This window comes from Cibotium barometz, chromosome 43 (assembly GCF_041138505.1).
Source record: "Cibotium barometz isolate CiBa-2024 chromosome 43, ASM4113850v1, whole genome shotgun sequence".
In the NCBI taxonomy this organism is placed as follows: domain Eukaryota; kingdom Viridiplantae; phylum Streptophyta; class Polypodiopsida; order Cyatheales; family Cibotiaceae; genus Cibotium; species Cibotium barometz.
The window spans coordinates 182044-326222 of NC_141088.1; the positions used below are offsets into that span (position 1 = coordinate 182044).

At 40.3% G+C, this 144179-nt stretch overlaps 3 protein-coding genes across 9 annotated transcripts; 1 reads left to right on the forward strand and 2 right to left on the reverse strand.

Annotated features, from left to right (window-relative positions):
* The first annotated feature begins 18018 nt into the window (after positions 1 to 18018).
* Positions 18019 to 55068, forward strand: HINT4 (histidine triad nucleotide-binding 4). Of its 3 annotated transcripts, XM_086781336.1 has the most exons (7): positions 18019 to 18167; positions 18322 to 18422; positions 54113 to 54159; positions 54232 to 54308; positions 54390 to 54456; positions 54547 to 54624; positions 54716 to 55068. In XM_086781336.1, the coding sequence occupies exons 2-7, from the start codon at positions 18327 to 18329 to the stop codon at positions 54807 to 54809; spliced, it is 459 nt and encodes a 152-aa protein (XP_086637462.1). In that variant the 5' UTR covers positions 18019 to 18167; positions 18322 to 18326; the 3' UTR covers positions 54810 to 55068. The 3 variants fall into 3 exon arrangements, with proteins under 3 accessions (XP_086637462.1, XP_086637461.1, XP_086637463.1); XM_086781335.1 differs by lacking the exon at positions 18019 to 18167 and having other exon boundaries at positions 18174 to 18422; XM_086781337.1 differs by lacking the exon at positions 18019 to 18167 and having other exon boundaries at positions 18174 to 18422; positions 54562 to 54624.
* Positions 55069 to 101556: 46488 nt separating this feature from the next.
* Positions 101557 to 106564, reverse strand: LOC147613395 (serine/threonine-protein kinase STY46-like). 3 transcript variants are annotated; one of them, XM_086781152.1, is made up of 9 exons: positions 106419 to 106564; positions 106256 to 106339; positions 105897 to 106136; positions 103639 to 103755; positions 103167 to 103415; positions 102437 to 102584; positions 102213 to 102282; positions 102027 to 102099; positions 101557 to 101910 (listed from the first exon to the last, which is right to left on the reverse strand). In XM_086781152.1, exons 1-9 carry the CDS (start codon positions 106503 to 106505, stop codon positions 101707 to 101709), a joined length of 1272 nt encoding a protein of 423 aa, XP_086637278.1. In that variant the 5' UTR covers positions 106506 to 106564; the 3' UTR covers positions 101557 to 101706. The 3 variants fall into 3 exon arrangements, with proteins under 3 accessions (XP_086637278.1, XP_086637280.1, XP_086637279.1); XM_086781153.1 differs by having other exon boundaries at positions 101707 to 101897; XM_086781154.1 differs by lacking the exons at positions 103167 to 103415; positions 103639 to 103755.
* Positions 106565 to 124437: 17873 nt separating this feature from the next.
* On the reverse strand, positions 124438 to 129531 carry LOC147613396 (pentatricopeptide repeat-containing protein At2g39620-like). Of its 3 annotated transcripts, none has more exons than XM_086781333.1 (2): positions 129001 to 129531; positions 124438 to 128788 (listed from the first exon to the last, which is right to left on the reverse strand). In XM_086781333.1, the coding sequence occupies exon 2, from the start codon at positions 128744 to 128746 to the stop codon at positions 124739 to 124741; it is 4008 nt and encodes a 1335-aa protein (XP_086637459.1). In that variant the 5' UTR covers positions 128747 to 128788; positions 129001 to 129531; the 3' UTR covers positions 124438 to 124738. The 3 variants fall into 3 exon arrangements, with proteins under 3 accessions (XP_086637459.1, XP_086637460.1, XP_086637458.1); XM_086781334.1 differs by having other exon boundaries at positions 129042 to 129321; XM_086781332.1 differs by having other exon boundaries at positions 128891 to 129316.
* Between the last annotated feature and the right edge of the window lie 14648 nt (positions 129532 to 144179).

Sequence of the window (144179 nt, forward strand, 5' to 3'; positions counted from 1 at the left end):
TTCTAGATGCTCTACAGTTATTGTATGCGTGACTGGAAGCTCTAAGCTCGGGTGCTTAGTGGTTGCATCGTAGGTTTCTACCACATCCATATACACCTCTTTAATTGGGTCGTCTTGATAGATTTTAACTACTGGAATTTCTTTTACGATGACCCATGGGTTTTTCTTGGTCTCTTTTTCTTTTCCAGTTCTTTCTCTATCCTCCCAATTCCTGTCGGAAAACAATTCTTCAAGTAAAGCAATGGACGTACCAGGTCTGCGCGATGTTCCTGGCACATTTGGGTCCGATGGAAGCTCCTTCTTCTGCTTTGCTTGTGCGCTAGGTTGAAGTACACCCAAAGCATCCACTTGTTCAGGATTTTTGGTGACCTCGTAGCGTACTCCATTTCTACCCATGTACATATCGTCTTGGTAGTTTACCCATGGTATTGGTTCAAATGCAGAATGAATGTCTACAATTTTAACAACAAACCGGCTCATTGGATCTTTGTAGATCTCACCGCCATGCACGTTTGTATACAAGAAATGGAGTCTCATGTTGTCAATCAACTCCCCATCTGGGATTTCAAATGGATTAGCAGAATCTGTCATACCAATGGGTGTGGACGGTCTATTCATGCCAAATGACTCGTTTATGTCCAGTGAAATATCACTCTCGATTCTTGAGAGGCTCTCTGTTTGAGACTCCGAAGATGTCTCGAGAATGCTCTCCAAGTTGCCAAAAATCGATGGAGGGCCGCTCCCTTGAGTGGTTACCCTAGATGGTGCACTAGTGTTACGTCCCCCTAGTATTGTTCCCGAGCGTAGATGCATACGCTATTTTTAGCGCATTGTAGTGTCCAGTTTTTGAATATATATATATATATATATATATATATATATATATATATATATATATATATATATATATAACCCTACCTAACCACTAAATGCAACTAATATGTGTGTAAATATATATTTTATTTTATTTTTATTTTTTTATTTTTTATTTTTTAATAATTACACAAAAATACGAATTACGCTAAAAAATACTAATTATGCAAATTACACTAATTATGCAAAAAATTACAAAAATTCAAAAAAATACAAAATATGTAAAAAAAAATATGGACTCCAAGGAAAACACATAATTTATAGATTTTATATATATATATTACTATTTTTTTATTATTTTTATATTTTTTTTAAATGAAAAAAAACTAAAAATTGCCTAGTATGCAGAAATTGTAATTTTTTTTAAAAAAAACTAAAGACTAACAAAACAAAAAAAAACAAAAAAAACACTAACCTTTTTGGGCCGACCATCTTATCTTCTTCCGAATCCTGCGCGCGCCGGCCACCTTATCTTCTTCGGTGCTCTCTCTGCTGCGCCCACCCTTCGCCGAAGGCTGCTACCTAAGTCTTCACCTTCGTCTTCCTCACAGCTACCTTCTCTGCTGCTCACCTTCGCCGGCCACCTTTCCTTACCTTCACCTTCTGCAGCCACTCAATGAGCTCGCCGCCTTATCTAGCCGGTGTTGTTTCTCTGTGAGCAGTGAGCTACGCAACCGGCCTCTCCTTCACCTCCTCGCGGCCCTTCACTTCCACACCTTCGCATTCGCCTGCTCTCTTTGCTGCCTTCAGCGGCCAGGCGCCCACTCCTCTGCAGCCTTCGCAGCTGTGCCGGTTTCGCTTCCACACGGCCTCTGCAGCCTTCGTGGCCACCTCACCTCCTGGCGCCCACTCCTCTGTAGCCTCTTTCTCTGCTTTCAGCCGGCCCTTCTCCTCCTAGCCCTTCGCCCCGCCGGCTCCTTACCCTTTGCTGCAACCCCTCACCTTCTGCCGCAACCGCCTTCACCACCTCTGCTGCTGCGATCACCTTAGCCGACGCCTTCTCTTTCAGCGTTGAGAAAATCTCTGTGTGAGCTGCTGTACTCTGCCTTCTTACTGAGCAGCCGCCTTATCTTAGTAGGCGGCACTATTCTCCGTGGGGGAAGTTGAAATGCCCGCTTCAATTACCATATTTGGTGCCATGGCAGTCTCTGCAAACACATCAACTAAGTGAAGCTTCAACATCTCTCTCAACTAAAGATGACAGGGAAGCAATCTGTGAATTTTATCACCCTACCGACTTAGTGTGAGAAAGCAACAGAGCAAGCGGTCGTTCAGTGGAGTCTTAAAAAGCTTCGCCTCCTCGCCTTCTCTTCCTCCTTCTCTGCTAAGTAACTAATGTCTATTCTTTCACTAATCTATGCTACACTAACTTTACACTAATCCTATGCTTCTCTTAATACAAAACAACAAATAAAAAGCACTTTAAAACTAATTTTTCTAACCCTAATCTATGAACAAAACATGAACACAACAATGAAAGCAACCATGGAAAGTATAAACATGAATGAAAGCATTGCAATAAACAAAAAGAATTAGTGGTAGTAATGCAAGCTTCTCAACTGGTTTTGAGTCTTCTCCCCGGCAGCGGCACCAATGGAGAGACGAAAGACTCTTTACACTTGTAGCAAGAGTAGCATGATCTGCATGTAGCTCAATCCAATGGGATTTACATCCCTTTAGGAGCTAGGGATTCAACCCGTACCGGTGCTGCACAGAAGCTTATCCCTTTTTCGGGAGAGAATGCTATGAACACCACTACCTTGACATAGACTTTACACACACAAGCTCAATCTTGCCATAGCTCATTCACTCATCATCCCACTCATTCATGCATCCAATACAAGAAGAAGGCTAAGCTAATGCACACACAAGCTCAAAGCACACTTCATTCTCAAGCACTTACTTCCCTAGCATGCACACAAACCTTGAAGCTTAATGGAACTTGAAATAAACATGCATTCTCATTCACTACTCAAGCAATGCCTTGCCCATGGATAAGCTACAAGCTATGGAGAAGCTTAAGCTTGAAACCACTACCACACAAAGCCTAATAGAGAATCCACAAGCATCAACAAAGAAGCATGCACACTAGAGAATAGAGATGAGAAGAGAGAAAAACATCATCTCATTGCATTGAATCGGAAGAGCATTGCTCATACAATAGTGTAGATGGGGAGAGAGAAGAGCTTGCACCTCTATGAACAAGAGGGAGAGCTAGTCTCAGGAGAGCTCAAGCATGAGTTCATCCCAATGTATCCCTAAGCTCTCAAATGAGCCACTATTTATACTAAAACTCCCAAAACTTTCCATGTGGGATTATTCTCAAGCCCACTTCCACACTCACCTACAACTTGGAACTCTTGTCATCTACAACTTGGAACTCTCTACAAGAGCCCTAAATAAGAATGTCAAGTCTCTTGTTTTCCTGCTTCCATCTTTGTGTTGCATCCTTGCATTGATCACCACTTGTCACGCAACAACTGCTTCCGCCGTAGAGGTGGAGGAAGGCTCATCCAGTCCACACAAGAGAGGGTTATACAACAATTATCATAGATGATGCCAACCCCAAGCTGGAGGATTTCAGAATATAGTCAGATTGGAGAAAAAAGTACCTCACAATCCCGGAATATAGCCATGAATATATGTGTGTGCCACCAACTCAAACAGTAGATCCCTTGTACATGCCACTAAAGAGAAGCTGCAAACCTTTGGAGTTTCAAGAGGCAAAGCAACAGGATTCACATGGATGTTATAATTTCCCCATCTTCATGCCAGCCACATTTATAGATATAGGAGAGCAAAGGAAGCACATGCTGAATTGGATACAGGCATGGCACCATATCCCAGACCCAGCAATTGTGGCCAGCATTCAATTCCTAAAATTTCTCGTGGTCCTAATAGATCAACCCAAGGAAAGGTGCGACGGATATGGTGCTGATCAACTGCAATTCGACATGAATCAAGGACCTAGTGACAGAGACATGATGTTGTATTATCATCGCCTAAGGTGTCTACCAGCCTATATGCATGCCACATTCGAAGACATGGTCGACACTGTGTTCTGGAGATCACACATCGCATTCAAAAGAACCCTAAAAAAAAGCTTTAGTCACGCCATAACTTCTATCGTCTCACGAGTTCAACGACCAAGTCTTTCGACCTCAGTAAACAGGTTCTAAGGACAGAACCTACATTAGGTAGGGAGATGTTAATTCCATTTTTTATTAACAAATATGCTCCTCCATTTGATGACATTAATAAGTGTCATGCAAAGGCACTATAAAAGCTGTACATTATGAGATATTTGCCACCCAAGGACTTAGTTAAGTAAGTTTTGGGCACCCAAGTGTTAATAAGGGCCAATTGTATATAAGGCATTTTCTCATAAAATGAATGGACACAATCCCCCTTTGTGCTATTGAGAGCTCTTGCTTTTGTCTTGAGAGAGAGCATTCTAGCACTTGTGCCTCCTCTATACTTGTATGTTGCATGCTTGTGTTGAGGAGTGAGAGAGAGTGATTGCCTTATGTGGTGGTGTGAGCAACTCTACGGTGACAGCGTAGAGGTGGAGCTTGGAGGTTTGGAGCTTCTCAAGTGAGCTTGGAGACCTTAAGGGACACAAGTTCGAAGCATTGGTAAGTGCTCTACGACAGTTGTGTTCTATTGCTCTTCCCTAAGGTGAATGCATTGAGTTTCCTCTTGGAGGTGTGGTAGCCCATAACATATACTTGTATAAGAATTTAGCAGTTGTACAAGCATCCACCTTTCATGTGGTTTTCAATTCTGCCCACTTTATGAAATAGTCGGTGGCAACAATTATATATCGACGGGCTTACGTTTTTCATGCAGCTGGGTTAATAGGTCCAGCGAAGTATATTCCCTATATCGACGGGCTTGCGTTTTTCATGCAGCTGGGTTAACAGGTCCAGCGAAGTATATTCCCTATATCGACGATGGGCTTGCATTTTTCATGCAGTTGGGTTAATAGGTCCAACAAAGTATATTCCCTATTTCCCAAAAGGTTGTTGCACAATGATGAGGACCAAAAGCATTCTGTCTTGTCCATGGGGAATGTTAAAGTGTTGGCTTTCGTCTCACAGCGTTAAACAAACTCCATGACATCACCAAACATAGTTGGCCATCATAACCCTTCTTGCAAAGTATTTCTAGCTATTAGTTCACCTCCAAAATGCCCACCAGTGATTCCACTATGACCATCTTCTAAAATGGTTAGGAACTCATCCTCCCTAACACAGCACATGATCTTTAACTAACTTATACAATTGACTAGTTATTAACTAGTAAGATGCTACCAACTTAATAAGTCATTGCATACTATCCTTGTGGAAATCCATAGGCAAGATACTTAAAGATTTCTTCACTCCACTTTGGTACCAGATCTAATTTGAATAGAGCAGCATCCGGTAGTTCATCACATCAACACCAGTGGCACATTCTTCATTAGGTATTCTTGACACGTGGTTTGCCAATACATGTTGCAAACATTTCCTTAACTGTGAGAGTAAAGTCAAACTCCATCAATAGCAACAACAACCAATAGGTAATTTATATCATCAAGCAAGGTTTGTTGACAAGATACAATAAAGCTTGATGATCCACAATGAAGATGAACTTATTAAGCCATGTAGTGTCTGTACTTTTTCACTACATGCACCATGGCTAGTCCTTCCCTCTTGGTTGTGGTATAATTTAGCTTAGCTTCATTGAGGTGTCCACTCGCAAAAAGCAGATTTGGTAATCCAATTTATGCTCTCTTGGCTGTGCCAGAACACACCCAATTGCAAAGTTTTATGCATCGATATGTGCATGGAACATGAGATCCCCTTTTGGTGGTCTTAAGATAGCTACACTAGTGGCTAATGTCCTCTTCAATTTGTAAGCATGCTGACACTCCTTAGTCCATTCATAAAGACAATAAAAAGCTTATACAATTGCTTGGCAATATCAGCATAGAACATAATGAGCCTCTCGTAATAGCCTACATGACCCATAAACCATTATACTCCATTATAGTTGTTTGGTGGGTGATGGCAACTCTAGTATGAGTTTTACCTTCTATCATCTCTGGAAATCCCTTTCTTAGACACTATATGTCCCAATATCACTCTATGCTTTATCCAAAATTGGTATTTCAAAGGGTTTAAAGATATACAATACAATCAACACGTTTCAAACACCTTTCTTAGGCAAGCTAAATGCTCCAACCATTGCAAATACACACAGAGATTATCAATGAACACCACCAACCATTTTTGTAGGTAATCCTTGAAAGTTGTGCTTATTAACCTCTAGAATGTTGTGAGAGAATTGGTCAGTCCAAATGGCATGACTTTGTACACAAAGGTTTCTAATGTGGTGGTGAAAGCAGTTTTATGTTGGTCCTCTAGTGCAATGGATACTTGGTTGTATCTTAAGAATCCATCTAAACATTTATAGGCTTCTATGCCAGCCACCCTTTCCAAAACATGCTCCATGTAAGGTAATGGTCTCTGCAGGTTGTCGCTCACCTTCTTCAAATCGACACACAAACGAAGCTTTCTATTTTTCTTGGGTACAATCATAATGGGTGATACCCAATCCATGTGCCCAATCTTATAAAGCAGCAAGATGGTATGCTGCACCACTTCTGGGGAAGCACTCCCTTCATGTCTTTATAGCTCTAAGAAAAACAGTCCTTGAACTCTTTTAATAGAGTTCAAGGACTACTGCACCACTTCTGGTGGCACTCCCCTCATTTCTTTATAGCTCCAAGAAAAGCAGTCCTTGATCTCTTTTAATAGAGTTCAAGGACTACTGCACCACTTCTGGTGGCACTCCCCTCGTTTCTTTATAGCTCCAAGAAAATCAGTCCTTGATCTCTTTTAATAGAGTAATCAATGCCTCTTCCTCCTACAAGATTAGGTCCATGGCAATAACGACTGGTTTGGGATCCTCACCAAGCTCTACAATATCTACCTCCTTAACCTCCGTAGGTCCATCATATGAGACCCTTGAATTTCAATGGCTTTGACTTATCTTAGCAACATCTATGGTGGGTCCTCTTCTAAGAATTTCACTGTGTTTAGCTCAATAACATTTCCTCTTCAACCATTTTTTGAACTTCAACCTTGCGAGGCTAAAGCTAAACCTTCTTTCCCGAAATTAGATTCAAACTCGCTCTTCTGAGAGCTCTCCCATGACTCTTTGTCCATCACCGATGGTCTCATGATGCGTACCATGTGACTAACATCTCATCCTTCCAATCTGGTTCTATAAACTTTGTTCTATATTTTCCCATGACATTTGTCATGGGGCTAATATGTGCATCCAGTTCTCACAAAAATCATCATCAAGAAGGGGAGCATACAATATGTTCTCAAAATGTGTCTCTTCTGGTTATTTATGGGTTGCACAGAGTTGTACCAAGGTTGTTCTGTCTGTTGTTTCAAAATCATTCCCAAACAACCCTCCATCCATGGGATGCATCTTCCAAGTCCATACGTCTACTTTTAGGATTTGTGAATACTTCCGTAAGTAAATGTGATTAGTGGGCCCAGTCGTGTACTAGGTTAGCACTCCTCATAAAAGGTCTACCAAGAATCATATCGTGCGAATCTACATGCCTAGTGAAGTTCATTATCACAAACATATGGTAGTAGTAGAATGAGAAGAATATCATCTTCAAGTTCCCAAAACTCACCATAGGCTATGATCAAGCATTGTTACAATGAGGTTTGTCTGGTCTAAGGCTGGTTTTCCCCATTTGTTTCAACATTGCTTTGTGATAATACTTACTCCAACTCCACCATATCAAGGATCACAAGAGCTTGATAACCCTTATGCACCACTGGAAGTGTTGCATTCATGTCGACACCCTCATAATACTTTCCCATATGATTGACCAAAATTTAAACTAGTTCAAGTAGGTAATCCCTTCCCCCGACTAATTATAAATTCTCTTCATGAGGCAAAGGTAATTCCTCGTTGGTTGGAGTGTTAACATGCATTTTGTCTTTCACCCAATCTTTTAAATTAGTCCACAGTTGGGAATTCCTCTTAGCCAGGTTCCAATTGGCATTTTTATCTATGCGGAGAGAAATGTTGTCAGCCCTACCACATCTTTGGCTAATTGGTCTCACGACCAACATCATTAATGTATGGTTCCAGGATGGGGTTTATTGAGTCATACAGAGGAAATTCTCCTTCTTTATTAAACATCCTTGAGAATAAATCATTCCTTCCTCCTTCTTTCGAGTCAGTCTCACCTTTGTTGTGTTCTAACATAGGTTCTGGCACATTCAGCTCTTTCACTTCCCCCATAGTGTTTTGCCTTGGATAAACCGTTTCAGTAGCCCGACTGGCTTGCAGATTGTTCCTCAAACCTCTTTTGGCTCTCCTAGACTAGGGCTTGTGTAGCCTCTAGTTTCTAAATCTCTTTTTGATCATTTGGGTACTCACACCGACCCCCCTTGGTGTCTTAGATTCTTCGGCTTATTTCGTTTCCTTTTGTGTCACCACTTCTTTTCTCCTTACAGCACATTTTCATGGCTCAATTTGGTGGATGCAGTATTAATCAGTCCCTCATCCCAAACCATCCTAAATCACCACTACATAGCCTCCTCATCCCACCTTCTTTGCTCTTCTTCCCCTTCATGTCGTTGTAGAAGGGTATAAGATTTAGCTAACGATTCTCCATTAATTCCCAATGTCTTTAGTGCTTGTGCACGCGTTATGACATTAAGTGGTGTTGCCACCACCTTTAATCACATCCCAATCATTGGGAGTCTCGTGGTTAGATTGTTGACCCTGTTGAAGACTATTCAGTGCCTCTATAAGGATAGTCCTTGATTAGATGATCAATCCCGCATTTTACACAACTCAATCTTGGGTGTGTGCTCACTTGAGTATTTTGCAAGTTCGTCGAGTTGACCTTAGGAGGAGGACACTCAGCCACATGGTGAGGTCCTTGTGGTAGTGATAGCATTGTAGTTGGACTCTCCTTGTGGAATTAATCTCCTTGCCCTTCCATTGCGCTACAACCTAGAACATTGGCATTGGTGTGTTCCCTTACATCAAAAAATACTCCAAGGTTACCTCCCAAATGTCATCTAACTCCCCCATGGTTTGCCAAGGTTCCCGTGCATATTCTCCTTCTTCTAGCACCTCTTCAATGATAGGAGTTATGCAAGGTGTTGGTGGTTGTGGTGGTAGGACAAGTGGTTGTGTAGGCGCTTTTGGTACTCTATACATTCAACTCGTCTGATTTTACATGTTTGTCAGGTTTTCCCCTAATGCATGTCCTTGCCCAAGTGGTGCAAGTAAAGCTAGTTGTCACAATGTAGAAGAAAATTGAGGCACTTGAGGTACTTGTAGTTGTTGTGTCTGACGTAGATACCTACACATACTCGTATCATGGTTCTCGGGTTGCATACAATGCAATCAGTACATCAACGAGCGGGGCCTCAACTAAGGACACTTAGTGCTCATGTGATTTTACCGACATATTGAGCATCATACTAACTCTTGTTAGGCATATAGATGTTGGTTTGTTGGTACGTCCCTCACCTCTTTAAGCTTTATCTTATCCATAAGCGTAGTGCTTAGCTAATCTAAAGTCATATTCTTTATCCGTCTCTCTGATGTTGTCATGCTTGTTCAACTTGATGCATGTGACAGAGCTACCATAGTGATAGATTTGGTGTCATCAAGTTGTGGTAACTCAAGCATGTTATCCTCAAAGTTAATGGCTAGTTTGCAACAATCATTAAGCAATGTTAGCTTGGCTAGCAACAAATAGTTATGCATCCTTGTATCCCTTACTCCCCTACGAAAGTATGGCAATAATTGCTCATCTGTTAAGCTTGCCCTAGGCTTACACCTTAAGTTCAGGTTTTTCAAATGTGAGATGTAGTCTCTCATAGACTCGTACTTCTCTTGCTTGATGTTGTATAATTAAGCCACAAGGCTCCACTTATATCTGCTTCGTGTGTAAAACTACGTATGAATACACTCTTAAGTTGTGCAAAATTAATCATGTCATCCGGCTTAAGTGATTCGATACCATTGGTGTGCTTTTCCTTCTAGTGTAAGGAAGAATGCAAATATTTTTGTTTGATCACTAATCGAACCCAAGTTTCACAAACGATTCGAATATCTCTAGGTGTTGTATGGCATTGCCATCCCTTGAGAATTTTGACATAACCCCGCCACATGATTGGCTTGATTGGTGTTGCTCTTTGTGGTGCCATGCGGTGCCTAACTCCCTAGCAACCCCCCTTCCTATTTCTTCAGCCATCCTTAATAGGTTGAGTGTTGCAACTCCCATATGAGGGGTTACTCTAATTGGCCCCTTGGTGGGGCCTTATACGCCATCATTCCTATTGTCGTCCCACCCTTGCCTTGACCTCTTGTGACTCTATCATGTCGATTTACATATACCCTTAGGCCAGGCGGTATTGGAGAGTTCACACATTTCTTTTACATCTTCATTCAAGATTGTTTCTCCTAGGTTCCCCTTTTATAACAACATGCCTCTTATGTACTCCTAAAGCTCTGGGGTTCTTAACATCGCATCTACCTTAGCCTTAGTATAGGTTTTCGTCACACGGCACCCTTTTGTACTTCTTGAAGAAAATAATTTAAAATCTCACAAATTACATCAAAATTAAAACAAAGACTTAAATTAAATTAAAAAATAAAGAACATAGCATAACATAAGGCAAGAGAATTAGAATAACATCACCATCAACAAGAGTAAAGGATAGAGAGCACCACATAAAAGATAAGATTGGGTGCAATCTCCCTCATCAAGTGTGTAGCTCCACTTCCACGACGAGTATTTAGATAATTTTATTCATAAAAATAGCCCAAGGAACTACGAATAGATGTGTGTACAAATTGGGCTTTCTTTTCCCACTTTAGGGATATTGCTTTACATATTATTAATCATATGAAATCTCCTAAGATTTGTACATATAAAAACCTTTTCCCAAATGTAATTGCTAATGGGCCTTGTTACATAAAAGATCTTTGTGCACATTTGCATCTTTGTGCACATTTGCACACATAATAATCTTGTGCACATTTGCACATTTTATTAAGCTGAATCATGCATGAATTAAATTAAGCATATTTTTCTCTATAACTATTAATTAATAAAAAATATGATAAAATATATACCTGTAACAGTCCTCTCGTTTGAGGAAGCAACTATCCTTAGTTATGTAAGAAAAATGTCGAGAGAACAAGATTATGCTCGTAGGAGTTGATGTCATAAAACCTGCAAGGTAAACTTAGAAGTCTGAACATGGCTTAGAGACTCAGAGGTTCTTATGGACATGGAATACCAACAAGAAAAAGTTGTGCGATACCTAAATTGGTGATCGTCTCACACTGATCATCAAATCAAAAATAATATGCACAGAAAGTCTAGTGCATGATTCACAAAAGAAAAATGATCATCATCTTCACACCACCGCTCAATCAACCAACCATACGACACCTCAATCGGTACCCTCGTATAGTGCGACACCTTAATCTGTACCCTCGCACATCTCATGTAGTGTGACATCTCAATCGGTACCCTCACACTTCTCATTGGCTATACTCAGACACTGTCCAAGTTAGTTAAACAATTAATTAAACACATCAATTAATCCCAACGTCGTCTTGAGATATAAACAACCCATAAGTATTCAAATAATAGCCACACACATGTTTGCTAGGCGTAAGTAACCCGGGAATCATCCCTACATACAAACCAATTGAAAAAAACAGAGGAGGCCCAAAAGCATGCCATATACGGGCGTCCCCGATATACGATGCATAAATGCATGAGAGGGTGGCTTCATGATTGGTGTGGGAGACTAGATCTACACATAATGCATATGGAATGAGCCAATCAAATGAATGTATGTAAGACGAGTCTAAGTGTCCCATACCACATAGGCGCATTGCACATACACTCATAGGATGGTAAAAGATAGAAGACATAAATTTATGGAGTAAGTATATGAAACTAATCCAATGTCCCATACCACCAGATTAATTCCATACATCACTTCCTTTGGAATAGAAGTTTGAGGCAGAGTGGCCAGTTCCCTCTGAAACTTAAATTTCGACACAAATTTTCTCTATCTAGAAATTTTATTTAAGTTGCTAAACTTTAACTAATCTTAATGTTGAATCTATGGTTTATTAATTAGGTCCTTAGGTTGAAAAAATATTATAGAAATAATTATGAAAAGTTGTACAAAATGAAGTGAATATATACATATCCATACCTCCATCGTTGTGGTGTAATTAAAATAATCTGTCAAAAACAATATTAACACTCGAAAGAGATGTAAGTCGTTATTACTTCTATGGATAGGGTATATAAAGTTATTAAGCAGAATCTCATGAGAAACTTAACATAATAAGAATAAAAGTTAAATTGGTTATGGATATAAGGATAGGAAATACTAACCTCGAGTTGAAAAGTTGTTTGAGAGGATGTGAGATGAATAATGGATAAATTTAATAAAACACGAGTGACTAGTAATGATTCTAACAATCTTGATCAAGTAAACAAGTATAGATTATGAAAGATTAATTTACATTTGAAATTGAATGGACTTGAATAATAAACATGAAACTTAAGCATAAGAGAGTCATACCTTTTATATATATTCAATTGTAAAATGATGTTCTTCATTGAGGAAAATGAGAAACAATGCGAATGAATTGAAATATAATTATTCTTCCAAACCTAACTAGGGTTATATTAAATTATGACCTTATAAGAAATAAAACTTATAGTAATATGGTCTAAAATTCTATGCATAAATATTTAAGCATGATCATTATTGCAAGGATAGAAATGAGAAACTTACTTAGAAGGTGTTCAAATCACTTTCTAAAAGATAAAATTTATATAAAAATATTAGAAAATTTATTTACTAGGTTATAGAGGGTAGTAACTTAATTGTAAGTGTCAGGTAGCTTGCTACAAAATACATCATTAAAAGGTTACAAATATTGCAAGTATATGTGATGTTTTGATTATGGAAAATGGAGGAACTTACTTGAGAGTGTTGGAATCATTCTGAAAGAGAAATATTACTGCATATGCTATATGGTAAGTAGTACCATATGCTATATGGTACTAAGCAATTTAAAAGTAGTTCCAGGATTCATATATCTTGAATTAATTATTGTCAATTTTAAGCACATAATGCAATTAATGAATGGGTCGAATACGTACTCATATGATGTTGGGGATGCACATCTACTTGGTAAAGTGTTAGATAAGCAAATGTAGATATGACTGATGCAATTAATACTCATAAATAAGAAAAATTTACCTCAAGGTATGATGAGTTGAGAATAAAACAATAAAAGTGGTGTTCAGATATCATAAAAATATGAAAACTCTTGAAGTTTCGCACATTGTTGTATATATCCTGAAAATATTGTAATCTCTACATCACAAAAATAGTTAGACTAGAACAAAGAATTTAGGGTCTCTTCTAAGTCTTAGAGGAAGGCCTTGGAGCAGCTTCTACATTTTGTGAGAGAATAATAATAATATAAGCATGGGATATTTAAGTTAGGTAAAAGATAGGAAATAAAAACATTTGAAAGCCTTAGGGTAAGTTTTTTTTAAAAGGAGCTTATATAATGGATAATTTATAAGTTTGTTGTAGGCTTCACTAGACTGCTTGTCTAACCCTTCGATGGCCATTCCATGAAAGATTTTGGTCTCTATGATCTAAGGTCTTACTCCAAAAGTTAAAGCTTTTTGAGGTTTTCAACAAAGCTTTCTTTTCCTTTTTCTTTGGACCAATTAAAATTTTTGGAGTTATAAAAATATAACCTTTTTGCCTTTATGTAATACATAAGGTATATATATATATATACAAATATAAGGTATATATATATATATATATATATATATATATATATATATATATATATATTGGGTTTAAGCTTTTTGAAGCTTATAGTAACAAGCTCTCTCTTCCCCTTTTAAAGGGAAAAAATTAAAGCTCTTAAATAAAAGCTTTCTTGTAGAACTCATGAAAAAGAGCATGAGACTTATATATATATGAATATGAGTTAAACTTTAACTAAGCTTAATATAAAGCTGTCTAATTATGGTAGTTAATCTAGCCAAGTAGTGCCACAAGGGAGAAGAAGATTTGTATTATAAATCTTTTTTTTAAGTTATAAAGCTTTATCCTTTTAAAACTTTTATCAAAGCCTTATTAAGCTTTAAAATAAACAAAATTATTTCTCCTCTTCTCTGGAAAATCCACGCAATGTGGTAGTGGAAAGATAAAGATTTAGAGGAATTTGTGGCTGCCTCCATGAGGGAGAGAGATAAAATTAAATTATTATTATTTTTTTGTTCCCTTTTACAAGATTGGGTTCAATTCAAATAATTTAAACTTTTTTTAAAATAAAAAACAAATCGAGCCTATTGCTTCTTCATGGTTGGTTGTCCACGCATAAGGGGGGTTTATAACCCAAAAATTAAAGCTTTTATTTTAAAAGTTTTAATAAAAGCTTCTATAATAATAAGCTTTAATCAAGGATTTACTAAGCTTTAAACTGAGCCTACTCATGGGGGTTAATCTAGCCAAAAGTTTAACCAACACGGCTAGCTCATAAAGGGAAAATGAGACCCTATGTATACACACACACACACACACACACACACACACACACACACACACACACACACACACACACACATATACATACATATACATATATATACATATATATATAATCAAGCATTAGGCTTTAATTAAATCTATGCCTCTCCATGCTGAGAGCTCGTGCAACACGTAAGGAGAAGAAAGAAAGAAAAAAAAGAAACTTAGCCATTGCCCATCGCAACTGCCCATTGCCGATTGCAATTAAAAAGGAAACACAAGAGAAAATGGGGTTGTTCGCCTCCCCATGAAGAAGAAAAGAGAAGGAAAATTTTTGAAGCTTTTAATTCAAAAAAAGAAAATTAGAAACCTGCAAGTAGTTTTCCCAATATATCTAGTTGTGGGAGATTGAAGATTATCCATTATAGATTTTCTACACTTCCACTAGCTTAGCAATCTTGCTATGGCTATGTATGCTCTTCCCCTTGCTGATTCGATCGGTACAAATAGATTATGAAGAGGATTAGTGAAATCAAAGGTGGTTTTATGGTTTTTGTAAACCCAGAAATGGTTTTCCACCTTGCTTTACCCTTTGGGCAATAAATTGATGGGGATTTGTTATCCAATGGTTAAAAACAAGCCTTCTTTAAACCATACATAAACATAAACGTATTCTTCTTCAAATTAAATTAAAAAATTACCAAAATCACATGTGTCTTTGTCTCTTTCACCTCTTTGTCCACAAGTTTTTGATTGGCTTCAAGAAGATTAAATTAAACCAAAGCTCTGATACCACTGTCATGGGACCCTTTTGTACTTCTTGAAGAAAATAATTTAAAATCTCACAAATTACATCAAAATTGAACCAAAGACTTGAATTAAATTGAAAAATAAATAACATAGCATAACATAAGGCAAGAGAGTTAGAATAACATCACCATCGTGTAAAGGATAGAGAGTACCACACAGAAGACAAGATTGGGTGCAATCCCCCCCCTCAAGTGTGTAGCTTCACTTCCACGACTTGAGTATTTAGAGAATTTTATTGATAAAAATAGCCCAAGGAGCTAATAATAGATGTGCGTACAAATTGGGCTTTCTTTTCCCACTTTAGGGATATTGCTTTACATATTATTAACCATATGAAATCTCCTAAGGTTTGTACATATAGAAACCTTTGTCCAAATGTAATTGCTAATGGGCCTTGTTACACATAAATGATCTTTGTGCACATTTGCACGTATAATAATCGTGTACAAATTTGCACATTTCATTAAGCAGAATCCTGCATAAATTAAATTAAGCATATTTTTCTCTATAATTATTAATTAATTAAAAATATGATAAAATATATATGTGTAACAGGCTCTGATACCACTGTCATGGGACCTATAATTGTGCTAAATGGCCTTGTTACATAAAAGATCTTTGTGCACATTTGCACATATAATAATCTTGTGCACATTTGCACATTTCATTAAGCGGAATCCTGCACAAATTATATTAAGCATATTTTTCTTCATAATTATTAATTAATAAAAAATATAATAAAATATATACCTGTAACAGTTTTCTCTTGGTAGATCCTTGTTACCTGAGAGAGGTGTTATGAGGGTGGCTAGATCTTCTTGAGGCTTCTCGCCGAAATAGGCTCTAAACGTGGCATATCCTCCTCCATTGCCTGCTCAATATCTCTAGCACTGCCTTATTAACCATATCTTCTTCATGCCTCAATCCATTGAGGCTAGAAGAACCTTCCCCATTCGGTGCTGTATCGAAAGCACGTCTCTCGGCCAACTCCCTCCAGAGATCTAGGCTGATCTTCTCTTGTTCAAGCATCTTAAGTTGGGCTTATACCTCCCTCACTCTTTCCTCAATCTCTAGCTCTCTGGAAGTGGGAAAATACATTGCCCTCATTCTTTGGGCACTTATGGAATCCCTTTGAATTCGCGGAGTAAATTATACCAAGGGTTAACGATTGCTCCCCTCAATAACTATTTCTCCATCAGTTGTTGCCCTATGCTTCCAGGTATTTAAGTGATTGCTTCTCTATCTAAGTTCGATGACTCTCCCTTAGCAGCATGTAGAACTACCCTTTCAGGCTTATAACTATATTCTAGGATTCCTTGGGTGAGGGCCATGAACCCTCTAGATAGTGTTGGAGAAGACGTACCCTTCTCCCCTACCAATTCCTCGTTAAGAGGATTCTCCATGGAATCCTCACTACTTAATGATTCGAAAGAATTTAGCCTGTGCAAAGCAAACACACTTCCTTGTGTGTTGGCTATGTGAGCTAACCCTAAGCTTCTCTGATAGGAGGATCCTGGTTAGTTAGATGCATATTGTCAAGGGTGATGTCACCATCAAGCCTTCCCGACCTTAATTGCATAAAATGGTTTTAATTGGCCAAAATATGGATCTACACATACTTGGAATAATTAGGTATGCAGCCAAAATTTTGTAGAATCATGGATGTGATTGAAAATCACAGATGTGATCATAACTGGAATAACGACAAATTTTTATTTAATCCCAGCTGCCACAACTGGTTCCTCAGATGTCAAGGAGACCTTGGAATTACCCATGTGCACTTGTCCTAATGCTATTCACGGCATTAGTGACGTGATCCTACAGGGTCAAGAATCACGGTCGTGATCCTTTGCAAAATCACAGTAATGATCTTCACCCAAACAAGTTCAATGAATGCTATTTTATTCCCTTGATACCCCCATTCTCATAATTACGACATTTATAGTGCCGTTTCATTACACTTATTGGGTGATTTCTCTTATGTAACGGAGATGCTAGGTTAACCTCAAAATGGGGTTAACAGACAAAACGAGACTGACACTTGCTTCTTACGCAAACATGAGAAATACTTTTCACCATGATAAAGATAACTTCCAACATAAAAGGAATCCCAATAAACATGAACTTATTTACAAAAACAGTAATAAGATTGAGAAGGGCATATGGTCTCCATGAACAAGTGTGCTAAATGTTTGTAAACACATACATTCCACATTGGTAATCAAAGGTCAAAATCAAATTGACATACTATCGCAATAATAAACGTTTAATTTATCAAGTTACGAGTTTCATGATATTTAATTTTCCAATGGAAAAACATAGGAGAGGAGATATGCATTGAAATGTTATCACAATGTAAAAGTTTAATTTATTAAGTTACGAGTTTCATGCTTTATAAGTGTTATTTAATTTTTCAACGAAGACACACATAGGAGAGGAGATATGCATTGAATTGTTATGACCTTCTTTCTGAAAACAACTTTGAGTTCAACGTTGTTGACATAAATGCCTACTTACCATTTTTGTAAATTTCTTTAATTCTATGCATCATTTACTCTATGATTGAATATAAACAAAAGCAATTGCTTGGGGCGTTAAAGAAAGTTAAGTTGCATTTTCATGTGAGTTATAGTCAGATGAGTTATAGCTAGAATCCATGTAGTCAGATGACTCATATTTTTTGCAATTCCTCTATCCTACAAACTCTAGATGGACTTAGGATAGTTTTACATGGTGAAGATGATGATGGTGTAAGATGGAAACAATCACATGCATCCACTTTGGGCTTCATAATGAGGTGGAGCGCCAAGTGACAGAGCTCAACCTTGCAAAAGCTGGAAAATGGTAATTAAGAATTTGTTTCACAGATTTTATCCATGAGCTATGTAGAAAGAGACTCTGTCGCGGGTTTTACACGGCACAACAGCACGCACACGCATCACCCTCTTTACGTTCTCATATAAATTCAACCATGTTCTGCGAGAATGTCCGAGGGCAGGAGAAATGAGATGGTGGGCGCAGAGCACCCAAGCAGCGTGCCCTTTCTGCTCGCTTGCTCAGGGCCGTTCCGCAGGGGGCACATCTTCTCTCCTCTACCAGGTTGGTCTTGATCTGTGCTTTCGCCATGATTTCGGTAAATGTAAGGGCTCTGTAACCCAAAACGCTTTTTCTGGAATGCCGTTTTATGTGGTTCGTGTGTCCGTAGTGGTACATCGTACATGTTTCATGCCTGGTTTGCGATTTGTGCAAGGTGTCCAGGTTTGCAGAATTGGCTGTTATACACTCATTGAGAAGATCATCCTGGCTTTTGAGTAGAGCTAAAACAAGGTTGGCGTGCCTTGGGGTTTTTTGAGAAGATCATACTGGCCTCTGTATTTTTTGCTTTGGAGGAGATCTAAAAGTTTGGGGGGACAGGGTCGTGCTTGGCTTAGGCAATCGTGCCCATTTTGTTTTGTGCAGAACACATAGTCCCGATTTCTATTTTGTAGAGGGGTTATAGAGACATGTCGATGCATTGCAAAGGTTTTGTGACGAGAGAGACCTCATGGTTAATCTTGGCAAAGGCAGTTTCATGGTGTTTAATAGCGAGAGAGAGCTGGTTGGTTTTTTCTATAAAGAGGAGTATGCTTATTGACGGTGCTATCACGAACCAAGGTCTTGAAGACACGTGATCCATGGTAATGAGAGGGATCTTTCTCTTGGTGAGGATGAGGGGAAGTGGGTGAAAACTCCTCATGAATAGGGAGGAGTTTAGGTCTCTTCGAATCCCTCAATTGAGAAGTAAGGAGTTGGGGAGTTTTGATTCGTAGATTCCCTCTTGCATTGGTAACCACAACTTCATGAGCAAATAGATATGATAAAGCCAATTCCTTTTCCCTGGTGACCAGGTCCTTCGCATGCTCCTCAAATGCAAACTTCTCTCGTGAATCTTTCTTCTTGGCCTCCATGAAGTATTGAATTTCCAGATCTTCTTGGGTAGGTCTTAGCTCTTTGTTTTCGTCTTCAAGACAAGAAAGGCGTTGCATAAGAGCCCTATTCTCCGTAGTGTGGGATCTTCTTCTTGAGCAATCTCCTTTGGAGAGTCTCATCTCCATGGGTGGAATGTTGGCCATTTTGGAAGGCCAAAAGTGTAAGCTCGGCTCATAACCATGAGGGAGAGGATGTGCACCTATGTGCGAATTACCTATAGAAGAGAGATGCGAGTAGATGTGCCAGCCGTGAGCACAAGGGACTGCCGGCCTATGAATAACCTCATGAAAGAGAGAAAAGAAAGAAAGTAATATTAACAATCTCCAAAAGACCCAATGGGTCTAGGAGACCAGAAGGTAGTACAATGAATCCATGAGAATATCGAATCATGGAAAAGTCAAAATAAAAAAAATAAAACTAGCTTTCTATGCCTTGATAACATGTGAATACAAGATAAAGATACATCATGAGTTCATGTGGGTACAATGAGGATAACAGTAGGGAGACATCATCATCATCCATCAAGAATGTCCAGGATGGGTGAATTTAGGGCCTCAAAGTGGCTCCTTATATCCATAGCCCATGGTGGGGCATCTCTTTGTTTACTGTAAAATCTTGTGAATCTGAAGTTTTTGTCCCGAGGTCCACCTCGGGCTAGAGTGCCTTGCCCATGATAGCTGTAGCTGATGGGCTTTGTCTAGAACAACTCCTAAAGGTTGTGATGGTGCAAAGTGATTAACAGGTCGGGTATGCATAGTTGCATGAAACAGAAACTGCAATGGATACGGCTGGCCTCTGAAAACGGTAATGCCTTAAAACAAGGAAATGGAGATGGCTAGGAAATGGAACTAGGAAACGGAAACAGCTAGGAAACGGTGGATGTATGATACATAATATAAAAATAATGAGAAAATTAATAACTTGGAAAAAGTTTGAGGAGTACACCATCAGAATTTGAAAGAAGTAGTGAGTAAAATTTATAGAAGATCACTAAGCAAGTTGTAACGACTTAGGCACCCAAAAGTACCGATCCTAGATTGAATACACTTGCAAATGAATGAGAAATCACACTGAAGATAAGGTAGCCTTGCTACCAACCCCTCCTTAGGAAAAACTTTATTCCATAGAGTATTTCTTTGGTACAAGTATGAGGGTACTCTTGCACCAGATTTCCAACACATGCATGAAAAACACTGACAAACAACAAGAGATAGCTTATCTAAGCCACTCAGCAAGGATTAGCATCGCTGTTGAACTTTCCCCTCTTAGAGTGCCTTTAAAAAGAAATATGCTCTTCCTTCCTCTTGGGAAAGTCCTTCGTGGATATCTTGGTCTCTATGCTGTTAAGGAAACCCTACCCTAACGTGTCGTGGAAAGTTGCCTATCCGCCGACCTTGAGCTAGGCTCAAGAGTTCCAATGTAGCTGCTCATCGCTGTTGTCCTCCCGCACTTGTTGTCACACCGAGGTGGTTGCTCTAATCCAACGAGTGGTGCAACCTCTCTCGCGAAGATCGTGTGGGATCTCTGCGGAAGACTATTGCGTTGGTAGCCTAATCACTCGAGCAAGAGGGAGAGAGGAAGCAAGAGAAAACAAGTGATTAGTACTAATCACTCCCAAACCCAAACCCTAAGCACACCACACATGTGAAGGCAAATTGTTGAGCTTTCTGCGTGATATGGGTACACAAGCCGGATGTGAACCCGTCCACGTCTAAATGATAAGGCACTAGGGCACATCTCATCTTGGTCGCCAACTACGGAGAGATGGCGTCTTCTAAACTGCCCATGTCGAAAAGAAGAACAAGTTGTTGCCCCTTCGTTGTGCCATAAGCTCTGATAAGACCTTTCTCGCGCTCCTCAACTCCGCCCTCTTGCTTATCATCGAATACCATTGCGGGTACTGCATTCAAAGCAGGCGAGAGCTGAACAACATTAGTGGTTGAGGGGGGTGGTATAGCTGTGGCGGTAGCCATTGTACAAGCTGGTTGTTTGCCTTTTTTCGTTTGCCATTTGGAACAATCCTTCTTTGCATGTCTCGTGTGGTGGCAGAAAAAACAACGGTTCTCTTTGAAGTACCGCTCCTTCTCATCTGACTGTAAGAATCATCCGGTAATGCCCTTCTTGATCTTTTCTTCAGGGGTCTTCTTAGGTCCATCTTTTCGCTCCTTCCTAGTTGAAGAGCTATTCTGGCCCTTCTTCTTTTGGTCCTTATTGTTGGTGCCTCCTTACCTGCCTGTTGGTTAGATGCCTAGTTCTATTGGGTGATTTGCATCTGCTGCTGCCTGGTGCTGAGTTTTGAGGGTGAATGGAGCGGTCTTGGGCTTGCCTCCATTGAGCATCATCTCGTGGTTCTGCGCAAGAGTCAATCGTAACTTTGGGGTTCAAAATTTCGAATGGGGAACCGAATGGTTAGATCCAATCAACGAATGAACTGCTTCAGCTTCTCCTCCTCGAACTTCCCCAACTGTTGAGCTGACGTGATCACTTTGTTGGAGTAGGTGAGCACAAGGGAACCGTTCTGGGTGACTTTGTAGAACTTGTCTTCAAGATTCGTCATGTACGACGGAGGTAGAAACCTTGTCTTTAGATCGGACACGAAGGTGTCCCAATCATAGTTCGGTAAGCCAGTGTAAGAATCTGTGGGTAAACGGGACTAATGTTGCCACCAAGTGATTGCATCACCTGTGAGGTGTAGAGCCGCCAGATGGACTTTATCTTGGGTGTCCGTGATATTGGAGTGGAAAATGGGCAACAAAAGTGGTTAGTGAACTGGGTCACAACCGAATGGTCGCACTTGCCGTCGTACTTGGTGAAGTTCGGTGAGGCTCGGATGACGCTTGTTGAGGCTATGGCTGGGGTTGTGGAGGACTGAGAAGGGTGGAAAGAAGTTATCAGAGTCCGTAGTGTCTGTTGGAACTGGTCCCTCAAGTCTTCTCGGTCTTGTCGCTCGTGGTTCGCTTTCTCTTCGAGCTCTGCTTGCACTTGCTCCTCTTTGGCCCTGCGTTTGTGTCATGTGCACAGTGTGTATCTACCGTGTGCTACACGCACACAAGACTAGCTTCGAGGTTTGGGGAAGCTTGGAGCTAGGTAGGCTGATTGGCGAGCTAAGTTAGGAAGTATGGACGGGAGGACGCCCAAGTGTGGACGCCCGATGACCGGCCAAGAGCCTATAAAAGGGTGGCCGAGGTTAGTCATTAGGCATATAGAGTCTCGCGTGATTTGTGAGAGCTCTATGGTCTGGAGCCTGGATCTAGTGCAGATGTGCACCTGCTTTACGCAGCCGAGGCCGGAGGCCCGCGAGGGTAGCTTCGTGGCGGTATGGGACGTCGCGAGGTGGAGATTGGTCGGTACGTCAACCTAGTTAGCTCAGCTCGTGGCTCGGTGGGGACAGCCAAGACTGGGGGCTTGCCCACGGCTGTCATGGTTGGGAGGTGAGTCAGGCCTGCACCCCCATGTTGTTTGTTTGTTTGCAGGTTTCGAGTCTCGTACCAGGAGCGTTCCACGAGGAGATCCGGTGGGGAATTGACAGTGCTACCAGAGCATGCCTCGTGAATGAGCAAGTCGGTAGGTAGTGAAGATGAGGTCGAAGAAAAGGTAAGAGTTCAAGAAGCTTGCTGTTTTTTGTCTATGCATACTTCTGTTTTTCAGATTAGTATGTGCTTTTTTCATCAAAGAAACGCGTGATGAGAGTGTAGGTGGTTAGCAGGGTTGCTTGCTTTGCAAGAAGAAGGCTGAAGATGTGTTTTGCAGTTGTATGAACTGTTGAGAGAGAAAAAAGGAAAAAGCATGTTCGCTTTTGTTGCAATGAGAGAGAGAGCGAGAGAAGCGATCGCCGGTTGTTTGCGGGTGCTGGTTGAGTACGGCTGGCCGGGTACAAGCGTTGCCACCGGTTGTTGTAGGCGCAGGTGTGCAGGCAGCTAGGCCTACGTAGCCGGCTATAGTGATTCAAGGGGACAACTGTCTCGAGGAAAGACAGTTATGCAAGAAGAAGAGCCTGATGCAATGAGGGCTGAATTGGAGCATATGAGAAAGCTTTTGCAGGCACAAGAGCAAGAGCTGAAATTTTTGCATGAAGATCCCCATGTGCAAAGTGCCATTGAAGCAAGGAAAGCCGATGCGATGGTAGACATGACTTTTGAGTCCATGGCACGAGAAGTGGGCAAGAAGCCAAGGAAGTTGGCACTTTCCTACCTCCTCCGCAAAGGTGACATCAAAGAGGGGGAAGATGGAGAGCTGAAATTCAGAAATCCACCTCGCTTGAAGCATGGAGATCCCGCATCTCAAAGGTTGAGGTCATTTATGCAAAGGGAAGAGGTGACAGCCACCTCTCGTCATGCATCTTCTCCACAAGGCACAAAGGCTGACAGGTATATGAATGCTAGTGCTTGTCATGACCCTGTGAAAATGGAACAGCACAAGTGTGGGCATGGTGGTTGTTGAGCAAAATAAATATTAAATGATTCACATTTGGGGTGCCCGGACAAAGAGAATGATGTGTGGACATCTTCAGGTGTGAAGGGGGACCAGAACATTAATGGATTTTAATGTTCTAAGCATGGGTGGCCCCTAGGAAACTTTAATAAACATTAAAATAAGGGGCCTAGATATTTTTGGAGGGAGGAAACTCCACTTTTGGTACACGCCTCCCTCACCTCTCTCTCTCTCTCTCTCTCTCTCTCTCTCTCTCTCGCTTTTGGGATTACGTGCAAGCTTCATGCGTGGAAGAGAAGAGAAGCTGGTCGACTGCATAGAGCTGGGAACTGCTGGTTTCTGTGTGTGAAAAGCAGGCCGTACAGCGCTGTGGAAACAGGCCGTACAGAGCTGTACGACAGCAGGTACAGTGTACGGCTTGCAGGTTCAGGCAACACTGACAGAAACTGAAGGCGGGTATTGTACGCGCTGCAAGTCTTGGCGACGGCTGTGCTGCAGGTACAGGTGCAGCTGACAGGACAGCGCAGACACCTGTACGGACAGGTACAGGCTGACACAGACAGCGCAGACCTATATGGACAGGTGCAGGCTGTCAAGTACTGTTCTGTCCAGCAGGTACAGGTGGCAGCAGCTGCAGGCGTAGAGATTGTACGGACAGCTGCAGGTAGAGCTTTTTCAGAGCTTAGTTGGTGCATCAGTCAAGTGGTTGCAGAGAGGAAAGTACAGATAGTCTTTCTCAAGTGCAGACTGGTACGATTGGCTTCACGAGTGCAGAACCACGCACTGAATTGGTAAGCTCTGAACTTGTCCATCTTTCTTTCTTTCCATTGGCTTATGTCTGCTCCAGACTTGTGTTATCTGGCCCCTTGTGAGTGGAGGGGTATGACAGATTGAAAGGGTGGAAACAGAGATTGGACAGTGGATGTATATGTGAACTGAATTGTGGAACCATGTACTTGGGATATGCCAGATGTGTGCTCAAGGCTGCCCTGCTGAATGGTCTTGGCTGATCAGAGGGAAACACAGTGTTGCTTTTGTGGGACACAGATCTGTGTGTGAATCCTCTGTGCTAAGAGGTCTTGTGGATTGCCAGATTGGACATACAGGTGTATTCTCCTGGCTGGTTGTGTTGTACTCAGTTTTACATCACTTTGAATTTGAATAAAGAAATACCGAAAGGGGCGCCAAGCTTTGGGGCCAACAGGTGTCGTTCTCATTTCAGTTTTGGGGCACTCTAGCTCCAATTAAATTTGTTTTTATATTTGGACTACAAGTGGAAGGGTGACTGCTAGTCTACCGCACTTTGGTTTCTACCAGAGGCCGGTTTCAAGGTTCCGTTTGCCGGGACCCATCATCAACTTTCTTAAGGGGGTGAGCTCGTGGTTGACTCGAGGAAAGTCATTGCTGAAAAATTCAGCAACATGTCAGACACAGAAGATGAATATTTTTATAATGAAGAGGAAGAGCAAGAGACTTCTTCTGAGAGAAATGAATCTGAGGATATTCTTGCAGGAGAACAGGCTGCAGATGATGAGCAATATGAGGATGTAACACAGCCAGAAGATATGCCTAGTAAAGAGGAAGATGATGCTCAATTTAAAAATCGTTTGGCTGGTGTAATGGATGTGTTTATGCAGCTCACACAAAGTGAGAAGTTTGCTGAATTTATGAGATCCCGTTCTGAGCCTGAAAAGAAGAAGAAGAAGGTGCGTTCTAAGAACCTTCCTCAGGGTCATAGTGCTGCCTTCCCACAGGATCCATCTTTCGGACAGTTTCCGAACATGCAACATGCTTTTGGTGCTAATTCTCAGAGTTGCTTTTTTGGACAGCCATCTGTTCCTCAGTAGACTATGCATCCAGGTTATTTTGGTGGTGGCTCTGTGTTCCAATCCATGACTGGGGGTTATCCTTAGGGAGGCATGGGTATGCCAGGGACTTTTGGAGCAAATTTTCAGCCTGGTATGCAGGGGAATATGTATGGTGGTATGCAGTCCGGAATGCAAGGAAACATGTTTGGGGGCATGCAATCTGGAATGCAAGCAAATATGTATGGGGGCATGTAGCCCGGTATGCATAATGGTATGTTTGGAAACATGGCTGGAATGTATGGCATGCCAGGTGTGGGAATTGGTAATGTTGATCCTATGATGGGCATGAATGGTGGGGGTAGCAATCTTGTGAAGCCACTTCCTTACGATAATCTAACGCCTATGCGCTGAACAAGAATACCATCAAGAATCGATTCCCCATACCGAGGATCGATGACATTTTGGACCGCTTACAGGGCTCCACAGTCTATAGCCGGATTGACTTGAAAAGTGGGTATCATCAAATACGTATTAGACCCGAGGATGTGCATAAGACAGCATTTCGAACCACGTTTGGGTTGTATGAGTTTTTGGTTATGCCCTTTGGTTTGACAAATGCACCTGCCACATTTAACAGAATGATGGACAGGATTTTCCGGCCTCATAGAGCGTTTGTGGGCACATTCTTTGATGATATGATTGTGCATTCACAAACTGAGGAGAAGCATAGAAGGCATTTGGCCATTGTGTTTGCAGAACTCTAGAACCATAGACTGGTTATTAATGGCAAGAAGAGTGAGTTCTTCTTGCAAGAAATACACTTCTTGGGGCATATTGTGTCTAAGCATGGAGTCCATATGGATCCATCGAAGGTGGAAGCAATTCTTAATTGGCCAGATTTGAGGACCGTGCATGATGTACGCAGCTTTTTGGGATTGTGTTCCTATTACAGGCGGTACATACGGTATTTTGCTGAAATTGCTTCGCCCCTTCATGCCTTAACCAAGAAGGCAACTCCGTTTAGATGTGCTGATCAGGAAATTACAGCCTTTAAAAAGCTTACTTCGGATCATTACCGGACCTCCGAAAGGCCTTTGTTGTCCAGTGTGATGCATGTGGAAACAGCATTGGGGCAGTTCTCATGCAAGAAGGACATGTGGTAGCCTATGAGAGTCGAATATTGCACGATGCCGAGAAGCATTTACAGGTTTATGAGAAAGAGATGTTGGTTGTAATTCATGCTCTTTCTACATGGAAACATTATTTGCTTGGGGCTGATTTCACTGTGCAGACAGACCATCAGACCTTGCGTTATTTCCTCACGCAAACTAAGCTTTCAGAGAAGCATATGCGATGGGCAAACCTTTTGTCTATGTTTCACTTCCAGATTGTGCATGTGGAAGGCAAAAAGAATGTTGTGGCAAATGTTTTGTCACGCAAGCCACAGGTCTCAGCAGTTTCACTTGCTTATCATCATGAGCTTGATGAAATGAAAGAGCAGTATGCCCATGATGAGGACTTTGAAAGGTTGTATGATCAGATGTCTGAGGGTCAGCGGCATGAGCACTATACTCTCAGAGATGGGTTTTTGTTGATGCATGGTAGACTGTGTGTTACCAAGCAATTGCGCCTCAAGGTTATGATTGAAAGTCATGCTCCACCGTATGCAGGTCATAGAGGAATTGACACCACGGTAAAAGCAATTGAGACTTTCTTTTATTGGCCAACCTTGAGAAGAGATGTTGATGCTTTTGTTAGGCAATGCATCGTTTGTCAGAAGGTAAAGTTTGACCGTCAAAAGACACCAGGGTTACTACAGCCTTTACCTATTCCCGATAGACCATGGGAGAGCATTGCCATGGATTTTATATTTGATCTTCCACGGACACAAACGGGCAATGATGGCATTTGGACTATCATATGCAGGTTCAGTAAGCAGGCTCATTTCATTCCCGTGCGTAAGACGATCAAAGTTGATCATATGGTGAAGTTGTTCATGGCGAACATCTTCAAGTATCATGGCTTGCCTACGTCTATCATTAGTGACCGTGATCCACGGATGACGAGTTTGTTCTGGAGAGGGTTGTTTGACAACATGGGTACAACTCTCAAGTTTTCATCTTCATTTCATCCACAAACAGATGGTCAATTGGAAGAGGCTAACTCTATAGTGCTAGATCTTCTTAAGTGTTATGTGTCAGAGCACAAGCAACAATGGGAAAAGTATCTTCCTTTGGTGGAGTTTTCCTATAACAACACTGTCCATACCTCGACGGGCAAGGCGCCTTTTGAGATTGTGGAAGGAGGGAAGATGTCATGGCCCTGTGAAAATGGAACAGCACAAGTGTGGGCATGGTGGTTGCTGAGCCAAAATATTAAATGATTCACATTTGGGGTGCCCGGACAGAGATAATGATGTGTGGACATCTCCAGGTGTGAAGGGGGGAACTAGAACAGTAATATTTTAATGTTTTATGTATGGTTGCCCCTAGGCCTTAGTGGCCCCTAGGGAACTTTAATGTTTATTAAAGTTGGGGCCCTAGGATAAGTTTGGAGAGAGGCCACTCCACTTTTGGAGTTGCATGCCTCTCTCACTTCTCTCTCTCTCTTGCTTTTGGGAGTCGTGCAAGCTCAAACGTGGAGAAGAGGAGAAGAAACGTGGAAGCTAGTCGACTGCTGTTTTTGGGGTTTTTGGCTGCTGTTTTCTGTGCAAACTTGCCCGTACAGTCCACGTGTGCAAGTGTACGGCTGTTGCAGGACAGGCGGCTGTCTTCTCTGCTGCAGGCTCTGCTGGTACAGGGGTCGTTGACAGAGGTTGAGCAGGTACAGGCGGTGCAGTGGGTACTGCTGAGGCTGTACTGCAGGTACAATTGTATGGACAGCAGGTACAGGTATCTGTACGACTACTGACAGGTGGCTGTGCTGCAAGTACAGAATTGTACCATCAGGTACAGTCGGGTACAGCAGGCGCACCAGTAAACTCAGGCGACAGTAGCACCGTCCGTACAGTTCTTTACGGACAGATTCAGACAGGTGTGCAGAGGCTGTACGGACAGGTACAATGCTGAATTACTGACCTGTACGGACAGGTACATCATCTTCAGTTGCACACAGAGTTTTGCAGAGGTCAAGTGATTGCAGGGGAAAGAGTACAGACAGTCGTTGTCAAGTGCAGATTGGTACGAACTGTTCCACGGGTGCAGAATCACGCACTGACTTGGTAAGCTCTGAACTTGTTCCTATGTTTTCTTTCCATTGGCTTATGTCTGTTGCAGATTTGTGCTATTTGGTCCCTTGTGAGAGGAGGGGTATGGCAGATTGAAAAGGGTGGAAACAGAGATTGGACAGTGAATGTATGTTTGTGCTGAGTTGTTGAATCATGTGCATGGGATATGCCAGATGTATGCTCAAGGCTGTCCTGCTGAATGGTCTTGGTTGATCAGAGGGAAGCATAGAGTGTTGCTTTGAGACACAGATCTGTGTATGAATCCTCTGTGCTAAGAGGTATTGTGGGCTGCCAGATTGGACATACAGGTGTATTCTCTTGGCTGGTTTTGTTGTACTCAGCCTTACATATTTTTGAAATTGAATAAAGAAATACCGCAAGGGGCGCCAAGCTTTGGGGCCAACAGGTGTCGTTCTATTTTCAGATTTGGGGCACTCTAGCTCCAATCAAATTTGTTTTCATATCTGGACTACAAGTGGAAGGGTGATTGCTAGTCTACCGCACTTTGGTTTCTACCAGAGGCCGGTTTCAGAAGATGGTACCACCCGTTTTGCACACAAAGGATAAGATCTTTGAGGTTGATCAGTATGTGGAGAATATGGATGAAGCTTATCGGAGAGTTAAGTTGGCACTCCAAAAAACTCAGCAGAAGCAAAAGAAAGCTGCAGACCGTCACAGACGTGCATTAGAGTTTGCATTGGGTGATTGGGTTCTTTTGTGCTTTGAAAAGGCTAGGCTCAAGAAGATGAAGGGTAAAGAGCGCTTATTCCCTAAGCTGAGCATGCGATATTATGGGCCTTTTCAGGTATTGGAAAAGATTGGTGAGGTAGTCTATCGTTTGAAGCTACCAGATCACTGGAGGATTCACAATGCATTTCACGTGAGTCTCCTTAGACCTTTCCGTGGGGATGTGCCTGAGGATGTATCAGATGAGGCTCAGCCGGAAGTTGAGGAACTTGATGAGGTTCTTATTCCAGAGCAGATACTGGCACATAAGGAAAGAAAGGTACGAGGTAAAGTTTCCCGTCGCTATCTTGTGAAGTTCAAGAACTATTCACCGATGGATGCGAAGTGGATGGAGGAAGGTGACTTAACAGATTCACCTCAGGTTTTGCAGCTTTATCTCGATGCCTTTGAGTTGGAGCCGACTCTTGTTATGGCTCATTCAGGTTCAGCAGAGCATGGGTCTGGAGCATTGCCTGATGCTCAAGAGGGGGGTAGCACCTCCACTCCCTTGATACAGACAGGCTCAGATGACATCTAGAGGTCGCTTGGTGCAGTTTTTGTCTCACCCGAAGGTACTGATGGCTTACAGTGCATCTGTTTATGGGACTTCTATGATATATGTGTACTACTCACATTGGATGTTGTGGTTGTGTATGGTTCACAGTGGTATACAACTTGGACTATTACTACGCCATTGGTTTGCAGTGAATGATGTTACATGTGCATGGCTTAGAGAGATTGGGACGCTGATCTTGCCATATTGTATATTTCACTTTGGATATTTTGCTGTATCACGAGATTGCAATCGAGGACGCTTGCCATTTTTCAAGAGGGGGGTGTGTCATGACCCTGTGAAAATGGAACAGCACAAGTGTGGGCATGGTGGTTGCTGAGCAAAATAAATATTAAATGATTCACATTTGGGGTGCCCGGACAAAGAGAATGATGTGTGGACATCTTCAGGTGTGAAGGGGGACCAGAACATTAATGAATTTTAATGTTCTAAGCATGGGTGGCCCCTAGGCCTAACTGGCCCCTAGGAAACTTTAATAAACATTAAAGTAAGGGCCCTAGATATTTTTGGAGGGAGGAAACTCCACTTTTGGTACACGCCTCCCTCACCTCTCTCTCTCTCTCTCTCTCTCTCTCGCTTTTGGGATTACGTGCAAGCTTCATGTGTGGAAGAGAAGAGAAGCTGGTCGACTGCATAGAGCTGGGAACTGTTGGTTTCTGTGTGTGAAAAGCAGGCCGTACATCGCTCTGGAAACAGGCCGTACAGAGCTGTACGACAGCAGGTATAGTGTACGGCTGCTGCAGGTTCAGGCGGCGCTGACAGAAACTGAAGGCGGGTACTGTACGCGTTGCAGGTCTTGGCGACGGCTGTGCTGCAGGTACAGGCGCAGCTAACAGGACAGCGCAGACACCTGTACGGACAGGTACAGGCTGACACAGACAGCGCAGACCTGTACGGACAGGTGAAGGCTGTCAAGTACTGTTTTGTCCAGCAGGTATAGGTGGCAGCACTGCAGGCGTAGAGATTGTATGGACAGTTGCAGGCAGAGCTTTTTCAGAGCTTAGTTAGTACATCAGTCAAGTGGTTGCAGAGAGGAAAGTACAGACAGTCTTTCTCAAGTGCAGACTGGTACGATCGGCTTCACGAGTGCAGAACCACGCACTGAATTGGTAAGCTCTGAACTTGTCCATCTTTCTTTCTTTCCGTTGGCTTATGTCTGCTCCAGACTTGTGTTATCTGGCCCCTTGTGAGAGGAGGGGTATGGCAGATTGAAAGGGTGGAAACAGAGATTGGACAGTGGGTGTATATGTGAACTGAATTGTGGAACCATGTACTTGGGATATGCCAGATGTGTGCTCAAGGCTGCCCTGCTGAATGGTCTTGGCTGATCAGAGGGAAACACAGAGTGTTGCTTTTGTGGGACACAGATCTGTGTGTGAATCCTCTGTGCTAAGAGGTCTTGTGGGCTGCCAGATTGGACATACAGGTGTATTCTCTTGGCTGGTTGTGTTATACTCAGTTTTACATCACTTTGAATTTGAATAAAGAAATACCGAAAGGGACGCCAAGCTTTGGGGCCAACAGGTGTCGTTCTCATTTCAGTTTTGGGGCACTCTAGCTCCAATTAAATTTGTTTTTATATTTGGACTACAAGTGGAAGGGTGACTGCTAGTCTACCGCACTTTGGATTCCGGTTTCAGTGCTCATGGAGGGCATGATGGTCACATGTATTCAAGACATGTATCCCATGGAGGGGGTGACAAGTCTGCCACTAGAAGTGCCTTGCCTACTGAGTTGTCTCATGGAGAGACATTGCCTTATGGAGGAAGGTAACATGCATCTGATTCTTAGGTTTGTGGAGCACATGCCACCGTGCTTCAAGAAACTTCCATGATGGCCCATGGAGCCCATGCAGATAGGGCTACCCTGTTGTATAAGGGGAAAAGAAAAAGAGAGGACCATGAGCCTCATGCCAGAAAGCTCAAGGAATTTAAAGCAGGTGACAAGTCCGTTAAGTTTGATGTTTTTCATGGAGAGCATGATGCTTCCAAAGTGTTAGCATTTGTGGCACAGTTTGACATTGCTTTTAGCGATGAGGACTTCACTGAGAAGTCTAAAGTACGCCATGCTAGCATGTTCTTGAAGGGGACCGCTGCTCATGGGTGGATCACTGAAAAGATCACCAAAGATCCCATTTGCACCTGGAAAGAGTTTAAGAACAGATTTTATGCTCAGTTCTTGCCACCTAATGCGGAGCAAACTCTCACCCAAAAGTGGGATAGACTTGAGCAAAGAGATAATGAAAGTGTGCAACAGTATGTCAATAAGTTTTGGAAAGTGTTGCTTGAGGTAACTCCTTTTATGCAAATCACTGAGGATGAAAAAAGAGGAAGTTTCGCTCCGGATTGCAACCAGCTTATTGTTCAGGCATTGAATTGCACCCGAAACATACTTTGCAACAGCTTATAGCCTCTGCTCTTGCTACGGAGCAATTGGTGCTCAAAATTAAGCAAGATCAAGGCGGTTCAAAGGGCAAAGATAAGGCTGTCCCAAATCTGCAAAAAGGTGGACAGCCACTTAAAAAGAGCTTCCGGGAGATCCAGAAGGGAGGAAAAGCTGAAAATACCTCATCTAAAGATCATGGCCCAAAGAAGAACAAATTTGGCTTGACCCCCGAGCAAAGGGAGCAATATGCCAAGGAGGGGAAATGTTTTTCTTGTGGCAGCAAAGAGCACATGTTTCGACAATGCTCTGATCGCAAACCAAAGCATAAGGACAAGCAAACCAAGGCTAATGTGCATGCAGTTCCCGATGTGTAGGGAAACACAAAACATGATGCAAAAGAACGGATGGTATGCAAAGCATGGGGTCAAATCAAGGATCAGCCCGCCTTATTTATGTTTGATGATTGTGCAACCGATAACTTCATCTCTATTCAAATGGCAGCTGCCTTGGGTATTGAGGTTGAGAACATGGAATCTCAGATTGAAGCAGAAGCTGCCTTTGTTGGTAAAGAGGTGCAGGTTACCCCACTAATAGGGAAGTTGCGCATACATATCCAGGGTTACCTTGATAATGAGCATTTCTTAGTTGCACCACTTAATGGATGTGATGTATTGCTTGGCAAGCCATGGCATCATAGGCTTGAGCCCCGCAAAGAGTACAAGACAAACATGATTTCTTTTATGCATAGAGGCTGCATGCATTTCATTGATGCCAGCAAGGAAGGGGATTCCATCCCACTTGTATCTCACATCCAGATTAATAAAGCAATGAAAAAGAGTCTTTCTGCGTACTTGGTTTTTGTTCGTGATAGCATTTTACCAAGTCATCAAAATGTGGATGCTTTGACTTACGATAGGTTGAATTTTCTTCATGCATTCAACAATTGTTTTGCTGATGCATTGCCAGGTGAATTACCTCCCCAAAGGCCCGAGGATCATCACATAAATCTTGTGCCAGGCAGTTCTCCACCTAACAAACCCGCATACCGTGTAAGTGCCGCACAAGAAGAAGAGATCATGAAGCAGGTAAATGAGCTTTTAGAGAAAGGTTTGGTTCAGCCAAGTTCCTCACCTTATTGCTCTCCCGTGCTTCTTGTTCAAAAGAAAGACGAGTCATTCCGCATGTGTGTGGACTATAGAGCTGACTTCTTCAAGTGGATTGCTCTCCTTCGAACGTCTTCTTCGAGTCTCTTGTTTGGTAACTGTATTCATCCCAGTTGTACATGGACATCATCTGGTTCATTGAACCCATGGAGCATTGTATATCATATATTGAGGAGGGGTCGGCCCGTTCCGGCCCCAGTGTTGGTGTCCACTGATCATCATTTCATTTCATTTCAGTTTTCAGTTGTTATTAAGTTGTCCATTCAAATTGTGAAATTTAAGTTGTGCTATTATGCATGTGGGTGTCCAACAGAGTCTATTCCCACTTGATGGGATTGGTTTCATAGAGGAGGTGATCACTATGCTTTGTGAGGGCTTTATGATGCCCCTTGTTGTCCTCCTTTGGTTCTCCATGCTCTTCGCCTTGATCTCCATACTCTTCATGCATAATGTAGGCCTTTTGAGCCTTCTTTTGAAAGAAACAATCTTTCTTAATGTGTCCAGGTTTGTGACAAAAATCACAAATGATTAAAGAGTTGTACTTAGTCTTTCCCTTGTAGCCTTTGTTTGATGTGTAGAGAGCCACTTCATTTGATGAAAGTGTTGGACAAGGTGTTCTCTTTTGCTTTGACCTTCAACTTCTTCTCTTCCTACAAAAGATCAACAAGCTTTGTGATAGGCATGTTAGTCAAAATTGTCACAATGTTGTCAAAATCGTGAGGCAATAACTTGGAGTAGCACGGCAATGGCAATGTCTTTATCCACCTTTAGTGAGATGCCTGCAAGCTCGGTCATAAGATTTTGCATATGGTTAAGATGTGATGCAAAAGGAGTTATAGACTTCGTATCAAGTTTAAAAAACTCAATGATCAAACCAAACTTAGAGCTCCTAGATTGAGCCCCAAATAGGGTATCCAATTGATCCCATGAAGCCTTGGAGGATTCACACCCATCCACATGGTGAATGTATATGTCATCCAACTCAAGAGTTATGATGGCTCTTGCTTTGTCATCTCTAGTCTCCCATGCCAGAATAGTAGCTTGGTCCCTTGGCTTCTTCTCCTTTCCACTTGTGATGCTCCATAGGCCTTTCTTCATGAGGATGAGCCTGATGCGGGTTTCCCTCGAAGTGGAAGGTAGTATCATGTGAGACCATTAGGGTTAAGAGTGTTGAGCAGCACACTTGAGAGAGAGTATTGAAGAGGGTTTGACTCAACCTTGAGTCACCTTGAAGATTGAGGCTCTTGGTGAATGAGAGATTTGAACTAGAAGCTTGTGAAAGGCTTAGAAGAGGTTTGGATTTGATTTCAAGAAATTTGTTGGGCCTTGCAAGAGAGGCCAAGACTAACATTGAGGTAGAATCAAGTGCCAGAGCTCAGAGAGAAAGCTCAGGCAAAACAAGATAAGATCAGTGATAATTAATCACTAATGAGAATTGGAAGAGCTTGTGGCTATGGTTGTTAGATCCCATACAACTCAATACCACCTAGTGGTTTCATCAAAACAAGTGGTTTAGCACAAAACTAGGTGCTAGAGAAGCTTCACCCACAAGCTAAGTGATTTGGTCCCTTTCACATGTACATGGTCCATTTGGCCCCATCCTTCGAGGGATGTGTTTGGTGCATATCTCAAGACAACCTTGAGGATGAGTTTTACCGACTCTCCCAAAATGGGTGACCCATGCTAACGTACTCGAACAAAGTCATCATCATGGCAAAACAGTTGGAAAAAACAAAGGAAGAAAAGTTGAAGCAGTTCCTTAGGGGGTTAGATACTAACATCAGGTTTACCGTACGGAATTTAGAGCCTCAATCTTATGATCGGGCTTTGAGTATGGCTCAAAATTAAGAGATGATGTTGAATGGCGGCAATCCCACCCCCTATGCCTAGTCGGCAGCTCTTGAGGGGTTTGGGCAGCGGTCGGCCACGGCTGATTACAGTCGGCTAGCAGACAAGGCAAAGCCCACGCTTTTTCCCGCACAGATATTCAGCAGGCCGACAGCCCTTCTGACAGCCGACCAGCATCCCCATGGACATTAAAAAAAGCGCCTCAGCCTCAATCCATAAATCATCAGAAAACGAATCAAATTCTCAAGGAATAGTCAAGCATGTGTGCTTAGGCCTCCAACCTTTGCATACTTTCAGCATTCTTGTGCTTTCAGCCCAGGGCAAACAAAGCTCAGCCTCTTCAAGAGTTCTCAGCACACCAACCTTGAGTCTGGGCCAGTGTATTCTCTTCAAAGAAAGCTTTACAGTCGCCTACAGCTTATGCACAATTTTGCCCAGCGTTTGGCCACTTTGTCCTTGCGTTTGGCGGTCAATCGGTCAATTTGTCCACTCAGTCTTATGGACACAGTTCAGCTTGTATTCGGTTCTTGAGAAGAAATAAAGTAAATGCTCTTGCTTGCCCCGGGGGGGGGGGGGGGGGGGGGGGGGGGGGCGGGGCGGCGGCGGCAATTTGGGACCCCATCTAGTGTCGTCTTGACTACATCTTTCAGATTCATGTATGCTATTTAAAGGATTGCTAAAGACTTACTAAACTCAGGTTTAAAGAAGGACTCGTTGTTTCACATGGTCCTAGCTTGGCGTATGCTACATTGGTATCAGAGCTTGGGAGGTGATTCAACCCGGCAACCTAGGGTGTGAGCGTCCTGTGGGTGGTAAGGCTGAGATCGGGAAAAACCACTCACCCATTCACCATGGCATCAAGCTCTGAGGACATTACTAAAGAAGAAGAACCATTCTAGAAACACTTCCGCAAAAAGAAGACGAAGACGAAGACAACCAAAAGTTAAAGGAGCAGATAAGGTAACTCCAGATTCAACTCGAAAGAGTTCAAATGGAAAAAAAACTGGCAGACTTACATGCAACCTTGGCCCAGCAAGAGACACCCAAAGAACAAAGTTCCTCAATGGAATAGTGGTGTCGATGGATGACTGAAAAAGAAGAGCAAGACCATGAAGCAAGATTGGCCGAACAACTCGTAGAGAAAGCCAAACTATTAAATCCCCACCGGATCTCCTCGTGGAACGCTCCTGGTACGAGACTCGAAACCTGCAAACAATCAAACAACATGGGAGTGCAGGCCTGACTCACCTCCCAACCATGACAACCGTGGGCAAGCCCACAGTCTTGGCTATCCCCACCGAGCCACGAGCTGAGCTAACTAGGTTGAGGTACCGACCAATCTCCACCTCGCGACGTCCAATACCGCCACGAAGCTACCCTTGCAGGCCTCGAGATTGCTGCCGGCCTCGGCTGCGTAAAGCAGGTGCACGTGTGTACTAGATCCAGGCTACAGCTCTCACAAATCACGCGAGACTCTATATGACTAATGACTAACCATGGCCACCCTTTTATAGGCTCTTGGTCGGTCATCGAGCGTCCACACTTGGGCGCCCGCCCGTCCATACTTGGGTGCCCGCTCGGCCCGTTAGTCTTTTCCTAACTCAGCTCGCCGATTAGCCTGCCTAGCTCCAAACTTCCCCAAACCTCGAAGCTAGTCTTGTGTGTGTGTAGCACACGGTAGATACACACTGTGCACATGACATACTCCCCTTTCTCTAAGAGCTCACTCCTGAGCTCACTAAAAAGCCAGGGTAATCTCTCTGAAGAGTAGTCAATGTCTCCCATGTAGCATCCTCCTCAACACGATCCTTTATTCCGTGATAAGCGTATTACGTAATCTTCTTTCACGAAATCCAAGAATCTTTTCAGGTTCATGCGGAACAAATGTCATGTCCTCGACATTTATAATTTCTTGAGGAGTAACTAATTGGTCTGTTCCACCCAGTACTTCCTTAAGTCTACTGACATGAAATACACGATGAACTTTCACATGAGAAGGTAAATTCAATTCATATGCAACTGAGCCAATCCGTCGTGTGATACGAAATGGTCCAGAGTATCTAGGGGATAATTTCAGAGATTGACTTGTCCGTAAAGTCTCGGAATCTTTTGGAACTCGCAAATACACTATTGTTCCTTCAGAGAACTCTGTGGGTGAACAATGTCTATTAGAATAAAATCTGTCTCAGTCTTGAGCACTTCTAATAGATTCCGTCGCAACTTGTAACATTTCTTACATATCTTGCAAAAAATTACGTGCTGCATCATGCTGCAGTCCTGAGAATCCTACTGTAACACGTGATCTAGGTTGAAAACCATACATAAGCATAAAAGGACTAAAACCTGTACTCGTATACTTAGTACTGTTATATGCAAATTCTAACATAGGAAGATAATCCTCCATTGAACTCTGTCTTTTGGATACATATGCTCGAAGCATATTCTCCAAAATCTGATTCACTCTTTCAGTCTGGCCATCAGATTGAGGATGATCTGAGGAACTCAAATTCAAAGTTGTTTCCAACTTCTCAAAAACAAGTTTCCAAAAATCACTCGTAAACTTAGAGTCCCTATCACTGACTATGTCCTGCGGTAACTCGTACAGTCTAAACAATTGCTCGATAAACTGCCATGCTAATTGCGTAGCTGTAATAGTCTTCCGGGTCGGTAAAAATCTAGCCATTTTTGTCAAGCGATCTACCACAACCCAAATAGAATCGTGGCCTTGATGTGTTCTTGGCAATCCGGTAATAAAATCCATGGAAATACTTTCGCATTTATTACCTGGGATTTGCAAAGGATGCAATAATCCAGCCTGTCTAAAGCGTTCAGCTTTATTTGCCTGACAAATTTGACACTTGAGAACATAATCTTCTACATACCCTTTCATCTTTGGTCAATAAAAAGTGTGTTTCACTAACGATAGCGTCATGTGTACCCCAGGGTGTCCAGCAGAAGGGGTGTCGTGACACTCCTTAAGAATCTTGGACCTAATGTCCGAGATCTGTGGTAGTCTTAAACCATTCAATCCCTAATAACAAGTCTACATTTTCTAGGTGTATAGCATTCCAGAGTATCTTTGTAGTCCTGAATCTGGATTGGAAGCATCTCCACCTTTCGATCCCATACTCGCCTTCCCACATGTAGGCGCACCTCATAGGTATGATCGCTGGGTGTCGTATCAAGACTCAATTTCTGCACAAGTTTGTAGTTAACAAAGTTGTGTGAGCTGCCAAGGTCTAGAAGAATGTGAATTTTATGGCCATTCACTTCTCCATAAACTCGGAGAAGATCATGCAAGCCAAAAACTTTAGAGTTGAATAAACAATCAGAACATGTACTAGGGCGAGAAAGTACAGTAACTGACGTACCTGTCAAAGACAACTGGTTAGCTGTCTTTGGCTTGGGTCTTGCGTTCGTCTTTGCACCCTTTTGCTTTGAGCACTCGTTACGCATGTGTCCTTTTTCTTCGCAGATAAAACAACTGGTTAGGTGCCTTTGGCTTGGGTCCTGCGTTGGTCTTTGCACCCTTTTGCTTTGGGCACTCGTTACGCATGTGTCCTTTTTCTTCGCAGATAAAACAACGTCCCTCCTTCTTGAGCTTCAAAGCTTTAAGGAGTCGTTTCTTCTTCGCTTGTGTCGAACTTGAATTCTTCGAAGGTTGGTCCGAAGACTTTCCTTCAGTCGTGTTGGCCATAGGTGCAGAGAACTTTCTTTTATGCTTGTTCCCTTGCTCGGTAACGGGTTCGACTCGGAAGAGACCATTGTATCATCATAGATACGAGCTGAATGAATGGCCTTGTCCAATGTTTTGCATTTGTTATTTTTAACTTGTAAACGGTATGAGTCTGGTAAACCAGCTACGAAGAACCCCAAAAGAGTAGTGGGATCTATCTTTGTAGCTTTCATTTGCAAGTCCCTAAACTTCTGGAGATAGACCTCGTTGGACAGCCACCTTGCATTCTATTTGCAGCCTCTTCTTCTTCTTTTTTCCCACCCACTCTCCCTTCACAAGACCTTGTGAACCCTTGAGATGGCAGATTTGCTTGAGATGGCTGAGAAGCATGTGAAGATCCTGACACTCCCCACGTTCCCTGTGGACTGCTAGTTGTACTGGAACAACTATGGCATATGGAAGGTAATGATGGAATCTGTTTTGGAGTCCTATGACACTTGGCTGATTTCATTGTTGTTGGGGTTCCACGGTCGGAGTTAGAGGAAGGGGAGTTACCCTCTGTTTGGAAGGAATGGGAGGCACAAGCATAGTTATAGGATCGTGTTAATGCCAGAGTCCTTTCTTTCATCTTCCTCAATTGCACACCACAGGTGATCAATCACATAAAGCATATGACGTTGGCCAGAGGTATTTGGCAGCATTTGGCTTCTCTCTACAATAGGGTATCACCCATGAAGAGAATCTCCTTGGAAGTTCAGATGCGGGTGATGAATCCTGCAAAGTCGTCGACGATGCGGGAGCACATGAACAAGCTGCTTGCTCTTTAGCAAGAAGTTCTCGAGACAGGGAAAGAGATATCATCAGAGGATATGGCCATAACTTTGCTGTCATGCCCTCTCAGTACTCTGCCTTTTACTCTTCTCGTTGATCACCAGTGGCACGCTCAGCACCATCACATGGGAGGAGCTTGTGCCCATGGTCTTGGACCAGGAAGAGCGATTCACGAACCCTCCACAGGGCGCAGGTTCTGAGGCCTTAACTGGCCAACAGTCAAAAGGCCGTAATAACAACAACAAGGGCAAAGGGAAGGCTTCATCGGAGAAGTCTTCTGAGAAGAAACCCGATTCAAACCGAGAGACTGAAGGCTGAGAGGACCTGTAATGATTGTGGCAAGAAAGGCCACTACTGAAGGAAGTGTCCTAAGCGGACTGGGAAGAGTGCCGATTCTTCGGCTTCAGCTGCAAAGACTCCCGCCTTTGTGCGCTTGGAAATGTTGGACACCGATGCTTCATCTTCTTCGAGCGAGGAGGCAGTTGGCTTCACCGCCAAGGATACTTGGGAATGGATTCTTAATGGTGGTGCTTCCAGGCACATGACTCCTTCTCGTGACCTCTTTCAAGATTTGAAACGGCAGTCAGGTTGCATTTTCATTGACGACAATTCCACCATACCGATAAATAGTGAGGGCCGGATGGAGATCATTTTCGATAACAAAGGAGGGAAGCATTCCTCTCATGTTCTTTACTTTCCCACACTTGGTTTTCATCTGTTGTCAGTGCATGAGGTGTGCAAGACTGGCCAGGTTGTTTGGGAAGGCAGCGTGGAGAATGGTATATACAAACTCTCCCGCACTCTTCTCTTTGACAGGTTCTCAGATTGGTGATTTGTGGCATTTTCGGTTTGGCCACTTGAATGTGGATGCGCTGCGGCGAGCTTTCTGGGACCAGATGGTGGTTGGCTTGCCAGATGTTGGCAGCAGGCGCACGGACGTTGTAGTTCTTGCATTCGTGGTAAGCAACACAAGGAATCTTTTCCGAAGCAGGCTTCTAGGCGGGCTTGGAAACCTTTGGAGTTGGTACACGTGGACCTATGCAGACAGCATCCTTGGGAGGTTCTTTGTACTTTATGCTGCTTGTTGATGATTGTTCCAGATTCACATGGGTTTATTTCCTTTCACAGAAGGACCAAGCTTTTGCTCGGTTCAAGGAATGGCATATGATGGTGGAGAAAGAGTTTGGCTTGCAGATTAAGACTCTTCGGGTTGACAGAGGTGAATTTTCTTCCAATGCTTTCGTGAGATTTTGTGCGGAACATGGCATCAAGCGGGAGTTGGCCAATACAGGTTTGCCGTCAGAGAATGGAGTAGTTGAACGTAAGAACATGACTGTGGTGGAGATGGCGAGGACGATGCTGGAGCATCGTGATCTTCCTCGTCCACTTTGGGGAGAGGTTGTGGCTACGGCTGTCCATATCCTCAACCATTCTCCGATGACTTCAGTACCGAACATGACTCCCTTTGAGGCATATTTTGGCAGGAAACCTGATGTCTCCCATTTCCATGTGTTTGGGAGCGATGCATATGTTCACATTCCGAAGAAGCAGAGGGGGAAGCTCGACTCAAAGTCTGAAAAGCTTGTCTTTGTGGGATATAACTCTCTTTCCAAGGGATACATGAAACCGATCCCGTCAAGTGGGAAAGACTCCGTTGGACACCCACACGCTTAATAGCACAACTTTAAAACCACAAATTTGAAATGGACAACTTAAAACAACTTGAAATTAAATGAACAGAAATGGAAAGATGGACACCAGCACTGGGGCCGGAACGGGCCGACCCCCCCCTCAATATATGATATATTTATTGGGAGTATTTAATGAATACAATGCTCCATGGGTTCTGAGAACCAGATAATGTCCATGTACATATGAAAACAGTACCAAACAAGTAGGCTCGGATTTCGATGAAGAAAACTCGAAGCAGCACGACCACTAGTGTGGTCCAATCTCTGTGATCCTGTGCTTTCACTGGACTCCGCGGAGAGCACCTCACTGGTGTTCCGAGACCGCGCACAAACAGGCGCTCTCGTACTAACGCCTGGCTCTCCCGATCTCAGCACCTTTGGACCGAGGTTCGCCAATACAGCTTGGACAACCCGGCACCGAACGGGTGTGGCCGTAGAGGGATGAATCCCTTATCAGATTTAAACATATAATACTTTACTCAAATCTGAAAATCACTTACTTGTAGATGGTTGATAGAGGACCAAAACTTGTGGTATGCTGAAGTCACCCAGATGATGCGAAGTCTCTTTGTAGAACACCAGTGGAGAGGATGTACCACCACAAAGGACACAGCCGCCTGCTGTGAGAGAGGAATATCCACTTGCAAAAGAGGAGATGCCTGTCCGCAGAGTGGAGGAGCCCAAACAGAGTCGCCTGAGCGTAGTGTTCTACTGGCCGGAACACAATCGCATAGCCATAGCTGCCTGTAGGGGCATGCGCAGCTTGGGGAGATGCAGCCAGAAGAGAAGAGGCAACCTGCAGGTACTGTCGCCAGAGGGAGTAACTGCCTGTAGGAAGGGAGATGAAAAGGGGTAGTTTGCTGGTGAAGATGTGCAGCCTGCAGGAAAGCTCACGCAGATGATAGGGCAGCGCCACCTGCTGGTGTACTGTCGTGTGGGGGAAAGTAGCCGCCTGCAGTCAGTGCTGGGCTGGCAAATACAGCCGCCTGTAGTAAAACTGGCGCAACCAGCAGCAGTGTACACGGTGGCTATTGGAGGTGACAGCCGCCTGGAAGACAGTAGGCGCAGCAGTACAGGGAAAAGATGGCAGCCGCCTGCTGTGAGTTCAGTCGCCAACAGAGATGGGGAAAAACATGCGCCTGGTTGCTGTAGGAGCAGAAGCGTAGGTGACGATTTCTTGGTCTTCACGTGGAAGGAGAATCGGGTGATGAACAAACGCCAAATTGAAGCGATGGATCCCCACGCTTGAGAGAGAGATTTCTTTTAATAAAATTAAGGTGGAGTTGCAACTAGAGATCTCCACGCTTGCATGTGGGTGGGGAGTTTGGGTAGGTGCCCATGCCCACCCCCACACTCACTTAAGTGGGGCTCCCCACCTTGGCCCCTAAGTGGGTGCCCAAAGGGAGTGCCCACATTTAAGTGAATGTGAACACCTAACCTTATAAAACAAAGGGGTTAGAATTTAAAACATTAAAACAACATGTACCATATACTTACCACCTGTTCACATGCACTAAAACTCGTCAGAATACAGAGCAGACTTCACGACTCACTGGCAGGCGTCCCCGCTCAGTAAGTAACACGTCAAGCAGGCAAACACACAAATACATGTCATGCGAAAACAGTTTCAAGCATGCAAAATATGTGTGCATGTGCAAATAGTAACATGGACATATCTCCCGTTCATGGAACATGCACAAAATATCTGTCGGCACAAAACTGGCACGACATAAAAACATAAAAACCTGGTCTTCCTATGGAGTGACAGTCCCATAGGTAAGACACAGTTCCAGGCACGAGTCTCCCTATGGTGTGACAGTCCCATAGGTAAAACACGGCACGAATACTGGCTCTTCCATGGCGTGACAGTCCCATGGATCGAACACAGTCCAGGTCATACACGGGTGGCACTGATCTGGCTCCCGTCCATACGACACCATCATGCTAACACACGGGTGGTACCAATCTGGCTCCCGTCCATGTCAGCAAAAATACTGGCCTCTTCACACGAGACACCGGCCTGGCCTCAAGTGAACGAGACGCAAAAACTGGAGATGGACCAAATGGTCGGCCAATTGGTGACATCCCCCCGGGCTTCTAAAGAGTTGACCTCAACTTAAAAGCCTCAAGATATGCCTGTAACAATTGCGGATAATCTGCAAAATAATCTTCATTTACCCATTTGGCATCAATAGGCAAATAGTTCTTAAACTTCACAAGGTATCTCCTGGAAAGCTTTCCTGCAGGTAGCTTTCTCTCCTTGTGAAAAACAATCTGTTCTGGCTGGAGGATCTCCTCAAGCTCTTCAATTTCTGGCGGATCTTCTGTGACAGGCTCATCAGGATCTGGCCCCACATATTTCCGAAATAGACTCACATGAAAAGCATTGTGAATCTTCCAATGACGAGGTAAAGCAAGCCTGTAGGACACTTCATTGATCTTGTGAATCACCTTGAAGGGTCCATAATAGCGAGGAGAAAGCTTAGGATATGATCCTTCTCGTCCTGGCCTCTTCCGAAGCCTAGCCTTCTCAAATTTCAGCAATACCCAATCACCTTCTTTGACTTCCATGTCCCTTCTATGCTTGTCAGCAGCCATTTTATGCTTATCCTGAGATCTTGCAATGGCTGTCCGCACCTGACCAAAGGCAACATCCAAGTCACGAACATATTCATCAGCTGCAAAAATCTCATCCTTGGTACGAAGGATGGGTGGCAAGACCACTCTGCCATAAATAATCTCAAACGGAGCCTTTCCTGTGGAAGCATGGATTGTATTGTTGTAGGCAAACTCAACAAGTGGAAGATACTTCTCCCATGCACTCTTTTGATCTGCCACATAACACTTCAATAAATCCAACACAGCTGAATTTGCAGCTTCACTTTGGCCATCTGTTTGGGGACGATAAGCTGATGAAAACTCAAGCTTAGTACCCATATTATCAAACAAAGCCCTCCAAAATAGGCTTGTAGTCCTGGGATCTCTATCCCCAACAATGGATTTAGGCATACCATGATGCTTGAAAATATTAGCAAGAAAAAGCTTTACCATATGATCAGCTTTAATGGTTTTCTTGACGGGCAAGAAGTGAGCTTGCTTGCTAAACCTGTCCACAATAGTCCAAATAGCATCATTCCCATGCTGGGATCTAGGCAAATCCATAATAAAATCCATCGTGATACTTTCCCAAGGTTGCGAGGGAATAGGCAATGGCTGAAGCAAACCTGGAGGCTTTTGCCTATCAAATTTCACCTTTTGGCAAGTAATACATGCACGCACATAAGCCTCAATGTCTTTACGCATGCTTGGCCAAAAGAAATACCTCTGAATCATGCGAGTAGTAGGCATAATACCTCTATGACCAGCATATGGTGGAGCGTGACATTCGTCCATAACCTTTGGACGCAAGTCCTTCACCACACATAGACAATTATCCTTCATGAGATAACCCTCATTGATTACATAAGAGGCATGTGAATGACCAGCCATCAAATCAGTCCATATATGGCAAAAATCAGCATCCAAATGATACAAATCTCTCATAGCAGATAGATCTCCATGAGAGGCCACTGAGACTGCAGCAATATAAGGCCTCCTAGATAGTGCATCGGCCACTACATTTTTCTTTCCTGGGGTATGCACAATCTGAAAATGAAACATGGAAAGAAAATTTGCCATTCTCATCTGCTTTTCTGAAAGCTTGGTTTGAGATAGAAAGTATCTCAAGCTTTGATGATCTGCCTTGACTACAAATTCAGCCCCAAGAAGGTAGTGTTTCCAAATCTTTAAGGCGTGAATTACAGCCAAGAGCTCTTTCTCATAGATATCCATATGAAGCTCAGCATCATGCAAACGACGGCTCTCGTATGCAACTGCATGCCCTTCTTGATTTAGGACAGCTCCTATGCAATCACCACAAGCATCACATTCAACCACGAATGACTTGTGCAAGTCAGGAACAATCAATACTGGTCCACATATGATCGCATGCTTGAGCTGCAAGAAAGCATCCTGTTCCTTTGAAGTCCATTTGAAAGAAATTTTCTTCTTCGTGAGATCATGTAGAGGAGTTGCAATCATAGCAAAATGCCTTATGAAACGCCTGTAGTACGAACATAATCCCAGAAAACTACGTACTTGATGTACGTTTTGCAATTCGGGCCAATTCCGAATAGTCTCTATCTTTGCAGGATCCATTGTAACTCCATCCTTGGATACAATATGTCCCAGATAATGAATCTCTGAAAGGAAAAACTCACTTTTCTTGGCATTGACGAAAAGTTTGTGCTTCCGCAACTCTTCAAACACTGTGACCAAATGAGTTCTGTGTTCCTGCTCATTCTTGGAGAAAACCAAGATATCATCAAAGAAGACTCCTGTAAACTTGCGATGGGGTCGGAATATCCTATCCATCATACGATTAAAAGTAGCAGGAGCATTGGTGAGACCAAAAGGCATTACCAAGAATTCATATAATCCGAAGGCTGTCCTGAATGCAGTCTTATGGACATCTTGTGGCACCACTCGGATTTGGTGATAACCACTCTTCAAATCAAGTCTGCTAAAGCAAGCTGAACCATCAAGCTTATCCAAGATATCATCAATACGTGGAATTGGGAATCTGTTCTTGATGGTAAAGCAGAGTTACACTAGCTTCTCTCTCTTTTGCATATGTGTATTGCTCTCTACAACAGTTTTCTTCATTTCCGCTGTGCATTCTGACAGTGGAAGCATCCCTTCTTGATGAAGACACCAAGGTCAAGCAAAGGCAAGGCAACACGGCTGTCTTCAACAAAGGAGGCTTCATTTCCGCTGTGCATTCTGACAGTGGAAGCATCCCTTCTTGATGAAGACACCAAGGTCAAGCAAAGGCAAGGCAACACGGCTGTCTTCAACAAAGGAGGCTTCAAGAAGTTTGGTTCAAAAGCATCCCGTAAAGGTTCAAATTAGAAAAATGATTTTCTTAAGAAGACTTGCAACTTCTATGGAAAACCAGGTCATGAAGAGAAGAATTGTTTCTTTAGAAACAAAGCACAAAAGGCACTTCTTGTAGGTGAAGACGTGGAGCAGCATAAGAGAAAGAACCAATCGAGGCCAACTACATCAACAACCATTGGGCTTTTTAGACCAACTAGAACATGCCCGCATCGTAATAGGAAATGGATGTTTCCTTTGCCCAAAAACGCCGAAAGCCGTTTCCTGAGAGTCACCGTTTCCGTTTCCGTTTTCGCTTCTTTGTTTTCTAATCTCCAATCAAAGTATCACCCATTGATTTGTCTAGTGCTTGTGTCACAAATCTGGGCATGTTCCTATGTGAAAGGGCTCTGGGATTCCAGGGTGCCCCAAATAGTACAAGTACTGAGAACCGGGGATTTCCATCCTGCATGCATGTGCATAAATCATGGATGCATGTGCATGCATTAGTAGATTTTTGCTAGAGAATGACGTGTTTTCGTGTCTCACCTGCATGGATGTGTGAAGGGACAGGTAGTGCCGGGGACGCCTGGCATTGCATACTGCTTATCCCCAGTGGAGTGCTCGTCTGCTGACAAATATATGGTATTTTAGATCACAGCTGACTGCTGTACGGCTGCCCTCAGCTGTCATACTTGTTGTACAGCTCTTCCAAACCAAGGTAACTGCTGTACGACTGATCCCAAAGCCCTTGTAACTGCTGTACGGTGCTTCTCCAACTGCTCTCCCTGTTGTACCACCCTGTACAACTGCTTCTCCCTACTATACCACTGTACGGTTGCATTTCTGGGCTACATAACGGCTGGACACTGCATGGCAGAACCTAGATAGAGCATTAGCTGCTGGCCGATTCTGTGCTGAGGTGTTCTTAGGGCATATGCAACTGCTGGTCAGTCATTCATGCCAAGCCAACTTGCTCCAGAAGATTCTCTTGGTACCCTAACTGCTGGGCATAACATCTAGGCTGGTTATGAGCATTGAAAGGGTTTTCGTAGCTGGTCCAAGTGTGAAAATGGTCCAAGATTCCAGCTGAAGGTTAACTTTGACTCACTGAGGGACATTAAAGCTGAGCATAGAGGCCAGGATATCCACGAAGGACTTTCCCAAGAGGAAGGAAAAGTATATTTCTTTTTAAAGGCACTCTAAGAGGGGAAAGTTCACTAGTGATGCTAATCCTTGCTGAGTGGCTTGGATAAGCTATCTCTTGTTGTTTTTCAAGCATGTGTTGGAAATCTGGTGCTAGAGCACCCTCATACTTGTACCAAAGAAGTAAAGTTTTTCCTAAGGGGAGGGGCCATTCCAGCCCCAATGATGTGTTGAGTGAGGCTTCCTTATCTTCAGTGTGATTTCTCATTCATTTGCAAGTGTATTCAATCTAGGATCAGTACTTTTGGGGGCATGTGCCATTACAATGGTATCAGAGCTTAAGTTCTTCAAAATCAAATTAAGGCAAAGGCATCCTCCATCCCTCTTGTACATCTTGCAAATCATGGGGAACCTAGCACATGAAGTGGAGTTGATAGAAGAAAAATACTAGCAAGAGATCAAGAATCAAGAAGACTATTATCTCCAACAAATTGAGGAATTGAAGGAGCAGCTTCTTCAAAAAGAGGGCTTAACTGATGAGTTACAAGAAAATCAAGAAAAGGACTCTTTAGTCAAAAGGCTTCATGACAAGTTGGGAGATTGGGCCAGGCATGAAGGGATTAATCCAAGAGAGTTGGCCGTTGCCTTCTTGTTAGAAGAGGGGTTGCCAATTATCTCGGAACTCCTTAGGGGGAGCCTAAGGACAAACAGACAAACAAGACTCACTTATCAAGTTTCAAGCTCTCGCCAACTACCAGGTGCACATTGAAGTGAACCAAACAACAAGTGCTTCAAAGAAGAAGAAGACCCTTATGAGTGGAGGCGATTCTCAAAAAACAGACGCCTTTGGGGGCACAGGTTCGTCTAGAGGAAAGGCTAAGAAAACCGTGAACAAATCAGCTTTTCGGAGGTCCATGCAAGAGAAGAATGTTCAGATTTCTCCTGCCATGAAAGCATTCCAAGCTGCTCGTGAAGAAGATTATACTCCCAAAGGACCACCCTACTGTCCTCTAGAAGGGCTCGTTAGCTCTTGAGGGCATGTCAACTTGGCTTTACATAAAGCCGAAGCTATTATATCCTAAGCCCAAGCTATTATATCCTTTTTAATTTTTCAGCTTTGTCTAGTAGACTAGAAATAGCATAAGTTCTTGGCTTTGATAATCAACTAGTGTGACCAGTTAATAACAAATAATAATGTGGCTATGTTCCATGTTCCAGGTTGCATGTCTATGAAAGACTCATATTTTAACAAGGGCTTAGAGCCAAGTTGTTATCTCATATGATGTCATCTAGAATTTTATGATCAACAGTAGTGTTTCGAACACACAATTCCTTTTCAAACTGTCTATTCTATGGAATGTGGATATTCAATATACATGGTTTTTCTTCTTGGAAGAATGTTTTATCCTTTTTCAGGTATATATGAGATACATAGTAGTTCTCTATCATCTACAATGGTATCATTTCATGAATAGACAACAGAATTCATAACATTTGACAGTGGCATATAAATGATGATCAATGGTCAAGTGTCTTTTTGATTTTTATGAATACAATGGATTTTCTTTGATTGAAGGATATATGGCCAAGCAACCATGGGGCTTGAAATTTTAGGGTCACAAGACTGCTCTTACAACTATTTCTATGGTATCTTGGATTTATATATACAACATATGTTCATGCAGAGTTGCAAATCTTATGGGCCCATCATATATTTATAGTATTCCCTTGTTTAGTGACTTGGGTAACCAAGGACAATATCCTTGCTAAGTGGCTTGGATAGAAGCACATTCCTCCCTTGCTTAGTGGCTTGGGGACCTTTGCTAAGTGGCTTAGGGGTATGGTTGTGAGACTGGATATAGACCTGAGAGATCCACTCAAGCGAGGCTTGTGTGAGACTGGGTGTTAATATGAGAGATTCCACAACCAAGGAAATGCTTCACTGATGTGATTAGTAAGTCCTATATGTGACTTGAGTCCAACCCTTGCTCCGATGTCCAACTGTGAGCTAACTGGTATATAGTCACTGCTTATGTCCGGATGGCCTTCATTTTTTTGAGGATTCTAGTGTGACTAGATCCGGATTCATCTTTTTGGATGAGAACCACCTTGCCGTCTGATTGCGGACAACTATTTAGAAGGCGGAAAAGATGTCACAAATCTGGGCATGCTCCTATGTGAAAGGGCTCTGGGATTCCAAGGTGCCCAAAATAGTACGAGTACTGAGAACGGGGGATTTCCATCTTGCATGCATGTGCATAAATCATGGACGCATGTGAATGCATTAGTAGATTTTTGCTAGAGAATGATGTGTTTTTATGTCTTGCCTGCATGGATGTGTGAAGGGATAGGTATTGCCGGGGACGCCTAGCATTGCATATCCCTAGTGGAGTGGTCTTGTCTGCTGACGAATTTATGGTATTTTACAAGGTCTAAAGCATGTGAAAAGAGGCCAAAGTTGGTACATTTTATGGTGACCAAGTTATAAACTCATGTGCTCACATTTACTTAAATGAGACTGAACATTATTAATGATATTGGGCATCACATGTGAAGTGGGTAACTTATTTAGCATTAAGGATTCGTGTAGAGAAGGAATGGAATATTCCAGCTGCCTCCAAGAGAAACCTTCCATTTATATGGGCTCTCCAAAAGTGGGAGCTCTCGCTTACGCTCAAAGCCGAGGAAGATCTGTTCGCCAACATGACGTTGACAAATGAAGATCTTGTCCCACATGGGCCTTCTAATCCTCCAGTGCCTATTCCACAGGCGGCCAAGCCTAAATCCCACGTTCACATCAAATAACTCGATGCGAATAGTGACACAGAGTCCGAGAGAGACTCACGAGGTTCCCACACCAAATTTGTTGAGGTATTTTATTCTCCTACGGCAACCAAATCTCAACCTCCACCCCGGTCAAATAAGTACCACATTGAACTTCCATATACTCTTGCTGGTCTACCTTATGATCAAGGCCCTGTACCCGAGGAAGGTCCTCATCAACGCGACCTGGCCGGCCTCTCAACCTTCTTTTCCTCCCAAATCTAAATGCTCATTGGAACCTTGTTAAAAGGTAGTCCAAATTTATGGAATGACCTTCGGGATTGGATGGAATGCAAACTACAGTCTTATGTGGAGGAGAGCTTGCTCAGATTTCTCGGATGAATCTGAGCCCCATCATCCTGAACTACTACATCACCACAATCCATAATCCAAAGGCGCACCAACAATTCGCGTAAATGCGATGGGCCACTACTCTGAAGGTGATGACACCAACACAGCCTTGCCCATTTCCTGTAACGGATAAGTAGTCAAAGGCATCCTGGATGGAGGTGCTGGCATCAGCATCCTCACAAGAACATGCTGGGAAAATTGGGGCCAACCACGCCTTGATCCCACCACATTGGTGATCAGCTTGTGGATGAGAAATTTGCAAAACCCCTACGTCTAGCGCATGACCTCAAGGTAAAAGTCCGTGACATGACATTCCACCTCACATTTGAGTCACGGACTTCCGTAATGCCGCATATGATAGCATCTTGGGTAGACCCTTCATGCAACAAACACAATTGATCCATGACTAGGACACGCATCATGTCTACATCTGCAAAGGGTCTCAAATGCTCAAAGTCAATTTATATACCTAGCACTCACATCCCATGGCCAATGCTCCCTTCGCCGAAGACTCTGTGACCACCGCCAGGAGCAATGATCTCTTTATTTGCGATGCTTGTCATCAAGTCCTTGATGATGCGCAGGTGCCATGCATGGTCGCTTCTGTCAATAGTGACGAAGTGGACCATGACTGGCTGAAAATCCTTGCTACACTTGACACCCTCCCAGATCGCAAACTCGGCACGTAATTCGTGCTCCCAAACAATCAGACCCTTCATGAATCCTACAAGGCCATTGCCTCGCTTAACACCCTGAGTGTAAGTGTAGCTCCACAACTTGCAACCACCACCCTTAGGGTCTAGATAGATTTTCACTTTGGCAAAAATATGCAAAGAAAGCGTGCCTTGTTGTCTCCCACATCTAGCCACAATCTTTTGCCATGGTGAACCTGGGTTCCCCTAGGCAAACCATCGCATAAAACTGCCCATGACAAAATTTAATTGCCTAGCGGACAACGCATACAAAGCCTCGGGTCTTTTACACAAACTGTACATACTTGAACATGTACAGAAGTAGTACCTTTTTTAGGATATTTTACTGTATGCCATGATCCCTTTGTGAGCCCCAGTCCGGGACATGTCAGGCACGAGCTACGTAGGTCAGTCTCCTAGCCTTAGAGGTTTGTGAGGTCAGTCCTCTTAACCCACTTAGGAGAATTCAGCAAGTAAATCTTCATGTAGATGTCAGCTTTAGGGTAGTCGCATTAGTTTCATAGTAGATGTAGGGGCCAGCCCCAAGGCACCCCCAAGGAGGGTTCAGCCTTGCAAGGGGGCTAGGGGTATTAAATAGCTCTAGCCACATGCCCGTCGGCAGCCCTTGAGGGGCTTGGGCAGCAGTTGGCCAGCCTAGACTGCAGTCGGCCGGGGCTGACTAAAGTCGGCCAGCAGACAAGGCAAAGCCCATGCTTTTTCCAGCATTAAATGCTGATTAATCCAGTCCTGGCACATATATTCTGCAGGCCGACAGCCCTTCTGACAGCCGACCAGCATCCCCATGGACATATAAAAAGGTGCCTCAGCCTCAGTCTATAAATCATCAAAAAACGAATCAAATTCTCAAGGAATAGTCAAGCATGTGTGCTTAGGCCTCCAGCCTTCGCATACTTTCAGCATTCTCGTGCTTTCAGCCCAACAAGGCAAACAAAGCTCAGCCTCTTCAAGAGTTCTCAGCACACCAACCCTGAGTCTCTGGCTGGTGTATTCTCTTCGAAGATAGCTTCACAATCACCTACAGCTTATGCACAGTTTTGCCCAGCGTTTGGTCACTTTGTCCTTGCGTTTGGCGGTCAATCAGTCAGTTTGTCCGCTCAGTCTTGTGGACACAGTTCAACTTGTATTCAGTTCTTGAAAAGAAATAAAGCAAATACTCCTGCTTGCAGGGGAGCCCTTCAGTGGGTAATTTGGGACCCCATCTGGTATCGTCTCGACTACATCTTTCAGATTCATGTATGTTGTTTAAAGGATTGCTAAAGACTCACTAAACTGAGGTTTAAAGAAGGCCTCATTGTTTCACACGGTCCTAGCTTGGTGTATGCTACACTTGTGTAACCAAGATCTCCTAAACATAGTTCAAAACAAGATTAGAGAAACCAAATAAGAGGGGAACAGGCAAACTAGGATCAGTACTTCAATCCACCCTCGAGCCAAGGGCTAAGGCTTAACTCCACAGATACATGCGAGTTAGCATTGGCGTCCCATACCACTCCAAAGATACATGCGAGTCAGCATTGACGTCCCATACCACCAATGCTTGTCCATAGGGCCCTGGAGTAGAAACTTTGGTCTAGGTACAGACCCATTAGAAGTGCACCGCACGACTACCCACACAATAATAACCAAAGGCATCACTTATATATTGATAACTGTCGCTATAAATAGCTAACCTGCTAGCTAGTAGCCTAGTTTTTTTAATTCTGATTCTTAGCCCTCTGCATTTGCCTGTTGTCTCCTAATCCTAGGGTCCCCTAGCCGTGCCGGATTAGGTCTGCTAATTTGAGGATTAGCTCTAGTTACATCACACGGGTGGGGGCCCTTAAGTGGGTAATTGGGACCCAATCTGATGTACATATACTGGGTCTTGTCCCCTACCTCCCCTATGGTGCATACTCTCGTCACCTAAAGGTGGTTGGCCTTTGGGTATCACCACACAACGAGGCGGCACCCATGCGTGTTTTTCACCAATAAATCGCTTTTTGATAACCATGGTGGTGCCCACACACTAGCAAATGTCCTTTTGGTTTTAATGAAGTGTGAACCTGTCATCACAGTTAGAACAAACACAACAAACAAAAACATTGTGTGTGTTTGCAAGAGTTTTGAGGGGATACTTACCACCCGTAAAAACCCACAAACCATGTCAAAATACAAGTTCAAGCACACAGCCTTATAGGATGTAGTTCTAGGCGTCCCCGGCCCCGTAAGGCTGACACATACACATCAAGCAGGCAACCCTGAATGCATGTTGCATGTCCATGGAGCTAGGAGTGAACACACACCCCAGATTCGAGCATCCAGGCTCATCCAAGCCATCCTGGGGCTTATCCGAGCCCTTGCATTCCTCCAAACCCAACTACGGGGCTCATCCAGGCCCAAAGTTTTGTCGGAGCATATGGCAGCAACCTCTTTGTGAAAGCCGTCACATGCTCTTTCAAATTGATGCTCCTCAAAATTGAATATAAACACGTTGGAAAAGAGTTACAAACTTGTTATACATGTGTGCCATCGCAGGATGAGAAGATTGTGGCTTTTCAGGATATAAATCCATCCGCCTATAGGTACGTTTAGAAGGCTTACATTAGCACATGGTTGTGTTTCAATGGCATCACTAAGATTTTCTTCCTAGGCAGGCATTATTTGGTGGTCCCTCGAGAACACATCCCAACCATCAGTCAGCTTTGTAAAGGAGAAGAACACTATGCTCTTGGTATGGTTGTTAGCTCTTTAATGCTTGCTTTTATGAAGTACTTCAGGAGTGATAGTAATACAAAACATCAACGGCCTACAGTTCATCACATGCTGAAGACCGGGGAAATGCTGCTGCATAGGGATGCTCCTGCTGCTGTTGAATACAGGTTTCAAACTCCTTGGTTGCTTTATGATCTTGAGTATGATTGTACCATATTTCCATAGTAACGCTGTTTTTCTGCGAAAACCATGCCAAGGTTTGGATTTCACAGGCCGCCCTGCAACAGTGTTAACCATCTCCATCTTCATTGCATGGCTCTTCCCTATCGATCAAGGTAAAACTAACATTGAAACCAGTGAACTCTGATAATGTAAAGCTCTGGCTAACAGGGGATTGATCGCATTGTCAATGGAAAAGCTGTGCAGGTGGAGAGCTTTCAAGTACTCCTCACTTGGTGGTTGGGGTGGATATGTTGGGGCTCATGAGATATTAAAACGGTTACATTCAGGGCAAACTTAATCTTCAAAAGGCGAAAATCTGTGCCCACTACCTTCTTGCGCATTTTAAGGATATCGTTTGTTGGTGCCGAAGCGGTGCTTCAAAATAGCTTTACTGCTACTAATTATTATTAGTACCCCTGTGCAGTGCAAGTTGTTAAGAACTCATTTGCATGCTCTTGATGGCTTCTCTTCCCCGTGAGCTCTTAAAAGATGTCGGATCTTGTAAGTCTATAATTTCAATAAAGCCTCAAAAATGTCTGCAAATTTTTGTTAGATAATATATACATGTTAGCATGTGCAGTCAAGTTAAATATGCATATCTTTTAAGTCTTTCAAATCATACACGAGTGAAATTTTAAAGTCTTAAATGATGTTTTCTATAACTAGTTTAAATTATCTATGCATGAATGCACATTCATAACGATGATAAGAGTCCAAAAGATCTCATTATAGCCAAAATTATTACTAGGGACTTTAAATAAAAATAAAAATATATCTAATGGATATAGATTTCAAGCTCATAAGATATTTAGATAGAAAAATACACATGAAAATAAACGTTTATAAGACAAAAGAGAAGACACAATTGCAAGCACCGCATGAATATTACGTTACAATGATCATTTTAAAACTTGAGGGATGATGCACTTAGACGTCATAGAAATATTTATGATGAGTTAGTGGATTTCAATCTTAGGATTTCGAATTTCAATAAATCAAGGTTATGAACCTTAGTGTAGTAGCACTTATAAAACTAGACTTTCATATAGTACACTTGGTTGATTTGGTTTGTCCATTTCTGTTGACTTTTTTGAGTCTTTGGTGTGAGCGTACTAGGTGTGAACAACCTCTTAGTGAGGGCCAAAAGATAAGAGCGTGCTGCTTATAAAAGCATTGTACATGGGAGTATTATCTAATACAATCATTCTTGTTTAGTGCAACTCTCTCTTTTGTGTGTTATCATCTGGCCTCTCTCTCTCTCTCTCTCTCTCTCTCTTTCTCCCCCCTTTCTGTCCATCTTGATGGCTTGAGCTTCCATATCCTTCCTCTTCTCTTCCACCATCTCTTGGGCACCATGGTTTTCTACATGGTATTAGAGCTTGGGTGAACCACTTACTATTGTCTTACCTCTCCTCTTTCCACTCAGGGTGTTAATCGATAGTTTTTCCCTTTGATCGCCTTTGCAAACTTGCTACCCCTCAGGCTCCTCCATGTTTGTTGCCTATTTTGAGTGCCCAACTTGAGCCACTTTCTATGTTCACTTGCCTCTCTCCTACCTCTCTAGGACAACCACACGCGCCATTCTACCCTTCGTTTTGGGACTCTTCTCCAGGAGCTCCACCTGTGCAGCTCTATGCTACTCCTCGTCTAGTCCACACATTGCATGTGCCTCTCCAATCCACACAGTGCATGCAGTTGAGCCTCTCTTGGAGCTTGTGTACCTTGAACGACGACTCCTTTCTTGCCATGCACCTCTAGTAATGAGTAGATCCTCTCCACACAGTGCATGCAGTTGAGCCTCTCTTGGAGCTTGTGTACCTTGAACGACGACTCCTTTCTTGCCATGCATCTCTAGTAATGAGTAGATCCTCTCCAACACTTGCATGCCATCAAGAGCACATCAAGCAAGGAGGTATTCACACATGGTAATTTTTTTGTTTGCTTGATCACTCCAGTGCTCATCAAATTTGAGCTTTTCTGGTAGATCTATTAGCTACATCATATCAAGTGTATCTACATCCTACATACTTGGGATTTTTCTACAAGATGGACAAAATCATCATTCTAAAGCACATGCAGTCCCAAAAGTTAGAGGGCTTCTCAAGCATTAGCTTCGAGCATCAAGATAAAGCCTCTGCTTCGATTTTTGTCATGTGGGGATTTCTTTCTTTTGCTTTAGACTCGTGCTATTATGAGTCCTCTGCCTTGGCTCCTAAGCCTAAAGCGATGGCACAAGCTTCCATTGCTTGGAAATGTTGTCAAAAAAGGATGCCTACTCTTCACCGCGACATACGTTTGAGGAGGGTCTTAATCTCTTCATAATTATCTATTTCTTATTTTATGTTGAGTCAAGGGTTCTCTACTCGGGTTATCTCCCAAAATCTGAATATTTTGGATATATTTTTGAAGTTGTTGTAATGCCTTGTTGCTATAAAAGACAAAGATGTATTTGTATCGTAGGGGAGGGAGGGTGGTGTGATGGTATTCCCTTAATCAGCTGATGTGATTGAAGTTGAGATTAGAGTCTTTTGGTGTGAATACACTAGGTGCGAACCACCTCTTAGTAAGGGGCAAAAGATAAGGGGAGGGTGGTGTGATGGTATTCCCTTAATCAGCTTATGTGATTGAAGTTGAGATTATTGAGTCTTTTGGTGTGAATACACTAGGTGCGAACCACCTCTTAGTAAGGGGCAAGAGATAAGAGCTTAGTGCCTATAAAAACATTGTACGTGGTGAGAGTATTATCTAATATAAGCAACTCTAATATAACCACCTCTTAGTAAGGGGCAAGAGATAAGAGCTTAGTGCCTATAAAAACATTCTACGTGGTGAGAGTATTATCTAATATAAGCATTCTTGTTTGGTGCAACTCTCTCTCCTTTGTGTGTTATCATCTCTCTCTCTCTCTATAGAGAGTAAATCTCAAAGGAGAGAGATGAAGCTCTTTGCAAGTACAAAGAGAAAGTACAAAATGAGCAGCCTACCTAAACTTTGTGAATGAGGTTGCTTATATACTTGCTAACCCAAAGGTGTCCATTTACACTTGGATGGCTATGGAGAAAAACCTGATGGGACAAAAGTGCCCATGGCATAAGTGCATGACCTCACAGTGTATAGTACTACCAAATATCTAACAAACCTCCCTGTAGTATAAACGTGAGGTTTATAGAGATTGCAGATCAGTCTCTAAAAGGGAAGAGGCTCAAAGCTTTGCGAAAGGCCTCAAACTTTTCATGTGATAAGACTTTATTGAAAAGATTTGCCACATTGTCATATGTAGTGCAATAGATTAGATTGATATCTCTCCTACATGGAGTCTCTCTCTCACATAGTGGTAATGCACTTCAATGTGCTTGGTCATGGCATGAAAAATGGGATTCTTTATAATTGCTATTACGCTCTGACTTTCAAGGAGAATAAGAGTAGGGGTGTCTAAAGGGACACAGGTCCTCCATCAATCTTCTCAACCATACACATTCAACTATCACAATGAATGTTACTCTATATTCAATTTCATAGGACAAAGTTACCACAATTGGTTGCTTCTTACTTAGCAGCCAAGATATGCATGAATTACCAAGAAAGAAATAGTTTCCAGATGTGGATTGCCATGTATCATAAGCGCATACCCAATCTAAATCATTTAGTTTCCTATGTGGATTATCGTGTATTGCCAAGAAATAAATTTTTTCCAGATGTGGACTGTTGTGTATCATAATCGCCTACCCAATCGCTTATAATTCTAAAGCACCCCCCTTGGCATAGTGTAATCGAAGATCTTGAGTGCATTGCAAATATCTGAAGCTATGTTTAACTACTTTTGCCAATGCTTAGTGCCTAGGCAATGCATGAACTTTGAAAGTTGTGACACATTATATTGGATGTCTGGCCATGAGTTGCATAAATAGATTTGGCATCCACTAACAGCTTGATCATAAGTGGTTATGTCGAATAGATTAGGCATCTAATAACTTGATCATAAGTTTTACACCAGGTCCCATTAATGTAGAGATGGTTTGTAATTTTCTATATTAAACCTCTTGAGGAGTGTTTTGATGTACTTTGACTGCTTAATGACTATACTATCATCTTGCTATATAAACTAGATACGCAAGTAGTAGTGCAAAAGGCTAAGCTTTGACGTCTCAAAATTTGAGGCAAGGTCAGACTTGAAAGCTGTAATAAAATCCTCATTGTTGGTACCTTTTCACTACCATGTCATCTATGTAGAGAATGACAACAAGAAAATCCTGCTTGTCCTTTTTCACATATGAATTGCTTTTTGTAGGATTGTTTTAAAATCCTTGTCTAGACAAATAGGCATGAAACTTTTGGTACCAAGCGTTGGAAACTTTTTTTAAACTATACAAAGCTTTATTAAGCTTGCATACCTTCTGTTCTTGACTAGGTTGGGCAAATCTAGCTGGTTGACTCACATAAACTTCTTTCTACAAGTCACAATTCAAGAACACTATTTTGATGTTCAATTGAACTTTCATCCATGATGGGCTGCCAAAGTAATAACAATCAAATAGTGGGTCATATGGTGATCGGTGTTCCCCCCCTCTTTATGCATATCTATAAGAGGGAAGGAGCAACTTAAATGAGAGAATTTAGTACACATGCATTACATCAGCTATAAATGGTACATGAGTCTTTTAAAGAGGCTTAAAAAGATCCAAATTGGGTGAAATTAATGTAGAATGAAACTTATTCCATTCAAAAAAATGGTACTTGGGATTTAGTGGAGCTACCACTTTGCAAAAAAGCTATTGGTATTGAGTGGGTTTTCAAAATTTAAAAGAAGGCAAATGGATCTATTGATACATTCAAGGCGAGTGACAAAGGGATTGATTATGATGAAACGTTTTCTCCACTTCTAGTAGTGAGTGACAAAGGGAAACTAGCCTCTATAACACCCCTATGCACTCTCACTATAGAATACACTCGTCGAGCAAGAGCCCAACATCATTTGTGCATAGCATGAACCAAATAGGTATTCCAATGATGTGTTGATTGGGCAAAACAACAACGTACAATGGGAGACCAAACACATTGGTTTTGAAAGTGCTATCCAGAGCCCAAGAGTTGTTGCATGAAAATCTTGCCGTTTGTAGCATCTAGTCATCTTGAATGATGACGATAAAAGGCTTATCCTTGTCCTCGCATGCATGTGAATTATAAGGCTGGATGTACAAAACCTACATATAACATTTTGCTTCACACAATGAAATAATATTATGCAAAGCCACATAGACACCCAATAATCGAGGGTCATCAATTACCTTCTTTTGATCCTTTAGGGCAAGGGCCTCCCTGAACATTATCGTCCAATCATCACTTGAATGTCTGCCTTGGCAAAGCCTTTGATATTCAATCAATTGGACTTCCTTTGGTATCATGAAGAATCTATAGATGACACACTCTAAAGGTGATGCCTTCTCTATTTTCCATTTTCTCTTTGGATGCCAACATCTTTGCCACATATCGAGACGAACCCACATCAAAGAGGTCATCCATGCTACATTGGATCACCCTTGGGTGCACAGGCATATAGTAGAGATCACTACATGAGCCGGGAACATGGCCCTTATGAATGTCAATGACAACTACAAAAACTTCATCCATACCATCTCAACACTCTATGTACACTTTAAATGGGCAACTGTACTTCTTTGACTTTCGAAGCTTGTGAGCATTTGATCCCTTTCTCTTTGCTTTTCCACCACGATGGCAAACATACTCATACACAACGTTGTCTAGACCATTCTACTTCATAGATATTTTACAAATAAGTCTCACTTTGTGCTTGATTTGGAGATCATCCACCAAGGTGACCTGCACATTAGACCTGTTTATTGACAATGCTTGATTACATCCTTTAGCTTGATCAATGTTTGAGGAATGCACATTGAATGGACCATAGTCATGCTGCTTGATGTCATCATTTTAATCACACTGATAAATGACCTCTTTCACAAATTCCATAGGAATGCCATGCTTGCTAATAATTGTGCAGCATTTTGTTTTGATCAAATTCAATGTGGATGTTACACTTTGATTAGGCCCGTCTTTCACATATGTGTGGCTAATATTATGTTTGCCCAATCCTCAAGTGGTGCAATCTGCAATTCGAGTAGTGGATTTCAGGCACAAGCGTTCCACACCATCTTCACTAAGACACAAGCTATCCTCAACTAACACCACGTAACTCAACATCCATAGCTCAAACCCATCAAGCAAACCCCGGGTCCCTCCCTCTAGACTAAGGCAAAGTACTCTACACACACCCACCTAGGGAAACAAGACACTGAAGCACACCACACTTGCAAACTGGGAACAGAGTGAGACAGACTAAGAGAAAAGAGATGAAGCTCCAAAGCATCGACAAAGGTGAACAAAATTCATGAAACAGGGAAAAAAAACTACTATCATTATTCAACTGCATCTCAAAGGGAATCCTTGTACAATCATATGATGGGGTAAAAACTGTTAGCATTATTCATCTCCTAGTAGTGTGCCCAAGTTGTGTATTAGGGGTGCCCAGATTTATCCCTGGTAGCACCATATTTTTCCCTCATGTTCAAGCCCTTGGTTGTAGGGTTGGCCACCCATTTGTAAACATGTTTATTTTTATTCCAGTCGTGGGTCCTTTTTCTGGAGCCCGTGGGCCACCTCCTGTAGGAGTTATATAAGGCCAGGCTCTTTCTCACTTGTAGATATCTTGACGGGGGCTTCTAGGCCCGGGTCCTCCTTCAGAGGAGTTGCTCATCATGCCCGCACTTACGCCTTGCACAGGGTTGTTTGTATCATTGTTTCTTCATCATTATGTAGATTCGTTTTCTTTCTCTTTGTGCCTATGTCTCACGCTTTTCGTTGCACACTTTAGACATGGTATCAGAGCACCGAGTTGAGGCTCTTCTACAGAAGGTGTTCTGTGTTTTTTTTGAGAGAGAAGGATTTCTGCATTTTTTCATATTGCTGGTTGCAGAGGAGGAGGGAGAATTTTGGTCTTTGTCTAGGGCGGCCAGAGGAGGTACCCTTAACCCTAAACCCTAAATCGGCTGCATTTTCTACCCTTGTAAGTAGGTGAAGGGCAGCCACACCAATGGCAGCGTTTTGTAGGTCTGGGGGGAACCACAGAAGAAACTGTGATGGTTTCGTTTTCTGCAGGTCTAGGGCGGCCAGAGGAGGTTCTGACATGCTGGCTGCGTTTTTCTTTGGAGAAGGTGTTGTCGACAGCCCCTAAAGCTAAGTGATGGCAGCTTGTGAAGAGGTGGAGGTCAGTCCCCTAATGCTACATTTTCTGCAGATATGGGGCAGTAGGTATGGAAGATACACGTGCTTTGTTTTCTGCAGATATGGGGCAGCGAGTAGGGGAGATACATGTGCTACGTTTTCTGCAAATTTGGGGCAACCAGAGGAGGTACTGAAGGTGCTGTGTTTTCGTCTTCCCTCTCTTCTTCTTGGTACACATGCTGTCAGTTGTTTACAACAGCGTTTTTTGAATTATCTCATCTACGTTTCTCGAGGCAGATGTTCTTTTCAGGAATGGTGCCTTCCCACATGGCCTTGAGCCCTTGCTCAGCCAATCTTTGCTTTGTCAGAGTTTTTAGACTCATGGGTGCACACTTGGATTCACATCCTCGAGGTGTGTGTGGAAGATAGTCCTTTCTCGATATAGCAGAGGGGGTCTATGAGTTTGTGCTAGTTCAGCATAGTTTTGCTGGTGTACAGGTGTTTCCTTTAGGTTCTCAGGGTGTTCACTTTGAGAGGGGGATGTGGTTACTTGTTGGCAAGGTGAGCCACTTCTATTCCCCAGGCAGATGGCCTTTTGGATTACAAGGTACAGGTACAAGAGTCTTCATCCCTAGGATGAGCATTGATTTGGGAGCTTGGTGTACAGGTTGATATCGGCATTCATGCAGAGGCAGGCTAGGTCACTTGGTGACGAGAGCTGTTGTGTTGAGGTTCACAGGCACTTGCTCAGTGCAGGATGGGAACAGGATGCATGGCAGGTGTACAGGTTTATTGGGTACAGGTAGGTACCAGTGGAGCAGCAGTTTGGAGCCGATGATTGACTAAAGATTGTGCTTTAGGATGATGAGTTGTGGGTGTTTGGTTCCACATGGACACGTGACTAGTTGGTTGGGAGCTTGCCAGCTAGGGGTGTCAGGCTTTGGCAAGAGAGCTTTCTTGAGCTTAGTGCCATAGTTAACACCAAAGAGCTCTCTCATCATGCCCGCACTTACGGGGGACCACCCCTTGCAGAGGGCTGTTTGTATCATTGCTTCTTCATCATTATGTAGATTCGTTTTCTTTCTCTCTGTGACGCTTCCTAATTTAATCAACATGTGATTAGTGCTAAGCTAAGCTAGGGTGGGTGATACCTAATAACAAACATAATGAATGAACTAAGCTAATTTAGATTAAGACTCAAGAACAATTAGGTTACAAGATTGAGACTTGTACTCATAGAAAGGTTTGATAACTTGCTACATTTTGGATTGCCTTGAAATGGTCCTTTTTTACATGAGGAGAGTACAATAAAGCTATGATAGCTCATGTGGGATAACTTGGCAAGGTGACCTGCACTACAACAGAATGAGGGTCTAGCCAACGAAAATAGCAGCATTTTTATAACTAGAAGGGCAACTAGGTGTCGGGTCATTTTTGCTTCTAGAAACACTGCTATTTTTGTTGTAACGGGTTTGTTGCTCATTCAGCACAGTGACTTATATTTTCCCTACTGAGCAGCGACTGCTCTACATAACAAAAAAGGGCTGGGGCAAACTAGGGAGTCTGCACAGGACTCCCCAGTTTGCCAAAGCTCTTTAAAAGAAAAATAAAACAGAGTTAGTTTCAAATTTGTAACACAAACACAAATATAAGAAACACATACATTGTGGAGAACGCAATTGAGCCCAAAAAATTATTATATTTTAGAAATTTGTTGGGCCTTTGGCCATATATACATGAAGTTTTTACAATGAAGAGGTATGAAGAGGTGGGTGTCTAACTGGAATCCTCATCGAATTTCAAGTGATCTTCATCATCCGATTCCTCCTCCTCTTCACTTGCTTCACGAGGCGACGCTGATAATCTGGATCCTTCTCTTCTTCTTTCCCTTCATTCTGCATACATACCATAAAGCGTAAGGTAAGCAAGAGCATTAAAATACAGATAGACATAGAAAAGATAATGGTTTAGGCAACACATTACCTCATCAGCTTGAGTCTCCCCAAAATGGACTCATCCAAGCGTACACCTCACGTACGCATCCACGCTCACAATTGCAGACGGGGGGGCTCTATACCCAGTCATATTCTTACTTTGTTGGGTCACACCCAACAACCTCTCTCTACAAAAAAACAATTAAGAAAATATACAATTATTTCAAGAAAACAATATAGTACAAAACGAAACGAAAGGAGAGAAGAAATGATACTTACAAAATGAGTAAGAAAGGAGGATTTCCCATCGGAGCCGAAGTGCAAAGCCCCTCGCTTCTGTAGTCGAGAAGCACTTGCTGCCACATGTTATTGAAAAGCACCTACGTGCTTTCTCACGAAATTGCGTGCGTGCCTCCACTCCTCGACCGTACACACACTAGGCTTCTCCAAATTATTTTTTGATACTCTCTTGATGTTTTCTCTCCTATTAGAGAGCAAAAGCTTAATGCGCCTCTTCATCCACTCCTCGGAGAAGCATAGACTCGCATGTGGTATGGGGAACTCTGACTTAAGCACATCGATAACATATTGCTTAGAAAGTCCATCTTGTGCTTTCCACTTTTTGAAGGAGTTTACAAACTCCAGGTTTGCAAGTACATGCATACGATTCATGACTTGCTTTCCTTGTGCATCCATCACACAAGGGCACCATCCGCATCCATGGTGTATGGCAGGAGGCATGGATTACACAGTGGAATGGGTCTCTTGGAGGCTGGCTCATAATGTGTAGATGAAGAGCCCCCTTGTTGGAGAGATGCATCGGTAGACCTAATGCTGCTTTTGCCAAAGCAAAAGTAGTCAGCTCCCCCCCGCTAGCATGTTTACTACCCCCCAGACTACCTACTACGTTGTGGTGGTGGCGGTGAAGATGGACATGAGGGAGCGGGGGTGGGTCTAGTAGAGGAAGGTGGTGTAGGCTCATCATAACCATATCGTGATGGGCCTACACCACTCGGCCCCACACCACTTGGCCTCGCGCCTATTAAAGGCGTGGTCTGCCCTGACTGAGCAAGTGGGATATATTTTCCCCACGACCTCGACTAGTTAAGTAGAGTAGTCTGCTCCCATGGCATCAACTGTCCTGGCTGTAAGCCCGCATGCATATAAGATTAAAATATAAGACAAATATGATGCATAAAATATTAACGTTGTGTTTGTGAAAAGGTTTGATGGAACCATACATGTGTTTGTGTAAATTGCAACTAAGCTTGCTGCCCATATCGTTCATTTATAATGGACAATTGATTGGCCACATCGGGATCTTGTGCGGGTCGATCGACATTGCTGCTGCATTCATAGGCAACAAAACACGATTTCTCTAACCCAAATGATACTTAAAGCTTAGAAAAAGAATACAACATGTGATATTAAAACAATGTTAAGACCTCCTATGATACTGCTTAGACAAGCAGGGTGGAGAGTGTCCCTTTCGGATGATAGCTATTGGGGACTTTCCACACGCTCCCCACTATTAAAGAGCTAAAGGAAACTCCTCTTTTGCAAGAGAAGGATAGTGAGAAGATCGAGGGCTTCCCCTCCACTATAACCACCAGTCCTATTGGACAAGGTTTTTAGGGCTGAAAACGCATTTCGGGTGCGTCTGGACCTCCGTTTTTCAGTTTGCAGGCATTTACATTGGGTGAAATATAGACTCTCATTTTTACCCCTTAAGGATTTCTACACCTCCTCTCTCTAGAAAAATGGGATCATGGTGAAATTTTAGCAAATCAACTCAGAAGTGAGCGGAGTTTAGAAATTTGGAACTACTCTTTGATAGCTTTCCAATGATATATAGCATGATGGGCAATTTTGCATATTAAGGAAGTTCCCAAATTGGTGATGGTGTGGCATGTTACCCGAGAATATCACCGTTCGATCCACCAGAGTGTGACGGTCTATCCCTGAAAAACTCGAGAAGGACCTAGAAAAATAATAATATACTCTTCAAGTGCTAATAGGCATGGAGAGTTGTTTGCAGGAACGTCGGTCGACCAACCTTATGAGTATTCAGACTATAACAGTTTCGATGAATAGTCATTAACTTTTGATAGTTATACGATTTCAGAGGATGGTCTGGAATTGGGTTAATTACATCTACTAGAAGTGGACAATTGAATGGTTGTACTAGCCAAGACTCATCTATGTATGATTATAACTCTAGTTGATGTACCTTATAGTAGTCGGGCTGTACCTTTCCCAGGTGCTAAACGTGATGCTGTACCTGGTTGTTCTAATTAGACTTCCATTTTTACATAATGAGAGGGAGTTTACCATGGTTAGCACAGAGCAAGATCCATGGAACTAATTATGCATTTACGCTTACTGTCATAGAAGTTAATACATGCCATGTCATCACCAATTTGGGGACTTCCTTAATATTCAAAATTGTCCATCATGCTATATATCATTGGAAAGCTAAGAGTAGATTCAAAATTTCCAAACTCCGCTCACTTTTGAGTTGATTTGTAAAAATTTCACCATAAGCCCATTTTTCTAGAGAGAGAAGGTTGGAAATCTTTAAGGGGCAAAAATGAGAGTCCATATTTTGCCTAATGCCAGCACTGCACGGGTAAGTTTCGATTCTCTACAGAACTCTATTTAGAACTTTAGGAAGGGTGATTGCTTGTGCTACAAAGAGGTCTCAAAGTTGCCATTGGGTGTATGTATACAAAGTAAGGTCATTGGTTGCGACAATTTGGGTGTAGTATAGTACCATTGTAGAGAATACAACAGTTTGTGCAGGTCAAGCAAGAGTGCTGTTTGCTGGTAAATTTGTGTTACAGAAAAGATGTCAAATGATGGAATAAACCAAATTGTTGCAGAGAAGCTTGACAAGAGAAACTTCCATGCTTGGAGGTTTAGATTGAAAAATTTCCTGATGGGAAAAGGTTAGTGGGACTACATTGAAGGTGAACATGAGAAGGCACCGGAGATACCGAAGATTAATCCAGCTGAGTTTAAGGATTGGAATCAAGGAGCAAGGAAAGTCATGTATTGGCTTTCTATCAGCATACAGGACACTTTGATTGGGCATATACAGGATGCCAAGTCACCTAAGGAGGCATGGGACACCTTGGTGAAGCTGTATGAAACCAACACCAAGGCATGAAAAATTCAGTTGAAGAATGAGCTTCATACTATGGAAAAGAAGAATATATCTGTGAATGATTATGCTTTGAAGATCAAGGGAATTGTGGAATCCCTTGCATCAATTTGGTGTTTCTATTGATGATGATGAGATAAGGTGGAGACGTGTCTGCGTGGTCTCAGGCGACAATACAAGGCGTTCAAGACGTCTTGGGAGAACATTCCCAACTTCACAGATTTGGTGTCAATGTTAATTATTGAAAAGAAGAACTTGGGTGAAGATCAACAATATTCACAAAAAATAGAAACAATTCAGAGTAGCATGCCTTCTACACAAGTGCAGGTAGAGGACAAGGTAGAGGTCATGGACGTGGCTACGGTGATGGCCGAACATGTAATCAGAATTATGGACAGTAAGCAGCAACAATCCAAGGATTCACAACAACAACATATAGGTGAAAAAGGCTAGTTTAGAGGCATGGGGAGTCAAGGAGGTCATGTTTATTAGCAAAGGTAGCATAATGATACACAAGGCTATTTTTACTATGGTAAGCCTGGGCATGTGCACGCAGATTGCTATAAAAGGTAGAGTGACATGCGAAATGGAAAAGTGCAGCAAAACAACTATGCATCCTCTAGCAAAAATAATGAGGATAATGAGAGGTTGTTTGTTGTTATGCAACATGTGGTTAATGCTGTGTCTGGAAATGATGTAGCAGCATGTAAGGATGATGTATGGTATGTTGATTCAGGTGCTTCAAACCACATGATTAGTCATGGTGAGTGGTTCAAGGAAATGAAGAGTCTTGAAAGACCAGGTGTTATTGAAACAGGGGATGACACTACTCATCCAATTGCCCATGTTGGGGATGTGCCATTGTCTATGTAGGATGGTAAGGTGAAGTACCTTCTTGCAGATATACTTCATGTTCCAAAGATTACAAAGAATCTGGTTTTTGTTAGGGCCACATGATTGAGCAAGGTTTACAGGTTCGGTTTAACCCTGATGGCTATTATGTAGGAGACTTTAAAGATAAGTGCAGGTTGGTTGCAAAAGGCAACAGGGTGGGCAAAATGTTTACATTGAATGTGAATATACCTGAAGTGAGTGCTACAATGTTTGCAAATGGTTCAGGAGTTGTTGCAGATACAGACATTTGGCATAAATAATTAGGCATGTCAATGTGCAAAGAATGAAGTCTATGCAAACTAAACAAATTATGGACAGGGCTACCTAAGTTTAAAGTTGAAGGTATGCAGAAAGTTTGTAAAGCATGTCAATTTGGAAAGCAAACAAAACATGTATTTCCACATTATGGAAACTAAACAAATTATGGACAGGGCTACCTAAGTTTAAAGTTGAAGGTATGCAGAAAGTTTGTAAAGCATGTCAATTTGGAAAGCAAACAAAACATGTATTTCCACATGATAGAAGTGTGAGCAGGAATGCACTAGATGTTGTCCATTCAGATGTATGGGGTCCTACGAAGACTATGTCTATGGGTGGTTGTAGGTACTACGTAACATTCATTGAGGACCACACAAGGAAAGTGTGGGTGTATTTCATGAAGGAGAAGAGTGAAGTGTTCACTCATTTTTAGAATTTCAGAGTTATGGGGCTGAAAAAGACAAGGGAGAATAATTCTCCAATGAGTTCTCTGAATTCTTGCGAAAGAATAGCATTCAGAGATAATTTACATACTCTGTAGCAAAATAGAGTTGCTGAGAGCAAAAAAATAGGCACATCGCAGAGATAGTTTGAGCATTGATGGCTGAGAAGAATATGCCACATAGCTATTGGGCTAAGGCTGCGTCTATAGTAGCTTATATCATGAACAGGACTCCTACTGAAACCATACATGATGTAATGCTAGAGGAGAAGTTTACTAGCAAGAAACTTGATTCGTCTCACTTGAAAGTTTTTGGATGTATTGCATATGTGCATGTGCTGATGAGTTACGTACCAAGCTGGATCCAAAAGCACAAAAATGTGTGTTTATTGGGTATTCCCTTGAGTGGACCAGGAGAGTCCTCATCTAGCGGTTCTGTTGATAGACCATAGAGTGGCAGGCTGCGCCATAATACCAGTCCTGAAAATGTAGTTGGTACATCACATAAAGGCAAAGAGAAAGTGGTTGAGCCCCTTGGTATGCCTGACATTTCTGTAGGGCATTCTCTTGTTGATGGAGATTCTAGTGGCTCGGAGATGAGCCTTGATGAGGAGCTTGGGATTCTAGCAATGAGGACACCTGATGTGAAGAAGGCTATGGAAGCTATGAATGCAAAGTTATGAAGATCTGGAAGAGTAAAAAATCCTATGCAGAGGTTGACTTATGATGGTTATGTGGCACATCACTATGCATATATGGCAAAAGTTGTGCAAGGTGTAGAATCCACATGTTTTGATGAGGCCATTGAAATGTGTGCTGGGAGAAAGCTATGGATGAGGCGATGGATGCATTGTATGGAAATGAGACTTGGGATTCGGTGCCATTGCCTCAAGGCAAGAAAGCTATTGGCTGTAAGGTGAAACATAATAGTGATGGTAGCATAGGCAGGTACAAGGCTAGATTGGTAGCCAAGGATATGCGCACACATAGGATTGATTATGAGGAGACATTTGCCTCAAGGCAAGAAAGCTATTGGCTGTAAGTGGGTGTATAAGGTGAAACATAATAGTGATGGTAGCATAGGCAGGTACAAGGCTAGATTGGTAGCCAAGGATATGCACACACATAGGATTGATTATGAGGAGACATTTGCCCTAGTTGTTGCAAAGATGGCAATTGTGAGAGTCGTGATTGCAGTGGCTGCAGCTAAAGGCTGGTTCTTACATCAGATGGATGTTAAAAATGCATTCTTGCATGTGACTGCAGCTAAAGGCTAGTTCTTACATCAGATGGATGTTAAAAATGCATTCTTGCAGTGGCTGCAGCTAAAGGCTGGTTCTTACATCAGATGGATGTTAAAAATGCATTCTTGCATGTGACTTGCAAGAAGAGGTGTATATGGATCACCAAGAAGAGGTGTATATGTGACTTGCAAGAAGAGGTGTATATGGATCACCAAGTTTTGAGGATATAGGTCACCTAGAGTATGTGTGTAAGATTTGTAAGGCCTTGTATGGGATGAAGCAAGCTCCATGAGCATGGCATGACAAGATTGCTGAGTATCTCACTAGTGGTTTTCATATGGCAGCAGATGCAGATCACTCTTTGTATGTACGCAAGAGTGATAAGGGTATTGTGATCATCACCATATATGTAGATGATCTTATTGTTGGGAGTGACAACTTTGAAGAGATTGAGCATGTGAAAGGTCTTCTCAAAAGAAAGTTTGAGATGAAGGGTTTGGGAGATCTGCGCTACTTTTTGGGAATTGAGGTTATTCACACACCTGAGGGTATTTGGCTATCACAGAGATAGTATGCATTGGACATGTTGTCCAAGTATTAGATGGCTAATTGTAAGCTAATCTCGGTGCCATTAGATCAAAATGGCAAGCTTAGTGCAGATGCAGGTTATGTGTTGGAGGATTCTACTATGTATAAGAAGATTATGGGGAGTCTGATCTATGTCATGATCAGCAAGCTAGATTTGAGCTACCTTGTTGGCTTAGAGAGCTAGTTTATGCAGGTTCTGCACAAACCACATCTTGACAGTGTGCGACACACACTTTGATACTTGAGGGCCACTATTGATTATGCATTGTTTTATGTAGTAGGTGTACCATTGGAGCTATATGGGTACACAAATGCAGATTGGGCAGGTAGCATTTCAGAAAGGAGATCTACCAGTGGATTTATGTTTTCAGTGGGGGGAGTGCTGCTGTGACATGGAGCAGCAAGAAGCAACCCACAATTGCCTTGTTAAGTATAGAGAGTAGAGAGGAGCTATGGTGGTAGCATGTGAGGTAGCTTGGTTACGCAAGCTACTTGTTGATTTGGGGTTGCATGTGGAGAGAAAGATTGTCATATACGGTGACAATCTTAGCAGTATACAATTGGCCAAGAACCCAGTTTTTCATGTGCAGATAAAACACATTGAGGTGCATTACTACTTCATGAGAGAGAGAGTCTTGGCACAGGCGACATCGACTTGGACTACGTCAGCACACAGGATCAGGTTGATGACATCTTCAACGAAGGCCTTGGGAGCTGAGAAGCTTCATAGATTTTGAGATATGCTTGGAGTTCATGAGATGGAGTTGAGCTTGAGGGAGAGTGCATGACCATTCGACATTTATGTCACTGGCGGATCTGGTAGCTGGCATCGACATATCTTCGCTAGAGATTCTACAGATGGACTACACTGACTAGTCCACATCTACACACTCCTCTTAGCGTGTTCACATTATGGACCGCTTGTATTTTTCTATTATGTGTGCTAGTCACTTTATCTTCTTTGTAGACATCTTTTGTTGTGTGAAGAAGAAGAAGAATTTTCAGTCTCTCACCTTGTGTGCTCTCTTCTAGGGTTTGTGTGAGTGTGTGTCTCTATACCAGCCTGAAAGATCCCTGTCCCCTCCGCGCAACCAATCCTAGGGTGCTAGCAGCGAAAGTAGCACGTCTTGCGTGGGGCAGGATCCTTCACTCGGGGCCTCATCTACGTATATTCGGACAAGAGACTAATCCCTTGGTTCTTCCAAAATTGAACCCGGAAAAACTTCCCTTGCCTGGAAAGTACGGGCGATTCCTCCAGGATATTTTTACTCTAACATAGTCAAGAGTCTTAACTAACTGAACTAATCTGACCGAACCCGTAAGTGCCATAGTTAGATCAAGGAAAAGACTTGCACTTGGATCAAAGAGACCAACGCTTTTTTCCTCATTGAGAGGCACAGCCATTGATTCTTTTCCATAGAACAATTTTTATCTGGGATTTACTTCATGTATCGTACCATAACAGAATTGAGTCTCATATTAGGGATCCATCAGTCCGTTTTGAGGACCAGCAAGGTCAATATACCAGATCCATGCCGGAATTCAGAAAACAACTCTTACTCCTTATTCTAATATCTTCCACGATGCACGTGTGGGTATCTTCAGCGACCTAGAGCCCGAGCACCGTATGGTCAACACCCTCTAGGATCCTTCATAGGTCACCTAGTGCTTCACTCATAGGCCGCTTCCTTGGTCTCTCATCCATCGTACCGGAAGCTCACCATTTGAATCGAACCGAGGTTGGTTAAAACCTATGTCGACCTTGCTACACGAGACGTCCTCCGTTGACTCTCCCGTCAGCTGTTGCAACTTTATCAGATAGGTCTCCACGACCTCATTCACAAGACGATCAAAATGTTTCCCAGCATTTTTGACATAAACAATCATTTACAAACAGGTCATAAATACAGTTTCTATAACGAACTCTCGTCTTTCCACTTTTTTCCACATCAATCCACATTATTTAATCCACATCCATTTCATATGTATTCCCATTCTCATCCAATCTCATCATTTTCCATCTCCTCACATCTTTCCTCCTTTATTCTCATCAGATCTCATCCACTCACATCTACCCATATCCACATCTCATCACCTTACATTCATTCACATCACATCTATCCCGTTTCACATCACATTACATCACATCTCATTCACATCACATATCATCCATTCACATCTATCCCAATTTACATCACATCTCATCACATCCATTTCACATCACATCTCATTCATTGACATCCATCACATCACATTCATTCATATCCATCACATTCATTCTCATCACCATCCCATCACATACATTCTATCCACATTACATCTCCACATCATGTCTCATTTATACACATCTCATCTCATTCATCCACATCCATCCAATCGTTCACATGTACGACTACCCACATCTATCCATACATTCACATTTATCACTTCACATCCACATATATTCATGTCACATCACATCTGTTTACATCACATCACATTCTTTCACATACACATCCACATCCATTCTTTCACATACATCCACATCCATTCTTCACATACACATCCACATCCATTCTTCACATACACATGCACATCCATTTTCACATACACATTCACATCCATTTTCACATACACATTCACATCCATTTTCATCACATACACATCCACATCCATTCTTCACATACACATTCACATCCATTTTCACATACACATTCACATCCATTTTCATCACATCTATTCACATCACATCACATCCATCCATTCATTCACATCTGTCTGATTCACATAACATCTCATCACATCTATTCACTCAGGGACCGCTTTGTCGGCCCTTGCCCATCGTACCGGAAGCTCACCATTTTTCAACCATACCGAGGCTGGTCAGGACCTGGGCAGGCTTTGCCGTGTGAGCCGTCCTTTGAACACTCCCTGCCAACTAAACTGCAACCAAACTTCCCTTAGAAAAACATATACCAAATACTCCCTCCAACATTCTGGCATAAGACAATCCTTTAAGAAAACAGGGTTTCTATGCAAGTTTTCAGTTTGATTTTCTTTTGAATACAAGGAGTATTTCTTGAATCAGTATCCCCAAAACTTCTTGATCAGAATTTTGAATTTCATACCAGAATTCCGTGAATTCTATAACCTTGATCCACAGATTAATTCGAAGGGTCTCAAACTTAGTTTCAGATTTGGCGGGAGTTTTGAGTGTATTTTTCTAAACTGGTCACACCTTCTTTCCTCAAAACTGATGAAAGAGTTTGGCCTTGGTCGTAGTCTGATTCAAGGTTCGAGAACTATCTTTCTTGAAAAGGTTTGATAATTCAGTTACAATTTTACTGAATTTCTTTCTTTGAATATTCACTTAACTAATTTCTAAATTAGTTACAAATTTCAATGAGGAATAAATTAATCATTTATCTGAATATTTTGATCTTGATTTTCTTTTTACAATCCGTGTGAATATAAAACGATAGAAATTTCTCTCTTAGAGTATTTAATTATTCATTTATCAAATACTCATAGAATTCAAACATAGAATTTAAGAGAATTCTAATTTTGATATAAAAATTCTTTATGCATCTATTTATGCATAAAAATCAACTTCAATGGGAATAACACTTTTATAAAAAAATCCTTTTATGCATCTATTTATGCATAAAATCAAATTTAATAGGAATAACACTTTTAAAATAAAAAGAATTTCTTTATACATCTATTTATGCATAAAAATCAATTTTCATAAGAATAACGATTTTATAATAAAAAAAATCCTTTATGCATCTTTCTATGCATAAAAATCAAATTTAATAAGAATAACACTTTTATAATTAAAAAAATTCCTTTATGCATCTTTCTATGCATAAAATCAAATTTAATAAGAATGTCACTTTTGTAATTAAAAAAATTCCTCTATGCATCTTTGTATGCATAGAAATCAAATTTAATAAGAATAACACTTTTGTAATAAAAAAATGCTTTATGCATCTTTGTATGCATAGAAATAAAATTTAATAAGAATAACACTTTTATAATAAAAAAATTCCATTAGGCATCTTTCTATGCATAGAAATCAAATTTAATAAGAATAACACTGTTGTAAAAAAAAATCTGTTATGCATCTTTCTATGCATAGAAATCAAATGTAATAATTAATATCAATGATATCCATGCATATTTATAGGTGAATATGTACATGGAGTAATTAGAATATTTCTGTTAGATGCAAAAATGGTGGGAATTACTCTTTTGGAAAAACATAAAAACAAACTTTCTTTTTTACAAAATTCTAGAAAATTTTGCCATAACCTCCTTTGTATGGGTGACCATTTCTCATTTTCATCTTTCTTTACCTAACTTATTTAACCCAATTTAGAACTCTAATCTACATAATTTTCTAAATTCAAGAGAGTAAACAATAAGAAGAGTTTAATTAATCACTTAGTTAATCTTTCTAGGATTAAGAAAGGTTGGAATGTAAAGAAGAGAAGGGGGTGGCCTTTTCATCAAAGGCATAGCATTTGAATTAATTCAATCATTTGTAAAACATAAAAATCAAGAAAACCATAGATTTTTCATTAAAATTTGTAAACAAAGTAAGAAAATTAGCTTACATGAAGCTTGTAAGCTCTCCTTTGGCTTGAGGGATTGAGGGTTCTACTATTGTTTGAAGCAATAGTGGCCACCAATTCACTTTGGAGAGTATTAGGCCAAAAATAATTAAATTATTAAAAAATTCAATATAGATGGCTCAGGACAAGAGTAGAGTAACAGTGCATAAACACCATTAAGCTTTTACAAAGGGGGAGGCTTCTATTTATAGGAAAAAGTGAGCCTCTAACCAAGCAAACTGATTCTAGAATTTTCCAGATCAGTTTGGTCAATTTTTGACCATTGGTGGGGGTAATGATGAGAAAAAGGCACCTACTTCATGAGGGGAGATTCCCACACTGAGGTGTCAAAATTCAGTTTTTTTAATTCTTTTCTTTGGTCCTTAGTCCACTCTTCATCTTATGTGAGCATTTACTCATTTTTGGGGGGGTTTTCTTTTATTCTTCAATTTATCTCCTCCCTACACTTGGATCGATCCAATTGGCCCATAGGAACCTTAATTGGACCATAATCTAAAAATTTCTAAAAAACTAGACCCTTAGACTAAGGTCCTTTATACCTATCTTCAATTACTTCCAATTGCACATTGGAAAGTTCTTTTTGAATTTTTGTTTCAGGGGAAACCATTTTAGACACTAGGAGGATTTTTATATCCAAAAATATCTCAATTTTGAATTACTCCCTCTAAACAATTTTGTCGCTCCAGGCCAAAATAGGGTAAAACAGGATCTTTCTTTTATTTCAGAGAGGGGAATAATTATAAGATTAGAAGGGGAGGTTCTTACACCTGCACACCTCAAAAGCTGGAGGGAGGAATCTTAGAGAGTACAAGATAGAGTTCTTGCAGAGATATTAAAGGTTTGCAGACAAATGGTTAAAGTTGTGTGAGAAGGCTAGACTAATCTAGAGTAGAGGGGGGTAGAAGATGAGAGGATTAGCTAAGAGGAGGGTCTCTTAGATTCTCTGCACAAAACCTCTATTAGAGACGTGGTAGAGATGTGGTCCATGTCAGAACTGTTCAATGTCGATAGCAGCAAGTCTATTGATGTTTTCCATGAAATTACAAATCGTGGGGATGAAGATGATGCAGTGTGGAGAGCTATCATTGAGATCACTCAGTGAAGAACCCTGAAGTCTTATGTGTTTCCTTCTTTTCTTTTCAAGCCCTAGGTCTTAGAGTTGTTGAGGCCTTGAAGAGGTTTTTGGTTTATTTGAAGTATACAGAGGGATTGTATCGAGTTCTTTTTCTTTTGATGTTATAACTGTGATGAGACTATTTTGTGGTGTCAGCTAAGCTGCAAATGATTAGCTGAGGGTATAGGGGGTTTTCTCTAGCTGCAAATGATTAGCTGAGGGTATAGGGGGTTTTCTCTAGCTTGTTGGTGCTTGGGGAGTGTTTATGAGTCCCAAGTGACACATAGAGATTTGTCAAAAGTCAACAACCAACAATTGGATGGGTTTGTGACCTATGAGTGATTCTGAGGCACTCAAGAGTCATCTATTGTCAGCCCAGTGGTTTTAAGGTTAGATCCATGCTTGGATCGAGATTTTTGATGGTCTAGAGTTGTCTTCAGGGATAGAAAGGAGAGGAAGTCTAACCCAGGTGTGTCAGTTTACTCTATTTCAGACAATCGGGGATTTGCCTCAGATAGAGTAGGAAGAAGGGAGATAGAGAAGTGTTAGCATAGGGAAACTCATTGATTCATAGGGATTTAGAGGTAAGGCTTGAAGGCTAGATGACACAGAGAAGAGGTCGCCTAGGTCAGATGAGTTAGTTCTAGTCATGCTTGGGAGGAAAACTTTTGGAGGTAGTTTGACTAAAAAGGGAGGTTGAGAGGGTGAAGGAGATTCCCTGGAGGGCTGGGGACATTTGCAGGTCTAGTTGGAGCCCTTGGAGTAGGGATTTGAGTGTCCCCTAGTTCTAATCTCACCGTGATTCTTTCTTGTGTGCCTATAGGTGGTGTATAGAGGTCATCACCACCCAGAGACCACACATTGTTTTGGTGCCCCCACTGAGGATTAGAAGGCTTTTGTTAAGGGATTTGGTCAGTAAGTTGGAGTCCACATGGTGAGAAACTCAGGACCAATGGATGATTTGAGATTTGATATGTTCAGAGGTCAAAAGGGAGAAGATGTTGCTATGTTCCCTGAGGAGTGTTGAGATGGCAGCTTTGAGGGTCAATAGAGATGAGGATTCTTTCAAGCTGAAGTTAGTGAGTTTGTTGTTAGAGGATTCAGCAATAGACTAGTTTGAATATGAGACCTAAGATGTGGAAAGAGGGAAGTGGGATAGGTTGAAGGAAGCCTTGAAAGGAAGGTATGGGGAGAAAGAAAGACCTGAAGATCTATGGATAAAGCTTAGCAACTTGAATTATAGAGAGAATGAGGATATATTGATCTTTGTGGATAGGTTTGAAGCTATCTAGAGAAGGATTAAAAGAGCCTTGGGAGAAAATTGTGTACCTCTAGATTTTTGAAAAAGGATAAGTTTGTTGAAGTGTTGCATGGAAGAATCAAGGAGAAGGTCGAGTTGAGAGATCAAATAACATTCGATAAAGCTCATAAGGTTGACATCAAAACAACAGAGGAAGAGGATGAGGGAGTAGGAGTTGGCAAGGAGAGTAAGGGAAGCAAGTAGGCCTATGGTTGGGCAGCTTTGAGAATTTATGTATGTAGAGGGAGACCTATGTGGAAGCCCCAAGGGTGGATGAACTAGGTAAAGGGTAGAATGGACTACGTCAAGAGATCCAAAGGTTGACTGAGGAGGTTGGGAGCTTGAATTTTGTTGTGTTGGAGGTTCCTTAAGCTGTGTGGGATCAGGTGCAGCCTCAGGGGCAATGTGAAGATATGAATATGGTTGGAGTTGTCATGGAGGGAGAAGAGTTCTCAGATGAATCTGATGATGTAGATCTAGATTAGAGTCTACTGGAAATGGAGATGGAAGTCCCATGCACTGATGCTTTGGAATTGGATGCTAAGATGCATGTTGAGGAAGCTAACTTAGTTTTGAAGGATAATCTGAAGGAGGAAAGCACTTTGGAGAATTTTGAATGTATTCTAGAGGTGGCGGGGAGCTTATTGGATGTTAAGGATGATGCGTGTGGTCAAGCAAGGTTGGAAGATGATTCTCTATGTTTGGTTGGAACCTTCTTTGATGAGATGGATGTTAACTTTTTGATGAAGTTGATAATAGGAGTGGTATTGTAGATGATGTTATGCTCTTAGATGTGGAAATTCAATTAGATGAATGTGATATGTGTGGCTGTGACCTATGTGATGCAGAACATCTGCAAAATTTACGGGTTGTGAATAATGTGAGGAATGAGAACGGGATGATCTTTATGCAGATACTATTTTGCAAGGAAGGGAATGTGATGAAAAAATTTATGACTCTGTGTTGAAAAATAATTATCTTATGTATGTGAATGTTTTAATGATGCACCTGAGAATAGTTTGGATGGAAAGCTTTTGGATTGTAAAGAACTATTTGGGAAAGAGGAGAATGATGTACAATGGCAGGATATGGGTGAATGGCTACGTAATAAAGTTTGGTATGACAGCTGATGAGAATGCAGAGTTTTATGGTGAATCAAGGGTCCTTATGAATGAATGGGTGGAATGAAAAGAAGGCCACTAGAAGTCTAGTTGGGTTGTGTTATTTGATGGAGGTGAGACATTAATGTTGTATGCACAATTTTTACTGGTTTATGATCCAAGTGGATGGATCAGTCCAATTGGAAAGCTTTGGAAAGGGGTGATGGGTGGGTACCCCTTTGATCCAGAAGAAGATTAAGGAACTGGATGGTGCCTGTGTTGATGTATATAGGACTGTAGAGAGTGGTTTTTAGAAAAAAAAGAGTCTAAAGCTAAAAGAGTGATATGAAACACATGAATGTGTTTCATGCAGGGGGGTTGGGGCATTTTTGTAGCTTCTCTAGCCTTCCTTGAACAAGGTGTTCTAATAACTGGAATCCCAAGCTCATCATGAAGACTCTTCTCTAAGCCACTAGACTCTCCATCAACAAAAGAATGACCTACCAAAATGTCAGGCATACCAAGAGTCTTACCAACCTTCTCTTTGCCTTTATGTGATGTGCCAATTGCATTTTCCACAACTGGCATCTTGACGTAGCCTGCTGCCACTCCATGGTCTATTAAACACATCCAACACAAGAGGACTCTCTAGGTCCACTCAATGACTGTGACTGTTGACTTGCATTTTGTGCAATCACATTTCCAATTACATCAGCCCTAATAGCATCTTTTTCAACATCATACTAGCTACTCATTTCATCAAACACGTCTCTGCTTACCCTCAACTCATGTGAGGTAGAGTTATAGCATCTATATCCATTTTTCTCAAGGGAATATCCAATAAACACACATTTTTTTTGCTTTTGGATCCAACTTCGTATGCAACTCATCTAGCACATGCACATAGGTAATGCATCCAAAAACTTTCAAGTGAGACAAATCAGGTTTTTTGCCAGTGAATTTCTCCTCTAGCATTACATCATGTAGAGTCTTGTTCATGATATAAACTGCTGTAGAAAAATAGTTTCAACCCAATAGCTTTGTGACATATTCTTCTTTGTCATCAGTGCTACTCGCGCTATCTCTGCAATGTCCCTGTTTTTCTGCTCAGTAACCCCATTTTGTTACAGAGTGTATCTACGTGTAAACTATCTCTGAATGCCATTCTTTCAGTAAAAAATCAAAGAACTCATTGGAGAAGTACTCTCTCCCTCCATCTAACCTTAGGCACTTCACAAGCTTTTATGTATGATTTTCAGCCCCATCACTCTAAAATTTTGAAAATGAGTGAAAATTTCACTCTTCTCCTTCATGAAATACACCCACACTTTCCTCATGTGGTCATAAAATGAATGTTACATAATACTTATAGCCACCCATAGACATAGTTTTTGCAGGACCCCATATATCTAAATGCACAACATCTAGTACATTCTTGCTGACATTTCTATCATGGGGAAATACATTCTTTGTCTGCTTTCCAAATTGACATGCTTCACATACTTTGTGCATACCATCAACCTCAAACTTAGGCAGTCTGGTCACAATTTCTTTAGTCTGCATGACTTCATTCTCTTATGCCAAATGTTTGTATCTGTAAAAATAACTCCTAATCCCTGTGCAAACATTGCAACTTTCACTTTAGGTATATTTATATCTAGTGTAAATATTATGCCCACTCTATTGTCTTTTGCAACCAGCCTGCTCTCATCTTTAGAGTCTTCGACATAACAACTATCAAGGTTAAAGCACACCTGCCTGCACTCATCTTTAGAGTCTTTGACATAACAACTATCAGGGTTAAAGCACATCTGCAAACCCTATTCAATTTACTGGCCAATAAAAACCAGATTCTTTGTAATATTTGGAACGTGAAGTACATCTACACAAGGTACTTCACTTTACCAACATGGGCAATTGGATGAGCAGCATCATCCCCTGTTTTAACAAAACCTAGTTTTTAAGGATTTTTCATATCCTTGAACCACTCACCCATGACTAGTCATGTGGTTTGAAGCACCTGAATCCACATACCATACATCATCATTGCACGTAGATACATCATTTCTTGACACAACATTAAGCACATGTCGCATAACAAACAACCTTGCATTTTCCTCATTACTTCTGCTAGAGAATGCATAGTTATTTTGTTGCACTTTTCTATTTCTCATGTCATTTTTTAAAATAGAAATCTACTTGCAAATGCCCAGCTTTGTTACAATAAAAACAACCTTGTGTATTGTAAGATCCCTGTCCCCCACCGCACAACAAATTCAGGGGTGCTGCTCAAGGGTGGAACTTCTGAAGTTGAAATCCAGGGAAAAGGACATTTCTTCCATTCTAGAACTTCCCATATCCTGGGTTTAACCCTAATATCTCTTAGGCGGAGGAAGGTTGGAATCATCTTCTGGGAATAAAAACCTTTTGAAAGGTGATGGTGCTGGCTTTGGTGGGACTTTGACATCAAAGGCTTTAGGAAATCCTTTGCCATCCGAACTACTTTGGCCATGGAAACTGGCTTGGCATTCTTCACCAAGATAAAGGTTCGTTCAGTCCCCGAATGAACCTGGCCATTAGCTGTTCTTCATCCAGCGGAGGCGAGTATCTAAGGAGGAGGGCGAATGCTTGGTGATATGCTTCAATAGTTCTACTCCCCTGGGTTAACTCTAAGAATTCTTTCATCTTTGTTTCTAAAAATCCGGGAGGACAGGACCTCGTTCTTAGGTAAATTTTGAGATCAGCCTAGGTTTGGGTATTTCGGTCGAGACGGTTTGTCTCGCAGTGGTTTCTCCATGCCACTCTAGCTGTCTCCACCCACTATCTTCAGCCTTGCAAGAGCCATTTTTCTCTTCTCATTGTACCCGGTGACATCGAAGTATTCTTCCATTGATTCGATCCACTTCTCCACAGCCTCGCCCAAGTTTCAGTGGAAGTAGCACTTCTTACACGGGGCAGGGTCCCACACTCGGGGCCTCGCCTATACGGATATTCCGACAAGAGCCTAATCTATCGGTTTCTCCAAAACCAAACCCGGAAAAACTTCCTTTGCCTGGAAAGCACGGGCGATTCCACCAGGATAACTTTTCCCTAACGTAGTCAAAAGCCTTAACTAACTGAGCTCATCTGACCGAACCCATAAGTCCCATGGTCAAAGCTGGGAAAAAGACTGTACTTGGATCATAGAGACCAATGCTTTTTTCCTCATTGAGAGGCACAGCCGTTGATTCTTTTCCATAGAACAATTTTTGTCCGAAATTTACATCATCTATCGAACTAAACAGAAATTGAGTCTCGATTTACGGATCCATCAGTCCAGCCTAACCCCATCCAGTCCCATGGGTTAGCCAACCGCCCAACCACTATAGTGATGGGATCCAATTAGGAATTTGCTTAGGTTTTGGCCCGAGTACCAGGGAAAAGAGTTCCCCGGCCCCCTAGCCGGATGTTCATGCAAACATAAAACTAGTCACACCACTTACACACCCAATATGAAATTGTCTTTTTTCTCAGCATCAGCTATCTTTAAAACAATCCTTTAATGAAACCATTGTGTCACTGATCACAATCCTCAAAATCTCTGGTTGAATACTTATTTCCAATCATTCCTTTAATCGGTGTACTTATGGCATCATTGGCAACCAGAACGCTCACCACCTGTTCACTCAGAGGCCTTTTCGATAGTTCCTAGCTCATAGTAACCGCGGCAATATATTCACATAATAAAATGGAATCTCCGTGGAAGATCAGCAAGATCAACCAAGAGATCCATATAAAAGAGTCATGGACTCATCCATTGAGGACCAGCAAGGTCAATCAACCAGATCCACACCCGAATTCAGAAAACAACTCTTACTCCTTGTTCCAATATCTTCCACGGCATACTTGTGGGTATCTTCGGCGACCCAGAGCCCGAGCACCGTATGGTCAGCACCCTCTAGGATCCTTCGCAGGTCACCTAGCGCTTCACTCATAAGCCGCTTCCTTGGTCCCTCATCCACTGTACTAGAAGCTCATCATTTTAATTAAACCGAGGTTGGTCAAGACCTCGGCCGACCTTGCTATGCGAGACGTCCTCCATTGACTCTCCGTTAGTAGTTGCAACTTTAACAGATAGATCTCCACGACCTCATTCACAAGATGGTCAAAATGCTATTCCAGCATTCTTGACATAAAACAGTCATTTAAAAATAGATTTCACATACAATTACAGTCCCAATAGTATTTCCATCTTTTCTCAATCACTCCACATCCTTACATATTAGTCCCCATCGTTTCTCATCTTACCACAATTTTACTTCATCGATCCCTATCACATCACATCATTCCCACATCACTTCACATCCAATCACATTATCCACACGTCAATCCACATCAATCAACATCATCGGTACATTCATTCACATCAATCCACATCATCCATACATCCATCCACATCAACCCACATCATCCATACATCCATCCACATCAAACCACATCATCCATACATCCATCCACATCAAACCACATCATCCATACATCCATCCACATCAAACCACATTATTCATACCTTCATCTACATCAATCCACATGTCAATCCACATATCAATCCACATTATTCATACATTCATCTACATCAATCCACATTCATTTCATAAGCATTCCTCATTTTTATCTAATCACATCTTTTTCTATTTCATCACTTATTTCTTCATTTATCCTCATCAGATCTCATCCACTTGCATCTACCATACATCTCATCACTTCTCATACATTAACATATATTCAGTTTACATTGCATCTTATCACATCCACTTCACATTACATTTCATTCTTTCACATCTCGATTCACATGCTAACACATTCATTCACGTTCCTTATCGTTCATTCACATCCCGATTCATATCACATCACATCTATTCACATCCCTTATCATTCATTCACATCCCGATTCATGTGTTATCATATTCATTCACATCTTATATCATTCATTCACATCCCTTATCATTCATATCTTATATCATTCATTCACATCTTATATCATGTGTTATCATATTCATTCACATCTTATATCCTGTGTTATCATATTCATTCACATCTTATATCATTCATTCATATCTATGCAATTTACATCACATCTCATCGCCTCTAATCTCATTCGTATCCATCACATTCACATCCACATATATTCTTCCACATAAATCCACATCATCCATACTTATCACATACACATACATCTTTCCTTTCACATACATCCACATCCATACTTATCACATACACATACATCTTTCCGTTCACATACATCCTTCACATACATCCACATCCATACTTATCACATACACATACATCTTTCCTTTCACGTACATCCACATCCATTCTTCACATGCATTCACATCCATCCTTCACATGCATACATCTACATCCATTCTTTCACATACATATATCTACATCCATTCTTTCACATACATACATCTCCATCCATTCTTCGTTCATTTTCATCTATCCGATTCATTTCACATCATCATATCTATTTATAGAATACAAGAGAATTCTTATTTTTGATCTAAGATTTCTTTACGCATCTATTTATGCATAAATTCTATTTTAAGGAGAATAACACTTTCAAAATAAAAATCAATCTTTTATGCATCTTCCTATGCATAAATTCATTTTAAATGAGAATGACACTTTTGAATTAAGAATCAGTCTTTCATGCATCTTCCTATGCATAAAATCAAAATTGAAGAAAATAACCCTTTTGAACTAAAAATAGATTTCTCTACGCATCATTCTATGCATAAAATCAAAATTGATGAAAATAACACTTTTGGATTAAAATAAATTCTTTATGCATCTTTCCATGCATAAATCCAATTTAGTAGGAATTACACTTTTAGAATAAAAGAATTTATCTTATGCATCTATTTTATGCATAAAATCCATTTATGATGAAAATCACACTTTTAATATAAATAAATCAATTACGCATATGTTTATGCATACAAAAAATCACGCTTTTAATATAAAAAAATCTTTTATGCATATGTTTATGCATACAAATCATTTACAATGAAAATCACTCTTTTAATATAAGAGAATTTATTTTATGCATCCATTTATGCATAAAAATCATTTATGATGAAAATCACACTTTTAATATAAAAATTATCTTTTATGCATATTTTTTTGCATACAAATCATTTATGATAAAAATCACTCTTTTAATATAAAAGAACTCCTTTTATGCATCTAATTTATGTATAAAATCCATTTATGATGAAAATCATGCTTTTAATATAAAAAATCTTTTATGCATACAAATCATTTATGATGAAAATCACTCTTTTAATATAAAAGAATTTCTTTTATGCATCCATTTATGCATAAAAATCATTTATGATGAAAGTCACACTTTTAATATAAAAATTATCTTTTCTGCATATGTTTATGCATACAAATCATTTATGATGAAAATCACTCTTTTAATATAAAAGAATTTTTTTATGCATCCATTTATGCATAAAAATCATTTATGATAAAATTTACACTTTTAATATAAAAATTATCTTTTATGCATATGTTTATGTATACAAATCATTTATGATGAAAATCACTCTTTTAATATAAAAGAATTTCTTTTATGCATCTAATTTATGCATAAAAATCATTTATGATGAAAATAACACTTTTATCATCAAAATAACAATTTCAATATGCTTCCTTCTATGCATAGAATTTAATTTTAAAGAAAGTAACACTTTTTTAATAAAATATTTTTAGTATGCATTTTTTCTATACCTAGGATGAAAAATAACACTTTAAGAATACATACACGATGGAAATTACTCTTTTTGAATTAAAAAAAATAAAACTTATATTACACAATTTTAGAAAATTTTGCCATAACCTCCTTTGTATGGCTGACCATTTTTCAAATTTTAACTCTCTAAAATCAAGAAACTAATAGAAAATACACATACACTCAAATTAACCCCTAATATAACTTAAATTAATATAAATTAGTCTAATTTATCAAAATTAACCAAAAATATGATAAAACAATAAAAAAAATGATCTCTCCATACTTAGAGTGATCTAATTTTTTTTCCTTAGATGCACCAATACAAGTACACTAGTCCCTATAGGTTTTAGTGATTTACATCAAAAATGTAATTTTACTAATTAGATTATTGGGTAATTTCACCAAGAGTATTTAAATCATTCTAATGTAAACATTTTTTACTTATTTAAGAGAAACATTATGAAAAACTTGATTTTATCCATTAATCATTCATCTAGGATAAAGAATGGTTGGATTTACTAAATAAGAGAGGGGAATGCCTTTTTTCAATTAGGCATAACATCATATTCATTTTAGAGAAGACAAAAATCATAAAAACCATAAAATGAACAGAAAAAAGAGAGAATTTCTAACTTACAAAGGAATTTGAGAGCTTTTCTTTGGCTTGATGGTTTGAGGGATCTACTCTTGTTTGAAACAAGAGTGGCCACCAATCTTTAGAAGAGGGAAGGTCAAAAACTAATGAATTATGAGTAAATTCATAGTTTTTGGCTCTTGGGAGAAGCAGGGTAACAGTGCAAAAACACTATTAAGCTTCAACAAAGGGGGAGGCTTCTATTTATAGGAAAAAGTGAGCCTCTAACCAAGCAAACTGATTCTAGAATTTTCCAGATCAGTTTGGTCAATTTTTGACCATTTTTAGGTCAGTTTAGCTTACTTTTTGGAACTAGACTTGAATTTGAGAGAAAAGAGATGAAATGTCTCATTTTTTGATAATTTTAAACTTCACCACACATGTGAAGTAGGCGCCTCCTTCATGAGGGGGAATCCCCATCTTGAGGTGTCAAAAATTCATCATTTCACTAAATATCTCTTCTTTTTTAAATAATATCCTTGTCCTTAGTCAACTCTTCATCTTATGTGATTATTTACTCATTTTTGGGGGATTTTCTTTATTTCTTCCATTTATCTCCTCCACACATTTGGATGAATCTGATTGGCCCCTTAAAACCTTAATTTAAAATTTTCAGAAAATCTGGACTCCTAGGATAAGGCCTTTTGAACAGATTATAATTTATTTCGAATGCACCTTCTGAAAACCTTTTTGAACTTCTGTTTCGGGGGAACTTATTTAAATACAAACAGATATTTTCCATCCAAAAATATCCAAAATCTAAATAACCTCTCTCTAGAACATTTTCTTTCTCTAGGCCAAAACAAGTAGAAACAAGATCTTTTATATTTGTGAAGAGGGATTTGACTGCAGGGGAAGATACTGGACATCTTGAGAGACTGGGGAGGAATCTTACATTCTATCCCACTTAAAAAACGCGAGATGTCTTCATCTCGCAGGTGGAGTATGATCTCTTTCATCTTCTTCTTCTTCCTTAATCACTTCTAGCATTACTGCCTTGGCAGTGGATGGTCGATTTGGGAACAACTCACTTTGACTTCCCCTATTCTGAGGTGGAGGTCTTGCATTACTTTGGATTGAAACTGCAGGTTGGATAGAGGGTCTACCTCTGGGATTTCCTTGATTTTGGCAGATAGAACCCTGATTACTCTGGACGGAAGGGGTTGGAGTTTGGAATCTTGATCCTTGATTTTCCTGCCCTGAAAACGTTAATCCAAAAGGAGTTGGGCAATCCATGCTGCGATGTCCAAACCCTTGATAGTTATAGCATTTCACTCTCTTGTTCAAGGGTGGAACTTCTGAAGTTGAAATCCAGGGGATTGAGTTCCGAGAAAAGGACATTTCTTCCATTCTGGAACTTCCCATATCCTGGGTTTGACCTTGATATCTCTTAGGCAGAGGAAGGTTGGAATCATCTTCTGGGAATAAAAACCTTTTGAAAGGTGATGGTGCTGCAGGCAGGACTTTGACATCAAAGGCTTTGGCGAAATCCTTCGCCATCCGAACTGCTTCGGCCATGACAAACTGGCTTGGCATTCTTCACCAGGATATTCAAAGGTTCGTTCAGTCCCCGAATAAACCTGGCCATCAGCTGTTCTTCATCCAGCAGAGGCGAGTATCTGAGAAGGAGGGTGAATGCTTAGTGATATGCTTCAATAGTTCTACTCCCTTGGGTTAACTCTAAGAATTCGTTCATCTTTGTTTCTATAAAAATCCGGGAGGACAGGACGTCGTCCTTAGGTAAATTTTGAGATCAGTCCAGGTTTGGGTATTTTGGTCGAGACGGTTTGTCTCGCAGTGGTTTCTCCATGCCACTCTAGCTGTCTCCACTATCTTCAACCTTGCAAGAGCCATTTTGCTATTCTCATTGTACCCGGTGACATCGAAGTATTCTTCCATTGATTCGATCCACTTCTCTGCAGCCTCGCCCAAGTTTTCCCCTTCTCCCTTGAAAGGTCTAGGCTGCGAACTATGAAGAGTTTTACGAACATCCAGGTCGAGCTCTTCTTCATTGAGTTAGGGGTTAGCATTTCTACCTTGACGACCTCGATCCATGTTCGTATCAATACGAAAATTCTTGTTAAGTCTCTTTATTTATGATTCAATCCGATTTTTGATTCAACTGATTCCGGGGTTCTCTAAATAGGTCAGCTCCCCACAGAATCAAGGGATAAAGATACTCATATAGAACGCATTATCAGTATTAACAATTCATTCAGAATTATCTCATTCATATCTTTAACACAATAATGGTCCATCAGACAATTTTTTTTCCATCTGAACAGTCCTCCATGGGGATTTCAATTTTTCAGATTTTTAATTTATCATCTCTTAACTTGATCCACTGGACAAAAGTTAATAGTAGCAATCTGCCAGCATAATCCACTAATCTCATAGTGATTTGGCTGAAGTCATTTTAACGTCATTCCAGTTAAGAACATCATCACGGGGACTCATCCCATTCATCCTCATTGCAGTTTCGCTCAGCTTCTTACATTTCAACCAGATTTCAAGGATCATCATTTCTCAATCAGAGTCCAAATCAACTCATCAGTTCTCAATCAGAATTTAAAAATCATATCAACCACATTCGAATTCATCATCTGGATAGCATTAATGCTTATAATTTCAAGTCTTAGATTTACTCGTATATACTGCCAGTAAAGAGCTGCAGTTATATCCTCGGTATATACAGGTAGTCATGGTTCTTGGAACTATAAGGTAAATACCATCATGTCTAGGCCTCAAGCAAGTCAGGGATTCCATACAACTGCGGTTTTTCCATCTGAAGACCGAATTACCACTTTACGAATTTTAGTTTGAATATCAAATTGTATGAATTTTATCACACAATTACAACCTTTTAGTGCTTCTTGATAAATTTTTGACATATTTGGCTTCTCGGTTGATCCTCATTAGCCAAATAGCTCTGATACCAACTGTAAGATCCCTGTCCCCGACCGCGCTTTAAATTCAGGGGTGCTAGCAGCGGAAGTAGCACTTCTTGTGCGGGGCAGAGTCCCACACTCGGGGCCTCGCCCCCACGGATATCCGGACAAGAGACTAATCCATCGGTTTTTCCAAAACCAAACCCAGAAAAACTTCCTTTGCTCGGAAAGCACGGGCGATTCCACCAGGATAACTTTTTCCTAATGTAGTCAAAAGCCTTAACTAACTGAGCTCATCTGACTGAACCCGTAAGTCCCATGGTCAGAGTAGGGAAAAAGACTGTACTTCGATCATAGAGACTAATGCTTTTTTCCTCATTGAGAGGCACAGTCGTTGATTCTTTTCCATAGAACAATTTTTGTCCGGAATTTACTTCATCTATCGAACTAAACAGAAATTGAGTCTCTATTTACGGATCCATCAGTTGAGCCTAACCCCATCCACTCCCATGGGTTAGACAACCGCCCAACCATTGTAGTGATGGGATCCAATTAGGAATTTGGTTAGGTTTTGTCCTGTCCCGGGTAGTACCAGGGAAAAGAGTTTCCAGGCCCCCTAGTCATGCAAACATAAAACTAGTCACATCACTTACACACCCAATATGAAATTGTCTTTTTTCTCAGCATCAGCTATCTTTAAAACAATCCTTTACTGAAACCATTGTGTCACTGATTACAATCCTCAAAATCTCTGGTTGAATACTTATTTCCAATCATTCCTTTAATCGGTGTACTTATGGCATCATTGGCAACCAGAACGCTCACCACCTGTTCACTCAGGAGCCTTTTCGATAGTTCCTAGCTCATAGTAACCGACAATATATTCACATAACAAAATGGAATCTCTGTGGAAGATCAGCAAGATCAACCAAGAGATCCATATAAAGGAGTCATGGACTCATCCATTGAGGACCAGCAAGGTCAATCAACCAGATCCACACCCGAATTCAGAAAACAACTCTTACTCGTTTCAATATCTTCCACGGCGTACTTGTGGGTATCTTCGACGACCCAGAGCCCGAGCACCGTATGGTCAGCACCCTCTAGGATCCTTCGTAGGTCACCTAGCGCTTCACTCATTGGCCACTTCCTTGGTCCTTCATCCACTGTACCAGAAGCTCACCATTTTAATCAAACCAAGGTTGGTCAAGACCTCGGCCGACCTTGCTACGCGAGACGTCCTCCATTGACTTAGCAGTTGCAACTTTAACAGATAGATCTCCACGACCTCATTCACAGGACGGTCAAAATGCTACCCCAGCATTCTTGACATAAAACAATCATTTAGAAACAGATTTCACATACAATTACAGTCCCAACAGTATTTCCATCTTTTGTCAATCACTCCACATCCTTACATATTAGTCCCCATCTTTTCTCATCTTACCACAATTTTACTTCATCGATCCCTATCACATCACATCATTCCCACATCACTTCACATCCAATCACATCATCCACACGTTAATCCACATCATCCACATCAATCCACATCATCCATACATTCATTCACATCAACCCACATCATCCATACATCCATCCACATCAACCCACATCATCCATACATCCATCCACATCAGACCACATCATCCATACATCCATCCACATCAAACCACATTATTCATACATTCATCTACATCAATCCACATTCATTTCATAAGCATTCCTCATTTTTATCTAATCACATCTTTTTCTATTTCATCACTTATTTCTTCATTTATCCTCATCAGATCTCATCCACTTGCATCTACCCATACATCACATTTTCATTCATTCACATCTCGATTCACATGCTAACACATTCATTCACGTTCCTTATCGTTCATTCACATCACGATTCACATCACATCACATCCATTCACATCCCTTATCATTCATTCACATCCCGATTTATGTGTTATCATATTCATTCACATCTTATATCATTCATTCACATCCCTTATCATTCATATCTATGCAATTTACATCACATCTCCTCGCTTCTAATCTCGTTCGTATCCATCACATTCACATCCACATATATTCTTCCAGAGACATCCACATCATCCATACTTATCACATACACATACATCTTTCCTTTCACATACATCCACATCCATACTTATCACATACACATACATCCTTCCTTTCACATACATCCTTCACATACATCCACATCCATACTTATCACATACACATACATCTTTCCTTTCACATACATCCTTCACATACTTCCACATCCATTCTTCACATGCATTCACATCCATCCTTCACATGCATACATCTACATCCATTCTTTCACATACATCCTTCACATACTTCCACATCCATTCTTCACATGCATTCACATCCATCCTTCACTGGAATGAAGGGAAGTAATGCATGAAAAAGATGAGTAATCACCATGTAAACATGATGCCTAAGTGTGTTTAGTCTCTCACACCAAGAGAATGGAAATAGCCTTCCACAAGCCAAGAGAGAAGCCATGAGCTCCAAGAAACATGAGTTTCAATTTCTAAAAATGATCATCAAAAGTTACATCCATGGGCCAAGCCCCCTCTTTTATACCTGGACTTGCCCCCATTATTAACCCTATTTAATAAAGTTCCTACTTTATTACAAACCATCCCTTCCCAAAGATTTTGTCCTCAAAATCTATAATGTGTACAATCTCAAAGTATGAGACTCTAATGTAATCAATGGGAAGTGGTTGAGAGTCCTCAAGTACATCCAAAACACATATACAATGGAAGTCCGGATGTACACAAGTCCACAAAGCTCCAAGTCCACAAAGTATGAGTGAGACTGTTATGACAGCCCTTCTAGTCGATGAAGTCCCTTGAAAATTCTTCATGTAAACTCCATAAAATGGGCTGGAAATGATATGTACACTCAGCCATATATGTCCCACATCATAGTCTTCCATTTTGATACCGAATGAAGCTTGTTGGAGTAGAATGGCAGGCACAATAGTAGACCTTCCCAAAGCTGTCCAGAAATTACAGCATGTACCCTTCTTCGCATATTACCCAATTTGCTCAAGTAAACCATACCACTTGGCCAAAAAAATCATCCACAAGTAAGCCATATTGTTGGGCATAGTCTAATGATTGCCAAGTAGCCATATTCATGGGTAATAGCCTCCATTTGGCAAGGTAGTTTCAGCACTCTAGGCCCCACCAACCTTGTGTGCTTGGGTCCTTGCAACCCATCAATAACTCTTGTGAGATAGAGCATATGCAAGCTGAAATTTCTGCATTGGTAGGCATGTCTCCATCCACAAGATTTTCCTTAACTCAACCTCCCGGGTCAAAAGGAAACTCACCATCCTCATGCACTTCATCATTGCAATCCTCCCATTCCACAATGTTATGAGAGTCATCCTTGTTCTCTTCCTTGTCCATGAGGATCATAGTGATCACCATCTTTTTTGATTTGCAAGCATGCCCGGGTGACCACCTCTCTTTGCACTTAAAGCATAGCCCTTTGCTTCTCAACTCCTCAATGTTTTGATCATCCATTCTTTGAATCTCCTTGAGATGTTGAAAGGGCTTCTTCGTAGGATCACTACCCTTTTTGGCATCAATATGCACTCCATCCTTTGGCTGTCCACTCCCACATGATGTAGGAAACCTCGGAGTAGAGGATGGTAATGTGGAGGTAGGATCCTTCCCAAGGTTACAAGTAGTAGTGGTTGGTTTGGGTGTGTCTATGGCTAAGGTCATGGGCTGAGACCTCTTGTACTTTGGCTCATAAAGTTCGGCTAACCTCATAGCTTCTTTGAGAGAGCTAGGCCTTTGAGCCGACACATCCCCCTTGATGAAGTGTTCAAGCCCATGCACAAACTTTTTCATCTTCATGTCTTCACTCAAGCCTTCCACGTACATTGAAAGCTTCAAAAATTTCTTGATATAATCTCTCACCATCATCCCCTTTTGAGAAAGTTCATACCATTCTTCATGGTAACGGTCAAGCACTAGGGGTGAAATGAAGGCCAAGTTCATCTCCCGCTTCAATCCTTCCCAAGTTGATGGCGTGTTCCCTTGTTTGACCAAGTGCCTCCACCATTGATGTGCATAATCTTCAAGGTGTAAGGAAGCAAATTGTACCATATCACGCTCACTTTTTGGGTAAAGTTGGAAATAAGTGTCAAGCTTAGTAGCCCACTCCTCCAACTCTTGCGGAGATGATCCATCACCTTTGAACTTTGATAGTGAGACTTTGTCTTTGACATCCTTAGAAGCTGTGTAGGATGGGTTGTCATGTTGGGTAGAGGGTTTGAACCTTTGCATCTTCATATACGATTCCATGAATTGCGCAAAGTCTTTGTAGTCCTTCTTGATGTCATTTGGTAACTCCATCCACTTCTCATGAGCATCCCTTTGTCTTTGGGCAAAGGACAATTGGTTCCAATCAAGTACCACCTCTTCATCAATCATGTGCATATTGGAATTAGATGGACCCGAGTGAAAAGAAGAATGAAACATGTCCTTGACAAGGGGCCTCCGTGCATCCGCCATGAATCCAAAAGTAGCATTCTTGGTGGCATGCTCATGCATTACTTTGGGAGAAACCTCTTGTGCCATAGGTAGCTTGCCTTCCCTACGGCCTTCAAAAGCTGTCCCATATTGCTTGCCTGCATGTGAAACACCATGACCACTATCAAATGAAGGTTGGCTCATTGGCCGAGCCACCCTCTCTTCCAAGACTTCCATCCTTGTGGCCATAGTATCAAGTCTATCATTGACCTCCACCCTTGTAGCCATCGTGTCCATCTTCGCATTCATTTGCATCAGCATTTGCATGATCGAATCGATGGGGATGGTATGTGACGCTTGTGGGGTGGGCTTGTGGGCACTTCCAACATTCACTTCTTCATGCACTTCCCTTGAAGTATGCCCACAAGTATCTTCCGGAGCATCTAAGATTCCTTGCTCCATAATTGCTTCTCCTCCCTCTACCTCGTCGAGAGTCAAGGTGTTATGCTTTGGTCGCCCTCTTGTCCTCGTTCCCATGGAAAGTATCGGTTTCAAAGATTTGGCTCTAACTTGAGGTAGGGATGTCCGATTGAAGTGGTCTAGAGCTTGTTGGAGAGCTAATGAGGTGTACTAGACCACTATACAAAGACCCTTAAGAGGTGAAAAGTGCTACTATTCTCTGTTTTAGGGTTTACAGGGTTATAGGCTGAAATAGTATTTTGAGCATAACTTGAGCTAGAAATATCCGAATGCAAAACTTCTTAGTTCAAATCGAAGCCCTCGATGAGTACTACGAGCCTATGTGATTAGATCTTGAAGACCTTAAAACCCCTATGACTGAATTAGGGTTTACTGTTTCTGCAAAAACCCTAATTTCTACCCCAAAGAGATAGCGAAACGGAAAGGTTAAGGGCTCGTTGGGTAGCTCTAAGGAAGCACTAAGAGCTCGTATGATCACCTTTAATTCAGTCCAAAAGGTTTGGGACTGAATTAGGGTTTTGTAAATCTGCAATTTTCTTGCCCAAGTGACCCCTTTTGTGCCCCCAATGATCCTTGCTTGTTCCCGCACCTTTGTTAGCACCTTTTTCACTTCCTTTGCATCCCAAGGTCTGCAATTAATGTTTCACCAACCTCAATTGCCATGCATAGTCAAGATTTTGGAAGAATTTCGCCATAGTCTCCTTTGTAAATGGAGCCAAATCTCAACTGAAAATGCAATTTCTGAAATCAAAATACAATGCTCTTTGCATCCCACAATGCCATGAAAGCTCTTATGCAATCTTTGTCCATCAAGGCATTAGCAACATCCACACAATATGATGGAATAGGGGGCCCCATTGCCCAAATGCATCCATAAAGTCGATGTGAGGATTGTTGAGGACGCGCGTTGAAGCTTGCCGATCTCCCGGCCAAGCCCTTCTCACCCCTTCACCAAGTTTTCCTCCAAGGTGAAGGTTGAGGCCATGTCTTCACCACCATGTACCTAATCCTCCACCGTATCGCTTTCCCAAAGCAATCACGACACGGTAGATTCAAAACATGCTCCCCTTGGCCTCTCCAACCAACGCCAAGGTACCCTCACACATTGCTAGATTCACTAGGAAATGAAAGTGAATGCAATGGTGAGTGTATGTGTTTGGAATTTACAAATGGGATGAAGGTAAAATCACTTACATGTGTGTGGCATGACTCATGCCATTTACAATATTCTCATGAATCATTATGCATGAATTCATGCTCATTCTCATAACTCCATTCATCAAAACAATCCAACATCAACCATCAAATCACAATGCCCTCACCATGGCATTTGGCATTTGCATAAGCATTTGTAAGACCAAAGTCAAGGCATATGTAATTGCATTCCTAGTGTCCATATGGCATCAAAATGAGCATGTTTCCATGGCATGGTATGAGCTTGTCAAATGGCAATCCATAGCATGGATATGGCATATGAATGGTGTATATGATATGTGAATGATGCTTCAATTCCAACCAATGCTACATAGATTTGCCATTAATTGCTTCATTTCTGAAATTTAGGGTTTCTCAATGTAATGAACCCCAATCAACTCCCAAAGCCCCAATGAATGCTTCAAAATTGCTAGAAATTGATGAAGGCACTCACCAATGGCATCCCTTAAGCTTCAATGACTGAAATTTGTTGAAGGAGCTTCATATTGATGAAAAACGTGGCCACTTTTAGCACTGATTTGCAGCCATGTAGAAGGTCAACAATGCTCATGAAAATGGCTTGAAAATGCTAACAAATCATGAGGTAGAGCAAGCATATGCTCCAAGGAAGGCTTATGAAGCAACTAGGCTTCCATTTCCCCATGAAAACGGCGCCGTTCGCCGTCAGGCTGCGCTGAAAATCGCCTTCTTTTCTCCACGATTTGATGAACAAAATTCACATAATGTCTTCATACCTTGCCTCTGATTGATTCCCCCAACTTTGCTTGCCATTTGGTGAAGGTTTGGTTGAGGAAAACCATGGCTAGGGTTGCAGGAAACTCCACAGAAGCAAAAACGTTTTTGGATTAAGTTTCCTAATCACGATTAACCATTTCCCCCAAATTTGGTCCAAACTTTTCAAAAAAATTTGGTCCATACCCCCAGATTTGGTCCAGAAAGGGCAAAAATGGCCAAAATCACTCAAAATCTAAGCAATCTACATGAAATGCTCACCATCCCCATGAGATTAATCAAGATTAGAGAAGATTTGTCAAGAATCACTCAAGGATTACAAGAAAATGAGAAAAAGATTAAAAGAAACTCAAATTTTCAAGCAAATTTTCCCAACAACCCATGCATGCCCATGATCAAAATCAAGAGCTCTGATACCAATTGGAATGAAGGGAAGTAATGCATGAAAAGGATGAGTAATCACCATGTAAACATGATGCCTAAGTGTGTTTAGTCTCTCACACCAAGAGAATGGAAATAGCCTTCCACAAGCCAAGAGAGAAGCCATGAGCTCCAAGAAACATGAGTTTCAATTTCTAAAAATGATCATCAAAAGTTACATCCATGGACCAAGCCCCCTCTTTTATACCTGGACTTGCCCCCATTATTAACCCTATTTAATAAAGTTCCTACTTTATTACATTCACATGCATACATCTACATCCATTCTTTCACATACATATATCTACATCCATTCTTTCACATACATATATCTCCATCCATTCTTCGTTCATTTTCATCTATCCGATTCATTTCACATCATCATATCTATTTATAGAATACAAGAGAATTCTTATTTTTGATATAAGATTTCTTTACGCATCTATTTATGCATAAATTCTATTTTAAGGAGAATAACACTTTGAAAATAAAAATCAATCTTTTATGCATCTTCCTATGCATAAATTCATTTTAAATGAGAATGACACTTTTGAATTAAAAATCAGTCTTTTATGCATCTTCCTATGCATAAAATCAAAATTGAAGAAAATAACTCTTTTGAACTAAAAATAGATTTCTTCATGTATCATTCTATGCATAAAATCAAAATTGATGAGAATAACACTTTTGGATTAAAATAAATTCTTTATGCATCTTTCCATGCATAAATCCAATTTAGTAGGAATTTCACTTTTAGAATAAAAGAATTTCTCTTATGCATCTAATTTATACATAAAATCCATTTATGATGAAAATCACACTTTTAATATAAAAAATCTTTTATGCATGTGTTTATGCATACAAATCATTTGTGATGAAAATCACTCTTTTAATATAAAAGAATTTCTTTTATGCATAAAATCCATTTATGATGAAAATCACGCTTTTAATATAAAAAAATCTTTTATGCATATGTTTATGCATACAAATTATTTATGATGAAAATCACTCTTTTAATATAAAAGAATTTCTTTTATGCATCCATTTATGCATAAAATCATTTATGATGAAAATCACACTTTTAATATAAAAATTATCTTTTATGCATATGTTTATGCATATAAATCATTTATGATGAAAATCACTCTTTTAATATAAAAGAATCCCTTTTATGCATCTAATTTATGCAAAAAATCCATTTATGATGAAAATCATGCTTTTAATATAAATAAATCTTTTATGCATATGTTTATGCATAAAAATCATTTATGATGAAAATCACTCTTTTATTTTTAAAGAATTTCTTTTATGCATCCATTTATGCATAAAAATCATTTATGATGAAAATCATACTTTTAATATAAAAATTATCTTTTATGCATATGTTTATGCATAAAAATCATTTTATGCATACAAATCATTTATGATGAAAATCACTCTTTTAATTTTAAAGAATTTCTTTTATGCATCCATTTATGCATAAAAATCATTTATGATGAAAATCACACTTTTAATATAAAAATTATCTTTTATGCATATGTTTATGCATACAAATCATTTATGATGAAAATCACTCTTTCAATATAAAAGAATTTCTTTTATGCATCAATTTGTGCATAAAAATCATTTATGAATGAAAATCACACTTTTAATATAAAAATTATGCATACGTTTATGCATAAAAGAATTTCTTTTATGCATCCATTTATGCATAAAAATCGTTTATGAATGAAAATCACACTTTTAATATAAAAATTATCGTTTATGCATACGAATCATTTATGATGAAAATCACTCTTTTAATATAAAAGAATTTCTTTTATGCATCTAATTTATGCATAAAAATCATTTATGATAAAAATCACACTTTGAATATAAAAATTATCTTTTATGCATATGTTTATGTATACAAATCATTTATGATCAAAATCACTCTTTTAATATAAAAGAATTTCTTTTATGCATCTAATTTATGCATAAAAATCATTTATGATGAAAATAACACTTTTATAATCAAAATAACAATTTCAATATGCTTTCTTCTATGCATAGAATTTAATTCTAAAGAAAGTAGCACTTTTTTAATAAAATATTTTTAGTATGCATTTTTCTATACCTAGGATGAAAAATAACACTTTAAGAATACATATACGATGGGAATTACTCTTTTTGAATTAAAAAAAATAAAACTTATTTTACACAATTTTAGAAAATTTCACCATAACCTCCTTTGTATGGCTGACCATTTTTCAAATTTTAACTCTTAAATCATTCTAATGTAAACATTTTCTACTTATTTAAGAGAAACATTATGAAAAACTTGATTTTATCCATTAATCATTCATCTAGGATAAAGAATGGTTGGATTTACTAAAGAAGAGAGGGGAATGCCTTTTTTCAATGAGGCATAACATCATATTCATTTTAGAGAAGAAAAAAATCATAAAAACCATAAAATGAACAAAAAAAGAGAGAATTTTCAACTTACGAAGGAATTTGAGAGCTTTCCTTTGGCTTGATGGTTTGAGGGATCTACTCTTGTTTGAAACAAGAGTGGCCACCAATCTTTAGAAGAGGGAAGGTCAAAAACTAATGAATTATGAGTAAATTTACAGTTTTTGGCTCTTGGAAGAAGCAGGGTAACAGTGCAAAAACACTATTAAGCTTCAACAAAGGGAGAGGCTTCTATTTATAGGAAAAAGTGAGCCTCTAACCAAGCAAACTGATTTTAGAATTTTCCAATTAGTTTGGTCAATTTTTGACCATTTTTAGGTCAGTTTAGCTTACTTTTTGGAACTAGACTTGAATTTGGAGAGAGGAGAGATGAAATATCTCAAATTTTAAACTCCACCACACATGTGAAGTAGGCGCCTCCTTCATGAGGGGGAATCCCCATCTTGAGGTGTCAAAAATTCATCATTTCACTAAATATCTCTTCTTTTTTAACTAATATCCTTGTCCTTAGCTCATCTTATGTGAGTATTTACTCATTTTTGGGGAGATTTTCTTTATTTCTTTCATTTATCTCCTTCACACATTTGGATGAATCTGATTGGCCCCTCAAAACCTTAATTTAAAATTTTCAAAAAATTTGGACCCCCAGGATAAGGCCTTTTGAATAGATTATAATTTATTTCGAATGCACCTTCTGAAAATCTTTTTGAACTTATGTTTCGAGGGAACTTATTTAAATACAAAGATATATTTTTCCATCCAAAAATATCCAAAATCTAAATAATCTCTCTCTAGAATATTTTCTCTCTCTAGGCCAAAACAGGTAGAAACAAGATCTTTTATATTTCTGAAGAGGGATTTGACTACAAGGGAAGATACTGGATATCCTGAGAGGCTGGGGAGGAATCTTACATGTATCTTTTTATTGCCTTTGCCAATGTCCATGACCTCTTTGACTCCCCCTATCTCTGAACTGGCCTCTTCCACATGTGCATTGTTGTTGTGATTCATGGGATTATTGCTGAATATAATTTTGATTACCTGTTTGGTCACACCACCTTGGCCATGGCCTCGAACTCTACCTCGTCCTCTACCCACACATCTATAGAAGACATGTTGCTCTAAACTACCTTTGTTTTGTGAAGAATGGTCTTCACCCAAGCTCTTTTCTTCAATGATCCACATCGACACCAAATTTGTAAAGTTGGGAATGTTCTTCGGAGTCTGAATAGACATCTTAAATTGTGGCCCAAGACCACATAAACATACTTCCACCTTATCATCATCATCAAAACAGAAACACCAATAGATGCAAGGGGCTCCACAATGCCCTTGATCTTCAAGGCATAATCATTCACAGACATGTTTTTCTTGTCCATAGTAAGAATCTCATTCTTCAACTTAAATCTTTTCGTACCTTGGTGTTAGTTTCATACAACTTCACCAAGGTGTCCCATGCCTCCTTGGGTGACTTGGCATCCTATATATACCCAATCATGGTGTCTTGTATACTAATAGAAAGCCAATATATGACTTTTCTTTTTCCTTGATTCCAAGCCCAAAATGTGATTTCGGCCACAAAAACATTATCCAAAAGACAACACAATTGCCTTGCAGCACCGCTCCCCGCAAGACACTCCTTAAGGAGTTCGTTATATCGGTGCCTCTCGAAGAGCTCTTGAGACAAGGGAGTAGTAGCCAACACAAAGGGGGAAGTACCGCTACCTTTGCTTCTCCAACTTGATGCTCAGCTCCTTAGAATGAGCTAGGCTCTGATACCATGAAAAGATGGAGGGGGAAGAGAGCTCAAGTACACACACACACACACACACACACACACACACACTCACACAAACCCTAGAAGAGAAAACACAAGATAAGCGACTGAAAATTTGTTCTTCTTCTTTGCAAACAACAAAGTTCTACCCAAGAGATAAGAAAAATACAACATAAGTACTAAAGGACTATGTACATGCGTTCCATAATATGAACACACTAAGTGAGTGAGCTGGCAAGATAAGTATTCCATAACTCAATGGACTAGTAGATGGTATAGTCCAACTTTAGAATCAGTAGCGAAGATCCATCATGTCAGCATCCTACCAAACATGCTGGTGATGTAAGTAAAAACAGTCACCCAAGCATATTATAAGTGTTAGCTCCGGTGTTGAGCTTGACATGTCAACAAGACCATGAGGTTATTCCCTCCCCTCTTAAAAAGCCTTTCTGGTACAACATAGATTTCACCGTCATACTATGTTCGACCCCATGAGGTTATTCCCTCCCCTCTTAAAAAGCCTTTCTGGTACAACATAGATTTCACCGTTATACCAAACATGCTGGTGATGTAAGTAAAAATAGTCACCCAAGCATATTATAAGTGTTAGCTCGGTGTTGAGCTTGACATCTCAACAAGACCATGAGGTTATTCCCTCCCCTCTTAAAAAGCCTTTCTGGTACAACATAGATTTCACCGTTATACTATGTTCTACCCCATGAGGTTATTCCCTCCCCTCTTAAAAAACCTTTCTAGTACAACATAGATTTCACCTTTATATTATGCTAAATCATGAGAATATTCCCTCCCCTCTAAATAAGACTATATAATATAACATAGATTTCATCTTACATCATAATATTGGTACTTGATATTACTTGCAAATTTGTGTTTCATGTTATTGCATGTGTTTGAGAATTCTCTTGATTTTTGAAACATTGTCCATTGCTTGTTTAGAAGACCAATCAAACCTCAAGCATTTAATAAGAAATGCCTTAGATGGAAAATTGCCACCAAAGTAATCCCCGCTTGGAATGAAAACATATCAATTGCAACCATTGAAATTTACAATATCAATGTCTAATACATGGGAATTAAAAATAATAACAATTTTCTACTAAATCTTGAACGTGCATGCAACGTCAAGATGCCTAGAGTTAATAACAAAGTGAGAAAGTGGGGAAAAGAAGATTTGTTTTGAATACATATATGAATAAGTATAATGTGTAAATCATATTTATTAAGTTGTTTCTCCAATCTACCACGGTTTAAAATAATGTGTACATCATATAAATCTAGTTGTTTCTTGAGTCTATTATTCAAAAATGTATCTTATCGTAAGAAGATTCAAAATGGAGAGAATTTAGAAATGAAGATCTAGGAATGTCTTTTCTTTACTCAGAGATTATTTTTGTGTATCGCATCGGACTAGTTGGGTTATGAGATCCTTCAAAACTTTTGTGATACTAGCAAATGATGGGCGATTTGACTGTTGATCATCCCATGTAGAATTAACCAATTCAAAAAGCATACTGTCAACTGTCAAAATATTGCTAACTGTGTGTGGAAGACTTGGACGCAAACTCCCTTGAGCCACTGCAAAAGCAATCTAGTTGAGGTGTGGCTACTGTCAGTTGTTGTAACTTCAGATATTTTGACTTTAAACACAGAAGAATAAAGTCTTCTATTGTCATGTCTTCAAACAATTACAATAATGATAATTACCTCAGGTGGTGTCAATGGTATGTCAACATAAGGAGGAGCACCGGTAAGAAGTTCACATAATAGTACTCCAAAGCTGTAGTCATATATTTTTTTAGAATGATTATAATATTATTATATATGAAAGATGAAAGGTTTCTCAAATTTTATTATTCCTTGGTAAGATATTGAGACTAGCATTATGCTTGCCTGTAAACATCAGATTTGCCATCATAAGGCTTATGCCTTATAACCTCAGGAGCCATGTACACATAAGTTCCTAAAACCAACATGAAATAAAAATAAGATCATGGAGAGTCTTAATAAAACTACTAAAGGTAAGGATTATCTGGAGAAAAGACTTTAATCTGTGAAGCTAGTCATGAGTTTGGATATGTTAAGCTAGTCATGAATTTTGAAACAAATTATTACACCTGTTTCGCCTGTGAAGGTAGCTCGATTGAACTTGAGGAACTTTGCAAACCCAAAGTCTCCTATGTGTGCAACACCATTCTTGTCCACAAACACATTGCTTGGTTTAAGATCGCGGTGAATCGTTCTTGGCTCTCGTTCATGCAAGTACTATAAGTTAGGCAAGCTAGCATTAGTTAAAAACCTAAAATAGAACTCATTTAATCTTATAATGTATTTGTAAATAAATATAAATATAAATATATAAATAAATAGACATATTACAAGGAGGCTTGTTTCTTATATTCACCCATTTTGGAGTGGTTCACACCCCCTTTTTGAGCGAGGGAGGAGGGATCAATTTTCAAAGTTCAAACTTACACCCTAGCTTTTGAAGCTAATTGTTCTACCACTTAGGTATCTCCACTACCTCAAGAAGAAGAGGGTTCAAGTTTCAAACTCACACCCTAGCTTTTGAAGCTAAATGTTCTACCGCTTAGGTATCTCCCCTACCTCAACCTTGTAATGTACTTATTTCTAAACCCACTAGCTAATAAACAAAATGTGATTGTGTTTACACATAAACAAGATAAGAACTATAGTAGATTTATGGTTTATGGTTTAACTTTTGGTCTCAAAAATACTTATGACAGTATCCCATTGAAAATATTAACAAAATTATTGAAAGTGAGTTCAAATCTAAAATGATATTTACTACTTTTTTTGAACTTTATAATGAACAACACACGTCACCTGCATACCTTGGGCTATGCCCAAGGCAATTTCAAGTCGTTCATGCAATGATGGGAGAGGTGTTGCCCTAATGGAGGAGCGCCTCTTATCACCATGTAGCCACTCTGTAAGTGTTCCAGAGGAGAGGTATTCCATCACAATCCAAGCATGGGTTGGTGGTGACATGCACGCCCCTAAGAATTGCACCAAATTTGGGTGTCTCAACCTAGATAAGACCTCTAGCTCTTGGCAAAAGGCATCAATAAGATTCTGTAAATCAAAAGATGATAATATAATTTAAATGCACGCATAATGAACTATAAATGCTTAAGTGATTTACGTGTGTTCCTTTTTGTGGTGCAGTCACACAAAAGCACAACAAAACAAAACAAAAAGATTTTTTTAAAGGCATAGGAACTGGATGCGTTATTTTAGAAATTCATCCAAGGTTGAATAACTCGATGAGTGTAGGTTGTTTTACTTTCACCCTAACCTCTTCACCTTCAAAGAAACTAGGATGAATGCACTTCACAGCAACATCCAAACCATGCCACTTGCCCTTGTATGTATGAGAAGTAGCCCCTGAGCCAATTTCATTATGTAGTTCAATCTGCATGATTTATAACAATTATAAACATTGTTCTTATTCCAAAAGAATCCAAATTTCAATATTTTCATTCCACAAAACTTATACCAATGAATCCTAAATTTAATATTCTCATTCCATTAAACTTATATCAAACATGGTAGCTATATTTTTAGCCCTCAATAAGTACACGTTTTTTTACATTTCAGTAATATTTCTAACTTAAACTTAATGCTTGCAAAATACAAGTCCCAACTTTATAAAAAGGTAGCTTAAGAAAGGAAGAATCAAATGCATGTTTAACCCCAACTTTATAAAAAGGTAGCTTAAGAATGGAAGATTCAAATGCATGTTTAACCAAGTTTAAACTACTTTCCCTTTGTTAAAGCTTTGAACTATTCTTATTTTAACTTACTATTGGTCTTACCACGATCCTTTTTTTTGGGCATGGTAGTTTAGAAAAGATTTTTTTTGGGCATGGTAGTTTAGAAAAGATTTTTGCTCAGAGAGCATTTATGATTGAGTTAGCACTTTTGGAAATGGTTCATTTAAATGAGAAGAATTCTACATGTGGAGACTACTATAGTTTATTGGCTAATTTGAGAAAAAGTTCACAAGAGTCTAATCTTAAATGGAAAAAGAACTTCAAATTCTATTTTTTAATCATGTAAGGCTTTTCCTTTCCTAGATATCTTAGCTAGGACAATTGTCATTTGATCAATATAATCTCCTTGTTCCACTTAGAATTTAGAAAATTAGAATGTATAAAATAAAGCATCAAGAGTCCCATGAAAGAGAGGACTCCTCATGTATAATCATTGTTGAGAAAGGGGTTGCTAAGCCCTTTAGGGAGTTGAAAATGTTAAATAATCCTTAAAGCAAAGCTTTACTTTGAAAATCAAATCCCACTCATTTAAAAATGCATTTTTTGTCTCAATTGACATGGACATCCATCCTTAATTCATCAATGCGTCTAATAGACTTAAAAATTTGTAAAAACATCCAACCCTAAATAATTTCCTCATAATTTCCCAAGCTTGCCAAAACCTTTAGCCCTTTATAATTTCCCAAACTTGCAAAAACATACAGCCCTTCATAATTCTCCAAACTTGCAAAAACATCTACTATCAATCTTGGCCATGACCATTGACCATTAACTATGACTCTTCGCCCCACAATGAGGCTTTTTCTTTTCCTAATAAATTTCTTGAGTGTAAGAGGAAAATGTCAAGGAAGATATGATTGACCATCTATAATCACCATTGGCCATTGATCATGGGACATCAACCTTGACCACTATTACCAGGGAAGATTATAATTGATTATTATCAAACAACGGAAGGTGCACCAACTCTCCACCATACTTTTGTACATACTTTTTTGTTTACTAATAAGTTCTTGAGCATGATAAGGAATAGATACAGTGTATGTATCGATGATCTAATGAGTTCTTGAGTGTGATATTTAAGGAATAGATGCAATGGATGTATCAATCAATCATCATTGGCAACTCACCATCTCCCGTTGATTTTGACCACCATGACCATCGAGTTTTAACCATTCATCAACCATTAATTATAGACCATCGAGTTTCAACCATTGATTATAGACCATTGACTAGGGAAGGGCCTACAATTTGTGCTTCTGAAATTTATTTATAATTATAGTATTACCAAATTACTTGTGGAGTTAAGCATACATTATTGATAAATTGTTCAATTAACCATGACCATTGACCATAAGTCATGAGAAGTGTCCGTTCCATGATTTTATAGTTTCTCTCTAGCATAATTTGTATATATAGCAAACAAGTTTCTTGGAGTGAGACCACGTGTAGTGTTATCACATGTGGGCTAGTTCTTAAAAAAAGTTGCGGATGGGTAGGCCTGAGCATTAGCTTCTCTTTGAACGAGAAAAAATAAGTTTGACCAAACAAACAAACAAACACACAAAAAATAAGTTTGACCAAACAAACAAACAAACAAACACACAAATTTTCCTTATCTTTGTGTTGTTTGAAATGTCAAGGCCTAGAAAAGTTATTGTGTGAGATCTCCACAAACACGAAATGGATTCCATTATTGATTAAGAGGGTGATTAAGAGGGTAATTGAGTGAGTAATATATGGTGGAGAGTCGGAAGCCACGTTCATAAAACGGAATTACCTCGCTTTCAGAAATGTACCATCCGTTCTCTCGAGCTTGCTGTTGGAGCAGCCGCAAGCGCCGATCGCAGAAAGTGGGGCTGTTGACAGCGGCGGCCTGATGCTCCTCCTCCTCCTCGATGCCCCTCTCCTCTAAAGCTCGTAGGCAGACACTCAGGTAGTCCCCTAGGCTCCCAGCATGGGCCTTGAACGCAAGCTTTAGCCTTTTCTGTTTCGCCACCTCTTCCTCCAGTGCCCGCACCTATAATTATAATTATAATAAAGCATCTTACAACGTCCTCCTATTATTATGCAAAGCTTAACTGTGCTTTTTGTCTCCCCACCACTAATTAAGCATTCGTACGCGGATCATAATCGTACCTGATTTCTGAGCCTCTCAACCTCCTCTCTTAGAAAGTTGGCATGCATTTCCTGCAGCCTTTGCTCCGACCTTACCCCTAATTCCTGCAGGAGATTGATCTCCATATTAGATTTGTGCATTGACAAACATTCAAAGGACGCAGCGGGTTTTACTGTCTCTTGCCTGATCTTTCGAATGTTGGGTTGAATTTATGGAAGAGACCTCTCTGTCTTGGAGGAACTTGCTCTTTAATCCCCTAAACAGTGCCATTTCACTGCGAGACTGTGTGTGTGCGTGTGTGAGAGAGAGAGAGAGAGTGCGTGCGTGCGTGCGTGTGTGTGTGTGTGTGTGTGTGTGAGAGTGAGAGAGAGCGCTAAGATATGGGCCGGTTCGACGTTGCACTCGAAGTGTGGCTTCGTGGATTTTGCCTCCGCGACAAACTTCCAAATTCTCTGCCCTCGATAAGCTCAAATTACCATCAAATCCTCTACGCAGGTGAGACACAAGTCCCATGGTTGCTTAAATAAAACTTCATGGTTTCTTCTTCTTGGAGCGTCAAGCTAATGATTTGAAATAAATGTTCTGAATATTATTCTTAATGCACATTACGTCAAAGCCATTTCACCATGTCATTGAATTGAAGAAGAGCCTTGAACTAAAGCGTATTTAATAAATTTTTTTCTTAAAGCCAACGTATCTTTTAAAAATGCCTACAATATCTTCCCTCTCAAATGTAAAAGTTGTTTCTTACCCAGTCAAAATAAGGATAGATTAAATTTCCTTTGTCAGTTTTCCTTTTAAAAAATTACACATCAAACAATGATAGATTTTTACCTCTGTCACTGTTTCTTTCAAAAAAGTTACACATCACCTAGTTTTGTAACTAAATTTATACTCAAAATCTTCATATCACCATTAATTTCAAGGCCAACATATATTTCTACTAATTTTTCCAAAATGAGCCATGAAAAATACACTAAAGAAAGTTTTTTTCTACCTAGTTGAAAGCACACAAAATGTTTAAGAGTGTGCCTTTTCTAAACAGGTCTACTTTTTAGTCTTAGTCATGTAGCTCCCAACCTACTCTACAAGAGGATATTATACATCTAGATGTGCCTACTACCCTTCCTCTTGCCTTCAATGAATCATCATCATCATAAAGCTTGCCTAAACCTTACATTGCTTGCTTTGCAAAGAACTAATTTTACGTGATGGTTGAGTCTTCATGCATATTCTTCATTCATATAAATTTATTAACACATTAGTTTGGTAACAGGACAAAAAAGTGTCCATGGACATATTTATGTTCTCTTTACTGACCAAATTATTGGAATTATTTAGAACACATGGATAGTAAAAACCAAAGGTTTCCTTTTTTCATATCATCAGGTGAATAGTGAAGGAAAATTGAGATTTTTTGGGATCACATTGGCTACCTCTAGGCTTTTCAATTTCATAAGAATTCATAGGCCAAATTATAGTCATAATGTAGAGCTGCATGGACTATATTTGGATCAAAGGCTTTAATTAGCCAATTTATCATTGCTTTCCAAAGTTTTTGGATATGCATTGCTTCACAAACATATATATGGTGTAATACAATCCATCTTAGGCTCAAAAATCAATTAGAACTTCAAAATTTAGGTCTTAATGAAAATTCTAAGGTATTTAGTGTTGAGAATGCAAGCTCATTGGGATCTGGTGGATATCGGTAGCGTGTGGACACTAGTCTAGCAGTGTGTGTGTGAATCCAGCTAGCCAATTGTGTGGACATTAGCTTTAGATTAATTTCAGTGTGAACTTAGCATTAGGAAATGTGCTATGTTTTGTGGAGTGCAATGAAGGAAAGCTATGGAGCTTCTCTACTTGGTATGTTTTGTGATGATGAAATGAGAGCAATTATGGCTTAGGTGTGGCTCATATGTTCCCTTCTATTCTCTTTTCATGGTATTAGAGCCTAGGTAGCTCTTGTTAGGGTTTCTTGAGTGAGTAAGCAAGAGAAAAAATTCTAGTTTTTGGAGCTTTCCATCTCCTTTCCATTGAAGCTATGGAGCAAAGAGAAGCTGTGGAGCACACCAAATTAACATATCTGAGAGATTGGCCTATCAGGTAAGAATAGCTAAACACCCTTGAGTGGATTGCAGGTGATTTGACAAAGTTTTAGCAAAGAGTGGGTTGTCTAAAGCAAGTGAAAAACAGTCTTTTTCAAGGTCTCCATGGAAGCCATAAAGAGACTTATGTATATGTATGGCATTGTGGAGTCTTGAGGAGTTGATGTATTCATGTATGGCAATTTAGAAAATGGTTTTAGCATCCAAATTTGAAGCTATAGCAACATTTGAAGCATTGGTTGTGAAGAAATCTAGCAATTAGTAACTCAAAGGAGGTGGTTATCCATGGTCATGCATGCAAGAGATTGAACCATTGGAGCACTTAATGGTATTGTATGCACACATTTAAAGCATTACATATTGCCTATTGAGGCTAGCAACAATTTGGAAGGGATTTCACCTTAGTATCAAGGGAGGCGGCAACTCGCAAATGAGTGCTAATTGACTGTGCAAAGTCTTATCTGAGAACAATGAGTTGTGAGTTGTACACAAGTGTTAAACACAACCAAAACACCCTATTGAGCTTGATAATAAAGTGGTATAAGGGCCCTATGAGATGGGCAATTGCAGTAGCAATTAAAAATGAGGTATATAGTGAGCTAGAAATTAGCGCTAAACTGAGGTGCTAAACTGAGGTGCTAAACTGAGGTGAAGTTGATTATGTAGTTCATAACGCAAAGAAGGCATAAACACAATGTTTAACCTCATCATTAGTGGCTTATCAACACAAAGTAACCCTCACATTACACCTTAGGAGCTACAACAAGTCATGACATTGGTAAAAGAGCATGTGAATAGCCATAGAATTTAGACAGAAAGTCTCACAAACTACTGTGCATACAATAGGAGAGCTGGAGCAAAATAAATTAATTGGATGATGTAAAGTGAATCAAAGCTTGCAAGCACTACAACACGTCGGGGGCACAGCAGCGTTTCAACCATCACTTTTTTTGTCTGGATGTCGGGGATTTCGTTTGCTGTTTTGTAGCAAAATTTCGCTGCTCCACAACATTTATAGTAGCAAAATTTCCTTGTTGAGCAGCGCTTTTAACAGTGAAATTTCACTACTATACTGTGATTTCGTTGCTGAACACTGAAGATAGTAGCGAAATTGCATTGCTATTTTCATTGCATCAAATTCCAGAGAGTTGTTGGATGCTGAATTCTGAAAATACATATCACATGCACACAGAAAATGATATATAGTTTCAAAAAATCATCCATTAAAACCCTTGGAGCCATGTTTCGAGCAAAAAAAAAAAGATAGTTGAAAACTTTTGAGGAGCGAAACAATGTCAAGATCATGAATCCATCCCATCTTGTAATAAATCCATATGTATTGCTTCATCAATGTCTATATCTAATGGAAGCTCAATGAAAAGTCGGGGTTCTATATCAATATCAATATCACTCTCATGATCCAATGAAGCATTATCATGATTGATAGGTGACTCATCATCTTCTTCCGATTGATGTTTTTCATGCTCTTCATTGGCCCCGTTCAAAATGTTTTCTTCATCATCTTCTTCCAATGAGCTGATTTAAGGTAGTACTTGCACCTTATCTAGAGATTCGGCCTCCACATCTTGATCTTGAAAGATATGTTTTGAATGAGGAAAAACTTGTATAAAATACCACCACTTTGGATTCGGCATAAAATACAACCTAATATCACAAAGCAAAGGGATTACACTTTTATTATACTATATCAAGATTTAATTTGGGATTGGTTGGGTTACTAACCTGTTGACAGTGTTGAGGTAGTACAAAGGTATCTTTCTCATCATTCCAAAACTTGGTGAAATCAATTTGGAAGAACCCATTTGGATGTTTCTTCACGGTTACTTGAACACCTCTATATATCACCTTGAAACATTTGACATCAAAGATGAATTAACTAAATGCTCTAAATCCAACCTCAAGAATATCCTGAATAGTTCCATAATACTCAAGATTGTCCTCTATGACATTGGTATCATGTCTACTGGCTCAACATTCTTGCTCAAAAGTTTCCATCACACCACAATCAAATGTGTTTCTTTTAGAATCCACACGCTCCGTGCGAAAGTGCCTTCCCTCTAACCATATTGCATTATTATATAGTTTGTACTAACATTAAACAAAAGCATGATATTTAGTATATATAGTACATTAAATAAGGTATATACGTGAGATAAGATGAAGAATGTACTTACTTGAGGGTCACATCCTCTTGCATACTCATGCTCTTATCTTATTATCATCTCTCCATTCTGCGATGCCATCGATATTGCCATATGAAGCCATTCTATATTGATCACATTTGGTAGAGGTTCCAAGCTAGGCGATGGGAATGGCAAGCGTCTATTTGCTCTTCTGAAAGCTCTTCTCTCATCTTTTTGTCTATTGATTGCATCCTTGTATCTCCCAATCCACTTCTCCTCCATGATGGGACTATTTAGAATGCAAAATGTATTCACCTTGTGCCGTAATGCTTCATCCAGTCTTCGTTGCCTTACTTTTCCCTGAGGCACATTAGTGATTAGTCGGTCATCCTCCTCATTGCTCCATAATCGTCCTCCTCATTGCTCCATAATCATGGTAGGGATTTCATTAACATCTTCACAATTTTGTGATCACGTTAACAAAACCTGTTATTAACATATTAAAACTTGTGATCACATTGTATATTCACATGACCTGAGCAATGACCTGCCAAAACCTACTAGTCCCGTAACCCCACCGGGTTTTTTTGTTTCCTGGCGGGCCCGCTGGGATATCTCAATATCCCGGCGGGCCCGTCGGGAAAACAAAAGAAACCCGGTGGGGTTCTGTCGTGTTTATAAACATTGCCCGACACCCATCATGCAACTTTTGGGGAGATAGTCCTTGTTTTGGGGGCGTGATATCTCTCCTCAAAGTACTTGTAGAGCTCTCGAGTTGCTAGAAGTGTCCTCTTGGGAAGAACGTCCTTATCTTAGGGGCTGTCATCTTTCCTTGTAGGCACTCCTAAGGCTATTGAGCAACTCGTCCTTAGTTCTTTGAATTGGGGGCAGGGTGTGGTTCATAGCTAATACTTGCGGGGATTTAGGGACAAAGTTGGAGTCATTCAGCTTTGCATTTGAGCTACGTAGGTAATCTACCTCATTTTGCTTTATGAATGGTTTGATGGAGCCAAGAGTCTTGCTTAGGGGCTTGTATTGGTTCTTGATACTTGATATAGTTTAGAGTAGACAAGGGTATATTGTCCTATACTAGAGTATTGGGCAAGCATAGATCTTTGATTTTCTTTGTGAATGTTAGAGAAGGTCTATTGTCCTATACTAGAGTATTGGGCAAGCATAGATCTTTGATTGTGTAAAGTATCCTTAATTGGGTACAAAAGGCATCCTTCATTGGGGGTGCAATGTGCATTGTATGCATGCGCTATCAATTATATGTATCTTAATCTTAGAACACACATTTATGCATTCGTCTTGTCGTGATGCTAAAGGTTTAGCAAGGATTAATATTTATGGTTATGTAAGTATCCAAATAAAATAATTCATGGTCTAAAAACTTTCAGTCATCCTTTGCATGCCTGGGCCTTCCTGGCCCTCATGGGGGTGGTTCTACACCATTCCCATGCCCACACTAAGATCCGGGGTAGCCCTATAGGCTAGCCCCTTGTCCTGAACGCTAACTACTCAGTGATCTCGCATGCGGTACCATACCAGATACACAGAATCACTGATAGCATTCTAGAGGGAGACTCACAGCACGGACCGGCACTGTTTCATGTGCAGGAGAGTGCACACGTGACCTTAGACTCCTGTGCAGGACAATGCACACCTGGCCTCGGACATGTGAGATGGATCCCTGGTTGACTCGTCCCGGACTGGGCTCACATGGGACCAGTTCACCATCCCAGGTCCTGCACCTTCTGTACAGAAATGTCTACGTTGCATCCAAGTGCGGGATGCACGTGACATCCCCTTCTGCTTAACTTGACGGAGATGAATCGTCATGGATATCTTTATTTTCTAAAGTTAAAACAATAAACTACGTATATGATGATCATCCTTCATTGGGGGTGCAATGTGCATTGTATGCATGCTATCAATTATATGTATCTTAATCTTAGAACACACATTCATGCATTCGTCTTGTCGTGACGCTAAAGGTTTAGCAAGGATTAATATTTATGGTTATGTAAGTATCCAAATAAAATAATTCATGGTCTAAAAACTTTCAGTCATCCTTTGTATTCAGCATGAATCGTCATGGATATCTTTATTTTCTAAAGTTAAAACAATAAACTACGTATATGATGATCATCCTTCATTGGGGATGCAATGTGCATTGTATGCATGCTATCAATTATATGTATCTTAATCTTAGAACACACATTCATGCATTCATCTTGTCGTGATGCTAAAGGTTTTGCAAGGATTAATATTTATGGTTATGTAAGTATCCAAATAAAATAATTTTATGCTACTTAATTTATGAAAAACTTAGGAATCAAGTTTGTAATTGGATATTGATCTTAATGATAGTTATTCTTTTATATTGTATTACTAAAACTTTATGCTTTTAAAATTATTAAAAATTATCAGTCATAGCAACACGGAGCTATGGTAAAATTTTTGAAAAAATAACACATAAATCATTTTCATTCATAATATGAAAAGAGGACTTCCTACCATATTCTATGATTAATCATCCTAGATTAATTGAATAATTCTCATCATAACCATGGAAATTTTTATTTTTATGTTTATACATAAATAGTTAATTAGAAAAAAGAAAAATTTTAGTATTTATTTTTATGATAAAAGAGAAATTTCCATCACAACAGAAATCCATGTATTCCAATGAGGAAAGAGAAAAATTTAGAATACCAAAATAATGGATATTTTATTTAAAAATTAAAGAAAAAATTTAGTTAAATTTATCTTTTTGTATAAATAAATTTAAATGATGAACGAGGAATTTCCACTATAATTGGAATTCAACCATCTAAATGAGAAAAGTGGAATTTCTAGTGTAAAGGAATTAATGGAGATTTTTATTTAATTTTAAAGAGAAAATTTAGTTAAATTTATCTTTTTGCATAGATAAATTTAAATGATGAAATAGAAATTCCCACCATAATTGGAATTCAGCCATTTAAATGAGAAAAATAGAATTTCTAGTGTAAAGAAATTAATGGAGATTTATTTAATTTTTAAGAGAAAATTTAGTTAAATTTATCTTTTTGCATAGATAAATTTAAATGATGAAAGAGGAATTCCCATCATATTTGGAATTCAATCATTTGAATGAGAAAAGTGAAATTTCTAGCTTAATGGAATTAATGGATATTTTTATGTAATTTTTAAGAAGAATTTTAGATAGATTTAATTTATGGTAAAAGAGGAATTCCCATGATAATTGGATTGCACTCATTAAATGAGAAAAAGAGGGATTTTAAGTTTATTCAAAAAAATAGGTATTGGTATTTAGTTAAAAGAAGAAATTTTATGATATTTAAGAAAAGATGGATTTGAATTAAATCTTAGTGTCAAAAGATGAATTTCCACCATAATTCTACCCAATGAATTAAGGTCGAGAAATTATGTGGCATAAGGAATATCTTTGGATATTTTAATTAGAAAAATCACTAAATTGATATTTACCCAAAATTAGATGTTTATCTGAAGGGAATCCTTGTTAAATCTAAACCGCATGAATTTGGTTAGACTACGAGAGGGACGGACACTAACCCTACTTGTCCATCTCTCGATCTGAAACTTAGTGACCAATTCTAGTTCCTAAATACAATGAACAGACTACCGGACCTAAACTAGTTTTTCCTTTGACCAGACTCACCAAGAATCTAGTTGGACAGACATACAAAATGATGGGAAGATTACCCTGATGAGAGATCAAGGATCCTCGTTATGAAACTGGGAATTATGTAAAAAGGGGTTTTGTGGAACTAATCTCAAACTCGGAATTTTACTTGCATTGAAACCTCTATTTTTCATTCAAAGGACTGTTTTACGCCAAAATGCTGGAGGAAGTATTTGGTATATGTTTTACTAAGAGGAGGTTCGTGGAACAGCTGGCGGGGAGTCGTCAAGGGACGTCGCTCGTGGCAAAGCTTGCCGAGGTCTTGATCAGCCTCAGTACGATTAAAATGGTACGCTTCCGATACGATGGTTGAGGACCGAGGAAGTGGACCCTGAGTGAAGTGCTAGGACACCTAAGGAGGAGGATCCTAGAGGGTTTTGACTAGGTGATGCACGGGCTCGCAGTTGCTAGGACACCCATGCGCACATCAAGGAAGATTTCGGACGGACAAAAAGGAAAGATTTCTGGGAACCAAATTTTGATACTGGATCTCATTGGTTGGCTAGCTGGTCTTCAATGGAGAGTTCAGAGAACACATTTTGTAATACAATGGACTCGGAATTTTGGAAAATGATGATCAGAAATATTATGATTTCTATTGAAGGATTATTTTAAAGCTGATCGAATTTGTTATAAATGACAATTTCATATTGGGTGTGTATGTGGTATGCCTACCTTAATTTTTGCACGAATTGTTGGCTAGGGGGCCTGGGAACTCTTTTCCTCGGTACCCGGGCAAAAACACAACCAAATCTTTATAAAAGAATCCCACCAATATAGTGGTCGGGTGGTTGGCTAACCCATGGGGATGTAGGCTAGATGTAGGCTAGATCGGAGGATTCTTGTGAAACAACTAGATACGATTAGTTACGTTAATTAAATTAAATCTTGAGAAGACCTTGTTCTATGGGGGGGGGGATCAGCGGTTGTGCCTCGTAAATGAGAAAAAAAGCAGTGATTCCATGGACCAAGTGTAAGTCTCTTCTTGATCTGACCTTGTGACTTCAGGTTCGATCAGATCTGTTTAACTAGTTAAGACTTTCACTCAGAGTAATTCCCCCATGAGAAGATTTTCCCATATGGCAGAATCGCTCATGCCTTCTGGGCGAGGGGAGTCTTTCCGGGCCCGGTTTTGGAGGAACTGCCTGGGCTTGCCTCTCGTCCGAACATCCGCGGGCAAGGCACCGAGTGTGGATCCCCGCCTCAGCGGGAGGCCGATGCCGCTTCCGTCCAGGGAACCGCAAGGGGGTAGGGGTCTCACAACCACACATTAATATTTGGCCCAAAAGGATTGGCTATGTGAATATACAAAAGCTAAAATCTATGCAAACCAAGGGCATTGTTGGTGGTCTACCAAGATTCAAATATGATGGGAGTACACATGTTTGTGATGCATGTAAATTTGGGAAACAAGAAAGGTTGCCAAGAATTCAAAGAACTTGTGGAAAAGCAATATGGTTATTGGATTAAATGCTTGAGGAAATATGGTGGTGGTGAGTATATCTCACGTACATTTTTGATGGGTTTTTGATAGAGCATGGTATTAGACGACAATGCACATGTATGTATACTTCTTAGCAAAACGGGGTTTGATAGAAAGAATCGAGTGATAGATAGAGTTGTAAGAGCATTGATGTATGAGAAGAGTATGGCTTTGTATTATTGGGAAAAATCATATGCTACAATGGTGTACATCTTGAAGAATAAGATACCTACAACTACCATACATGAGAGTATTCCTGAGATGAGGATGACATGTTGTAGGCCGTATATTGGGCATCTCAAGGTTTTTGGATGTATTGCTTATGTACATGTGCCAGATGAGAAGAGAAGGAAGTTGGACCACCCAAAGGCTGAGAAGTGCATATTGATTTATTATGCAAAAGACAAAAAGGCTTACAAATGTTATAATCCGAAAATTAGACAGATACTCATTTTTAGAGATGTAGTGTTTGATGAGTTGGCAAGTTGGTACAAAAACAAAAAGAATGTTATGGTTGATGACATAGATGTAGATGTTCATGTGAACTTGCCAAAAGAGAGTTCCACTTCATTGTTTAGGCCATGTGAAACATCTAGTTGGAAACGATAATGTAAGTCCTTGGTTAGGAAGGTTGAGACATGGTAGTGTGAGAACAAATGGAAGTGTTGTTGATAAAGGAAAAAAGAAGGTTGAAGAAATTGACATAACAAGTTATGAATCATCTAGCTTGGAATGTCTTTATGAAGAACTTGGCATCCCAACCTTACGTACTCCAGGTGTAGGCAAGAGAGATATGTTCCTCCACATGCTAGAGTGTAGGGTGTACAAAGTGATCCACAAGTTTTGAGAAGGTCACAAAGGATAAGGTATCGAGTGGAGAGACTAAGGTATCGAGCGGAGAGACTAACATATGAAGGGTATGCAATGCATTACACATATATGACATCAATGGTGAAGCATGTGGAACCATCATGTTTTGGAGAAGCTATTGAAAGGCATGTATGTGAGAAAGCAATGGATGAAGAAATGGATGCCTTAGTACATAAGGATACATGAGATTTGGCTGCATTATTAAGTGGAAAGAAATTCATTGATTTCAAATGGGTATATAAAGTGAAGTGTAAGTCGAATGGATCAATTGAAAGGTATAAAGCAAGGTTGGTCACAAAAGGGATATGCACAAACACATGGGTTGGATTATGATGAAACATTCAGTCCCGTTCTAAGATGGGAATAGTGATATCTGCAATTGCATTGGCTACATCAAAAGGTTGGGAAATGCATCAAATGGATATAAATAATGCATTTCTAAATGGTGAATTGCAAGAAGAGGTGTTCATGGAGTAGCCAAAAGGTTATGTGCATCCCAATTATCTCACACAGGTGTGTAAGTTGAAGAAGGCTTTGTATGGGCTGAAGCAAGCACCATGTGCTTGGATAGACAAGATATGCAAGTATCTCATAAGCATTGGTTATGCAAAAAAGACAACAAATGGTATTATGGTGAGTGTCATCTATGACTTAATTGTGACCAGGTGATTCAAGCAAGGATATTGCTTATGTGAAAGCTTCATTATGTGATGAATTTGACATGAAAAACTTGGGAGATTTGAGATACTTTCTTGGCATTAAAGTGATGAAAATAAATAAAGGCATTTGGTTAGTTCAAAGGTAATATGCATGGAATATGCTAGAAAAATATGGCATGACAAGTTGTAAGCCAATGAGCATACCATTGGAACAGAATGTAAAGTTAAGGATTGATTGTGGGGTGAAGACATTGAGGATGTGATAATGTATAGAAAGATGGTTGATAAGCATGACTATCACTAGACTAGATTCATACTATACAGTTAGGCTTGTGAGTCGGTTTATGCAAAGCCCAAGGAAACCACATTTGGATGCAGTGAGAAGAATCTTGAGATATATGAAAGCTACATCACATTATGAGTATGACAATGCTATGGATGTTCATGGATATATAGACACAGATTGGGCAAGTAGTTCTTATGATGAAAAAAGATCTACTAGTGGTTATTCTTTGACATCGAGAAGTACAGTGATAAGTTGGAGTAGCAAAAAGAAACCTGTGCCAGGGTTTCTTTATCTAGCATAGAGGCAAAGTATAGAGGAGGAGCTATGGCTACATGTGAGGAGGTATGGCTGTAAAAGCTACTTGAAGATTTGAGATAGTAATGTCATGGGAAAGTTATCATACATTGTGACAACATGAGAAACATACAACTCGCAAGCAATCTAGTTTATCATGCGCGGACCAAACACGTAGAGTTCCACTATCATTTCATCAAGGAGAAAGTGTTGGATGGATAGATAGAGTTGACATATGTGAAGACTAAAGAAAGATATCTTTACCAAAGCACTTGGTAAAGAGAAGTTTGAGTACTTTAGAGACAGGCTTGGGGTATATGAGATGGATCTGGTGAGATTAAGGGGGAGTGTTGAGAATGCGAGCTCATTGGGAACTGGTGGATAGCGATAGCATGTGGATCCCAATCTGGCTCTGTGTGTGTGTGTGTGTGTGTGTGTGTGGATAATAATGACCCTCCAAATTGGCCAAGTGTATGGACATTGGCATTAGGTTTATTTTTAGTGTGAACTTATCATTAGGAAGTGTGTTGTGTTTTGTGTCCCAGTGCAATGAAGGAAAGCCATGAAGCTTATATACTTGGTGTGTGTTGATGAAAAGAGCAAACTTATATGGTTTAGGTGTGTCTCTTGTGCTCCTCTCTACTCTCTTTTCAAATGGGAGCAGTGGAAAGTTTGTAGTTTGTCCAAAAGACTATCTTCGTCATGTCTTTGAAGGTTTGGAGTCGCCACGTTGGCATCCACTAAATGAACTCGTAGTACATGAAGAGTTGCTTGAGGATGGGACCCTTGTTGATGTCGAATGCAAGGCCTTGATCACCTTCATCATAGTGATGTCATGTTGGAAACTCGACCAATAGAGTGATGATGAGGTTAAAGAATCAGATGGTAGCGATGGTGGCTTGATCAGGCACTTGCTCGACTGCAAATAAGTTGAGAAACAAGCATTCTCTTATAGAGGAAGGGATGCTCAATTTTGGAAAGACAAGGGAAATGGGCATTCGCTCATAGACGAATGGTCGTGGGCTTTGTTTTAACATGAACATTCACTCAAAGAGGAACATACATTCATCTATGAAGGTATGGATGTTCACTCACAGACTGACACTTAGGTGCCTTAATTGCGCGAAAATGGCATATCTCTGATAGCTATCATCAAATATTCTCCTGACACAACTTGTTGTATAGTTATCATTCTCTTTCAATGCCCATTATGCCCATTTATGGAGTAGATTTAGAAAGATTCTAAATCAGGAAGTGAATGAGCATGGCTTAGAAGAGTACAATTGTACCTATGTGAATGAATGGTGTTCCATTCCAGAAGGCCGTGGATGTTCCATTCCAAGTGTTGTGGCCGTTCCATTCCAAGTGTCGTAGCCATTCCATTCCAAGTGTTGTGGCCATTCCATTCCAAGTGTCATGGTCATTCCATTGCCAAGTGTCATGTCCATTCCATTCCCAATGCCGTGGGACATACTATCTCTAAGCCCCTCAGTCGTACCGTACCAACCTAAGTGTATGGACATACCATTCCCGAAAAAACAAAATCAAAAAAATTTAAATTTTCAAATCTTAAGAGATGCTTTTGGTCTACCTCGCCAACTCACTAAGGTTGTTTTTACACACATAAAACGCCTCAAAAGACCACTTTTAACCTTAAGGGTGCATTCACGTGCAAGACAAAAGTGAGCTAAAACTGGACCTAGTGCATGACCTCAAGGTCAAAGTCTGTGACATGACATTCCACCTCACATTTATAGTCATTCGTAATGTGGCCTATGATGCCATCTTGGGTTGACCCTTCATGAGACGAACAGATTGATCCATGACTAGGACATGCATCATGTCTACCTCCGCAAAGGGTCTCAAACACTTAAGTTCAATTTATATACTTGTCACTCACATCTCATGGCCAACTCTACCTTTGCTGAAGACTATATGACCACCACCAGGAGAAATGATCTCTTGGTTTGCGATGCTTGTCATCAAGCCCTTGATGACGCATGGGTGCCACGCACGATCACTTCTATCAATAGTGATGGCGTTGACCACGATTAGCTTAAAATCCTTGCTACAATTGACACCCTCCCAGGTCGCAAACTCAGCAACACACAATTTGTGCTCCCAAATGGCTAGGCCTTTCATGAATCCTACAAAGTCATTGCCTTGCTTAACACCCTGAGTGTAAGTGTAGCTCCACAACCTAAAACAACCACCCTTTGGGTTTGGATAGATTTTTCCTTTAGTAGAAACATATAAACAAAACATGCCTTGTTGTCTCCCATAGCTAGTCACAAGCTTTTGCCATGGGAAACATGGGTCTCTTTGGGCAAACCATCTCTTAAAACTTCCCATGCCAAAGTTTAATTGCCTAGTGGACAACGCATACAAAGCCTTGGGTCTTTTACACAACTTTTACATACTATCTCTAACCCATTGGCTTGTAAGTTCTGCGTGGTTCCCACAGGTGAGATCAATGAAGCAGTCATCCTTAGAGGAAGCTGGGTCCAGAACGCTACAAGTACAATCAACCCAGCTGACAGCAGAGCTTCCCTCAAGCTCCCCAGGGTAAGGTAACCATGATCCTTTGGGATGGGGAGAGCATCAAATCTGATCCTCTACCCCCACCAACTTCTTCCACTATGGGTACTCCCTCACCCCCCCCCCCGCCCCACAATAACTTGTATGTCTTCCACTTCCCCTAAACTACCAGCAGAACTCAGCCCACCAAGAATATGGACTGGACTCCAGAATGGTCTCCAATGGTGGCAAGCCCACATATATCCTATGGTCCGCACCAATCTCATACTCTTAGAGGTGTGGAAAGCTATTGGAAAACCCACACAAACAAAAGAAGGCACTTACATTCAAACATCACATGAAATGCATTTAATGAGTGTTGGGTATTTCAATCCTACAATTTCTATAGAAAATAACCAATTGGAGTGCAGATTTCATATAATAGATGTAGGAGCCCTCCGAGGACCGATTATCATTGGAAAAGAGTAGCTTGATGCCACTCATTGCCAAATTAATTAGCGCAAAGAAACGGCCACCATGAAAATCAATGGCAAAAAGGCCAACGTCCTCTTGTGTCCCCAAGAGAAAAACATGCACAAACCCTCACCCCCCCGACTGACATCATAGCTCAAAGCCTCGTCGACAAAAAAGCCGAAAGCCTCGACAACCACGAACCTTCATCACTCAATAGCGTTGGGTGCCCAAATGTCTCTTAGAAGCCCAAGGCTTCCATGATGGTAATTCCATCATTTGGCTCCCAAGGCATACCCCTCAGTAGTTTTCCCAAACCACACCCACCACGCAAGTACTTGTCTAATTGACGAAGATAGTTTAGCACCAATGGGTAGACAAGTTCCCTCCTCCTCGACAAAATCCTACACACTTTCCCTCAGCCTACCCATGGATACTAAAAAGCTCAATTTTCCCACCCCTTTTTCCCAATGGAGCCTCCTTCACGAAGCTCCATCCTGCCCCTCAACTTTGTCACCAAACCAAGGGCCAGTGCTATAAATGACTGAGCTTCTCCAAACACTCAAAGATAAACTCAAAGGTAAGCTTACAAATCTAGCCACATGGGCCACTCAGTACAAAACCCTCTTTAGGAGTGCTGACCAATAAACACATGTCAAAAAAGAAAAAAGAAAAAAAGAGTTTCTAGGTGATTAAGGCCACGGGCACACCTTCTACCCTCACCTATGCACAACACCTGCAAATCTCATTGGGATATGTCCTCTATGCACACATCGCACCAAGCTTTATCATCGAGAGCCATCCCGGTACATCTCTGGATGAGGGGACCATGGTTGACACAAGCCTTGTCAATGGTACGACCCATCGAGTGGATCTTCTTAATCACCCCCGCTTCACCCCAATAAATGTGCTACATGCCTAGTGCTTCAATGACAAAATAAGACAACGCACCAAAAGCAAAAAAGAACATACAACATCACAGAGCGCAAGAAATCTCCATGCATATTGTCTTCTTGTCCTTCCAGAATTCCCCCCTCGCCACTTGCTTACTAATTTCATTATTTTACTAACTCCTCTTTAATTATACCACCTACCAATATGATACTGGTCATTAAGTATTCCATGCTAGTCTACTCATTCAAGTACTCTGACTCCTCTAATGAGGATGTCCCACCGCGCAAAGGCGATTAAAAAAAACATAAAAAATAAAATAAAGAGTATTGTTGGGCACATTCAACAAAGCAAACTGATAAGAGACCATCAACCTAGATGGATGCTTAATCGCCAGTACTTCACTAACTTCTTTTCATCATACTAACTCTCCCACCCCCTCTCATTTTTGGAGAGACAGGAGAACCAACCAAGTGTGACACTTCCCCGCATGCCTCGACAACCCCTCACCGATCACGAGGACGCGATCGACTTTAGGAAGGGGAGTATGTTAACCACGTATTGGTTAACACATTCCTATGACAACTATGTATGCACACTTATGTAACGGACGCCAGCACTATATTTGTGAATCTTGTTATTTGATGAGAGAAACACCCTAAAGACGCTCCCAAGTATTAAGATTCAAAGGACATACAAGAGGATCTTATCAATTGGCCAAACCATAGAGAAAAGCCTTGTAACTATATTTTGGGTGCCTCAGGTCACTTACTCTCGAGCGGCCTAGTGGAAAAAGGCTTGAAACTATAAAAGTCAATTTCTCTTGTTTGTAACTCATCTCCTATTTGTGCAATAGAAGTGGAGTGTTCTCTCTTTCCCTCTCTCTTGCAACTCAAATCTAGCATGTGTGGTGTGTTAGGGTTTGGGAGTGAGCTAATCACTTGTTCCCTCTTGCTTCCTCTCTCTCTTTCTTGATTGATTAGGCTAACCAACGCGATCCTCTTCTGCGGGAGATCCCACATGATCTTTACGAGAGAGCTTGCACCCGTTGGATTAGAGCAACCACCTTGGTGTGACGAGTGGAGAAGGATGATGGTGATGAGCAGCTACAGTGAAGCTCTTGGGCCTACTAGCTCGAGCTCGGTGGATAGGTAAATTTTGATGACACGTTAGGGTAGGGTTTCCTGAACACTCGTCGCTTAACACCACGAGTGTGAGCACAGCTCTCCACCAACATGAAACCATAACCTTTCAAGTATGGTTAGATTTTTTCTTTGGCAAAAATATGCAAAGGAAGCGTGCCTTGTTGTCTCCAACAGCTAGCCACAATCTTTTGCCATGGGAAACATGGGTCTCCCTAAGCAAACCATCTCTTCATAACCCTCATGCCAAAATTTAGCTACCTAGCAGAAAACGGATATGAAGTCTCGGGTCTTTTACACAAATGGTACATATTGTCTCTAATCCATTGGCTTCCAAGTTTTATGTGGTTTCCACAGGTGAGACCAAAGAAGCAATCATCCTTCGAGGAAGCTGGGTCAAAAACGGCCACTGTACAATCAAGTCAACTAGCAACACAGCTACCCTTGAGCTTCCCAAGGAAAAGGTAACAATGATCCTTTGCAAAGGGGAATCAACTGTATCCGATCCTATGCCCGCACCAACTGCTTCCACAAAGGGTACTCTTTCACCCCCAAAAACTGGTAAGTCTTCCACCTCCCTCGAACTGTCTCATAAGAACAAAACCCACCAAGAATATGGATTGGATTCTTGATTGAGAATGGTCTACAAACGTGACAATCCCACATATATCTTATGGTCCACACCAGTCTCATATTCTTGGAGGCATGGAAAACTCTTGAAAAACCCCAACTTACACCTTCCAGCACTTACATTCAAATCTCACATGATGTGTGTCTAAAGAGTGTTTGGAATTTCATTCCTAAAATATCCATTGGAAATAACCACTTGGAGTGCAGATTTCATGTCATTGATATAGGAGCACTCCAAGGCCGGATTATAATTGGGAAAGAATGGATTGATGCCACTCACTGCCAAATCAATTAGCAAGAAAGAACGGTCACCATGGAGGTAAATACCAAAAAAGCCAAAGTCTTCTTGTGTCCAAAAGAGGAAATCATACACGCAGCCTCACCCTCGACTGCCCTCCATATTCCAATCCCATCCTCATTACCGAACAGTCTCCCCTGTTACTAGACCCCATGCCTCACCAAAGCTACTCGAAGAGACACTACATCTTTGGTGGGGAGACCATGGAGAGGCACATGTCTTGTCAATGGTACGACCCATTGTCTGGACACATACAAGAAAGCAAAATTCACAAGAGCCCATATGACTAGCTGGATACTAACTACTTTCCATCTAATCCACCTCCCATCCCCTCTCATTTCCGGAGAGACCAAAGAACTAACCAAATGTGACACTTCTCAATGTGCTTTGACCACTTCTTCACCAATCACAAGAATGCGATTGAGTTTAGAAAGGGGAGTATATTAACTGCATATGATTAACAGGTTTCTATGGTATGTATGCACACTTATGTAATGGACACCCATACTATATTGTAAATCTCGTTATTTGATAAGAAAACGTCCTAAAGGTGCTCCCAAGTCTTGACCTTCAAAGGACAGACAAGAGGATCTTAGCTAATTGGCCAAACCATAAAGAAAAGCCTTGTAACTATGTTCCGAGCACCTCGGGTCACTTACTCCCGAGCGGCCTAGTGAGAAAAGGATTAGAACTATAAAAGCCAATTTCTCTTGTTTGTAACTTATATTCTCCCATTTATGCAATAGAAGTGAAGTGTTCTCTCTCCCTCTCTCTTGTAGCTCTAATCTAGCATGTGTGGTATGCTTAAGGTTAGGATTTGGGTGTGATAAATGCTAATCGCTCGTTCTCTCATGCTTCCCTCTTGCTTCTTCTCTCCCTGATACTCTTTTACAAGATCCTTCTCATGAGATAATCTCCTCTTGTAAGAGGATGCCAATGGTCAGGCCTAGGCATAGACATTGGCCTGATGAATAGTCGCACACCACTCATGCTCTTCACTCTGATGTGAACTGAGAAAATGGCGGCTGCCCTTGGATGTTCATTCTCATCATCTCACAGTTCTTTGTGCCCTCCACATCTTCAATTGTATAGAGGTTGGACATCAAAATGAATGGAGCAGCGTGTTTCTTTTCCAATCTGACCACATTTTCAAATGCTTTTCTACCAATAGCTTTATCACCCCACTTTCTGCAAGCACTCAGCAAGATATTCCATGCAACTACATTAGGTTGTGAGTACATTTTCTCCATCATCGCCATAGCCTCCTCCAGGTGACCTGCGCGGCCCAACAAATCAACCATACAGCTACTATGCTCAAGAGTGGGAATGATGCCATATTCTTTATTAATAGCCTCAAAGTATTTCTGGCCTTCATCCATTAGCCCACTATGACTGCAGACGGTCAGAACACTAAGCAATGTAATCTTGTCCGGTTGTATCCCCTCCTCCCTCATTTTGTCTAACAAGTGGAAGACGGTTTTACTTTCTCCATGAAAGGCATACCCTGCAATCAATGCATTCCACGACACTCCATTTTGCATCCTCACTTCATCAAACAATTCTTGTGCTTCTTCAATCAAGCCACATTTTGCATACACATCCACTAATGTATTCTCCACGCGAGGATCTTTTTCAAAACCCTGTATGACAACCTGGGCATGTAACCTTCTTCCCATGCTGGTTGCTCCAACATTGCTGCAAGCTTTCAGAGCGCAAAGAAATGTGACAGAATCTGCAAGGACATCCTGTTCTTGCATCCTTTCCAAACATTTCAATACTTCCTCACCAGCTCCATGTTCAGCATATCCTGCCATCAGTGCATTCCAGGGAACTATATCTGGAGCTATGGCCCCCTTTAGCTGCCTCTCAAAACAGTCTAGTGATTCTTTGCCAACCCCATGTTGAGCATTCTGCAATGAATTCCTTACTCCTGAACTTCGAGGCACACACTCTGGTTGCAACATTTTCAAGCTACTCAAGGCTTCCTCGCATGAATCATTTTCTGCAGGCATTGCATTCCAAGAGGTCACATATTGAGCCTGCAGCTTGTCAAACACTTCCTGTGCTTCGACGAGCAAACCACATTTTCCATACATATCTACCAAAGTACTGCCCACATAACGATCCCTTTCGAATCCCTCTTTGGCAATCTCAGCATGTAATTCTAGCCCCCTGCCTAGAGCTTCTGTGCTGCCACATGCTTTCAAGCAGAAAACAAGAGTAACAGCATCAGGAGATATGCCCTCCAGTTGCATCTCTTCCAAACAGTTCAAGGCTGCCTCATTAAACCCATGTTCCATATACCCTGCTATGAGTGCATTCCATGGGACTACATCTCGGATCAGCAGCTTGACGAGCACCTCTTGAGCTTCTGCAAGTAAGCCACATTTGGCATACATAGCCACCAACGCACTGCCGGCAAAAAAATCTCCTTCCAATCCCTTTATGATGATCTCACTGTGTAAATCTTGACCTCTGGCTACAAATCCTAAGCTGCCACAAGCTTTTAAGCTCTGAACAAACGTGACAGTATTGGGAGACGTGCCCTCTTGCTGCATCTGCTCTAAACAAAGCAATGCTTTGTCACCAAACCCATGTTCAGCATATGCTGCCATCAACCCACCCCAGGAGAGCACATCTCTGAGTGGAAACTCGTAAAACACAGACTCAGCTTCTTCAAGTGATCCACATTTTGCATACATATGCACTAAACTATTTAGCACACGAGGGGCAGTTTCAAAACCCTTCTCGGCAATCTCAATGTGTATTTCACGGCCTCGACCTATATATCCAATGCTGGCACATCCTTTCAAGCTGGCAACAAGCGTGACAGCATTCATAGGCAAGCCCTCCTGTTGCATCTGGTCCACACAGATCATGGCTTCCTCTCCAAACCCATGTTCAGCATACCCTGCAATCAGCACACTCCAGGAGACTGCATCTTGAACAAGTAGGTTGTCAAACACTCTTTGTGCTGCTTCAAGTGAGCCACATTTTGCATACATATCAAGCAAAGTATTCCCAACAGTTAAGTCTATCTCGAGTCCCTTTTTAACAATCTCGAGGTGTATTTCTTGGCCCTTGCCTATGGACTTCATGCCATTGCAGCATTTCAAGCTACAGATGTATGTGACAGCATTTGGAGACACTCCGTCCAGTTGCATCTTTTCCAGACACTCAAGGGTTTCCTCCTCGGAACCATGTTCAGCATACCCCGCACTCAATGCATTCCAAGCAACAACATTTCGAACTTCCAGCTTCTCAAAAATCGCACGTGCTTCCAGAAGCCAGCCACATTCTGCATACATATCGAGCAAAACATATCCTACAAACAAGTTCTGATCAAATCCCTCCTTGACAACCATAGAATGAATATCTAGGCCCCTGCCTATGGCTTCTAGGCTTCCACAAAATTTCAAGCTGCAAACGAAAGTAACAGCATCTGGAGATACTCCTTCTGAGTGCATTTGCACCAGACAGTTTAGCCCTTCCTCATCAAACATGTGTTCACCATACCCTGCAATCAGTGCATTCCACGAGACCACATCCCGACTTGGCAGCTCATCAAACACTTCTTTTGCTTCTGCAAGTGAGCCACATTTGGCATACATGTCGACCAAAGAGTTTCCAACAAAGGGATGCCTTTCAAAACCCTCTCTGACAATTTCCCCATGTATATTTTGACACTTGTCTAAGGCCCCTAAGCCAGCACAGGCTTTCATAATGCAAACATACGTGACAATATTGGGAAACAAACACTCAGCTTGCATCTTCCTTAAGCAGTCCACTACTTCATCTCCGAGCCCATTGTCAGTATAAACTGCAATTAGTGCATTCCACGAGACGACATCTCGAACAGGCAGCATGTCGAAGACATCATGTGCATCTGCAAGTGAGCCACACTTGGCATACATGTCCACCAAAGCATTTCCAATGAAAGAATCACTTTCAAATCCTAGCTTGATGATTTCAGCATGAATGCCTAATCCACTATCTATGGCTCCTATGCTGCCACAACTTTTCAAGCTGCAGATAAATGTCACAGCATCAGGCGACACCTCCAGCTTCATCTCTTCAAAACATCTTAAAGCCTCCTCACCAAGTCCATGGTCAGCATACCCTGCAATCAATGCATTCCACATGACTGCATCCCGAATCTGCATCGAATCAAGGACATCTAGTGCTTCTATGAGTGAACCGCACTTGGCATACATATCCACCAGAGCGGCACCAACAAAGGGATCTGTTTCAAATCCTGCCTTGGCAAGCTCAACATGTATTTCTTGGCCCCTTTCTATGCTTTTTGAACTAGAACAAGCTTTCAGAAGAGCTTGAAGTGCATACATGTGAAGATGTACAGAGTTCTCTTTCATCTTTAAAAAGAGGTCAGAAGCTTGCTGGAATTTCCCCAATTCAACATACCCCTGTATGAGAGAAGTCCATGAATACGAATTCGGATGCAGCAACCTGTCAAAACTTTGCCGAGCCTGAGGCATGTTTCCACATTCCGCAAGCATCGGGACGAGGAGGTTCTCAAGTGCTATATGATTTTCCAGCCCATGATTGCACATGTGAACATGCAAGCATTGGGCATGTTCTACATTTTTCCTCTTCCTGCACTTTTTCATGATGCAGATGAAGTCATCCACTGAAGGGTGCTCGACCATGTGATCCAAAGAAGCAAGTGCCTCCTCCAAGCTCAGTGTGTCCCAATCTCTTGTCTCCAGTGATTCACTCGATGTTAAGCCTGACTCGCGCTCTGAGCTCTGCATCTCCCACCTGTGATAATCTGCTCGAGTACATCTACATGCATCCACTTGTACTCCATGTGTAGCTTTACATGCATCCACCTGTGCTCCAGATAAGGACTTGGGTCTTTGCCCATCATGCCCTCCTAGGTCCTCTACCAAGACATGATCCTCCAGCAGCACATGCTGTGCAAGCACTTGATGGCTAAATGCTTTAAACCCACTCATTCTACTAATTTCCCACTCCTCCAGCATGGCTTTAATCCAATCTTAGGCTGTAGGCAGTCTTCCGCCGACCTACAATGTCATAAAATTGCCAATTAACCACATTTATGTAATTGCTAAGCTAACAAAACTGACTAGGAGTGAAATTAAACAGGTAAAATGTGTTTTACTTACAATCTGGCTACTACCCTTGACCCAGTTATTAATGCTCTCTTGTAAATTTGGGATCTCAAATGCAAAACATACACACACACACACACAGCATGTTCCTGACCCCCTACCACCTGAGCTGTATTCCGCTGTCTGTTTCACACTTGCTGCTTGCCTGTGTGATATGGATCTGGCCATTTGTGATATTCCATAGGCATCCATCAATCAGAGAGCCAGCAACGTTTCGTGCGCACTGCTGGCACGAATCACTGCCACAATGAGAAAGCAGCTGACACGTGTAGGAGGTGCTTTACACGTAGGAACAGCTTCAGGTCTTTAGGCCCTTTGCAGACCGCGTAACGGTGTCACAATACCGCCCAGCAGGTGGGCAGCCAAGAAGTGCCCTGTGCACTCTTGAATGGGCGTACCCCATTACACACCAACCATGCTGCGTTATTAAAAAAGTGACTGCCCATACATAGGTGCTCCCTTAACACACTGCCCTTCCTCAACATGCATCTCAACTTTAGCATGTTAATCTGCGTATACATACAACATGCAAAGAGCCTGAGTCATTGCATGCCTACTCCCAATCTGGTGCTCAACACATACGATACAAGTGCAAGTGCAAGTGCTCCTACTGTCTTACTATAATATGGAAGAATGAATTGGTAATCAATGATCACTTACTCGTAACTTACAAGATGCTCCCAAACTTCATCAATACCCTGCAAAATCAATTTCCATCCATACAAATAGAGTTGGAGACTTGAACCCCATCACCAAAGTGACTGTGGCTACACCGAGGGGAGGGGATGAACTACATTCACTACAATACATTCAGGGTAAATTTTAACAAGCAACGATTAGAGCTTAAGTGTAGATGATTGTGCTATTTTTTAAAATTCTAAAATCCCACTATGACATTTGGGCGAATAATTTCAACATCAAATGTTGAAGTGTAGCCTACTAGGCGAATAATTTTGAAGTCAATTTTCCAAATGTATACTATAAAAATTTATCTCATTACTTAAGGAGTCTACATTAATTTTTACAAAGTGATAGATACGTTCATGTACCCAAACATAATTGTGTGATTCTATAATTCATTTGCAACTTTTGTGAACTCTCTCTCTCTCTCTCTCTCTCTCTCTCTCTAATTTTATATAGACAACACCCAAGGTGCCATCTTGTTGAATGCATGTTTCTAGTTATGCAATGCACATGACTATAAAAATTCTCAATATTCAAACATCTGATCATTGATGTGTTTGCTACCTTCCTGGAAACCAATTTTTGATTATCTTAGCACTTATTTCTCTACCCATAACAATGATTATGACACATAAATTTATTCAAAAAGAGGCTACGCCCCGTAGATTGTTGACTCAATTGCACCTTTTCCATTTTCATGTTTAAAATATCAATGATCTTGACATTAAGTGCACTCCATTTTGGATACAATTTCAATTCTCATAAAAAGATGAGAGCATTTCCCTCTAAAAGCATCTCAAAATTTATTCATTGGCTACAACTATAGATCCTAAGATCGTACACATAAGTAAACCATAAATCGTAAAAAATACCCATAGAAGATTAGACCATCACCAGTAAGTCTTTCCTTGGCACTTTCACTATGTGTGTTCTATGTGAGTTCACAAAATTTGAGACCATCACCAACAAGTCTTGCCTTTGGCAGCTTCATTGTGTGTGTGCTATGTGAGTCCACATTATGTGAGTCCACAACATGGTCAAATCCAACAACACCCTTAAATAGTTTTAATTTGATCATAATCAATTCTAGAACCCTACTATCATCCCATGCTTGCAATTGAATTCAGTCAAGCTCTTATTTTTCAACCTTTAGAAGTTGAATGTGATTTTTCTTTTTTCTAGTGTTGAAGAGTAATTCAATACCTTTGTTTCTTCAAAACATATTAGGATGGATGTTTCAAATAGCTCTTTGAAAATAATAGTCAAAACACTTTTCAACCAACTAACCTCATGCACCTCCAATGTATTTAACCTTATGATCCAAATTAAATCCAATACTTGATCATTGTTTGCATCAAGAATGGCCCAATTCAAAATATGTTGACTTACCAAGACACACAAAAGAGGCAAACATATTTCAAACCAACTTTTATTATAGTTCTTGTCATTTGTTGCATGTTGTCATTTGTTACATACCACTTAATTAGTGCAAACCATGAATCATCATACATCAATAAGAAAAACTTTCACCTTCAGCTTGGATCTTGCACAAATTTCAAATTGAAAACTTGTGAAGCACTTCCTAGCACATGTACAAAAGCACATGTACAAAGTACATATATCAACTAAAGAACTGCTAACAAGATTTTCATACAATCCTTCCTTAGTATTGAATACTTATAAATGTTGGACCTATTAGTACTTGTATTACGATCAATATGTAACACTAAGACTATTTACCAATATCTAACACTAATTATATCTAATCCTAATAGTATTTAACAAGAGATCTCCTGACCCCAAGAGTGTAAGATGTAAACCCTCCGCTCTTGCTAAGACTCTGAGCAGCCCTAATGTTAATCCAACTCCCCTTTTAGGGAGAGGATAATATCTTGTTAGTAGACAGTGAGGCAAATGTCGAGGTGGCATGAATCTTGATGTTGTTGACATAGCATCACATGTGAGAGAAAAGTGTTGATATTATCTTGTGTAAATAAATTCAATTACTATATTTTCTAGGAGTTCATGTTTGCACTTATTTTGGACAAATCTTTATGTTTTTTACTCTCAAGGAAATGGTTGTAAGAGCTTTTGATGGATATTACATGCAAAATAAAAATGTTGATCTTATCTTTTTAAAATACAGGCAAGTACTATATGTTGTAGGAGCTGAGATCTACAGTTGCTGGATATTGCACCAAACTTTTGGGTGGTGTACCCTCAAGGTAATTTTGTAATTCAAATGTCAATGTGGAATAAATGATGATGCATTGTGCTATTGTTGTTTGGGTTTCTCACAATTAATGCTATGAAGAACTTGCTACAGTTATAAGTATTTGCTATGTGTTCCCTGATTTGTAGTTTAAAAGGGACTGCTTTGGACAAGAGCATAAAATCGTGTATTGGATACACGGCTATGATAAATGACCATGAGCAATGGTGTTGGCTGGAGTATATGTCCAAATTGTGGTAAAGCAGAACTGAACATGAATTGCAGGTATGATTCTTCATTGCCTCTCTACACATTATTCTCTTCTTTCTTCTCATCATGATGAATCATAATCTATTATGCTATTGTGTAAGGTCTCATCTGTTAATACTAATAGCATCTTTAAGTATCTAGTGCAAACATCAACAATATGTGGAGTGAGCTCACTTGCTCTCTCAGAGGCCGTTGGGAATCATAGCATTCAACACAAATCTCGAGCATTACATTGATACGTCTTGATCAAATACTAATACTATTAGTGTTAGGTGTTATTAGATACTAACTAATGCTGCTTACATTAAATTGAGTCTGATCTAGCTAATCCTAAATTTGTAAATCTAATATAACTATAAAACTAACTCCAATTATTCTACTACTAATTGTTCTAATATTGACTAATATTAAGTGTATGCAATACTAATTAATAGTACCTAGTTTAGTAAATATTCTAAATATTGATCCTAACCTAGCTAATACTAACTATATGAACTCATCCAAACTATCCAACTAATACTACTACTAGCTTTTGTAATACTAAACGTATTTGTGTTAGTCATATACTAACTATAGGCCCATATTAACACTAAGTCTATTCAAATTATATTGATTAGATACTAATTCAAAATAATTGTATCTAATACTAACATTTAAACTGCTAACTATATTTGATATCAAAAAATAAACTGTTCTGAATTGTTCCTAACTATTATGAATTGTTCTAGTTTTGGACTGTTCCTAACTGTTCTGAATTGTTCCAAACTAAGTGTTCTGGACTGTTCTAAACTAATACTAACAGTGTTAGATACTGTCAGTGCTAGATATTTGGTGTTAGTCTTATACTTATACTAACCTAACTATTACTAATTCTGATACTACATCAAATCTCTCTTGCATAGCTTGATAGATATAACTCCCTCTTTAACAAGGTCTACCCATATGAATTTGAAAATGAGAAATATAAAGCTTACCAGTTAAAATAAGTAGCTCATGCAATAGTTAGGAGTTAAACCAAAAATATTGCAAAAAACAGGAAGCGGTGATCACCCTGCAAAACAATAGAATAAAGTAAGAGACTGTACCACAAGCAATGAAATCAAAGAGGGAGACCATCAACAACCCTAAACCTTGAAAAGTATAAAAACAAGATAAGAGAGTGTGCCAATAGGAGAAGAAACAAAGCAAGTGAAACTTGCCAGAAAATTTGTCACAGATTTGGAAGCTTTGGACATGCTCAAATGCTCCCGCTCATCTTCCACTGAACCAAGAATCATTGTTTGGCATAGATCAACAAGCTTGAAGTACTCAGACATTCTCTCCTTCAGATATAAGTTTGTCTCTAATTTCCTCCACAATCTAGTCATGGATCCAGGCTTTGATGGTTCTTCTAGCTTGCTATATTGCTCCCACATAGTCTGCCCAAAGATGCCTGATTGATTTATAAGCTCTTTGGGATAGATTAATGCATTACTCTATTGTCATTCAGCTCCACACTTTGACCAAATTGATTTGAAATGACTTGGACTTTGTTAGTGAAGTCAATCATCAATACTCTTTTGTCTTTTTCATTGTTCCAATACATGGGGTGAACAATTGCAAATGATTCAAGGAGTTCATCTTTGGGAAACCGTTGTTGGATCTCATCAACTAGAGTGGCACACACAGGAATAAGCTCTTTCCTATCAAAGCTTATGAGTTGTGGAAAAGTTGACTATTTGACTTTTTGATGCTTTTCAACTCCCTTCACCTTTCTCTATGAGATGAAGTGTAAGGTCCCTCCCAAGCCATGTATGTATGTGTCTCTTTTAACATAGATTTCAATAAGGAAAGAGAGTGTAATTAGAGAAGAGTGAGACAACAAGGCTAGAAACATTAGGAAAGTGTTAGAATAAAAATATTAGCTCCAAAAATCCTAAAAGAAATAAGAACATAAGAATAGTTCTATTAAGAGATAAGTATTTCCAAAAATAGAATTTCGAGTTTAGGTGATAAGAGGTCATATTTAGAGTACTTTTACACATTTAGAGTCCATGCATACTAAAAATTTGGAAAAATAAAGCGTTTCTAAAGATGGTGCGTTTGTGGCTATATACAGACGTTTTTGCCTATTCTGCCCGCGTTGGCTTGTAGGCCAGATGCCTTCCCGTTCTTTTGACTGGTTATATGACCATATTTTGAGTTTTTATCAGAGAGTTATGGCCGAAACAATTTGCTGTTTCTGTCAGGGTCTCTACACAGAGAAAACTGTGAGAAGGCAGCAAGTAGCCTCAAGGTAATCTTAGAGTTTGAGATGTATATATCCCTTCATTCTTATCTAATTTCTTAGAAAAGAAGCTTAGATTGCTATGGTCTTTCGGAGGAAGAGATCAAAACTCCATAGCTTTTCTTTTAGAGAAAGAATAGTATCCCGTAGCCCTGTAAGAGAAGAAGGCTATTTTACCATAGACCTTAGAAAGAGAGAAGAGTCACAGTATGAGTAAGAGAAGATAAAGCTTGGAGATTATTGGATTATTTCAATCAAAAGACAAGGTATTAGAAGACTCTATTCTCATATGTCAAGTTCTAAAGCTCTTGTTAATACGAGCAAAGACAACGATAAACGACAAATTTCTATAAGGTATATACATATTTCGTTTTTCAATTATATATCATTCTTAGGGGTTGAGGTATGGCCCCGGCTTCTCTATTGATTGTTACAGTGATCTATTTGATTGATTTACCATTTAAAGTTTGTATTCTTTTAAAGAACAGCGTATGCCTTAATAAATAATGTCTTATCGCAATCTCAAGTTGAAATGCTAAAATCTGTGTGAGAAAAGGATTGTTTTCTTAAGAAGGTAACATGGATTCTAGTCCTATGATTTAGTGAGTAAATGGATTGTTATCTTGGTTAAATTAAGGTACAGGTATAACTCTCCCTGCCTTGACGCTGCCCCGTTCTTGTGCTTATATAGCCGGACGGCGGAAACGTTAGTAAGGCCCGGAGTTGGCCCATGGTATCCCTCATACGATTGGGAGAATGAGGTTTTACCGATTGAGGCGAGTGATTGTGATGCTGCCTAGTTCTGAGGGCCCAGGCTAGTGCGGTGAATTAGCCCACCCTAGTGCGCAGACATCCCTCTGAGGGGCGGGAGGATCGAGCGATGGAGCCTAAGAGAACCAATTTGACTTGTATGAAATTGATTCATGTTTAAACTTTGTTTTTATAAATCTTTTCTTGGCATTATTGTATTATGTAAAAAGGCTATTTTAACAAACCTTGTGAAAAGGGTCTTAATTAAGGAACATGTTTATTTATGTCAAACAATGTGGTAGGATTAATTAGAAAACAAATTGACGCGTGAGTAGGGTGGAAAGTGGGAGGATGGAATGCCCCAACGGCACCATCCTACGGATGGGTGGACCCGATTAGTCGGGTAGCTTTCCAACAGATTAAGTGAAAGCCCTACGCTAGATAATTAGGTTCTTGGGTAACTCTATTCTAGAAGACTAGGTCAGCGACGGCGGCTGTGCCTTGCATGGATGAGGAAAAAAGCGTTGCCTCTAGAAATCAAGTCTAGTAGTTGCCCAATTTATAATATAGGTGATTTGACTTTTAGAAGACCACGCTCCCCCTGCGGGATAGAACTAGGTCTTACCTATGGATCGTATCCTTGAATCTCTACATGGTCAAGGTGTCAATAAGTAGGAAATTTTCTTCAAGTTAAGACTTAGTGGACTATCTTAAGTGTTTTCCCTATTTTGGAAGGGGGGAACCTTACAAGTGGTATCAGAGCCAATCTTAGTTCCTAGGATTTATTTTTCAAAGGTTAACTATCAAAGGGATTAAAACATGTGATTGTTTATCATATGAGGACGAATCAATCATCTCTACTGGCCATAGAAGTGATTTGAATATCCTCACATGTTGAGACAATCATCCTATGAAATTGTGCTTGTATCTTGGGGGTGCACACGCAAGATATTTGTACAATAAATTTGAGAAATAAGATTGGGGAGAAAACCTTTTGTGAGGAAAAACATAGCGTGATCAAATTAAGAAACTAGTGATGACTGAATAGAAGGATAGACCAAAACATAGGGTAATCAAATTAAGAAACTAGTGACTGAATAGAAGGATAGACCAAAACATAGGGTAATCAAATTAAGAAACTAGTGACTGAATAGAAGGATAGACCAAAACTTTGATTAGAGAAATTTTCAGGATATATCTCATTAGTTCGCATATTTTAAATTATTAAGATTATAACTCCATTAAGGTTTGAATAGTTGACGTGTGAATGTCATCCATTGGATGCTTTACACTAGGATGATCATCCAAGATCCAGAACCCATCTCAGACAAACATGGATCTAACTTCGGATGCGTAATTCCCAGAGGATCATGCTCTTCGATGTGTTAATCCCAAGATACTAGATGTGTAATTTTCAGAAAACTAATCATCTCAGATATGTTAATCCTGATAATCTTTGGATGTGTCAATCCCAAGGCACCAGATGTGTAATTCTCAAAAAATGAAGATCTCAGGTGTATTAATCTTGACTGCCTTCAAATGTGGTGCTATGACAAGTATTTGATAGTTTTGAACTTTTAATGGATACAATGAAAGAAGCAAGCTCACCCTTGCTCGCGTCTAAAAATCGTAAGAAATGCCAAATTAGTTGGAAGCATTGTTGTCAATCTAACGATTGGAGCTAAAAAGTTAGAAGCATTGTTGTCAATTTAACCCACTGGAGCTAGAATCAGTTATGGGATGCCATGAAAGTACACCTTTGTGAAAGGTTTTGTCCTCTAGGATTTCGAGAGGATAAAATGAACAAATTTTTAGAGCTAACCCAAGAAAGGAAGACCCTAAAAGAATACCACCAAACTTTTGTTAAACTTCTCCAATTTGCTCCAGAGATGGATGAGGTAACTCTTCTCCATCAATTTATTTGGAAGCTTAATCTACCTTTGAATAACCTCATCAAGAATGTAAAACCATCCTCTATTTCAGAAGCCATAGTTAAAGCCAGAGACTATGATAAAGTTTTTATATAGAAAGTGTCAAGAAGGACATGAGTCCTTCCATGTTAATCAAGAAGAGGTCCCCTAATTCAAGAGGAACGTCAAGTCCACTCTTAGCTACAAGGAATCATGAGCTAGAGTAAAAAAATAGGTCAAAAAATAGAGATAGCAGGGTTAAAGATAATCGAATTCAACAAGTATTTCTATGAGTAAATAGAAGAGGATTGGTGCAAGATTCATGTGAAGTAATGTGCATGATGATGAATAGAGCTATTCTACAAGACGATACTAAGATTATGAAATTGCTATCATAGGTTAGATTGCATAAAGGATTGATTCCCTTACGTTTTTCCATGACAATTTGTTAAGTACCATATTACATGGGGAGTATAGAATAAGGAATTCGAAGGTTCATAGCATATGAGAGGTATATGGATGCATGAACTTAGGATAATAAGGCCAATTAACTTTAGAATAATAGACCTTTTGGAGGCGCAACAAAACGAGCCAAACACATGAAATAAGAGACTCGGAATAATGTTTAGATAAAAAGAAGATTTCTACCTAGTGGAGACACCACTTTTAAAGAGACAGGAGGATTTACTTAGATACTACCTTGGCTCGCGAGATGAGGACATCTCGAATCTTTTAAGTGGGGGAGATTGTAAGGTCCCTCCCAAGCCATGTATGTATGTGTCTCTTTTAATATAGATTTCAATAAGGAAAGAGAGTGTAATTAGAGAAGAGTGAGACAACAAGGCTAGAAACATTAGGAAAGTGTTAGAATAAAAATATTGGCTCCAAAAATCCTAAAAGAAATAAGAACATAAGAATAGTTCTATTAAGAGATAAGTATTTCCAAAAATAGAATTTCGAGTTTAGGTGATAAGAGGTCATATTTAGAGTACTTTTACACATTTAGAGTCCATGCATACTAAAAATTTGGAAAAATAAAGCGTTTCTAAAGATGGTGCGTTTGTGGCTATATACAGACGTTTTTGCCTATTATGCCCATGTTGGCTTGTAGGCCAGATGCCTTCCCATTCTTTTGACTGGTTATATGACCATATTCTGAGTTTTTATCAGAGAGTTATGGCCGAAACAATTTGCTGTTTCTGTCAGGGTCTCTACACAGAGAAAACTGTGAGAAGGCAGCAAGTAGCCTCAAGGTAATCTTAGAGTTTGAGATGTATATATCCCTTCATTCTTATCTAATTTCTTAGAAAAGAAGCTTAGATTGCTATGGTCTTTCGGAGGAAGAGACCAAAACTCCATAGCTTTTCTTTTAGAGAAAGAATAGTATCCCGTAGCCCCCCTGTAAGAGAAGAAGGCTATTTTGCCATAGACCTTAGAAAGAGAGAAGAGTCACAGTATGAGTAAGAGAAGATAAAGCTTGGAGATTATTGGATTATTTCAATCAAAAGACAAGGTATTAGAAGACTCTATTCTCATATGTCAAGTTCTAAAGCTCTTGTTAATACGAGCAAAGACAACGATAAACGACAAATTTCTATAAGGTATATACATATTTCGTTTTTTGATTATATATCATTCTTAGGGGTTGAGGTATGGCCCCGGATTCTCTATTGATTGTTACAGTGATCTATTTGATTGATTTACTATTTAAAGTTTGTATTCTTTTAAACAACAGCATATGCCTTAAATAATGTCTTATCGCAATCTCAAGTTGAAATGCTAAAATCTGTGTGAGAAAAGGATTGTTTTCTTAAGAAGGTAACATGGATTCTAGTTCTATGATTTAGTGAATAAATGGATTGTTATCTTGGTTAAATTAAGGTACAGGTACAACTCTCCCTGCCTTGACGCTGCCCCGTTCTTGTGCTTATATAGCCGGACGGCGGAAACGTTAGTAAGGCCCGGAGTTGGCCCATGGTATCCCTCATACCATTGGGAGAATGAGGTTTTACCGATTGAGGCGAGTGATTGTGATGCTGCCTAGTTCTGAGGGCCCAAACTAGTGCGGTGAATTAGCCCACCCTAGTGCGCAGACATCCCTCTGAGGGACGGGAGGATCGAGCGATGGAGCCTGAGAGGGCGACAGGCCGGCTTGAGTCCTTGCCAGCGGCCGACGATGAGGTGTATGGTCCCGTAGGGTTTTGCCCAGCATGTGGAGGCTGGAAGGCCGAATTCTAGATCATCGGCGGTATAAAGGAAAAGAATAAGAGAACCAGTTTGACTTGTATGAAATTGATTCATGTTTAAACTTTGTTTTTATAAATCTTATCTTGGCATTATTGTATTATGTAAAAAGGCTGTTTTAACAAACCTTATGAAAAGGGTCTTAATTAAGGAACATGTTTATTTATGTCAAACAATGTGGTAGGATTAATTAAAAAACAAATTGACGCGTGAGTAGGGTGGAAAGTGGGAGGATGGAATGCCCCGACGGCACCATCCTACGGATGGGTGGACCCGATTAGTCAGGTAGCTTTCCAACAGATTAAGTGAAAGCCCTACGCTAGATAATTAGGTTCTTGGGTAACTCTATTCTAGAAGACTAGGTCAGGCGGCGGCGGCTGTGCCTTGCATGGATGAGGAAAAAAGCGTTGCCTCTAGAAATCAAGTCTAGTAGTTGCCCAATTTATGATAAATTATCCTATAGGTGATTTGACTTTTAGAAGACCACGCTCCCCCTGTGGGATAGAACTAGGTCTTATCTATGAATCGTATCCTTGAATCTCTGCATGGTCAAGGTGTCGATAAGTAGGAAATTTTCTTCAAGTTAAGACTTAGTGGACTATCTTAAGTGTTTCCCCTATTTTGGAAGGGGGGAACCTTACATGAAGTTCTATCAATTTTCCTTTTGACTTCATGCACAAACATCCTTTTTGATTATAGCATAAAAAGCTATTCTGATTCTCAATATCCAAACTAGTATTCCATTCCTCAAACTCTTTGCTTGAGAAGCTTGAGCTTTCTCCATAGAGGGTAATTAATTGCAAGCATGCGAGCTTTCGTGCTACAGTATACACCATAATGTAACAGTCCCGTGCTTGTGCTATTTTTATTAGATGATTCATCTCTCGTAACATTGGAAGTAATCCACCAAGATATAAAAATGTTTCTGCATCACTAAGGAGATCTAACAGCCTTATGGCCTTTTCTCGCCCCTTTCCCTTCTTTAGAGCAAGTGCATGCACAATCCCAATGATTGATTTATATTCTTCATATAGGCGCTGAGCTCGACCAATGAGTGAAATCCACCTGGTATCAACTTGCTTCAAGAGCTTCTTACCTTGGCTAACTCCTTTTGCAAACACCTCAAACTGATTGAATCTTTTAGGACTCCTTGAAAAAAAAGCATATGCTTTTCTCACCAAATCCTCTATCTTCTGCACATAATCAAAACTTTGGAGAATCTTATAAGCCAAGTTTGTACGGTGAGCCATACAATGTATGCCAACCATGTAAGGAGCATAAAGCCTCTTCAATTGGACACAAAATCCAGCTCGAATCCCATGCATTACCGAACATCCATCAACACCCACACATATAATCTTTTGAGACAAATCTCTCAAGCTCATCCCACCATTTGTTGTCATGCTTTCAATTAGCAACCTCACTATAGCATTTGAAGTCGCACTACATTCCAACTTGGAGACTCCCACATAGCATACCTTTCTCACATGTTCTTCCACAAAATATGCATTTATACACACCCATGAGCCATTATCTCGTGTGGTTACCTCATCAAGTGAGATAGCAACAATGAACTTGGCATTTGCTAATTTCTCTTGTAAGCGTCTCTTGACCACTTCTGCCATGTAGTAGGCAAACTCCCAACCTGCAGTTTCACTCCAATGGTTTGTTGGAAAATGTGGAACACAAAGTCCAATGAAGCTCAAATGGCTCTCCCACTTGGAATATTTTGACATGGGATTCCCTATGGAGAGAATGTGCACAATACAATGGCAAATTGTGCAAGCGTGGATTGGCAATCCTTCAAGACCCTTTTCTCATACAAGTGTTGAATGGTTGCTCTAGCCTTTCTATCCTCTTCAAACTGCAATAAGTGAGCTTGTATTTCCATCAACCATCTCTTTCTCATAGACTTTTCCAAGGTGTTCCTCTATTGTGTCAATTTTTAATTGCAGCTTGATTGATCGACCCAGCTTCCAACTACAAGCTATACAAGTAGCAAACTTTGATGACTCCTCATTTTCTGACTCCAAAGGCTGTATGATTGGATACTTTGAAACCCAATCAGCTTGGAATGTCCTCCCAATATCCCATTGACCTCTCTTCCTCTTACTTTCCTTTCTAATTGACTCTTCTTCTCTTTGATTTGTTGAAGATGAGTGGTTGCTCCTTGCAATTGACTGTGTTGCATCCACTCCTACACTTTGGACATCTTGTGACGGTGTTGATGCAACAACTTTCGTTGATTTCAATGAGTGTAACATTTCATTGCTACTAAGGCTTTCCTTAGATAAACAATCTAGACCATTATCAGCTTGCTCAAGTCTTGTTGACTTACTTGAACCCATTGAGGATTCTGCCATGCTATTAAAATATTGTGTTAAACATCTAGCACTTGTTCTAACAACACTCTTCTTTTTTGGAGCCATATGTACATGAAAATAAACCTGGAGTTGAAAATTCCCAATTACAAATTTACAATGATTAGAGCTCTCTCTCTCTCTCTCTCTCTCTCTCTCTCTCTCTCTCTCTCAGCTTTGAAGGTTCAAAACATTCTGTCACAATGCATGCTTAGAACACATAGCTTGAATACGTAGAATAGTAGCCATTGACCTCCACACACACCAGAAGACTGTAGCCTATTAAGAGCCAAAAAATGCACACTTCTATCTTGGCTAAATGAGCACAAATCTGACATTGTTGTCCTTGCTGGTTGAGCTCAAATGTGGCATGCTTTTTTTACATGAACAATAGCTGAAAATGGTAGGCAGAATTTCAATGTGGCAACGCTCTTGGCTGAATATCTGGCACTGAATATGTGGCAATGTGGCTAGCTGGACTGATGCACAAGTCTTGTGAAAAAATGGCACAGGGCTGGTTAGGCAATGGTGCACGCATCGGTGTGAAGCTTGTGGGTCAGTAACAAGGGCAAAGGAGGATCTCACATCGAGCTAACAACTTGCTAATGTTTCTTTTTTTGTGTGTATATGGTTAGTATATATTATACATACTAACTGTATATAGTTAGAATATAAATCTAGCTAGCTGTCTACAATCAGTAATTGATATACAATAACTGTATACAGCAAGGTCTTCCAAAAAAACAGATGCATTTTCTAGGAGCTCATCTGCAAAATAAAATGTGGTACTCTTGCAGAATACAATAAGATTGACACAACAAATTTCTAGACCCATCTTGAAAAAGCTAGAACAATAACCTCGCTCACATTCAAGAATTAAAGCCACAACAAATATGTACTTGATAAAGTCAAGTGCTTTATCAGTGCATATGCTTCCCAAATTTCAAGAAATTGTGAGCCTACAAAATGTAGCAGACATCATCAGGTATGAAATTTTGCTGACTTAAAAACCTTAACCTGCCACATTCATGAGACAAGCGTACACTACATGCTCAAAATAGGACAATGTGTTACTCAAATTGTCCATGCATGCAAAAAGAAGGTGAATTGACTGTTTGCAAGGATGAGACACAGTGGGGTAGGCTACATTTGATTGGGACACAGGGCTACACAGCACACATCTGTAAACAACTATATGTCCAAAGATTGCAGACCGCATTCAATTATCTAGTATCTAGTATTAGTATTTGAACTAGTATAGTTAGAACATTAGCACTTGATAGTACTCTAAGTGTTAATATTCAAACTAGTAATTAGTCTCAGTAATGGATTGTCAATAATAGACCTAGTTGATCAATGGTTAGTAATTAGAAAAGTGTTCAATAGTTGGAACATTAGTAGTCATTAGTAGTTACTAACACCTATTAATACCCCAAGAACTGAACTAGTCATGACATCCTGTGAAACTAGAGCCATGGACTTATCCTTGACCTAAGTGGAAAGGCATGAGAAACCATAAACCTGGATTTATCTTGGAGCATGAACTAGGATAACGCTTGAGGGGGGGTATGTTGGAGCAAGCATTGTCCTTTGTATTGTTCATATGCTAGAGATGTGTGTGATTAGGGAGAGATTCTCCTGAATTCTAGAAGATGTTACTTTTTGAAAGGCATCTTATCCTATGAGATGTCAGGTTGCTTTGTATGGAATGGACATGTGCCTGGACATGTGGACACACCATGTGTACCCATGTGATTATCATGTGATGACTGACATGTGGACAAGATTGGAAGTCTATATATGTAACAATTTGTTCATGGAATGATAACTCAATTTCCCATCTTCTTGTCAATACGCTTCTACTATTCCAACCTCCTTGAATCCCCACCATGTTTACAGTTCCTTCAATCATTAGTAGTTAGTAACTTAATGCTAACACTACTAACTACTGATGCTCCTATCTAGTATCTACTAGTAAATACTACTTACTAATTCTACTATAATTACAACTGTTGTAACAAGATACTACTAACCACTAGTAAGATGCTAGATACTATTAGTTGCAAGTCCTACTAGATACTAGTACTATGAGACACTGTTAGTACTAGCAATAGTAATTGGATACTACTAATAACTAGTAGTACTTCTACATACTGCTATCTACTACTACCACTAGATATTACTAGTATTGGTAACTAGATATTACTAGCTGGAAACAACAACAATGCTACTAACTAGATCCGCTTGTGCAAATCGGCGCACTTTCTGGCTGCAGTCGTGGCGTACAGAAATGCATCGCCCTCAAGCCATTTGAAGCAACATTGCTTTAGGGCTTTTGTAGCCCACACTTGAGGACTCTACAGCTCAATTTTCACTCCAAATGGTGGCGTGAATCGGCCGTGGGAAGCAAAAAAACCAGGCAGCTATAGTTTTTTCCATGGAAGCTCTCCACCATTAAAGCTTCAAATCTTTTCTTTTCTTGCTCTTATCCTCCCCTCTTTGCTCTAATCACCCAAGTGATATTGTGAGAGCTTGTTGTGCTGATCCTTCTCTTGATTTTGAAGTGGTGGGCCAACCACATGAGGCA

What these genes read in the sequence shown, in the direction of transcription:
- LOC147613396 (XM_086781333.1), bottom strand. Translation starts at nt 128,746, where the DNA reads ATGCTGGAGGAGTGGGAAATTAGTAGAATGAGTGGGTTTAAAGCATTT.
- LOC147613395 (XM_086781152.1), bottom strand. Translation starts at nt 106,505, where the DNA reads ATGGCACTGTTTAGGGGATTAAAGAGCAAGTTCCTCCAAGACAGAGAG. An exon ending in GGTACATTTCTGAAAGCGAG is followed by an intron (nt 103,756 to 105,896) that starts GTAATTCCGTTT and finishes TAAATCATGCAG; the next exon opens with ATTGAACTACATAATGAAAT. An exon ending in GTTTCTTTGAAGGTGAAGAG is followed by an intron (nt 103,416 to 103,638) that starts GTTAGGGTGAAA and finishes TTTGATTTACAG; the next exon opens with AATCTTATTGATGCCTTTTG.
- HINT4 (XM_086781336.1), top strand. Translation starts at nt 18,327, where the DNA reads ATGAGATGGTGGGCGCAGAGCACCCAAGCAGCGTGCCCTTTCTGCTCG. An exon ending in CATCTTCTCTCCTCTACCAG is followed by an intron (nt 18,423 to 54,112) that starts GTTGGTCTTGAT and finishes GTGCCATCGCAG; the next exon opens with GATGAGAAGATTGTGGCTTT. An exon ending in AGAAGAACACTATGCTCTTG is followed by an intron (nt 54,309 to 54,389) that starts GTATGGTTGTTA and finishes AACGGCCTACAG; the next exon opens with TTCATCACATGCTGAAGACC.